At 46.3% G+C, this 141603-nt stretch overlaps 6 protein-coding genes across 15 annotated transcripts in view; 2 read left to right on the top strand and 4 right to left on the bottom strand.

Moving 5' to 3' along the window:
- KANSL2 (KAT8 regulatory NSL complex subunit 2) overlaps positions 1-3815 on the bottom strand; it is a 19460-nt gene extending 15645 nt beyond the window's left edge. For 2 of the 4 annotated variants that reach the window (XM_079938376.1, XM_079938377.1), the window contains exons 1-4: positions 3722-3815; positions 2903-3161; positions 1932-2110; positions 1307-1421 (exon numbers count right to left, since the gene is read on the bottom strand). In XM_079938376.1, the coding sequence (XP_079794502.1) occupies positions 1307-1421; positions 1932-2110; positions 2903-3153 (545 nt within the window). In that variant the 5' untranslated portion in view covers positions 3154-3161; positions 3722-3815. Of the gene's footprint in view, positions 1-1306; positions 1422-1931; positions 2111-2902; positions 3162-3721 lie in introns of those variants that run through there. The other 2 variants (XM_079938378.1, XM_079938379.1) reach the window with 2 other exon arrangements.
- Positions 3816-12296: 8481 nt separating this feature from the next.
- Positions 12297-41906, bottom strand: CCNT1 (cyclin T1). Of its 2 annotated transcripts, none has more exons than XM_079936640.1 (9): positions 41074-41906; positions 37441-37522; positions 30912-31040; positions 28750-28810; positions 27068-27130; positions 25244-25289; positions 23917-24080; positions 23684-23754; positions 12297-14202 (listed from the first exon to the last, which is right to left on the bottom strand). In XM_079936640.1, exons 1-9 carry the CDS (start codon positions 41232-41234, stop codon positions 12796-12798), a joined length of 2184 nt encoding a protein of 727 aa, XP_079792766.1. In that variant the 5' UTR covers positions 41235-41906; the 3' UTR covers positions 12297-12795. The 2 variants fall into 2 exon arrangements, with proteins under 2 accessions (XP_079792766.1, XP_079792767.1); XM_079936641.1 differs by lacking the exon at positions 41074-41906 and adding an exon at positions 40849-41047.
- A 4807-nt stretch (positions 41907-46713) lies between these two features.
- On the top strand, positions 46714-71914 carry SPMIP11 (sperm microtubule inner protein 11; the record flags this gene model as incomplete). The annotated part of the gene is made up of 4 exons (XM_079937320.1): positions 46714-46792; positions 69095-69217; positions 71292-71436; positions 71866-71914. The coding sequence occupies 4 exons, from the start codon at positions 46714-46716 to the stop codon at positions 71912-71914; spliced, it is 396 nt and encodes a 131-aa protein (XP_079793446.1).
- A 266-nt stretch (positions 71915-72180) lies between these two features.
- ADCY6 (adenylate cyclase 6) lies at positions 72181-92475 on the bottom strand. 3 transcript variants are annotated; one of them, XM_079937238.1, is made up of 22 exons: positions 92351-92475; positions 87152-88013; positions 83424-83573; positions 82924-83045; positions 82718-82829; positions 82428-82555; positions 81753-81911; positions 81535-81676; positions 81291-81419; positions 80994-81019; positions 80609-80756; positions 80308-80405; positions 80043-80130; positions 79772-79888; positions 79348-79506; positions 78874-79052; positions 77956-77991; positions 77744-77873; positions 77172-77435; positions 76150-76354; positions 75174-75298; positions 72181-74948 (listed from the first exon to the last, which is right to left on the bottom strand). In XM_079937238.1, the coding sequence occupies exons 2-22, from the start codon at positions 88007-88009 to the stop codon at positions 74823-74825; spliced, it is 3501 nt and encodes a 1166-aa protein (XP_079793364.1). In that variant the 5' UTR covers positions 88010-88013; positions 92351-92475; the 3' UTR covers positions 72181-74822. The 3 variants fall into 3 exon arrangements, with proteins under 3 accessions (XP_079793364.1, XP_079793365.1, XP_079793366.1); XM_079937239.1 differs by lacking the exon at positions 83424-83573; XM_079937240.1 differs by lacking the exons at positions 72181-74948; positions 75174-75298; positions 76150-76354 and having other exon boundaries at positions 77233-77435; positions 77744-77868.
- Positions 92476-112677: 20202 nt separating this feature from the next.
- CACNB3 (calcium voltage-gated channel auxiliary subunit beta 3) lies at positions 112678-125201 on the top strand. 3 transcript variants are annotated; one of them, XM_079937286.1, is made up of 13 exons: positions 112678-112859; positions 119898-120020; positions 120243-120365; positions 120827-120942; positions 121225-121289; positions 121490-121509; positions 121708-121788; positions 121999-122057; positions 122226-122335; positions 122639-122790; positions 123004-123099; positions 123214-123363; positions 123819-125201. In XM_079937286.1, exons 1-13 carry the CDS (start codon positions 112818-112820, stop codon positions 124131-124133), a joined length of 1452 nt encoding a protein of 483 aa, XP_079793412.1. In that variant the 5' UTR covers positions 112678-112817; the 3' UTR covers positions 124134-125201. The 3 variants fall into 3 exon arrangements, with proteins under 3 accessions (XP_079793412.1, XP_079793411.1, XP_079793413.1); XM_079937285.1 differs by lacking the exon at positions 112678-112859 and adding an exon at positions 116053-116258; XM_079937287.1 differs by lacking the exons at positions 112678-112859; positions 119898-120020 and adding an exon at positions 116053-116258.
- A 517-nt stretch (positions 125202-125718) lies between these two features.
- On the bottom strand, positions 125719-141161 carry DDX23 (DEAD-box helicase 23). 2 transcript variants are annotated; one of them, XR_013830546.1, is made up of 18 exons: positions 141041-141161; positions 136529-136737; positions 136016-136120; positions 133446-133539; positions 133270-133335; positions 132580-132718; positions 132160-132293; positions 131911-132023; positions 131523-131666; positions 131202-131427; positions 130748-130893; positions 130237-130414; positions 129257-129499; positions 128665-128816; positions 128353-128461; positions 127391-127565; positions 126658-126953; positions 125719-125827 (listed from the first exon to the last, which is right to left on the bottom strand). XR_013830546.1 is itself a non-coding variant. In XM_079937259.1 (17 exons), exons 2-17 carry the CDS (start codon positions 136735-136737, stop codon positions 126730-126732), a joined length of 2457 nt encoding a protein of 818 aa, XP_079793385.1. In that variant the 5' UTR covers positions 141041-141161; the 3' UTR covers positions 125912-126729. The 2 variants fall into 2 exon arrangements, 1 of the variants encoding a protein (XP_079793385.1); XM_079937259.1 differs by lacking the exon at positions 125719-125827 and having other exon boundaries at positions 125912-126953.
- Between the last annotated feature and the right edge of the window lie 442 nt (positions 141162-141603).

The following is a 141603-nucleotide window of genomic DNA, read 5'->3' as shown; positions in this document are numbered from 1 at the left end:
GCACATCTGGGGCTTTATTTTCCCCTTTGAATGTTTCTTTTAAAGGAAACTAACATCAAGTACCTAGTCCTCTTAACATTTATACTTCTCATAAAATTAACTGGTATTTCGGTTTATATAGCAATCTCTTGTTAAGTCAGATTAGAATGAATGTGTCCGCTAGAGACTGATCCACTCTAGATTACTACTAACAAAATCGAGTTTCTGGACCTTCAAAACTGAGCGTTTACCACACCAAAAGACAGTCACTCTGTGACCCTACAGTGTGTACACCTCCTCAAAGAAGCAAGTTTGGCATTTCTAGAAGCACAATGGAGGAGGGGGGGAAAAAAAACAACATATATGTTGCTTGGTATAAAGCTTCTAGCGTAAAAGAATCCTGAAACAAACATTCCTTCTCAAACTACTTAGATGGACTCTCCAAACAAGTACTTCCTGAATAGCTTACTACATCGAGATTAGTTAAATAGATGAAATTATTCTACTCAGAAAGTGTAATCGTAAATGACCTCTTATAAACTTCAGAATCCAAGGAACGAAGAAAATGCTATTCTAAGAATTTGTCAAACACAGTCAAGTCTAGAAATTCACTACCCCTCCCACTATTCAGAGTTCTTCCACCTGACTGTCAGTGAGAAGTGTCATGAGACAGAAATCAGAAAGAAAACAAAAACTCAACCCAAACCATGAGACATAGAAACATGAGACTTCTGAGTGGCAATATGTCTACAACTCCAAAGCGAACATGGGTTAAGTAACAAGCAGAACCTTAGTAAGATATAATTAGGTTGATTACTCACTTCTGGGTTTCTAAATCAGTTTCTCTTTCTTAGGCATGAAACCAAAGGAAGCTCCTGAACACCTTTTAATTTTTCTTAAACAAATAAATTAATCAGACAGAACTTTGCAAAAAAAAGTAGTTATTCAAATATAATCACTTTATTATTCCTGAGGTTTAAGCCAAGAACCAATTCACATCAATTTTCTCTTCTCTAACTGATCTCCACCCACCTCCCACTCCTATGTCCAAGAAATCTATTTTCTCCCCTATACTTTCTCATGTGTAGAATCTGATGTCCCCAAATTTTCCCAAATTACAAGACTTCTAAAAAAAGAATCAAATCCTACCCTGAAGCAAGATGGTGATGAACAATGACACTTTAATATGCAGAAGCTATTTATTACTGCTCACAAATAGCTATCTTCAACCCTCCTAGGTTATTAATCTACTAAACAGCATGCAGTACTACATTCCACATACTAACTACTAAAATATTTAAAAGCCCTATGTGGAGTTACAACTTACTTTAGGGGATCTTCTTGATCACTGTCTATGCTATCAGCTTCACTGTCAGGGTCACCTCTCCATGTCTGATCCACAGTAATGGGTTCCTGCTCCCCATCACTCCAGCTGTCTTCATCTGAGGCAAGGAAGGGAGAGCAGCCATTAAGACTTCCCACCTCTGTAACTCCACCACACAAAACTAGATTGCTTAACACATCAACCCAAATCTTAAAATTAAAAAAGCTTAGTACAGAGGCACTGACAAACAAAAATGGCTTAAGAAAATACATCCCAAGTATGAGTACTTGTAACGCAAATGAGTTAACCATGCCCTCAAAGGGACAGAAAGGCCAACTCAAAATTATTCTGTTTCCTGAAATTACCTTACCTAGCAAAGATGGTACGTATAAAAACAGCATTGAAGGAAAGAGTCAAACTCAGGGTAGTAAACCTAAGCACCCACTACTTAAAACCAAAAAGAATAGTGAACAACATGGCAATCCTAAATTCTCACCAAACTGCCTACGAATTAACAATAATATTGTACTATCAAGTGGCAAGTATGTTCAAGGCACTGTGCTAAACCAAATTAAGTTCTTCGTTAACTTTTTTCCTCCTTTTTCATTCTGGGAGAGAAGACCCTTACCCAGAATTCGGCTGGCTTCACTGCGGCTACTTTCTGGAGTCTGAGGACCCAGCTCTGACTTGGCATATGAGCTCAGCTGGCATAAGAGTGTTTCACCCACAGGCCCTGTATTGGTCTTCTTCATTTGAGCATGAAGTGCAAGGGCATTCCTACGGGCATGTTCAGCACAGAAGGACACCCTAAGGAGACAAAATATCAACATTTTATACTCTGGTTCTCTCTTAAAAGAGTTCAACTATTTTCACAGACACTGATCTTTAGATCATTTTCAGGAAACTAAAATGACTATTATCTTCATTTATAAATTAAAAATGCCAGTAAAGCTAAATAATTTAACTGGCCCAAGGTCAACTCATTTGGTATTACTAATGGGAAATGCAGGGAGCATAACCTAGTAGTGCTCTATCCATCAAACAAAACATTCCATCTCTAAAAATGCTGACATCATTTCACAACAAATCAAAGAGATTCACTTTCATCTTTCAAAATTGGTTCTGGAAGACAACATTTTACTTCAGTATCAATCCACTGTAGGTAATAAGATGCAGGCCACAATTTTAAAACCAAATGATATATGCAGAATTATCTAGTCATGTTTCTGCATAGATACTTTTGCTTAAATGATGAAAGCTATGAAGTTTTTCCCAGAAAAATACATATACATTAATACGATTTTGCATTATTACCTAAGGCTCAAGGACAGCCAAGAGTCGTGGAACCTAGGGTTAAGAATAATCCTTATTTTACAGATAAGGGAAAAGATCCAAAGAGATAACAAAGTGACCCAAATGGGAGTTGTCTCCTTACAGTTTTCACCATTTTTTTAAATTTTCGAAGGATATACCCATAACGTCAATTTTACAAGCACGTGACATAAAAAACTAGGCAGCTATTCCCAACCCACATCATGCCACATCCTCCTCTTACTTAAAAACTGAAAGTACAAACGACAGATATCTATACATATATACCCATCTTTCTTCTCAGGCTTTGGGGCAGCACTGGGACATCTTTTTCCATTCTTCGTAGATATATAACTACACTGCTTGAAAGGGGCATTCTTGTCTTCAAGTATATGCTTAATGCAAAACTCCTGCCCCTCCAGACGAGGTTGCGAGCATGGGCGATGAGTAAACGAACAAGATAGGGGCTCCTGAGACCTGGGCACTGGGGTGATCCTCCCCCGACTGGTCGGCAAGACGTGGATCCGAATCCTGTTCATACCAAAACCTGCAGGGTCACACAAAAGATCAAAAAGCCCTTACCCTTCCCGAAAATTCCTGCTCCACGATATCTGGGCAGACTGCGCATGGCTTCTAAAAGACAAGCGGAAGTCACGCTCCTTAACTCCCCTCCGTCCAGGTCCCCCCCAGGCGTTAGTGAATTTGCCTCACCTCAACTTCCCAGTCCAAGCCCACTCCCCACCCCGACCACCGCCAGGCTGAAAGCATCTCAAGGGCTCGCACAGCCGCAGCACGAGGGCGAAGCGCCAGCGCCGGCCCCACGCGGCGCGGCAAACCCGCAGGGCCACCCGCCACCCCCGCCTCCGCGCACGCTGCCTTTGTCCCGGCCCGCCTCAGAGCTCACGGCTGGGCCCTGCCCATCCTCGGCGGCCCGTGCAAGCGCCATTTTGTCCTAAAGCTCCGGGCACCGGAGAATCTGGGTTCTGGGAGCCTAGAGGAGACTGACTCTGACGCTGACTTGAGGCAGAGTAGCAGCTCGGAACGGACAGACGGGGCAAGCAGCAGCTTAACTGCAAAGGCGAAGAGCAAGCGCCGCCGCCATCTTACCTTTGCAGCCACGCCACGCTGCTTACGGTCTGGCAGCGCCAGTCGCTTCTAACCATTCCTTTCCGGGCTTCCAACCGCTGATTGGCTACTGCGCCTACAACTCTGTGTCACCATTGGCTACCTATCAAGCCTGGGAGGGCGGGGCGCTGAGAAAAGGCGCGGCTGGGTGGCTAGAAGAGCTGTCTGTCGGTAACTCAGCTCCAGAGAGAGTGAGGCAGAGGGAGCGCGGGCTGTGGAACGCGCTCGCTGAAAACGATGACTTTCCATCTCCCATCATCGCTGGTGTTCAGGCCGCATTTGGCCTCTCTTGTCTGTGGTCCTAGGCCGCGGCTACCTCACCACCCCTAAACAGTAGGTACAAAATCGACATATAGAGGCCAAAGGTTCACTGTACATTTGACTCTCAGTGTTTACAGGAAAAGGCTTTAGTTTTGTGAACAGTTCACTGATGGAAACATTTTTTGAATGCTTATTAAGTCTGGGAAATTACATATATAAACATTTAATTTTCAGAACAATCCTAAGAGGAAGAAGCTATAATCTCCATTTTACAGATAATAGAGAAACAGAATGAGCCCATATCTAGTAATTAGGGGAAGAAGGCGAATTTGAACCCAGCCCTCATTTTTTATCCCTTTTATTCCCTCTCATATAGTGAAGAGCATTGGATTGAGAATTAGGAAATATGAGTTCTCGTTGCGGCCTTGATTCTCTAAAATGCTCTACAATTCCGTGCTAAATAATGCAGCTATATAGAAATGGCAGACACAATCCCAATTTTATCATCCTCTAAGCATCTTTAGTTAAAAGCATCTCTCCCTTCTTCCATCTCCACCACGCCTCTGGTAGACACGAACCAACATTTTCTCCCCATAACCCTTCTGGATCTTTTTTGCATCCCATCCTTCCCAAGCTCTCACCTGCTGTCAGTTTCATTTAAGTAAGCTGTTTCTCCATTACCAATGAGCAGGTGAGCGTGGTTCAGTAGTGAGCGTAGAGAATCTACAAAGCTGGAGAACAGCAGTTTAGGCATAAGAAGTGATTAAAACCGAAATGGGTAGAGAGCTTATACCTCCCGTTTCCCAGAGATTAGGGCAGTCCTAGAAGGCCATTTCATGAGATTCATTCATTTATTGAGCACCTAAATGCCAGGCACTGGGGATACAGGGAGAACAAGAACAATAAACCTGCTCTTTTGGAGTAAACATTCTAGAGTAGTTTGGGATTGTAGATGCAATACAGCCATTAAATAGCAGCTCTGAGTTATATACATAAGCAAACACTCCAACCCTCAGAAGAGGTACAAAGACATTTGTTATAAACACTCTGTAACTCAAAACTAGGAGAGGAAGCCACATTACAGAAAATATGGGAATTTTCAACGAAATGCAGTGAAATCAAAAAGGAATATTAAACCTACTATAGGGAACAATGTAAAGAGGCATTAGGGACTAGAGATGCAACAAAGGCTTTAATTAGAGCGTCTACTGAAGGTCTTGGGGGAAAAAAAAATCTTTCTGCTAAGCCCAAAACAGACCAAAAAACGCTATTTAGAACCACTTCTGGGCTTCCCTAGTTGCGCAGTGGTTAAGAATCCGCCTGCCAATGCAGGGGACACGAGTTTGATCCCATATGCCGCAGAGCAACTAGGCCCAGGTGCCACAACTACTGGGCCTGCGCTCTAGAGCCCACGAGCCACAACTACTGAAGCCCACACGCCTAGAGCCCGTGCTCCACAACAAGAGAAGCCACTGCAATGAGAAGCCCTCGCACTACAACGAAGAGTAGCCCCCGCTCGCCGCAACTAGAGAAAGCCTGTGCGCAACAAAGGCCCAAAGCAGCCAAAAAAAACCCCACTTCCTTCTAAGTGGGGGAGAGATATTAAATGGTCAAGATATTAGCAAATTCTTTGTGCTTTTTAACAAAGTAGATGGCTGTTTTTAATCCAATTAACACTTTGCTAGCTACTGAATAGGTTAAAGTAGACCTGAGGCTGTTCGTAAATAGCGGTTAGGAAAGATGAATTCTTAAAGGAAAGAGAATTTTTAATTCGGACTTTTGGGGGCTAATCCCAGAGAAAAAGTGTGTTTGTGTGTGAGAGTGGAGATAAATAAATGCCCAAATCCTGCACTTTCTATAGTCATCCTCATCTTTTTTCCTTCCAGTTTCTTGGGCCAAACACTGGGAGTCATCCTCGACTTCTCTTCCAACCTTATAGCAGATCCTACTGGCTCCAACTTCAAGATATGTAACTTCTCATTACCTTCAGCGCTTCCAACCTGGTCCAAGCCACTTGCATCTGTTCCCTTAATTATTGTGAGTCTCCTTACCCTTGACTCTATATAGTCCATTTTTCAACACAGAAGCCAAATGAACATTTTTTTTTTGGCCATGCCTCGCTGCTTGCAATGGTGCAGTATCTTAGTTCCCCGACCTGGGATTGAACCCAGGCCCTGGCAGTGAAAGCGCCAAGTCCTAACCATTGGACTGCCAGGGAATTCCCCACCAAATGATCATTTTAAAACCCAAGCTAGATCATGTTACTTCTCTACTCAACACTTGTCAATGGTGCTCCATTTCACTGTCTTCCTAATGGCTTACAAGGCCCTACTGTATCTAGCCTTTTGCTGCTTCTCTAACCACATTATCCTACTACTTACTCTCTCCTCCTCACTCAATTCTATACTAGCTACACTGGCCTCCTTGCTCTTTCTCAAACGTGCCGGTATCTTCTCACCTCAGAACCTTTGCACTTGTTTCCTGGAATGATCTTACCCACAAATATTCCTGTGGCTTGCTCTCTCACCTCTTTCAGGTCTTTGCTGAACTATGATTTCGTAAGGCCTTCCTCCCTAGCCATCTTATTTCCAATTTCAACAATCCTGCTTACCTACATGCACACACAAAATCCCTGTCCCTCCTTCCCTGCTTTACATTCTCCAAAGTACTTATCATCTAGCATATTATGTTTTACTTTTCTCCCCTACAACTAGAATGTAAGTTCTATGAGGGCAAGATGCTTGCTTTGTTTACTGCCATATTATCATCTGTAAACAGTATATAGTACTTGGTAGATACTATTTTCTAATGAAGGGATAAATGAAAAGCAGGGAAATGCCTGAAACTACTTTTCAGGAAAGATGGATCTAGTTTTCAATTTTAACTTGTTTTCATCACTGTGATTTTTTGGTTACTTGTTGGTTTTGAGTGTTATGTGAAATTAAGAAAAGGGGTTAAGATTCCACAATGCAAAAAAGGTAGCACAAGTAAGACATGTGACAATCCACAAATCAAATCAATTCAACAGAAGTAGGCCCCCCAAATCAATTCAGCAGAAGTAGGTGCCAGAGCTAGAGATTACAATAAATACAAGTCTCTAAGGGAATCCACAGAAGTCACAGAAAGGGCTTCAAACTTTCTACAGAAAGTTGAATGACAGAGATCAAGCCAATCTTATTGGCTCTCAAAAGTGTCTGAGAGACCAGGATGATTTAGGCACTGATCATAAGATGAAACTTAGCTCTATCCCAGTTAGTTTAACAAACCTCTATAATTGGGGATCCAGCTGTTTGGAAGTTTACATTGATTTATACCTCATCTATTGCCAAGGATGACACAGTTGATATCTCTTTTAACAAAAGCAAATCACTATTTATGACTTTATAATAAATTTATAGTATCATCCATTCTCACATCGTTCATTTACTACTTCTCTATTCTTCCATTCAAACCAGACCAAAATTCCTAAAACATCGGCAGCTTCCACAGAAGTTTCAGGAGAGGCACAGCAAACAAAAATCTTAAGTTGTCTTATTTCAGAAAATGGAAGGACGGAATGAACAGAACTCAAGGCTCAAGTGATTTTTTTTTCAGAAGTGTTGAACATTCTGTTAAACTTGTATTTTGTTCCTTTTAGAGTTTTTAAACTATAGCTACTCCTAACATTTTTTATATAATTTGAGCATTATAGCATAAAAATTCTTTCCATTTAAATGGGTAATTTGCAAGATTTACCTTGTGTGTGTGGTTTTATTATGTCCCAAGAAAACGGTGAGTATTCCCTATCAGCTTTTCCAGGCACCACCAAAAAGGCTATAAATTTTTTCTTCCAAAAGCACTGCTGTCTATACCAACATTTCAGTTTTCAAAGAACCAAATATACAATTATGAATCATTGATAGTGCTTGCTAGATAAGCAGTACATGTTGCTATCATCTGTTAGAGCTATATATTTTTCTGTGTACCAGTCACCCTTCCAGGTATCCATGCGACAATACAGAATGAGGGGTTTTCCCCCTCTGCCACATCATACTTTATATACCATCAGGTTCACTGTAATGATCAAATCTTAGTTAGCTATTTCCAATGAACTCAATTCCCATAGGATCTTGTGCAGTAAGAAAGTACATACTATATTACCAAAACTAAAACAAAACTATTATCATATCAATCAAATGACAGTTAAAGACTAACTTGAAGACTCAGTACACATAAACAATAATCAGATGATTGTTTTATCATTAACATTTATTGATGGGATGGATAAATACAGATTGAGAAACATACTTGACAGCAAGATATCAAACTGATAACCAGACTATAAAATGTATACAACATCCTTTTTTAAATTTTTAAAAAAATTTTTTTAATGTTTTACAAAGAGCCCTTACTATAATGGTCACTTATATCTTACCATTCACATAACAGCAGTAGAGATCCCAGGGGTAGCATCCAGAACTGAGGTGCCCCAAGGAGGACAGAGGCAAGAACAGAATAATATGCTGAGAAAGGGCTCTTAAGAGCAATACAAAGAAAACAGACAAAAATATCATCACAAAATTGTACCTGAGTGACATAGATTGGAAAAGTGTTTTACTTTTTTTTTTTCCTTCTTTGCTCTTTGGTCTGATAAGAAAACAGTTTTAGGTGTGTGGAGTAGGGTGGGGAGGTCAGTTTCAAATCCAGAAACCTAGGTTAACACTAAGTTAGTGGGCTGCATTCTTTTCTTTGGGTGCTTAACCCAGCCAGCACTTCCATCTTATAACCAATTCCAATGTGATCAACCACTAATCAGTTAAGGCCTCAGCTTTCAACTGAAGAGTTCCTGATAACCTGATGAAGACATACTTGCTCTGGCTTCAATTAGCATGCTCTCAAGTCTTTCTCTTCTCTTCATTCACCACGAATACACACTCATAAAGGGGAAGAGTAGACACCACTTTTTAGTAAACGTTCCTTTTTTGCCCTCCCTTTTCCAATGCCAAGTTCATGCTAAAAACTTTAGAAACATTAAAATGGAATGGTCTCCCACTTAAAAAATAATTCTCACTCCAGACCACTCTATCAGGCAGGATTATAGTACCATGCTTTTTATCCCACAGAGGGATAAAAAGATAAAACTTGACAGTGTGATAAAACATGAACATTTTTTAAACCACCAGGAACAAACACTCAGTTAAAAGCTGGGTGTTAACAAGCAGCAACACAAGAAATTTGGGGAGGCATCAAAGTCATTGAAAGTTTCATGGGACTGCAGAGGGCTTATTTCTCACCATGTGAAGGGTTGCATAGACTGCTTAAATTCTCCCAAACCCAAGAGAATAATATTTGTATTCCAACTTCAAGATGTCCTAGAATCCCTTTTCCTGGCATTAGTATCAAAACAGATCATCAACAAAGGACTAATCCTTTTAAAATTTAATCAGTTCCCAAGTTCCCACAGTCCTGTGTTTCTATGGGGGAAACACAGATATGTTTAAAATCCAACCATACTGGGATAAGACTCCTCTAATTGCCTTTGTCCAGAAACAAGGCATAAGGGGTATGGATTTTCAACATGGGGAATTAAGTAGCAGAGGCTTAAGTAAATCCAGCACTGATGTTACCATGATTTTGTTTCTATATCCTAATCCATTGCTGTTTCCAACTGGAGATTTAAATTTTTCTATCAATACTGGTGAAGCCAATAATACAGAACTATGTAAAAGGATACATTAAATCAAAACACTAAAATCATTTTAAAAAAAAAAGAGGAAGCTAAGGGTCTCAGATATGGAAACACATTGATTCAAGTGAAAAGACTAGACTAATTCCTACATATTTTCTAAACCCAAAACGCATAACTGATACTTCAGAAGACCAATGTAGCTTTAGATTAATGCTTCACTAGAGTTCAGCTAACAGCAACACAGGTATCTGATTAAAAGCCCTAATGACAATTCACAGGTATTTGTTTTTGCCAACATGAGATTCAAGCAAAGTTATAGGAATGAAATTTACAGAACTTGAGGCTCCAGGCCTGCTTACCACCACTTACCCTTGATAAGGTTAAAAGGAGGGGGAAAAAAGCCCTGTTTGCTAGACTAACTTTGCATGTATAAATCCTGTTTCTCACCCTTTGAAGTGGTGAGGGTAAGAGAAGACACAGCATTTAGAAACCACACAATCTTCTGAAGCCTAAGCTTATGGAATCTGGACAACATGCATGCTAGCTGACAGGCACATCTGCTAACCCAAAGACAATGCAGTAAGCAGCTTCATGCAGAGCCCATAAGAAGTTTCATGACATATGCATAGATATAAAAGCGGACACTGTAGGTATCTTAAAACAGTATCAGGAGGCACTAATATAAAAAAGTCTCTAAATTGACCTATATCAGCAATGATCTACTAGTGCAAGGGCCAGACTATGCAGCGTAAAGCAGCTCTTAGGCTCTAGTAAGCACTTTTTTCAAGGTCACTCCTGACAAAGTTCTAAGGAACTACAGACTGCCATGGAGAACTGCTGAGGCCAAGTGGATATGTATCTCTGTGGTGAGAAAGTGAATGTGGTTAGAAAATATGTGACATTTGATGAGAAAAACTGAAAGCTGTAAAAGACATTTTCATAAATCAGTGATCATCAATTCCACAAGATACAGATGAAAACTAAATAACCTTTTGGGAAGGTCAGAAAGGAAAGCTGACTCCACCAAACAAAATCTAAACAAATAGCCTAAATTTAGTAAACACACCACGCATCTACCAATTACCAAGTACCTAGCACAACACAGAAAATATCAAGGAGAAAGAGGAAAATGTCATCCATAAAAGTAAAGTGACATTCCAAGTCAAAAGTATTACTGGTGTATCAATCAGCACAGAGCTCACTTTACACAGCAACGGCAGGCACTCCAGACAGTTCAAATATGCAGAAGTGCAGGACACCAATTCACCTTCAGTTAAGGCTTACTGAATGAATTCCCTCCTATATTAGGCCAGTGCATCATCAATTCCAACTGTCTCAGTTTTCTCCCCAACCTGTTCCTGGCAAGCAGCAGCACATGTACAACTCCTATCTCCCTATGACTACCAATGAAAAACATCAATTTATCCACAAAGAATATTTGGTGTGAAAGACGCTGCATTAAAATCAAGAAGACAAATTCAAATTGCATCACCTTGTCCATGGCAAAAAACACCATGAAGACTGAAAAAATATCACATTAAATAATCTGTGGCTAGGTGGCATTTTCAGCTGGACAACTTGGCTTAGAATTCTTTCTGGCCCCTTGAAAGATTTCTTTCCTCAACAAAAATGTTCACTCCTAAAATATGGGATAATTAAGCACCCATTAGAATAGGACTCCTGATCCATTTTTCTAAAGGACTCTTAGAAATCTACAGAAGAACTTCTGCCTAGAAGCTAAAACCACCAAAGATGTACAATCTAAACATAACAGTATCTGAAGGCTAGGCTTGCTCACCTTCATGGCACCAGCACTGTTAAATTCATAAGCTCCAATCTCTGAAGTCATATAGGCTGCAAAAATTGAGGATGCAGCTGCCTCCCTTCAGATCTACAGATAAAAATCAAGTCTTACATTCATAATATAATTTAAAATACAATGTCCTAAAAATTCCCAATCACAGTTTTCATTGTTTTCAGTATCCTTTAGCTCCATGGCTTCTCCCAGATCTATTCTCACATATGGTCTGGGCTTTCACAGGAAGGATAGTACATCCCCCTACCCTTCAGAGACCCTGAGACTGCTCTTACTTGAACACTTTCCCAAAGCCCAATATGAAAAAAAGGACACCCAATTCTGTAGGGCAGAAGCCAGCCTAGCTCTCCAGCCTTCTTCCTCAACCCCACCTTTGTTCTGTATCAAAAGGAAAAAGGGGGTAAAAAGGAAGTTTTTATAATGGAGTCCAGAGTCAGACCATTGGCTGCACCTGCCCAAACTAGAATTTAGAAGGCTACCCTCAATTACAACATAAAGAAAGAGAAATGTCAAATACAGGCCTCTTCCTTCCTTTATGTTTTAAAGGCCACACCGTGTTCTCTCTAGTAGACTGTTAGGAAGTAAAAATGGTGAAGTACAGGGAAGGAAAGATAAAACATGATTTTAAAACACACATACCCACACTTACATACACACTTAAAGGTCGAAACACTTCAAGTGGCCAGAGCCGATCTCAGAACTCACGGCCAAAATCCTATCCTCCCATCCCCACTACACACACACCCCCCACCCTCCAATCCCACCCCCCAGGACTCACTGCCGTGTATCTCATACACACAGCAAAATCCCTATCCCTTCCCCAATTATATAAAAAAACTAAACAGATAACTTACTTTCTTTAAATTATTTTTTTAAAGTCTCTTAAAAGATTTTGACATTTAAATACTTCCTCTCTTCTGATATATTAAACACCAAAAGGATCCACAACTGTTTGATAAAACAAACCCTCCATACTTCAGTCCTGGCAAGAAGAGGGAAGATATCAACTCTAATCGACCTAATTAGGAGGTGGAGAGGCCAAGAACAGAGAAAGTATTCTGAATCCTTCACAGCTTTAACACATTCTCACCTCTCAGTAAAAACTATAATAAAATAGTTAAATTTCTGAGGCAGGCGATATAATAACCAAGGCCCTCTACCACCTTCCCATGTCTCAATATAAATTTATTTCTAGTCCAACAAGGGTGACATGTTTCATAAGGGAAGTAATTTTCTTAGTCCAGAATCAGTAGTTTTAAAAAAAAAAAAAAAAGATGTGTTTTTAAAGTTTTTTTCTCCTCTTTTTCTTTTTTACTTGGGAAGGGGTGGAAGTGGTGGAGGAGGTTCTGATGGTAGAGGTGGTAGCCGGGGTTTGTCTGTATTGCCAGGTCTGGAGGACATTCCACCAGCCCGTGGATTCAGATATTCTCCATAAGAATGAACATATTCAAACGCAGGTGGCTGAGTGGGCTGAACGCCTTGGGCATGGAGAAGGGAGTGAAGCATATTCACAGTATCTTGATAGTCTATGGTCTGGGTTGCATTGTGACCATTGGCCCCAGTGGAGCCTTTATCCAATTTCATGTGAGGAACTCGAGTTTTACAGCTGGGCTGTGAAAAAGTAAGGCCACTTGTGTCTGAGCTATGCCCAGGCAACTGGGCCATTGTAGGAAGAGGAGGGAAGGAGAAATTTATGGAAGAGGATTTAGTATTCTTGGCAGTCTTAGCTGAATGATCAAACACTGCCCCTCCAGTCTCTTCAGGGAAGGGCCTTTTACGAGAAGAACTGGAAGAGGAGAAAGAGCTAGACAAGCTATAGGGTTTGTGTGCTAAGGTGCTTGTCTGGCTACTATGTTTTGGATCACCTGGACGTTTGTTCCCAGTACTAGCTGGAAGCTGTGAGTGAGAGTGTTTGTGTGAGTGGTGATTATGATGATGATGATGATTAGATGGGTGAGTCTTGTGCTTTTCTTTGTGCTCACGGCTCTTTGTGACACTGTCATCTACAGAATTGTGCTTGTCAGCGGCAGTGTGAACTTTGATGCGCATTTTTATCTCCTCTGGTTTTGAAGTGGCAGCTTTATCTCCACTTGTCATTGGGATTCTCATTTTGAGAGCTGTTTTGTCAGTCTTTTCCAGAAAAGGCCGCTCAGGGTTTTCTGAGCCCTCTGTGGGCATTTTCAGAAGGAGGGAAGAATGGCTATCATGGTGAGCCAGAAGATTCTGGGCAGCGAAGGCATACTGTGACTTCACGTTGGCCTCCATGTTCTCCAGTTGCCTCTTCTGGGCAGCCAACTCTTCTGCATGCTTTGCACGGTATTCTTTCAGTGATACTTTAGCTGATGGCACACTCTTACTAGTCTGCTTCTGGGAAACAAATGCATTTGAACCATCCTGTTGCAAGGAATGATCAACTCCTATAAGTGCTAAATTCTCACTAGTCCGATGACCTTGAGCAGGTTCTACCTTAAAAGGAGGGTGGGAGGACAGCCAACGCTCACTCGGCAACATCTCCACATTGCTTAAGTTACTGGTTGACTCTTCAGTGGCTGGAAGGGAAGGCACTGCACTTGTGGTAGAAGAAGCTGACATACTCATTAAACCTGCAATAGTTGTATCTGAAGAGCTCTGGGAAATCATATTAAGGATTGTCTGCTCCGAAGTGTTTTCATCTGCTCCTCGGTCATCCGTTTTTGTTTTCTTGGCAGCCTGGCATGCCTAGAATGAAGCAAATAGCATCTTTTCACTTCAGGTAATTTATCAAATGGAAAAAAAACACTGAAATGAGTAGACTGTGTTTGCTGTGACATTGGGAGTTTGGGATAGCCCATAACCAGGAGGTTACTCTAACATGAGACTGATAATTATTACCATCAGGAGAGATACGATTTTTTAAACCTTAAATCAAGCATCACAAGATCTCAAAGAGGTATCTGAACTCCCATGTTCGTTGCGGCACTTTTCACAATACCTAAGGTATGAAAGCAACCCAAGTGTCCATCAATAAATGAATGTATTTTAAAAAATGTGGTCTATATATACAATGAAATACCATTTAGCCTTAAAAAAGGAGGGAGATTCTGTGAAGACAGCAGAGTAAGAAGCACCAGGAATCTGTCCCACCTAGACAACAACTGCAAAGGCAGAATCTGTCTGACATAACTATTTTGGAACTTTGCAGTCTGTTGAAGGCTTGCAGCTGCCAGGGTAAAGCCCTGGACAATAAACTGAAGTTAATTTCCCTCAATTTCAGCTCTCAGCCCCAGTCAGCTGTGCAGCTGTTCCTGGAGTCGCTTGCACACAGCTTGGGGGACGCTGGTTAGGCAAAAAGAGCTCTATTTTCCAAATACTGGAGATCTGTGGTCTGATCGCTGACTGCTGCTTTCAATCACAGAGATACAAAGAGAAAGGTAGCCATTGTTGTTGCACCTCCCTCCATTGTTGTAATCCCCTCCCCCTCTGGCTGAAGTGACTTCCCTGGATATAAAGGGCCAGCTCCCTTCCTCCCCCACTTCATTTTTTGCTTTTTCTCCCTTTGGGAGCCAGATATTAGAGTAGAACATAAAAAAAAACACTGTCCCTACAGAAATGTCCAGGAAAAGGCTCAGATAAGAACTGAGAAGACATTAATTTTATACATCAAGCTGATCCTCAGCACAGAAATATCCTTCAAAATCAAGCCCCCACCCCAAATATACAAAAAAAAAAAAAAATCCCAGCAAACTCCAGGAAAGGGAGAGAATCTGATTTCCAGAGTTACCATGTTATTAGATTCAAATGTCCAGTCTTCAACAAAAAAATCACAAGGCACATAAAGAAACAAGAAAGTATAGCCCATTCAAAGGAAAAAAAAAAAAATCAACAGAAACTGTCCCTGAAAAAGACCCAATGGCAGATCTACTAGGCAAAGACATTAACTGCCTTAAAGATACTCAAGGAAATGAAAATGTCAAAAAGTCAAGAAAACAACATGTGAACAAAATTAAAGTATCAAAAAAGAGATTAAAAACTTTAAAAGAAACCAGAAAGAAATCCTGGAGCTGAAAAGTACAATAACTGAAATGAAAAATGCACTGGAGGGATTCAAAGGCAGATCTGAACAGGCAGAAGAATCAGCAAACTTGAAAATAGGACAATGGAAATTATCAAGTCTGAGGAACAGAAAGAAAAAAGACTGAAGCAAGTGAACAGAGCCTAAGGGACCTATGGGATACCATCAAATAGACCAATGTATGCATTGTGGGAATTCCAGAAAATGAAAAGAAAGAGAAAGAGGCAGAGAATATGTGAAGATACAGCAGCTCAGAACTCTCCAAATCTGATGAAAAAACATGAACATAGATATCCAAGAAGCTCAGTGAACTCCAGGATGAACTCAAAGAGACTCACATCAAGACATATCATACTTAACCCTCCCAGACTTCAGAGAGTACTACAAAGCTATCAGTAATCAGTGTGGTACTGGCACAAAATCAGACATCTGGATCAATGGAACAGAATAGAGAGCCCAGAAATAAACACACATGCCTACAGTCAATTAATCTTTGGCAAAGGAGGCAAGAATATACAGTCTCTTCAACAAGTGGTGTTGGGAAAGTTGGATAGCCACATGTAATTCAATGAAGTTAGAACACACCCTCACACCATACACAAAAATAAACTCAAAATGGCTTAAAGACTTAAACATAAGACATGACACCATAAAACTCCTAGATGAGAACATAAGCAAAACATCCTGACATAAATGTACCAAGGTTTTCTTAGGTCAGTCTCCCAAGGCAATAGAAATAAAAGCAAAAATAAACAAATGGACCTAATCAAATACAAGCTTTTGCATAGCAAACAGTAAACAAAACGAAAAGATAACCTATGGACTAGGAGAAAATATTTGCAAATCATGTGACTGATAAGGGCTTAATTTCCAAAATATAAAAACAGCTCATACAACTCAACAACAAAAAAACAAACAACCCAATCCAAAAAACATGGGAAGAAGACCTAAATACACATTTCTCCAAAGAAGATATACAGATGGCCAACAGGCACATGAAAAGATGCTCAACATCACTACTTATCAGAGAAATGCAAATAAAACTACAAAGAGGTACCACCTCATACCAGTTAGAATGGCCATCATTAAAAAGTCTACAAATAACAAATGCTAGAAAGGGTATGGAAAAAAGGGAACCCTCCTACACTGTTGGTGGGAATGTAAGATGGTGCAGCCACTATGGAAAGCAGTATGGAGGTTCCTCAAAAAGCTAAAAATAGAGTTGCCATATCATCCAGCAATCCCACTCCTGGGCATACATCTGGACAAAACTATAGTTCAAAAAGATACATGCACCCCAATGTTCATAGCAGCACTATTCACAATAGCCAAAACGTGGAAACAACCTAAATGTCCATTGACAGATGAATGGATAAGAAGATGTGGTACATATATACAATGGAATACTACTCAGCCATTAAAAAAGAACAAAATAATGTCATTTGCAGCAACATGGATGGACCTAGAGATTATCATACTAAGTGAAGTTAAAGTTAGACAAAGACAAATATCATATGATATCATTTATACATGGAATCTAAAATATGACACAAATGAACTTACCTACGAAACAGAAACAGACTCACAGACATAAAGAACAGACTTAGGGTTGCCAAGGGGGAGGGGGATGAGGGAGGGATGGAGTGGGAGTTTGGGGTTAGCAGATGCAAACTATTATATATAGAATTGATAAACAACAAGGTCCTACTATATAGCACAAGGAACTATATTCAATATCCTCTGATAAACTATAATGTAAAAGAATATGAAAAAGAATGTATATATGTGTATAAATGAACCACTTTGATATACAGCAGAAATTAACACAACATTGTAAATCAACTACACTTCTATTTTTTTTTTTCTTTTTTTTGCCACACCACACAGCTTGCAGGATCTGTTCCCCGACCAGGGATTGAACCCACGCCGTGGCAGTGAAAGCGCCAAATCCTAACCACTAGACCACCAGGTAACTCCCCAACTATACTTCAATTAAAAAAAAAAAAAAACAGATGAATGGGTAAAGAAGATGTGGTATATATACGATGGAATACAACTCAGTCATAAAAAAGAAGGAAATTTTTCCATTTGCAACAACATAGATGAACTTGGAGGGTATTAGGCTAAATACTGTATGTTACCACTTATATGTGGAATTTAAAAAATAAAATTAATGAATATAACAAAATAGATACAGACTCACAGATATAGGCAACAAACTAGTGGTTACCAGTGGGGAGAGGGAAGGGGGAAGGGGCAAGATAAGGGTAGGGGATTAAGAGGTACAAACTACTATGTATAAAGTAAATAAGCTACGAGGATATATAGTACAACACAGGGAATATAGCCAATATTTTATAATAAGTATAAATGGAATATAACCTTTAAAAATTGTGAATCATTTTGTTATACACCTGAAATTTATATAATATTGTACATCAACTACACCTCAATTCTTAAAATCATGGTATCAAAAAAAAAAAAAAGACATATCATACTCAAACTTTCAAAAGCCAAAGACAGAATTTTGAAAGCAGCAAGAAGCAAACTGTCACATACAAGGGATCCTCAATAAGATCATGAGATTTCTCAACAGAAACTTTGGAGGCCACAAGATAGTGAGCTGATACATCCCAAGTACTAAAAGAAAAAAACTGTCGGCCAAGCATCCTATATCCAGTAAGAATGTCCTTCAAAAAAGTGAAGGAGAAATTAATTATCTCCAGATAAACAATAGCTGAGGGGGGCTTCCCTGGTGGCGCAGTGGTTGAGAGTCGCCTGCCGATGCAGGGGACACGGGTTCGTGCCCCGGTCCGGGAGGATCCCACGTGCCACAGAGCAGCTGGGCCCGTGAGCCATGGCCGCTGAGCCTGCGCGTCTGGAGCCTGTGCTCCGCAACGGGAGAGGCCACAACAGTGAGAGGCCTGTGTACCGCAAAAAAAAAAAAAAAAAAAAAAAGCTGAGGGGATTCGTGACCACTAGACCAGCCATACAAGAAAGGCTCAAGGGAGTCCTCCAAGACAGTAACTTCAAGCCACATGGAGAAATAAAGACCTCAATAAAAGTAAATACATGGGCAATTATAAAAGCTGGTATCGTAACAATGGTTTGTAATTGCACATTTTGCTTTCTACATGATTTAGGAGACTAAGACATTCTCAGGGGAAAAAAAATTAGTGTAAAACCTAGTATTACTATAACTTTGTCTTATAATTCCAAATCTTATTTTTTATATAGTATAAGAGCCTAATGCATCTAAAAGAATTATTAGTTTTCGGGGGGCACACAATTATTTAATTTTGTAACATCAACAACCAAAAGGGATGAGGATGCAGCTATAAAGGAGACAAATTTTTTATGTTAATACAAAAAATGAATGAAAAAGGAATTTAAAATTTTTCACTATGAAAAATCAACTAAGCACAAAAGACAGTATAATGCAGGAAATGAGGGACAAAAAAGCCGTAAGGCATACAGTAGGCATACCTTGGAGATACTGTGGGTTCCGCTCCAGACCATCTCAGTAAAGCAAATATCACAATAAAGTGAGCCACACAAATGTTTTGGTTTCCCAGTGCATATAAAAATTGTGTTTAGGGCTTCCCTGGTGGCGCAGTGGTTGAGAGTCTGCCTGCCGATGCAGGGGATGCGGGTTTGTGCCCTGGTCCGGGAAGATCCCACATGCCGCGGAGCGGCTGGGCCCATGAGCCACGGCCGCTGAGCCTGCGCGTCTGGAGCCTGTGCTCCGCAACAGGAGAGGCCACAGCAGTGAGAGGCCCATGTACCGCAAAAAAAAAAAAAAAAAAAAAAATTGTGTTTACACTACAGTCTATTAAATGTGCAATAGCATTATGTCTAAAAAAAAATGGACATACCTTAATTTAAAATACCTTATTGCTAAAAAATGCTAACCATCATTTGAGCCTTCAGTGAGCTGTAGTAGTAATACTAAAGATTACTGATCACATATCACCATAACAGATATAATGATAATGAAAAAGTTCAGCATACTGCCATAATTACCAATGTGTAACAGAGACACGAAGTAAGCAAATACTGTTGGGAAAATGGTGTCAACAGACTTGCTTGACGCAGGGCTGCCACAAACCTTCAATATAAAAAATGCAATATCCGCAAAGTTTAATAAAACAAGGTATGCCTGTCTAAAAATCAAATAGCATTAAGTGACAGAAGTAAATCTCTCCTTATATGTAATTACTTTAAGTGTAAATGGATTAAACTCTTAAGGAAAAGACAGAGATTTGTAGAATGGATAAAAACATATGATCCAACTATATGCTATCTACAAGAGGCTGAGATCCAAAGACCCAAACGGGCTGAAAGGGAAAGGATGGAAAAAGGTATACAATGCAAACGGTAACCAAAAGAGAGCATGCATGGCTATACTAATAGCAGACAAAACAGACCTGAAATAAAAAAAGATTTCAAGAGACAAAAAAGAGCATTATATATTTTAAAAGGCTAGCTACAGAAATTAGACATAGCAATTATAAACATTTACACACCTAATGACAGGCCATCAAAATATATGAGGCCAAAACCTAACAGAATTAAAGAGAAATAGACAGCTTTACAGTAATAGTTGGAGACTTCAATACCCCACTCACAATAATAGATCAAGCAGAAGATAAAGAAGTAGGACTTAATAAACTAACTAGATCTACAGACATACACAGAACACTCTCCCCAAAAACAGCAGCACATACATTCTTCAAGTGCATATGGGACATTATCCAGGACAGACCATATGTTAGGCTGCAAACTTAGTCAATAGATTTTAAAAGATACATATCATACCATGTATTTTTTCTGACCACAACAAGATAAAGTTAGAAATCAGAATCAGAAAGAAAATCGGGGAAAAAAAAAAATCACAAAATTGTAGAAATTAAACCAATGGATCAAAGAAATCAAAAGGGAAATTAGAAAATACTTAGAGACCAAGAAAAACAAAACACAACATATCAAACTTAAGGTATGCAGCAAAAGTGGTGCTAAGGAAGAAATTTATAGCTATAAACACTACATTAAAAAAACCAGGGACTTCCCTGGCAGTCCAATGGTTAAGACTCTGCACTCCCAATGCAGGAGCTATGAGTTCAGTCCCTGGTTGAGGAACTAAGATCCAGTATGCCACACAGAGTAGCCAAAAAAATAAAAATTTAAAAAGTAAAAAGTACTTAATAAAAAAACAAGAAACTGGGAATTCCCTAGCAGCCCAGTGGTTAGGACTCCGTGCGCTCACTGCCTGGGGGGTCTGGGTTCAATCCCTGGTCAGGGAACTAAAAATCCCACAAGTTGTGCAGTGTGGCCAAAAAAAAAAAAAAACAACCAAGAAACATCTCAAAATAACAAACTAACTTTATAACTTAAGGAACTAGAAAAAGAACTGAACACAAAGCTAGCAGAAGGAAAGATATAATAAAGATTAGAGCAGAGATAAAATAAACTAGAGAAAAACAAAAACAAAAATTGGTTCCTTGAGAACATCAACAAAATTGACAAATCTTTAGCTAGACAGACTAAGAAAAAAAGAGGGAAGACTCAAACTACTAAAATCAGAAATAAATGTGGAGACATTGCTACCATTCTAACAGAACAAACTGTATATCAACAAATTGAATAACCCAGACAAAAGGGACAAATTCCTAGAAACACAAAACCTATCAAGACTAAATCATGAAGAAACAGAAAATCTGAATAGACTTACAGCTAGAAATAAAATTGAATCAGGACTTCCCTGGTGGCCCAGTGGTTAAGAATCCGCCTGCCAATGCAGGGGACACGGGTTCGAGCCCTGGTCCGGGAAGATCCCACATGCTGCGGAGCAACTAAGCCCATGTGCCACAACTACTGAGCCTGCACTCTAGAACCTGCGAGCCACAACTACTGAGCCCACAAGCGCCTAGAGCCCATGCTCCGCAACAAGAGAAGCCACTGCAATGAGAAGCCTGCCCACTGCAACAAAGAGTAGCCCCCGCTCCCCACAACTAGAGAAGGCCTGTGTGCAGCAATGAAGACCCAACACAGCCCAAAATAAATAAATAAATTTAAAAAAATAAATAAATAAAATTGAATTAGTAATCAAAAATCTCCAAAGGAAAAAAAGACTTACTGGTTAATCCTATCAATCATTTAACAAAGTAATGCCACTCCTTTTCAAACTTTCCAAAAATTTGAAGAGGAGGAAACACTTCTCAACTCATTCTATGAGGCAAGCATTACCCTGATACCAAAGCTAGAAGAAAACACTACAAGAAAGGAAAACTACAGGCCAATATCCCTTATAACCACGGATGCAAAAATCATCAACAAAATACTAGCAAGATGAATTTGGTGGCATTTAAAAAAAATTACATATCATGCATGACCAAGTGGAATTTATTCCTGGAATATAAGGAGGGTTCAACGTATGGAAATCAACTGATGTAATATGTCACACAAACAGAATGAAGGAAACAAATCACATGATCATCTCAATTTGTGCAGAGAAAGCGTTTGACAAAATTCAACACACTTTCATGATAAAAACACTCAACAAACTAGGAACATAAAGAGCAAACTACCTCAACATAATAAAAGTCACATATAAAAAACCCACAGTGAACATCATATTCAATGGTGAAAGACTGAAAGTTTTCTTTAAGATCAGGAATAAGGAAAAGATGTTCACTTTCACCACTTCCATTCAACACTGTATTGGAAGTTCTAGCCACAGCACTCAGGCAAGAAAAAGAAACAGCATCAAATTGCAAAAGAAGAAGTAAAATTATCTCTGTTTGCAGATGACATGAACTTATATGTAGATAACTCTAAAGACTCAACCAAAAAGAATTTATTTTTTCTGATTTTATTAGAATTAATAAATGAATTGGACAAAGTAACAGGATACAAAGTCAACAAATAAAATTCAGTTACATTTCTCTACATGAATAAACAATCTAAAAAGGAAATTATGAAAACAATTCCATTTACAACAGCACCAAAAAGAATAAAATACTTGGGAATTAACCAAGGAAGTAAAAGACTTGTACAATGAAAACTGCAAAACACTGCTGAAAAAAATTAAGTAAAACATAACTGGAAACTCACCTATGTTCTGGATCCAAACATTAATTCAAACATTAATACTGTTAAAATGTGGGGGGACTTCCCTGGTGGTCCAGTGGTTAAGACTCCACACTCCCAATGCAGGGGGCCCGGGTTCGATCCCTGGTCAGGGAACTAGATCCCGCATGCATGCCACAACTAAGAGTCTGCATGCTGCAACTAAGAGTCCACATGCTGCAACTAAGAAGCCTACATGCCGCAACAAAGATCCCGTGTGCTGCAACTAAGACCCTGCACAACCAAAATAAATTTAAAAAAAGAAAAAATCCTAGAATTCATATGGAATCTCAAAGGACCCTGAATAGTCAAAACAATCTTGAAAATGAAGAACAAAACAGAAAGACTCACACTTCCTGATTCCAAAACTTACTGCAAAGCCACAGTAATCAAAACAGTGGGGTACTGACATACAGACATATAGATGAATGGAACAGAATAGAAAGCCCAGAAATAAACCTTCACATAGATGGTCAAATGATTTTTGACAAGGGTGCCAAGATCTTTCAATGGGGAAAGGACAGTCTTCTCAACAAATGGTGCTAATTCCACTATTCATAAATAAGACTTTGAAAAATATCTGAAATACAACTTTAGACTGCAATCTATATAAAAACAAAATTCTAAAATCCATTTCAAAGCAGGTAATGTCAAAGACAAAATTATAATACCAGTTCTAATCTCCTAACTCTGAATCTTTCCTATACCAGAAGCCAACATTCTGTGACTCAGAAAAGCCAAATTTTTCCCCTTAACACTCTCCACACAAGAAAATAACCAATGTTGCTGACCAAATGACTAAATCACAAGAGTTGCAAAACACCAAATAAATCTCACTGTCGCCTACAGCAATGGATTTCTGGGCCAGAAGCCAAGCTATGAAGTTGAAATTATGACTATTGCATAACTACAAAAAGGGAAATTCCAAACCGAGGGTACATATCCATATCTGGTATTTTCACTGGTTTGGTCAAAAGAAGAAAATGGTTTGTTCCACAAACTGACAGCAATAATTCTTACCCTCCAATTCCGAATTCGTTTGAGCCTGTTGGGGGTTTTCTCCAGAATCTGTAGAAATTCATGTGTCAGTTCTACAAATGAAATTAGAACATTTAAGAAAAACTCAGAGGCAGAAGTAATGAAATAAGAATAACCTCAACTAACTATATTCATCTGAAATCAAGTCACCTTTGGCCAGATATGTGACAGATCAAGAGCAAGTGCTAGTCAAGGTCCCTTACTCTAAAACTTACCATCTAAAAGTTCCAAGGTCACAGTGGCGTCAACATACTCCCACCAGTGCTTCCCATCAGTTGAGACTGGGATCTCCCAGTTGGACCACTTGCAAGCCAGATGAATGCAGACACAGGCCACCACAGGAGGTGTGTACTGCAGGCTAAATGTGGTCAAATGCAGGCTGACATCAGAGGGAAGGAAACAAGAGAGTGTCATGAGCTCTCAATTCTGAACCCAAAGTCAAAACTCTCCATTACTTTAAAAAAAAAGTTAAAAAAAAAAAAGTTAAAAAAATAAAAAACCCACTGGAGAGCAAGAAGGGCAAGAAATATCCAGTGCTCTGACCCAGCACCCAACATGATTTTTTCCATTAACCCACTGGCTCAGGTAACAACTTTTCTAATTTTTCTGACTACACATCATTTAATCCACACGCTAATGAAGGACTGGAAAAAATAAAAACAAAAATAAAAGACTGAGCATTCAGTTTTTTAAAATAAGGATTAATTATCCTGAGAATAAGCTCAGAACTTAAGGAAAATTATAAGATTTTTGATATGTATAATCCCTAAGTCAAATACCTAAGGAAATATTCTAAAAATTATCTTGTCTCATGCCAATCATAGGTCTGGTCTCTTTAAAATAATGAACAGACAATCATTCTCTCAAGTGTCAATATACTTGACAGTTTACTTTTAAAATTTTTCCCACCAGGCTATAAAAATGAACTTCTTAGCCCTGACAGTCATTAGGAATATCTTTGGTTTCCATGAACAACCAGTAGACTGGAGATGAGAATAAGCAAGTCATTTGGTAATACAAGTTATGTATTAATTTTTTTCTTTAAAAAAGGAAGGAGAAAGAAAAAGTATCACAACTCTTTACACATATACATGCCCATTTATCTGGGCGTGGGTGAAGAAAAACAGAGTCTTTTAAAATATAGTAACAGCAGAATCCTCCAAATTAGATTTTAGTCACTGTCAATGAACCCCAAGTTTAAACAAACTTTCAGAATTATGCTCTTGGATATGTTAAAGCAAAGTGACAAATGCAGAATTAAGTAGGCTATCAAACGATCAGCAATAAATAAATATATCACTTTAACAAATTAAAAGAGCAGCATGGAAATTTTAAGGTACACATGAAAACTGCAGAAAAATCAACCTTTACCATAGAATTGTCTATAACACATTGTATCAGAGATCCTTGCCTAGATCTTTGGCTTCTAGTTTACTAAATGCAAGACCTGTCATCTTTCCATATACTCATCAAAAAGTGACAATTCTAATGCAAGTAAAGTACTATCCCAAAAACAGAAGAGAAAAATACTAAAATATAAACCTGTTGGTTGCCATGAAGTAAGAAGTCTGTGCTAAGTCCTTGCTTGCTAAAAAAAAGAAAGGGGGGAGGGGGAGAAGGTTATTAGTTCCATTCATTCTAAACAAGTATTTAGTAAGCATGTAATATTTGCAAGGCAGAGAATATAGTGGTAAATGAGGCAGGCATGGTCCCTGACCACCTGATGTTTACATTCTACTGTCAAAGAAAACAGTTTGAGTGATTTTTAATTATAATATTAATAATTATGCTGCTTCCCGACTTAGGGACCTAAGCTTTATTCTGCACACCAGGTATAAGGGGTACATGTTTAAAATGCAATTCCTGGGCATCCTCCCTAGAGTTTGACTCAACACATTTGGAGAAGAATGTAACAAACATTTTTACTTGTTAGTAACTCAGAGATCCTGATACAAGGGTTCACTGAGAAATTCTAAGCTAGGGGATGAACTAATTTGGAGGCAAGATCAGAATCCAGAGACCTTGCTATATCTGGAAAAAATTAGCAAATAACATAAATTATTCATATATATTACAATTTTTAAAATTCCTCCTTCGGGCTTCCCTGGTGGCGCAGTGGTTAAGAATCGCCTGCCGATGCAGGGGACACGGATTCGAGCCCTGGTCTGGGAAGTTCCCACATGCTGCGGAGCAACTAAGCCCACGCGCCACAGCTACTGAGCCTGTGGTCCAGAGCCCGCGAGCCACAATTCCTGAAGCCCGGCCACCTAGAGCCCGTGCTCTGCAACAAGAGAAGCTACCGCAATGAGAAGCCCACACACCGCAACGAAGAGTAGCCCTCGCTCACCGCAACTAGAGAAAGCCCGCACACAGCAACAAAGACCCAATGCAGCCCAAAAAATAAAATAAATTAAAAATAAATAAATAAACAAATAAAAATTCCTCCTTCAAAAAAAAATGCTCTGGGTAACAAAGCAAATTTTAACCTTCCTTAGATTAAATATTAGCATTTATCCATCTCTGTTAGTGTAAACCTTTCAAAATATAAGAACTCAGGGAAAATTGAGTTTTCAGATGAAACACATAAATAAGGCCAATTGTCAATCAGTTAAGTCTACAAAACGAAAAATGGCATTTAAACGCACAATGGTGTCTAGATAGCCTTGATACTACTATTTAAATAAATAAGAGCTAGGTTTTGTGCAATTACAGCTACTAAAGTTAAATCGGAATAAAAACCAAGTCCTGAGCTTCCCTGGTGGCGCAGTGGTTGAGAGTCCGCCTGCCGATGCAGGGGACACGGGTTCGTGCCCCGGTCTGGGAAGACCCCACATGCCGCGGACCGGCTGGGCCTGTGAGCCATGGCCGCTGAGCCTTCGTGTCCGGAGCCTGTGCTCCACAACGGAAGAGGCCACAATAGTGAGAGGCCCGCGTACCACAAAAAAAAAAAAAAAAAAAAAAAGTCCTGCCAGGGAATTAACAAAGATGAAAATAAGTTCAAATAAATTCTAGATGACCCTCTGGGTGGCCTTAAGAGTGCCTAGGACAATCAACCCTAGAATCAAATTAACCCCCAAGACATCCTTAAAATTGCTGTTAGATACTTATGATTTGATGACATTTCAAAATCTGCCCCCAGCTTTGACAAACATCCATAAGAAACTAACTCTCTTTATCTGGAGATCACCTAAAAACATTGTAAGAACCCAACAGAAAAACTCCAACCACTCATTTTGATTTAAGCCAGGTAGGTTTTTTAGTTTAAATTTTGGCCAAAGCAGCTGTGTTCTGTATTTGTCCAGAGCAAATCTTAGCCTCTAAATGGTAAAACAATTTAAGACAGCATCTCAAGTTGGGATTCCTTACCTCGAACAAGTTGAGTGCACTTTACCACATGTGTATGTGGGTGATCAATTGTTAGTTCAAAGCCTAAAAAAAAAAAAGGTAACTGGTTAAAAAGCTAAAGATACTCAAAATATCTTATATTTCTTTTATCCGAGTCATCATTGAAGGCCTCCCTCATTTTCTGGTCCCAAACCTGACGTTTAGAGGCTAAGAGAGTCAAAGTATGGAGCACACTCTTCTTTAAGATTATCTTCAAAGGTGCTTATGTTTTGAGCTAGAAGGCACCACTCAGATAATAAAGCTAATGCAGTCTCAAGATCCCTGAGCTACCAAAAACTTCTAAACACAAAACATTTTCTTAGGGACAACAGAATATAATACATGGTTGGAAGAAGCAATTACTCATGTAATAATTATCTTCGAAAGCTTAACCTTGAGAAAACATTTTGAAACCTATTCCTCTCTTACCTCAGTTTTGTCCCTTTTCATCATCTCAATTACTGTAAGTACTGATCATTTTATCTAACTCTAAATGATCTTTACCAAAATTACTTAAGGAAGATCGGTATGTCTACAAAAATTTTCAATGAAGTTTCTCTTTTTGAGTATATAAATTAAATTTTTCAATGAAATTTCTCTTTTCGAGTATGCAAATAAAATTTTCCAGTACAAGTAAGGAAATTCTAGGGAATTCCCTGGCTGTCCAGTGGTTAGGACTTGGCACTTTCTTCTACAGAGGGCCTGGGTTCAATCCCTGGTCGGGGAACCAGAATCCCACAAGTTGCGTGCCGCAGCCAAAAAATTTAAAAAATAAAAATAAAGTCTGAGACAAACTGATTAAAATAAAAAAGAAAGAAAAAAAATTCTATTGAGAAATTTACTTGATGCAAATTATTCTAAAAGTATAATTGATTCTTGCTAATTAGATCTTACTGGTTTCCACATTAAAATATTAATAAAAATTTACTCCACCAGAAAAATATCATTGTCCCCTAAAATATGGTCACCTTGAAGAAAACTAATTTAAAGTAAAAATTTGCAGAAACTAACTTCAGAGACAAACTTTGAAGAATTCACTGTATGTTTTGTACATGCAAAAATACAGCCCTACCAGTAACTTTCCAACATAACTCACGAAATACTCCCCTACCTAAAGAGAAAAATGATAGCCCAAAAGAACTAGAAAATCTTTATTTTCCATATTTGCTAAGCTTTTAAAGGCAGTCTCTTTGATGAAAATAATAGATAATAGCAGAACATCATCAGATCTTTAGCCCATCAACTGCTATAGCTTGAATTCCTCCACCTCCACTCCACTGTTCTGAACACTGATTATCAATTTTAAAAACAAATGCTGTTATCTAAATATAATGACAAGCAGACTATAAAAATCCATGGAAGAAAAAAAAGTTGTTTAGATAGTTTCTGCCATTATTTATCACAAAGTTAAAAACTGCCAAATCTTAACAAGCAAATCATGAATCCTAGAATATAAAACAAACAAACAAAAAACCCCTGCTAACTGCTATTTCAAAGGTCAGCCGTGCCTGCATTCTCTCTGTAGTATAAGCCAGGGTTAAATGACCTCTAAAATGTGCAAAAACCTTCCCAAGAAATTCTCTTCCTATTTCCTATTTTGCAAATTTTAAAATCATTACATTATGTACATATTTCTTTAATGTTTTAAAGGAAAATAAACTTACCTAAAGTCTGCAGAATTATGCTTTCTAATATCACCAGATCTTGAACTTGTTGCAGGTAAGCCTGCAGGTGAGAAGACAAATTATTCCCCAAAAAGATACAATATATAATATATAAAGTGTAGGCAAATTCTAACAACCTTCACAAAGCCTCAAAAGGCAAGGGTGGGGTTATGAGGGAGAGTAGGAACTGAAATTAACCCTTATTCCTAACAGATTCTCCTTAAAAAAAAAAAAAAAAAGTGGTATAGTGAGAGATGTCACTTTATTTATAAATGGCTACAGAAAAAGCACCAGAGATCTAGTTCATTTTCAGACTGACATTTTAGGTTCTAAAGTTCGTATGATGTAGACAGAATCCTACAGGCAATAGGCAATCTCAAACATTTGACTCCTGTTAAACCTTCCTTTTGGAGTAATGCTAGATTTTTAAAATTCATAAATGGGTTCAAAGGAAAAGGGGACAAACAAAAAATTCTTTCAGATTTGTACTGGCCATTACTGTAGCCACTATCCACACATGGCTATCGAGCACTTGAAATGTGTTATGAGTGTAGAATACACACTGAATTGTGAAGACTTAGTTAAGAAATAATAATGTAAACCACTTCATTAATAATGTTTTAAAATTGATTATATGCTGAAATGACTATATTTTGGGGTTAAAGAAAATAATATATAAAATATAACATATTAAAATTAATCTTAATTTTTTTAAGTAAAGATTTTTATATAAAGCTTAATGAAAAGTTTAAAATATTTAATTACATATGTGACTTCCCCTATATTTCTATTGGACAGCACTGGTCTAGAACTCTAGGAGAATGAGATTTGAGCCAGGAGTTAAGAGACTTACGTTGCTGTTAACTTTCCACTGAACTTTATGACCTTGAGTAAGTCCAGTAAGGACTTAAACTATGCTAGTTCCCCTTTCCATATAGTGAAGAAAGTATATTCTCCTAGTCACCTCATAAGAGAGACTCAGGTGAGAAGTCATGTAAATATACTTGAAAGAAAAAAAAATAAAGTAGGGATTTTATTTTTTGTTTTATTTTGTTAAAATAAAATTTTATTTGGTCAATTCTATAGACCAGTGGCAGTTAGTAGTCTCTAACGTAAATAAAAGTCCAGACCAACAGCTCTTCAACAAAACTACTGGTGCAGCCCAAAGAGAAAACAAAGTAAGTCAAGACACTACTATGCAAAACACTTAATTTACATAATAAGGGGCTATTATCAAAACAAACCGTCCCCACAACCACTTTGCCCAATATGATCAGAAGAACACACAATTCCACTTAATTTGATAATGGATGACTCAGGCACCCACTGTAACAGACAAATAATCTAGTAACAGAAATCCATAATTTTTCTCCAAACTCATCATTCCCCAATCACTGATTTCGAAAGCCAGGAGAGTTTCCCTTCTTTAGAAGGTCAAGGAAGGATGGAAAGGGAAAAAAAGCTATATGTATACACATAGGATAAAGGTGTGGAAGAATATATATCTGAACTGTAATCAGCAGTATCCTCCTAGGAGAAGGAGGGGAGATGAGCTTTACCTTTGACTTTAAATGATTCTTTAGTATTTGGGTTCTTTTATAATGAGCATACTTGTAATTTCTTAAAAAGTTAAGCACACATGCACCAGTGACAAGATTCACTTAAAAAAAATTCATTAACAAAAAATCTAAAAGAATTTTCTTCATAGTGATATTATAGTGGTTAAAAGCTGGAAATTATCTTAAGAGAAAATGGTTAAAATATATGTACGTATATGACAAAATACGATATCAATATTTAAAGGAAGCAGAGAATTGATGGGAAAATATTTGGTATACAGTAAGTGAAAAAAGCAGGTATAAAATATATACATGTGTAGCTACTCATAGAAAAGAAGCTGGAAATACTGGTTCATTTATATATCTGTGGTACAAATTACATCTAGGTAATATATTTTCTTCTTTTTCTGCATTTTCCAATTTTACCAGAATGAATACAATTAACTTTTGCCATAAATTTCTGTGATGTTTTTGTTAAGGAAAAAACAAACACTAAAACTTCCTTTAACAGCCCCAATTCAGACTTCAGTAAATCAAAGTTAAAAAACTAAGTTATGATCAAAATAAATTAAGAAAAACAGATGTGTGTAATTAATCCCCTACCTCACTCCTAGTATCAGGAAGTGATTCCTGTGGATGGAGACAAGCATGTGCTACCTTGATGACGTGTTCCAATTTTTTGGGCTGCTCCTCTACTTTGGCTGCTAAAAATAAGGCTGCTGGAGCCACAGACTGGATGAAGAGAAAATAAATCACATTTATTATTTGTTTATTTCTAGAGTAAGGTAGATCTAAAAAAGAACTAAGTCTTAAACCAACTTCTTTGCTTACCTCAACTTCGTCACCTCTTGTTTATGCTTTCTCCTCCTCTACTTAATTATCTTCTCCTCTCCTATCCATTAACCACGTCCACTTCTGAAAACCAATCCTTCAACAAACTCTCATTAAAAGCTACCTATTCAAGAAACCACTAGATGTAAATAGACAGCTTTCTATTTAAAATGAGATTATTAAGTTTTATCAAAGCACTCTATATACTTTTTTTAAAGGAGTAAACTGAAATGTCCAGAATCAGCAAATCCATGGAGACAGAAGTAGATTAGTGGTTGCCGGGGGCTGGGAGAAGAGAGGAATGGGAGTGACTGCTAAAGCATGAGGGGTTTCTTTCTGGGGTGATGTAAATGCTCTGAAATTAGATCATGGTGATGGTTGCCCAACTCTGAATATACTAAGAACCAGTGAATTGTACACCCAAAGGAGGAAATTTATTGTATGCGAATTACCTCAATTATACTTACATATGGAGAGGAGCACAAATCTTTAAAAAAGAATTCAAAGTATAGTATTATATTCAACAGCTTATAAGTAGAAGGTACTTAGAGGGGGAAAAAAAAAAGTCAAGCCAGGGCGGTCCAGTGGTTAGGACTTGGCACTCTCACTGCCAGGACCGGGGTTCCATCCCTGGTTGGGGAACTAAGATACTGTAAGCCTCGAAGCACAGCCAAAATAAAAAAGTCAAGCCAATACACAAGCAGACAGAAAACTCAGACACTAAACAAGAAATTAGAGCAATAGGACATAAACATAGCCTGGTGATCTGGGAAACCTCAGGAAGCACAACGTCTCTAGAACCTTAAGAATATTTCAGTGAATCAAAGATGGCAATGGCATGAACTACAATTCACCAGGAGTTAAAGAAAGCAATAAATAATTTTATAGAAGTGAAATATCTATTTACTGAGTAGAACTGACATGCATTCTAACACTTATTTGTATCCCTGCAGTTATCTGTTATACTTTGCTAGAATAGATTTTTCTCCACAAATTCAATTCAGAATAACAATTCTCTTCCTTCATATTTGTTGCAGTTATATATGGAGCTTGCTACATATATTCTACTAGACCTTAGGATAAACAAAGAAAAACCAGAGGAAAATGGGCACGAACAAATGTGTGAGAAATCGGGGCATAAAGCACATTTTGAACACTAAACTGAGTAGTTTAGTTAAAAGATATAAATAAAGTGATGTGGGACACAAAAGATTTTTAAGAAGAGAGTGACACTACAGATTTTAGATAAAAAAATGCAGAGTTTAAGAAATATTTGGAAAGGTTAATCCAGTGGTAGGTGGTACTAAAAGGAAAGGATAGATACATTAAAAGTTAATTTTATTAAAGAGAAAATTTTAATAATACAGGCAGGGACTTCCCTGGTGGCACAGTAGTTAAGACTCCGTGCTCCCAATGCAATGGGCCCAGGTTCGATCCCTTGTCGGGGAACTAGAGCCCACATGCATGCCCCAACTAAGGAGGCTGCCTGCCACAACTAAGTAAGACCCGGCACAACCAAATAAATGAATAAAATAAACAAATAAATATTAAAACAACAATAATGATAACACAGGCATTAGGAAATAAAGTTTAGAGTAGGCACTAGCAGTAGAAATAAAGTAAAAAAGAAACCCAGCTTTCACCTTGGAAAACAAATAGGTTTTCAGTAAATATATGTATTTGCATACAGAGAAAAAAATTCTAATGGAATATACACCAAAACGTTAACAGGTTATCTCTGAACACCGAGTTATAGGGAAACCATCACTTTCTCCTTTAATCTGTCCTCTTTCAATTTTTTTTTTTTTTTGGCTGCATTGGGTCTTTGTGGCTGCACATGGGCTTTTTTCTCTAGTTGTGGTGAGCAAGGGCTACTCTTCGTTGCGGTGCACAGGCTTCTCATTGCTCTGGCTTCTCTTGTTGTGGAGCATGGGCTCAGTAGCTGTGGCACACGGGCCAGTAGTTGTGGCTCGTGGGCTTTAGAACGCAGGCTCACTAGTTGTGGCGCACAGGCTTAGTTGCTCTGTGGCAATGTGGGATCTTCCAGGCCAGGGATCGAACCCACATCCCCTGCATTGGAAGGTGGATTCTAAACCACTGCACCACCAGGGAAGTCCCTATCCTCTTTTAACTTTATGATGACAATATATATTTATAGGGGAAGAAAAAATGGTACCACTATAAAAATTAACGGGACTTTATAACTGATTGGACACAGGGGAAAAGGAAAAGGACAACTCAGAGACAACACTTAAGATTTTAAGCCTACAACTTTGCTTTCAAGAGGCTAAAAATATATTTGAAAGAATCTAACTAAAATATGATATACAAACAATGGCTTACAAGGCAAGATAATATCTGTTAAGTGAAAGACCACAAGAGATAAATTTCAACCTCCTTTTTGTCCAATCAACCATATAAATACTCATAGCTCCTCATGGAATCATATACCAAGCTAGCTTATCAAACTATTTTCCCATCAAAGGCAGTTTCCCAGAGGAATTCCAGGTAGGAGTATAAGATTTTCTCCATTTTAAAAGAACAATAATAATGCTAGCTAATACTTATTTGTTTGCTATATGCAGACACTTTGTAAATTAATTCACCTATATCCTACTAACTACTCTATGAGGTAGGCACTATTATTGACCCCAAAGAGATGAGAAAACTGAGGCGTATGGTAACTTGCTCAAAGGCATATAGCTGGTAGGCAGTACAGCAAGGATCCGCATCCAGACAAGTCTGACTCCAGAGCCCATCCTCTTAACCACTAAACTTGACCTTTTAAGAGTCAGCTAATGAGAATAATATACACCCAAATTTGTCAGCTATTAAAAGACAACACCTGTATATCAAATATTATAAAATACAGAATAAATACACACACACCAAGTTGCTCACCACTACTTTTACATTCCCCCACTTGAAAACTTTTAGGACAGTACATACAGAAATTCAATTAATGAGGTTGAATTTCTTCTCAAAAAGAGAGTAAATGCAATGCCAGGATTTAAGTGAGAATAAACCAGTCATTTAATCATGTCTGCTAAGAAATAAAGTTTATGTCAATCAAAAGACAGCTTCTCTACCTTCCAAGGTATTGGAAATGAATGATGGTTATGTATATATAATGCAAAAAGTAATCATGCTGCAAACCTCAGACTTTTGTGCTTTACTTTATGTTATACCTCAACAAAAATTTTAAAATTTTTTTAAAAAGGCAAGAACTCTAGGCTTGAAAACACTATAAACGAAGAGTTACAACAAAACGAAAAAAGTATTCACAGCACATGACATATGGCTCTGATATATAAAGAGCTCATTTAAATGAGAAAATCAAAAAAAATAAAACAGGGGCAAAAAGAAACAACAGATAATTCTTCAATTTCACAAGAACAATGACCAATAGGCATCAGAAGTTCAACTTCACTAATTGAAGAAATGTAAATTAAGAAAATAACTTAGGGCTTCCACTATCTTGCTCACCACTCTAGCCCTAGTGCTTGACAAGTAGTTAGAACTTAATATTTCTTGAAATAATGAGTATTTGTTGTTAGTGAGGATGCAGAGGAAAGAACCCTCCCCCACAGTGCTAGAAACAATGTATGTTGACATAATCTTTCAGTAGAGCAAACTGACACAAAAAAACTTTTAAATGCATACCCTTGGACACAGCAATTCCACCTATAGGAATTTATAAAATAGTCATATAAATGCATGATATATGTACCAGACTAACTTATGTAACATTATTTATAATACAATAAACTATAAACAACCCCAATATCCACCAATAGAGAGCTGGTAAAATAAATTATAGTAACTACTCAAATAAATACTATGTGGCCACTTAAAATGAGAAACCAATAAGAAAATGTCCAATACATACATACTGTTAAGCAATAAAGGCAATTGTGTAAGAGTGGTACAGTAAGAAGTGATTTTTATAGAAATCCATAAATGCTGGTACTATATGCACAGAAAAATGTCTGAGACACTATTACCAAAATGTTTATCAACGGTTACTACTTCTGGAGGATGGGATTACAGAAGAGCTTTCACTTTCTGCCTTACACATTTCTGTACTGTTTTAATTTTTACCATGAGCACCTACTACCTTTGTAATAAGAAAAAATAACAAGAAAAATGTATGAGCACTTCACACTACATACTACATTTCAATGCCACAACAATGTATTAAGTCCCCTCAAATTTGAATTTGGACTCATCACAGCTAAACTCTTAGAATTAACATACTAAAGGAGTGATATTTTTCATCTGTTAATTCCAGAATGTGCCTAAAATCAATTCTCTAAAGAGGACCAATAACCTCAAACTAAAAGAATCACTGGGGCTTCCCTGGTGGCGCAGTGGTTTAGTGTCTGCCTGCTGATGCAGGGGACGCAGGTTCGTGCCCCGGTCCGAGAAGATCCCACATGCTGCGGAACGTCTGGGCCCATGAGCCATGGCCGCTGAGCCTGCGCGTCCAGAGCCTGTGCTCCGCAACGGGAGAGGCCACACAGTGAGAGGCCCGCGTACCGCAGGAAAAAAAAAAAAAAACATTGCATTTTGGAAAAGGTCATAAACTCCAGAAGAATCTCTTTATATTGGATAATTACCAGATCATTCATTCATTCAACAAGTTTACTGAAAGTGCTTTAGAGGATACACAGAAAAGTGAGTCTCTGTCCTTGCTAAGATAAATGCATAGAAAATAAAACAAGATATAATTTAAAAGGTAAAAATAGGGGAAATATACATACACACACACATACATATGCATAGAGTGGACAAATTGATTTCAGATGTAGTTCACCCTGGATTTCAAACCCTTACCATAATAAAAGAAATGTAGAAAACTTTCATAATGGGCAAGACAACTTATGGACTTCCTCTTCAAATTCCATTCTTTATCCACTACTTTCTATTCTAGAGCTATCAGACAGCCTCATTAAATGCTTCTCTCTCTCTTATTAAGAGTGTGTTCCTTGCAATCAGAGGAGGTAGGGAGGTTAAGGGTAGGAGACAGCCCAACTGATTGAATAATCAGCAAAAATTGGGAATAGTTAATCCACACTCTAAAGGGTTTCCTGTGCAATTATTCCCAATACTGAGTCCACCAATATCTTACAAGAGCAATATCTAACTTTCCAGTTTCTCTTCCTATGGCATAAAAATTCAAAACCTATCATCCTGGGACTTCCCTGGTGGCACAGTGGTTAAGAATCTGCCTGCCAATGCAGGGGTCATGGGCTTGAGCCCTGGTCCGGGAAGATCCCACATGCCGTGGAGCAACTAAGCCCGTGCACAACTACTGAGCCTGTGCTCTAGAGCCCACGAGCCACAACTACTGAAGCCCGGGCACCTAGAGCCCGTGCTCCACAACAAGAGAAGCCATCGCAATGAGAAGCCCACACACCGTAACGAAGAGTAGCCCCCGCTCGCCACAACTAGAGAAAGCCTGAGCGCAGCAATGAAGACCCAATGCAGCCAAAAATAAATAAATTTATTTAAAAAAAAAAAAACTATCATCCTAAGGAAAAGTCTGAAACACCTTTTCTCAAAACGTAACCTTTTCTTAAAAAAATAATGAAATATTTGACTCACAAATCCATATGAAGTGTTCAAGTTTAGCCCTATTACCTTGTGATTTTATTAAACAAATATAAGCTTACCTGCAACTGGGATATCACTATGCACTCGCTTCCAAGTCATTTACAATAATGTTAAATAGGACCATTTCAGGTAGCAAAACTGAAAATAGCACTATTTACAATTCTGTCCAGAAAAAAAAAAATCCCTTTATTACTATTATTTTCTTTTTTCTGTCTTAAAAGTCATCCCCCAGTTATCACATAACACACCTTCCCCTTCCAACTGGTCATTGATGGGAATTTTATCAAAGGTTTTTAGAAAATGTAAATGACTTAACATTCACTTGTTTTCCTGTGCCCATATTATTATTAAACATTTCAAAAATCACACTTAAATTAAGTGTAATGCTACCCCCCTTTAATGCTACTCTCCCAATCCAAAAACGTTAAGTTTAAATGTTCAATAATCTATTTTATTAGAGAATCCACCTACTCTAAGGATGCACTAAAGCTAAACAACTAGCTAGACACTTCACAGGAAAACTAGAAGGCTGGATTCAGAACAGCAGTGTGACACATAATGAAAGTGATCAATCATAAGCTCTAAACTTCAAATCCCAGTTCAGCAGCAAAGATCAACCATAAAAGAAATATGAAGTTGAGATTAATCACAAAAGGATTACACCATATATAAAAATTATACTTACATTTCGATGGAACTGTGTAAAGGACTGAATCATGTAGAATCGATGCATGTACACTATAGCAGTGTTGATGGTCAATTGTGAGCTAGAATGTTCAAGTTAAGGTCCCAAAACAGACGGGCAGTACAATTCCCAAAAATACAACCTCTATATCCTCCCAGAAGGACCATGCAGCCAAGCACAGTGGATGCCCCTAAATGAAAATCATACTTACCTCTCAGGGGTGTGGAGAAAGGGACACCTCCTACACTCTTAGTGGAAATGCAAATTGATGCAGCCGCTATGAAAAATAGTATGGAGGTTCCTTAAAAAACTAAAAATAGGGACTTCCCTGGTGGAGCAGTGGTTAAGAATCCGCCTCCCAATGCAGAGGACACTGGTTCGAGCCCTGGTCCAGGAAGATTCCCACATGCCGTGAAGCAATTAAGCCCGTGTGCCACAACTACTGAGCCTGCGCTCTAGAGCCCATGAGACACAGCTACTGGGCCCATGCACCACAACTACTGAAGCCCGTGCACCTAGAGCCCGTGCTCCGCAACAAGAGAAGCCAGCGCAATGAGAAGCCTGCACACCTCAACGAAGAATAGCCCCCACTCGCCGCAACAAGGGAAAGCCCGCATGCAGCAACGAAGACCCAACACAGCCAAAAATAAATAAATAAAATAAATAAATTTAAAAAAAAAAAAGAAAGAAAAGGTGCATGCACCCCAATGCTCATAGCAGCACTATTTACAATAGCCAAGGCATGGAAACAACCTAAATGTCCATCAACAGATGAATGGATAAAGACGATGTAGTGTATATATACAGAATGGAATACTACTCAGCCATAAAAAAAGAATGAAATAATGCCATTTGCAGCAACATGGATGGACCTAGAGATTATCATACTAAGTCAGTCAGAAAGAGAATGACAAATACCATATGATATCACTTAAATGTGGAATCTAAAATATGACACAAATGAACTCATTTATGAAACAGAAACAAACTCACAGACCCAAAAATCAAACTTATGGTTACCAAAGGGGGAAAAGGGATAAATTAGGAGTTTGGGATTAGCAGATACAAATTACTATATATATAATAAACAACAAGGTCCTACTGTATAGCACAGGGAACTATATTCAATATCCTGTAATAAACCATAATGGAAAAGAATATGAAAAAGAACATGTAGGGAATTCCCTGGCAGTCCAGTGGTTAGGACTCAGTGCCTTCACTGCCGTGGGCCTGGGTTCAATCACTGGTCGGGGAACTAAGTGCCCACAAGCTGTGTGGTGTGGCAAAAAAAAAAAAAAAGACTATGTATATATATGTATAACTGAATCACTTTGCTGTACACCTGAAACTAACATAACGTTGTACATCTATACTTCAACTTTAAAAAAAAAAAGAAAATCATACTTTCCTCTAAGAATTAAAAAGCAAATCTGTTCTTTCATCAATTAACTTCCAATTGACACTTAACACACTGTCTTATATGTAACAGATATTCACTATAAAGTTGCTGAATTAATAAACAAGCAAAGCTTCTCAGCATGTGGATCAAGAAGGAATATGAACAAAACTATGTAAGACCTAAACCTGTTACTTGCCTACTGAAAATCCTGCCAAGGTGATATCCTTGCACAGGATATCTCTTCAAATGATTTACAACACTCTCCCTGATCTGCCCCCTAGGTATGTCTCCACTTATCTCCTCACCTTCTAAGCTCCAGCAATTACCTTTTCAGTTCTACTTCTCTCTGGCACTCATAAGGTGATCCCTGGGACCAGAAACACTATGATTTGATATTCATTCAGTGAGTTATTTGATACTCACTAAAAAGAAAAACATTTTTTCTGCTTTTAATTTTTAAAGAGCTCCATTTCCAGTTATTACAAAATATTGGCTACAGTCCCTTGTTGTGCAATAAATCCTTATAGCCTAACTTACAGCCAGTAGTTTGCCCCTCCCTTCTGTCCCCACTGGTAACCACTAGTCTGTTCTCTATATCTGTGAATATGCCTTTTTGTTTTCACTAGTTTGTTGTATTTCTTAGGTTCCACATATAAATGTTATCACACGATATTTGTCTTTCTCTGACTACTTCACTTAGTATAATCTCTAGGTCCATCCATGTTGCTGCAAATGGCATTATTTCATTCTTTTTTATGGCTGAGTAGTATTCCATTGTGTATATATACCACATCTTCTTTATCCATTCATCCTTCAATGAACATTCAGGTTGCTTCCATACCTTGGCAATTATAAATAATGCTGCTATGAACACTGGGGTGCATGTATATTTTCAAATATGTGTTTTTGTTTTTTTCAGATATATACCCACGTGTGGAATTGCTGGGTCAAACAGCAGTTCTATTTTTAGCTTTTTGAGAAACCTCCATACTGTTTTCCACAGTGACTGCACCAAGCTACACTCCCACCAACAGTGTACAAGGGTTCCCTTGAAAAGAGAAACTTTTGAATGTCTTATTATAAAGACCTCAGAAAACAATGTGGGATATACAGAGATGAGACAGTACCACAATGGCAACAACCTTAATAACACACATGTAAAAAGGCAAGTGCTAGGATGCACTGAAACAGGATTTAAAAAAAAAAGAAAAAGGTTTAACTCAGTACTGACTGGATGCTTAGGAAACAAACTGGATACAGGCACCAAAGAGGACACCACTTTCGAAGTGAGCACAACCTTAAGACACAAACATACAGCCAGCAACACATTTAAATGGAAGCTGCACCCAAGAATAAATTTTCATTTCCTGAGTGGAAAGAACTTTATATAGCTTTCTCTGCTACAAAATGAGTAGGTTTTCTGACAAACAAAAACACTTAAAGGGAAAAAAAAATTCACTAAATCTCTGAAATATGAGGAAAACGAATATACATTAGCACTCTGAGTAACTTTAAAACACAGTATTTTATAAAAGGTTTTTTAGAACATTAGATCTGTAGGTCTACATCCCTACAAATCTACACTGACATCCTTCCTTCCTCTGAAATGCTATAAAACTCTTAACAGTAGCTACTTTAACATATGAGTGCCAAGCATTGTGTTGGGCACAGAAATCAAATTCATGAGTTATCGCCCCCATTTTACAGACAAGAAAACCAAGAATTCGACAGGTTTCTTAAACAACTAGTAAGGGGAAGGAACGGATTTTAAGCCAAAGCTGGGGCATTAATTCTAGACCACTCTCTTTATAAGACCTTCAGGTATCGAAATTTCTCAAAACTCTCTTTACACACTAAGTTCAAGAGGCAGCCATCAACAGTGAAATCTCCACCAGATCCCTAGGGCATAGTAGAAAAGCAGAATCTCGAAGTCACCGGAGTAGGAGATCAGAACACACCGAAAACAGACTACGAGGAAGAGGAGTTAAAACACAAAGCGGAAAGGATACGCGTTCCCAGCAAGGTTGATGGCACGGGTGAGCGAGCGGGAAATTAACTCGGCCTCGCTTCCCTCCAGCGAACACTTAACTTCAGTTCGCCCCATCGTAGGGTCTCCTAACTAGACATCCAGTCCCTGCCCACCCTCTTCCCTTCTGTCTGACAGACCTTGAAGCCTGGACGCCCAAACAGGGCGGGACCTACTCCAAGGCCGAAGGCCTAGGCCGCAAGGATACACGTTAAGACGTTGGCCCATGTCCTGGAGCAGATTGGCCGCCTGCTGGCGATAAGAAAGTTCTTTATCGGGGTCCAGGCCAAAACGACGGGATGGGCTATTTTCCAGCTGTTCTCGAGTAAAATACCACCGTTTATTGTTGTTCTTTCTGTCTCCCTCCATAGTGCTTCAACCAAAAGGCAGCGGCGGCGGCTGCAAGCACTTCCCAGCGTCACCTAAGGGGCGACACACATCCGCTGTACGGAGACAACTGCGACGTGACAAACTTCCGCCAGGGGAGGACGGCTGGATTGTGACACGCTTCCGCCGACGGGTTGCTAAGTTAAAGAATCCACTTCCGGAACGGACCTCGGGTCACTCTGCAGCCGAGTTAACAGGCAGCAGGAAACACCTTGCGTCGAGGACACAGGCGCCAGTCATGTGACCCTTGAGAGGCAAGGTGCGGTTAGGAGCTCTCGTTCAAAAATAAACCACGTCTCTTCCCGCGAGAACTGGGTTCTGCCTTCGCGCGCTGAGCAGAGCTGAATGCGGCGTCCGCTCACGCGCCGCTGGGCGGTTCCTCGGAGAACTTCGCTTGTGACGTAGGTGACGGTATAAAACTGGGCAGATGGCGAACTTAACAGAGAAAAGGGGTGAGACTGTCAAAAACTGAGAAAAGTAATCAAAGAGAGTAGCCCTACCGTATATTAGAACATAAAGCAACTGGAAAGCTCTCGCACTGTTGCTAGCAGTATAAATTACCCATTTGAAAAGCCGCGTTGCAATATGTAGCTAAAGCCTTGAAAACATTCCTTCGCCACGGTGGCCAACTTAAAGGAATAAAATGAAATTAATGGAAATAATTTAGTGCTTACCACAATGCTGACTCAAATATACTATCTCATTTAATTGATACAACCCCAAGAGGTAGTGATATTTTAATCCCTATTTTACGAACGGGTGAACTCCTTCCGGGTGGAAAGCTTCCACTCCCACCCTGCGCATGCACAGATTTGTAAATTCCTGCCACCTGTCAAGATGAATCCCAGCTGTTTTGAGGGCTGTTTGATCCTAGGCAAGATACTTAACTTCTCTGTGCCTCTTGTAAATGGTGTAGTACATGTGGTTTAGTTTCTGAAAAGGTTTAAATGAAGATTTAATGAGTTTAAAGCATTTATATTAGTACTGGGCACGTAGAAAACATTCAGTAGATTTTCTCATAATATTTATTATATTATATTGAAGTTGACGGCAAGTACAATACTATCTTCATTTTTGTATCCCTAGCACCTACGCAGTCAGTCCTGGCCCTAGTAGTCAATAAGTGTTTGTCAAACAACTGCTCACAACAACCTACAGTAGAGAAACAGCCTTGGGAAGATTAAGTAGTTTGTCCTACACTACACCACTTATCAGTGTAGATTTTAAAATCAAGTCTGATTCCATTGTTCTTTCCATTCTAGCAAGCTGTACTCTTGCTTTTCTGGAACAGTCAATTCACCTTGATTAAATTTGGGTAATATTAGAATCTTTTGTCTTTTATAATAAATATTTTGAGTTTTGTCACTTCTAGACATGGCTGTTCCCACTCAGTTTGATTCTAATTCATTCTCAGAAGTATTTTCTTCCACTCCAGGCCCTCCTCTGCCATATACTGCCTATAATTAGCTTTAGCTCTGTTTTACTCTGTAAGAATTCAGGAAAAAATACTTCAAGTTATAACATTAAAAATATTATGATTTCAAACCTCTTCAATGACAGACTTTTTTCTTTTAATAGAAAAGCACGTTCTCAGTTATGTCATCATGAATTTTGTCTTTTAAACAGCCAAAATTATTTCTCCCAGACTCCTCTTGCCTATTTCTCTGACCTGTGTTTGTTTCTCCACTAAATCTCTTGGATTGATGACCCCATTTTGAATTTGCGATGGTGGCTGTGTACCAGTCTTCCAAGAAAACGTTCTGGTATCTGACAGGCTTCAGGCAATGCAGCTGCTAGCCAATGGCTTCCTACCCTGCCATACAGAAAAGGGGGACCTGTGTAAATCAGAGAAAGGAAATATTCTTTGACTGAAGATGAAATTATTTGAAAGTAGGCAGCTGTGATTACATAATTGCTAAACATGAGTTTTTGATTCAGGTCTGGTTTCAAAGCCCAGCTATTCTTTTTTTTTTTTTTTAAACTATCTCAACCACTTTTAAGTGTATGGTTCAGTAGTGTCAACTATATTCACATTGTTAGGCAACAGGTATCTACAACTTTTTCTTTTTGCAAAACTGAAACTCTATACCCATTGAACTCCCCATTTCCGCCTACCCCCAGCCCTGACAACTCCCATTCTGCTTTCTGTTTCTTTGAGTTTGACTACTTTAGATATTTCGTATAAGTGGAATCATACAGTATTTGTCTTTCTGTGACTGGATTATTTCACTTAGTATAATGTCCTAAAATTTCCCAGTTACTGTATTAACTAGCTGTGTGATCATAAGGGTCATCCCGAACAGAACACCATCTGACATATGGTGGGTGTTCAATACATGCTTATTGTAAAAGATGTTAGCTTTCAGATACATTGCCCTTAAAGAACAATTGACAAAATCTTAGACCAGAGGAACTTTCCTGTCCTTTTTTAAAATTTTAAATAGGACTCCATTCCCTGTAACTCACACTTGTAAGGCTACTTATTCTGGGTACAGGATGATATTCCATGGTTTGATCTTTTTTGTTTTGTGCTTGTGAATGTCATATTTCAGTCATGTCACACATTACCATTTACTACTTTTAAAACAGTTTCTCCCCAACATTCATATAGTCTCCAAACTAAAATATGAAAGGATGGTGTGCTATTCATAACTATCCCCAACTCCATGTTCAGTGATGTGTATATTTACATAAGTTTATTGTAAAATTTACTGATAGAAAGGATGTATAGCATGCAATTTACAAAAATTAAAATATACAATATTCTTTATCGTAAATTTCTCATAGCCAACTGATTCTCACAGAATGCTTTCATTGACTTTTGCCAAACTCTTGAATTAAGAACCAACCTATGATGCCATTTGACAAATGAATACAGGCATACCTTGAAGATATTGTGGGTTCAGTTCCAGACCACCACAATAAAGCGAATATTGCAATAAAGTGAGTCACACGAATATTTTGGTTTCCCAGTCATAAGAAGTTATGTGTACTGTAGTCTATTAAGTGTGCAATAGCATTATGTCTAGAAAACAATATACATACCTTAATTAAAAAATAGTTTGTTGCTAAAAAAATGCAAACTACCATCTTAATTAAAAAATATTTGGGGGGCTTCCCTGGTGGCGCAGTGGTTGAGGGTCTGCCTGCTAGTGCAGGGGACACGGGTTCAAGCCCTGGTCTGGGAGGATCCCACATGCCGCGGAGCAACTGGGCCCGTGAGCCACAGCTACTGAGCCTGCGCGTCTGGAGCCTGTGCTCCCCAACGAGAGAGGCCGTGATAGTGAGAGGCCCGTGCACCGCGATGAAGAGTGGCGCTTGCCGCAGCTAGAGAAAGCCCTCGCACAGAAACGGAGACCCAACACAGCAAAAATAAATAAATAAACTAAAGGATTTCATTAAAATATATATATATATATATTTTGTTGCTAAAAAATGCTAACCACCATCTGAGCCTTCAGTGAGTTGTAATCTTTTTGCAATAGTAGCATCACTGACCACAGATCACTATAACAAATATAATAATAATGAAAAAGAAATATTGCGAGAATTACCAAAATGTGACACAGAAACACAAAGTGAGCAGATGCTGTTGGAAAAAAGTCTGAGCCAGTAGACTTGCTCAATGCAGTGTTGTCACAAACCTTCAATTTGTAAAAAACAGTATCTGCAAAGTGCAGTAAGGCAAAGTGCAGTAAAATGAGGGATGCCTGTATAGCTTTGATTTCTGGTTGACATTTTCATTTGCATTAATAAGATGAAAGTGAAACAATGAGACTTATGTTGGAACTTCACTTATTTGTTAGTGACTTGAGCAACATCTTTGCTGAATTGGATAACAGTTTTTGGGAAAACTGTCTTGGGAAACCCAAAGACAACAGGGAAGACAAAGACAAGGACATCAGAGGAAATTTTAGCCTCTGACACCTACAGCTATAACAAACAGGAAACACAGCCTAACTCCCAGCCAGATAAACATAGAACCTCAGTTCCTTTTACCCAATATATCATGTCTCACTTTCTATAAAAAAATCACAAGGCATGCTAAAAGGCAAAAAACACAGTCTAAAGAGACAAAGCAAGCATTAGAACCAGACTCATATATGGCAAACACTTTGGGATTATAAAACTAGGAATTAAACTATGATTAATATGCTAAGGACTCAAATGGAAAAAGTGGATAACATGCAAGAATAAATGAGTGATGTAAGCAGAGAGATGAAAACTCGATAAGAAGCAAAAGGAAATGCTAGAAACCAAAAACACTGTAACAGAAATGAAAAATGCCTCTGAGGGGCTTATCAGTACCCGGGACATGATGAAGGAAAGAATCAGTGAGGTTGAAGATATGTCAATAGAAACTTCCCAAACTGAAAAGCAAAGAGGAAAAATAATGAAAACAGCAGAACAGAATATCTAGATACAAAGATGTAAATAACCTTGTGAACATAGATAATAGTAAAATGTAATAAAATAATTAGGAAAAGATGAGTTTTTAGTATTCACTAACTTTATTTTTAATAAATATATTTTATTCAATTGTAAGTTTAGACAAATTATCTGTAATAATAATAATAATGACTTAACAACCAGCTTGCAAAATGCCTGAAAATTTAGCAAGTAGCTCTCAAAAGTCAGTATGAACTGGCTCAGCACATTGCTGCTTGAAATAACTTTGAAAGTACCATATTCGGATTTATTATATGCATTATATACATATATAAGGTTCCATTATATGCAGAACACTATGCTGAGGAAATTTGCACACATTATCTCATTTAATTCTCATAACTCTATGAACTAGATATCATAGCCCTTTTTTTTTAATTAAAAAACTGAAGCTTAATCAATTCAAAGTCAGACACCTAGAGTATGGCAAAACTAAGATTTAAGCCCAGGTCATTGCTCTTTCTACTCACTGCTTTCTGCAAATAAGACTAGGGCAGGGCTTCCCTGGTGGCGCAGTGGTTGAGAATCTGCCTGCCAATGTAGGGGACACGGGTTCGAGCCCTGGTCTGGGAGGATCCCACATGCCGCGGAGCAACTGGGCCCGAGAGCCACAACTGCTGAGCCTGTGCGTCTGAAGCCTGTGCTCCACAACAGGAGAGGCCGCAATAGTGAGAGGCCCGTGCACCGCGATGAAGAGTGGCCTCCGCTTGCCACAACTAGAGAAAGCCCTTGCACAGAAATGAAGACCCAACACAGCCATAAATAAATAAATAGATACATTTTTAAAAAATAAAAAAAATTTAAAAAGACTAGGGCAAGCAAAAGGGTGACTGGCTCTTGTTTCCTGTGCCACTCCAGCCCACTCCAGCCCCACTGTGAACTCATAAATCCTGTGCCTCCTTAGACAAAGGGAGTGTCAGTCATAGTGATTCTTCAGGACATTACCATGGTTACCAAACAGACTCCAGTGCTCCCGCCTGAACATTCCAGAAGAGGACAGGGAGGACCCAAGATGGCCTTCTTCAACTTATATCTATTAGGATATCAAAATGCCTTTCGGAACAAGAAAAGGGACACAACTGAAGAAACATGTAAGGGGAACATAGAATAGAGGGTTAGAAGGGCCACTTCTTAGCCATTTCTTTTCCTACTTTGGGTTAGAGTTTTATCCCCCAAGATTAACAATTATACTAGTTAAAATTATGGCATACGGAAGATATCCATTCCCTCTCCTGTCATTTAATATCCTTATTAAGACACCCAATTTGTTCAACCGAATAAGTGTATTCTTATTCATTTGCTCATTTAGTCAACATTTATTAAGCACCAACTATGTGTCAGGCTTTATGTTGGTGACTAGCGTTACAAAGATGGATAGGATTAGACCTCTCTCTGCCATAAAGTAGCTGACCATCAGATGAAGATAAGCATGCAAACAAAAAAATTTGCAATATGGTGTATGATTCAATTAAATATGGAATGCTATGGAACCACAAAAGAGGAAGTACCTGATGCTACTGGATTTGAAATGAGAATAGGGGGATCCTTTAGAGAAGACCTCACACAGGAAATGCTTCCAGGACTGAGTATTAAAGGATGATTGGAGTTAACCAAGTAGATGACAAGGGAATACAGCACAGACAAAGGAACAGAGAATTGAGAGAACCTTATTAAGTGAACTCCAAGTCCTTGGGTACAGATAAAGCATAGACAGGAGGTGAGAAGCAGGCCTTGAAAGCTAGGCAGGGGCCAGATAACTGAGTATACTGTTAGCCATGCTAAACCTTTTAACTTTATAGGGAACCATTGAAGGAGTTATAGTAGGCAGGGAGTATATATCAGACCTGTATTATATCCACAATACCTAGCAGTACCTCACATAATAGAGGTTTGACAAATATATTTGTAGGGTGAGTGAATGAATAAGTGATACTGAGTGACTAAACTAATTCTAAAGGGAGGGTTTACAGGAAATGTGACAAGATTAAGGTCTTAAAAGATGAATTGCTTGAAAGCACAGAAATGAAGGAGAAAGGGTATTCTAGGCAGAATGGAGAACCCATGTGAAGGAAACTAAGCGTGGGCAGGTACTAAAGCAAAAGTTGCGTTGGGGTAAAGGGAGGAGATAACTGGGAAAAAATAAAGTAACGTTAAGATTGAGAAGGACTGATCTTGTACAGGCCTCCATTGGGCACACTCTGTTCTCTTTCTAATTCCATCAGAGAAGCTCTGTTTCACGTATTCAGCTCTGTTTCACACATTCCCACTAATGGACACTAGGAATCCCTTAATAGGCCTACACCAGCCCTCCCCTGCTTGTCCCCACCCAGCTGGGTCCTGGCATTATGCCACAGGGATGCTATTGTCTCCAAATTAGGAGTTCTTCACCCTCTCTCAGAGAAACACACTTGGCCTAACCCACAAATTTCCCTTCTTCCATTTTGGGTTATTACATACTGCCCTCCTGTTACGAGAGTTGAAAATTTAGCTTTCTTATACTATACTGTGTGCTTCCCCTCTCTCATCCTAGTTTTTCCAGTATAGTTATGTCACAGTTTTAGGTTTGTGGTAAGCAAAATTCTAAGAATGACCCTCAATGAACTTTGCCCTTATATAATCCCCTCCCCTTTGAATGTGGGCAGAACCTCAGAATATGATGGATAACACTCTGGTGATTGTTACTTTACATGGAAAAAAGGAGATTATGTGAGTGGGCCTAATCTAATCACACAAGCCTTTTAAAAGCAGAGTGGCTTTTTCCAGTTAACAGCAAAAGAGGAATTCAGAGATTGGAAGCATGTGCAGTTTTGAAGATGCAGGGGGCCTCCATGCCAATGTGGGTGGCAGTTAGGAGCTGAGAGTGTCCCAGCTGACAGTCAGCAAGGCATCAGTCCTATAACCAGAAAAACCTGAATTCTGCCAATAACCTGAATGAACCTGAAAATGGATTCTTCCCTAGAGTCTCCACATAAGACCCCAGCCCAGCCAACACCTTGATTTCAGCCTTGCGAGACTAAGCAGAGACTACCAGACTTACAGAACTGTGAGATAGTAAGTGGATGTTGTTTTTTGGGTTTTTTTTTTTTTACTATTTTTGGCTGCGTTGGGTCTTCGTTGCTGCGCGCGGCCTTTCTCTAGTTGTGGCGAGCGGGGGCTACTCTTTGTTGCGGTGCGCAGGCTTCTCATTGCAGTGGCTTCTCTTGTTGCAGAGCACGGACTCTAGGCATGCGGGCTTCAGTAGTTGTGGCTCACGGGCTCAGTAGTTGTGGCTCAGTAGTTGTGGCGCACAGGCTTAGCTGCTTCATGGCATATGGGATCTTCCTGGACCAGGGCTCGAACCCACGTCCCCTGCATTGGCAGGCAGATTCTTAACCACTGCGCCACCAGGGAATCCTGTGGATGTTGTTTTAAGCCACTAAATTTGATGATTTGGGATGTAACAATAGAACATACAAGTTTAAATCTATAGTCTTGTAGTCTTACAAATATGTAAAAATTGTTCACTGCTAAGCCAAATAATGTCACTATAATAACTTTTTTGTTCATCCCTAGAGTTAAGAATTCCCACCATTTTTTCACTTGCTTAGCTCTCCAGGTAACTACTGTTACTTTTTTCCACAAATTACTTCAACAGCTCTATTAAATGCCCAATGATATTTTTTCCAATCACTCAAAACACAACAAATAATCTACCAAAACACAACAAATAATCTACCAATTCCTTTTTTCCCAAACTTTCTCTCTCCTACTCCTATACTCTGCCTTCTCCTACTCCTGGCGCATAGCTCTTGTCCTGAAACTTGCTTTTGCCTCTCTCCAAAGTTTTATTCTCTATTTCCTGGATCCCATGTTTTCTTTCTTGGTTTACTCTCTCCCTTTCCTGGAATATATCCTTGAATAGCTTTCTAAGAATGTGTAAGAGGTATATTTTTGAGTGAAGAATGATTTTATTCTACCCTCACACATTTTTTTTAATGAATTTATTTATTTATTTATTTTTGCTGCGTTAGGTCTCCGTTGCTGTGCGTGGGCTTTCCCTAGTTGCAGTGTGCGGGCTTCTTATTGCAGTGGCTTCTCTTGTTGCGGATCACGGGCTTCAGGCGCACAGGCTGCAGTAGTTGTGGCATGCGGGCTCTAGAGCGCAGGCTCAGTAGTTGTGGCCACGGGCTTAGTTGCTCCGCGGCATGTGGGATCTTCCTGGACCAGGGCTCAAACCCGTGTCCCCTGCATTGGCAGGAGGATTCTTAAGCACCGTGCCACCAGGGAAGCCCTACCCTCACACTTGATTGTCAGTTCTTCCAGATATGAAACTCTAGGTCGAAAATCATTTTCTGAGAATTTTGAAGTTATACCTTTATTGTCCTCTAACTTCCAGTTGGATTCTTTTGTGTATGATGTATTTCTCTCCAGAAGCTTTTGATTTTCTTTTTGTTCCCTAGTGTTCTGAAATTTCATAATGTTGGAATTTGCTGTAGATCTTTTTTTCTTCACTGTGATAGACATTCCCTGAGCTTTTTCAATCTGGAAATTTGTGCACTCTATTTCTGACAAATTTTCCTTTATTATTTCTTTATTAATTTATTCTCTATTTTCTCTCCTCTCTTTTTGGAACTTCCATTTGTCAGCTCTAAAACCTTCTGAACTGGTCCTGTAACTTAATTAAACTTTCTCTATGCTTCCCTTGGGTTTTAAAACATTTACTCTTTGGGGGTTCCTCACTTTTATCTTCCAACCTTCTGTGTTAATTATCTATTTCTGTGTAACAAATTACCCTAAAACATAGAGGCTTAAAACAACGAACATTTATTACCTTATAGTTTCTGTGAATCAGGCATCCAGGAGCAGTTTAGCTGGTTGGTTCTGGCTCAGGGTTTCTCTTGTGGTTGCAGACAGGATGTCAGCAGGGGCTGCAGTCATCTCGTAGCTGGAGGCCTCAGTTCCTCTCTGGCTATTGACAAGACACCTCAGTTTCTCACCACGTGGGCCTTCCAATAAGCTGCCTGACTGTTCTCACTTGGCAGCTAACTTTCCTCAGAGCAGGTGATCAGAGAGTGAGAGAGAGTGGGAGGAGGAAGGAAGCCGCAATGCCTTTTTATGACAGTCCCAGAAGTGACTGTGACTTCCACCTTATTCTGTTTGTTAGAAGAGAATTACTAAATCTAGCCCACACTCAAGGGGAGGGGTAATAAAGAAGTTGTGGACCTACAGGAAAATCACCATACCTTTGTATCATAACATCTTATTTTGGTTACTATATTTTTAATTTCCAAGGGCTGTTTTTGGTCCTCTGGTTTTCCTTTTCCATATCTTCTTTTTTCTTTAGGGATATTATACTTTATTTGAAATTCTCTTCTGTTCTCTGCATTAGCTCTGTTTCCTCTGCGCCCTTTTTCCTATGAGTTTATTTTGATCTCTATTTTCCTCATTGATAACTATTGTCAAATAACTGGTGATCCTTGGCTCTCCATTATAAGTTAAGAGTGAGGAACTAAAAAGCTGACTAGAAGCCTGGAGGGCAGGGGTAGTTATCCACTGTGGGCTTCACTGGGAGCTTTCCTCTGGATCTCTACATTTTCTCCAGGGAAGAACACTATAATTGCTTCTCTGGGGATTGGTTACATGTTTGTCTGCTAGCATACTGGGATCAAGACAGGTGAAGGGGGCACTGAGTCTCACCTTTGAGGATCTCGATTTTCACTTAATCATCGTATTTTTAGTCTTGCACCATATGCCGTCCCTCACAGTAAATCTTGTGCAGGAGTGCAGTGCCTCCAAGATTCAGTTCCTCCAGAGAAATCTTTCTCTTTTTCCCCAGTTTTATTGAGATATAATTGACGTATAACATTGTGTAAGTTTAAGGTGTACAATATGTTGATTTGATACGCTTAAAATATATTGCAAGATGATAACTACCAAAGTATTAGCTCTAATGCCTCCATCACGTCACGTAATTGCCATTTCTTTTTTGCAGTAAGAACATTCAAGATCTACTCTCTCAGTACCTTTCAAGTATATAATTATATATATATATATATATATATAATATATATACTGCTATATATAGCAGTATAATTACCTATAATCACCATGCTGTACATTAGATCCCCAGAACTTATTCATCTTATAACTGGAAGTTTATACCCTTTGGCCAACATCTCATCCCCTCACCCCCCAACCGCCATTCTACTCTGTTTCTGAGTTCCGCTTTTTTAGATTGCACGTCTAAGTGAGATCATTCAGTATTTGTCTTCTTCTGTCTGACATATCTTACTTAGCATAATGCCCTCAAGGTTCACCCATGTTGTTGCAAATGACAGGGTTTCCTTCTTTCTCATGACTGAATAATATTTCATGGCATATATATATATATATATATATATATATATATATATATATATATATATATATATATACACATCACATCTTCTTTATCCATTCATCCATTGACAGACACTTAGGTTTCCATATCTTGGCTATTGTGAATAATGCTGCAATGAACATGAGAGTGAAGATACCTCTTCAAGACCCTGTTTTCACTTCCTTTGGATATATAGCCAGAAGTGGGATTGCTGGACAGAGAAATCTTTTATCTCCTTGTTGGGGCATGGTGGTTTGCCTGGTTGTGCCACATGCCCTGTAGACAGAGTTTCAGTGACCACTTTCCTGTTCTCGGACCTAGTCTTTACCTGTACCTTCTGTGGTACCTGCTACGTTCTAAGGTTTGAGCCTCCCAAATGAATTAGCTCAATTCTACATGTATCCTTCACTGCAGAAACTTAAGTTAAAACTTTTCCTATTCTGATAAATTTGTTACTACCTCTCTCTCTACTTTCCATTTTTCAAAAGATATTTCCACTGAAATATATCATCTTGCTATTGTATCCTAGCTCTCTCTTTGACCTTGAAGGTTAATGCCATTATTGTTGTTGTTGTTATTTTGATGTGATTTTAGCAAATTTAGGAGGGAAAGGAAATAAACTTTATGGTTAATTAACCATCTTTAAAATGTATTTTCATGACATAATTTCAAAATTATAGAGTGCTTCCCTGCTGGCGCAGTGGTTGAGAATCCGCCTTTCAATGCGGGGGACAGGGGTTTGGGCCCTGGTCCAGGAAGATCTCACATGCTGCGGAGCAAGTAAGCCTGTGTGCCACAACTGCTGAGTCTGCACTCTAGAGCCCACAAGCCACAACTACTGAAGCCCATGTGCCTGAAGCCCGTGATCCGCAACAAGAGAAGCCACTGAAATGAAAAGCCTGCACACCCCAATGAAGAGTAGCCCCTGCTCAATGCAACTAGACAAAACCCGCGTGCAGCAACGAAGAGCCAACACAGCCAAAAATAAATAAATAAATAATGTATTTTCGTGATATAATTTCAAAATTATAGAGGGCTTCCCTGGTGGTGCAGTGGTTGAGAATCCGCCTGCCAATGCAGGGGACACAGGTTCGAGCCCTGGTCTGGGAAGATCCCACATGCCACGGAGCAACAAAGCCTGTGCACCACAACTACTGAGCCTGTGCTCTAGAGCTTGCCCGCCACAACTATTGAAGCCCATGCACCTATAGCCCATGGTTTGCAACAAGAGAAGCCACGGCAACTAGAGAAAGACCCAATGCAGCCAAAAATAAATAAATAATTTTTTTTTAATTATAGAAAAGTTGTAAGACTGGTACAAAAGAAATTCCCTATACCCTTAACCCAAATTAGTCAATTGTTAATATTTGGCCACATTTGCTTGCTCTCTCTCTCTCCATATATATATAATTTATATATTTACATATCTATAGATAAACATCTTTTTTTCTCAGCTAGTTGAGAATAAGCTGCTCATATTATATCCTTTACTCTCAAATATTTCAGTTTGTATTTCCTAAGAATAAGGACATTTTCTTAGATAACAACCCACAGTATAGGTATCAAACTCAGCAATTTTAACACCAATACAATACTATTTAATTATCTATAGTCTATATTCCAATTTTGCCAATTGTCCCATTAATGTCCTTTAGAACAAAATTTTTCCTTCTAGGATAAAATTAAGGATAAGACTGATCATAGAAATAGAAATAATTGGTTAATCAATTATTTGATTGGTTAATTAACCAATTAAATTGATTAATTAATTATTGATAAATCAATCAATCCAATAAGGATTGCATTTAGTTGGCAGGTCTCTTTAGTCTCCTTTAATCTGGAACAATTCCTCTGATGCTTTGTTTCATGACATTGACAATTTTAACAGTACAGGCAAGATATTTTATAGAATTTTTCTTAATTTCGGTTTGTCTGATGTTTCTCAAGATTAGATTAGGTTTAAATATTTTTGGCAGGACTAAGCAATATCATGTCTTCAATACATCACATCAGGAGGCTTGTGATGTCATTTTGTCCCATTATTGGTGATGTTAACTTTGACCATTTGATTAAGGTGGTGTTTTCCAGTTTTCTCCACTGTCAAGTTACTATCTTTGTTTTGTAATTAGTAATAATTACCAGGAAGATACTTTGAAAAAATGTAAATACCCTATTCTTCATCAAACTCTCGCTTACTAGTTTTAGTATATAGTGATGGTTCAATTATTTCTATGATAGTTGCAAAATGGTACTTTTCTAAATCACATCCATTTGAATTCAAAGTGTAATTTTTTGAAGTTTGAGTTTTTCCAAAGCATTCAATTTCATTTTTATACAAACCACTGCTCTTTTTTTTAATATCTCATAAATTTATTTCATGCTTGCTTGTTACATTTTATGTAGAAAGGTTGGGACTGTTTGCGTTGGGTGCCCCTGATAAATCTCACGGAGGCACTCACTGCTCTTTTTTGAAAAATACATATTCTATTAGTTGAAATAATATATCATTAAATTGCAATATTGCAATTACAGAATAAACCTGGCATAAATTGTATGGGGAGGAGAACCACAGCTTACTCTTGGTGTGCACACAACTCAAGTGGGAGCATAAGTGTCCAGGTATACTCTAGAGTAGCTCTTGGCTGCAACTGGAGGGTTGCAGGCATTTTTTAATATGTTTTTCAGAGGAAATGGAGAACATTAATTAATCTAGCAAGTCTATTCAATGGAGTTTCTTTTATTTAATATTTAATATTTATTTATTTATTACTTATTTAGGCTGCGCTGGATGTTATTTGTGGCATGCGGGATCTTTAGTTGCAACATGCAGGATCTTCACTGTGGCATGAGGGATCTTCATTGCGGCATGCGAGCTCTTAGTTGCAGCATGCATGTGGGATCTAGTTCCCCAACCAGGGATTGAACCTGGGCCCCCTGCATTGGGAGCCCAGAGTCTTACCCACTGGACCACCAGGGAAGTACCCTCAATGGAGCGTCTTTAGAAGAGCTTCTACTATATATATAATATTGAGCTATTCACACTTAATAGTCTAAAATACATCAAGAAACTAGGGCACCTTGGACTTCCCTGGTGGTCCAGTGGTTAAGACTCCACGTTCCCAACGCAGGGGGCACGGGTTCGATCCCTGGTGGGGGAACTAGGATCCCGCAGGCTGCACAGTACGGCCAAAAAAACAAAAAACAAAAAGAAACCAGGGTACCTTAAAGGATTACTGATAAAAACATAGATAAGTGTCCTGGACCAAGTTGGAGATTCCTGAATATTTGCCAAATTCAGTATGTGAGTTAGGATGCCGGGGGGGGAATAAATGTGAGATCCCTTTCCAGACACATTTTAGATGCTTAGAATTCCTTGTAGTGAAATATCACCCAAATGAAACTAACATAATATTTTATGTAAACTATATATCAATTTTTTTAAAAAAAGAAATACCTCCCAAAGATAATGATATCTGGTAGAAATTGACAAGATATCCTAAAATTCATATGGAAATATATGGGACCCAGAATAACCAAAGCAATCTTGAAGAATAACAATGTTGGAGGACATACTTCCCAATTTCATATCTTCTACAAAGCTGCTATAATCAAGACCGTGTTATATTGGCATAAGAATTGCCATATAGATCAGTGAAACAGAATTGAGAGTCCAGAAATAAACCCTTAATTTATGGTCAATTGATTTTCAACAAGAATGCCAAGACAATTCAATGGGAGAGAATAGTCGTTTCAACAAATTGTGCGGCAAAAACTGGATAATCACATGCAAAAGAATGAAATTGGACCCCACCTCACACCATATACAAAAATTTACTCAAAATGGACCATAGACATAAATGTAAGAGCTAAAACTTTAAAACTCTTAGGAGAAAAATCTTCATGACCTTGGGATTAGGCAGTGGTTTCTAAGAAAAGACAACAAAAGCGTAAGTGACAGAAGGAAAGACAGATAAATTGGATTCCATCAAAATTTAAAACTTTTGTGCTTCAAAGTTCACTATCAGGCTTCCCTGGTGGCGCAGTGGTTGAGAGTCCGCCTGCCGATGCAGGGGACACGGGTTCGTGCCCCGGTCCGGGAAGATCCCACATGCCGCGGAGCGGCTGGGCCCGTGAGCCATGGCCGCTGAGCCTGCGCGTCTGGAGCCTGTGCTCCGCAACGGGAGAGGCCACAACTGTGAGAAGACCGCATACCGCAAAAAAAAAAAAAAAAAAAAAAAGTTCACTATCAAGTAAGTGAAAAGAGGATTTTTTGGTAAATGTTTGGATTACAAGGCAGATTTAAAATAAATAAGTATAGGGACTTCCCTTGTGGCACAGGTGTTAAGAATCCTCCTGCCAATGCAGGGGACACGGGTTCAATTCCTGGTCCGGGAAGATCCCACATGCTGCGGAGCAACTAAGCCCATACGCCACAACTGCTGAGCCCGTGTGCCACTACTGCTGAAGCCCGTGCATCCTAGAACCCGTGCTCCGCAACAAGCGAAGCCAACACAATGAGAAGCCCACGCACCTCAACAAACAATAGCACCCACTTGCCACAACTAGAGAAAGCCCACACACAGCAATGAAGACCCAATGCAACCAAAAATAAAATTAAAAATTAAAAAAAAAAACACTTTGTAAATTAATTTGGAAAACTTTCCTCATAGGACATAGCCCCAGAAGCCTAAGAGAAAAGATTGACAATTTTTCCTAAATAAAAGTTATAATTCTGTATCGAAAGACATCATAAAGTTAAAAGGCAAGAAAGAGACTTAAGAGGGGAATTCTCTGGCAGTCCAAGGGTTAGGACTCTGTGCTATCATTGCCAAGGACCTGGGTTTGATCCCTGGTCTGGGAACTAAGATCCCACAAGCTGTGCGGCACTGCCAAAATAAATAAATAAATAAAAGAGAGACTAAGAGAAAAGATTTGCCATATACAGGTGTTTGTGTGTGTGTGTGTGTGTGTGTGTGTGTGTGTGTGTGTATACACATATATTTACGTATATACATATATACACACACCTCTATATAAACACACACATATATACATATATTCATATTTATAATTTATATATATAATTTCAGAATACATAGAAACCTCCCAAGTAAGGCACCAATCCAGACTCCCCTTCTCATCCAACATCAGATAATTATTTATTGGGAACTGATTGTGCTAGGCACTGTGTTACGCACTAGGAATACAACAGTGACTAACACAGACAATAAACAGGTAAATAAACAAACAAGATATTCACAGAATATAACAAGTACTGGGAAGGATATAGGGTGGGAAAGTTGATGCAATGGATCAGAAGTTATAAACTGCTGGCCAGAGGGCCGGACTCAGCCTGCAGAGTGATTTCTTAAAAAATTTGGACCCACATCTAAAAATCAGGAGGTTTTATGTAAAATCCACATTTCTGACTTCTCTTAAATATTAGAACTGGCCACACTGGCCCTAAATTCCCACATGACCACAACTGACCAGAGCAAAGTAGCAGCTGCCCCTTTAGATGGAACAGGTTTCTTAGTTGTTTTACTCATAAACATTACCTGCCTGACTCTTATAGGCAACTGAGTTTGCAGATCCCATGATGGAGAGTAACTTGGAGAGGCCCACTTTATTTATTTATTTATTTATTATTATTATTATTATTTTTTTTTGGCTGCGTTGGGTCTTCACTGCTGCACGCGGACTTTCTCTAGTTGAGGCGAGCGGGGGCTACTCTTCATTGCAGTGCACAGGCTTCTCACTGTGGTAGCTTCTGTTGTTGCAGAGCATGGGCTCTTAGGCACGCAGGCTTCAGTAGTTGTGGCACACAGGCTCAGTAGTTGCGGCTTGCAGGCTCTAGAGTGCAGGCTCAGCAGTTGTGGTGCATGGGCTTAGTTGCTCCGGGGCATGTGGGATCTTCCCGGACCAGGACTCAAACCCATGTCCCCTGCATTGGCAGGCAGATCCTTAACCACTGTGCCACCAGGGAAGCCTGAGAGGCCCACTTTAGACAGTAATCGAGGAGGTAATGTTTGAGCCACACCGTGAAGAATGAGAATGAGCCAGCCATGTGTAGAGCTGAGGCAAGAGCTTCATCCTCATAAGAGCAAATTTCAAAATCTAGAAGGAATTCAAGGCTAAAACCATAACAAAGCACTTCCAACTCCCACTTTGATTACAGACTGCTTTCACTGCATCCCAGCCAGAACCCTGTAACTCATCTCCCATTTCTGACAAGCCATTTTTTCTCATTTTTCCTTCTGTGGTTGATTTCTAGTTTCATACTGTTATGGTCAGAAGAGATGCTTGAAATAGTTTCTATCCTCTTAAACTTGTTGAGTCTTGTTTTGTGTCCTTTATATAGTCTATCCTAGAGAATGTTCCATGTGACTTGAAAAGAATGTGTATTCTGGGTTTGTTTTGTTTGTTTTTGTTTTGTTTTGGATGTAGTGTCTTGTAGATATAAATTAAGTCCAACTGTTTTATTGTGTCATTTAGGATCTCTGTTGCATTATTGATTTTCTGTCTAGAAGATCTGTCCATTGATGTCAGTGAGGTATTAAAGTCTCCTACTATTGTTGTATTCCTGTCAATTTCTCCCTTTATTGTCTGTTAGTATTTGTTTTATGTATTTAGGTGCTCCTATATTGGGTTCATATACGTTAACAAGTGTAATATCCTCTTCTCATAATATAATGATTCCTTTATCATTATATAGTATTCTTCTTTGTCTTTCTCTATGGACTTTGTTTTAAAGTCTATTTTGTCTGGTGTGAATATTGCTACAGCTGCTTTCTTGTCATTTCCATTTGCATGAAATATCTTTTTCCATCCCATCACTTTCAATCTATGCGTGTCCTTTGCCCTCAAGTGGCAGCATATTGTAGGTTCTTGACAAGTCATTTTAATTGTGCACATCCTGAAATATCTGTGCACAAAGACATTCAGGGAACTTGGCTACCCTTTGCCAACTTTGGCTTCAACCATGTTATTCAGACTTCCACCTGAAAATTCCACTCAATAGTAATTATGTTCTGTTCATAGTATTTCCTTGAAGCCACTTGAGCTGCCCAGGAGCTGAAGTCTGGGACCACATGGCCAAGCTCCGGGGCACATAGGCTGACTCTAGAAGCTCAGGATAAGGCTATGAAACTCCAGGGAGTTGGAGTGTGGAGCCCCAGACAAAGGAGCCCCTTTGTCTATGAAGACAAAGGTATGTGTATTTGACCCTCCTCCTAGGACATCTAGTCTTCCTAGAATGATTAGTACCATAACCACAAATCTCAAGTGAGCACTTGGGACTTCCTGAAAATCCTATTATATTTCCCTAGCCACTCTCCCACTCCTCAAGGCAACTCCCCCTCTCTCCTCAAATCTCTAAAATCCCCTCTCGATCCTCACTCTGAGCTAACTTCCTTGCTCCTTATTTAACTAAAAATAGAAGCAATCAAAAGAGACTTTCCATCATCACACTTAACCTTCCACTGCATTTATATCTTCCCTCTGGTACAATGAATGAACTGACTCCATTTGCGTACTGGATCTCATCCACACTTTCCTCAAAGATTTTGCTCCTGTAATTATCCCCCTCTCCCTCAGTTTTTTCCCTCTTCCCAGATCATTTCCATAAGTATACAAATGTGCTGCAATCATTCCATCTGGGGAAAAAAAAGAATCCTCTCTTGACCAAATGGTCCCCTCAAGCTATTGTCCCCATTTCTTTCTCCACCACCTTCTCCCCTTTCCCACTCCTGATTATACCAAAACTCCTGGGAAAAGTAGTTTATACTCATCGACAAGAGAAAAACCACCATGCTGATTGGCCTCACCTTAAATTCCTGATCACTAAACTCAAGTGGGCCTCTATGGCTGCCCAGAAGTCAGACTACATTTCCTTGTTCTATGCATTCTCTCACTCTCCTGAAGGCCACTTCATACCTCCTCTTTCCTCAAACCTCTAACACCTCATCTCCTATCCTCACTCTCACATAATGACTTTCCTTCTATTTCACAGTGAAAACAGAAGCAACTGGAAGATAATTTCTATAACCTCTCACAAAATCATGTCTATCCATCTACCTGCATCTGTGCCTGTATATGTCTTATTATAATAAGTGAATGGTCTACACACGTTAAGACCAGCCCCTCCACTTGTGCATCAGATCTCATATTGTTGACTATTCAAGGACACTACTCCAATATTCTTCACACTCTATTGCATCAGTTTTTCTATCTCTGGCCATTCCTATCTACCTACATTCATGCTATAATTTCTTCCATCTTAAAGCCCTACATCCTATTTCCCTGCCCACCCCCCATACAGAAAAATTCTTCAAAAGAGTTGTCTGGTCTTTCTGTCTCTAAATATCCTGCCAGTCTCTGTTTTTTGTTTGTTTGTTTGTTTGCGGTACGTGGGCCTCTCACTGTTGTGGCCTCTCCCATTGCGGAGCACAGGCTCCGGATGCACAGGCTCAGCGGCCATGGCTCACGGGCCCAGCTGCTCCGCGGCATGTGGGATCTTCCCACACCGGGGCACGAACCCGTGTCCCCTGCATCGGCAGGTGGACTCTCAACCACTGCGCCACCAGGGAAGCCCTGCCAGTCTCTCTTGAACCCATGCCAATCAGGCTCTTGCCCCTACCACTCCACTGAAACTTCTTTTGTGTCTAGTCACCAATGCTCACATCCATGGTGATGTTGCTAAATTAAACAGTAAGCTCTTAGCTCTCATCTTATTTAACATATCAACAGGAAAGTGCAACAGAGCTCACCTGGTTCTGAATCCTGGTGCTGCTGAGGTTGCTTGAAATATGTCAGCTGGCAGAGATCTGGGAATGTGGACCACCGTAACAGGGAACTTGGCTCATACCTTCCTATTACTTCAGAACTGGTTTGGGAAAGTATGTATGGAGAAAATACAGCATTCTGTTTGGCTCTTAGAAAACAACATCCATCCACCTTGCTTACCCAAGTCTTTCTAATCCCTATTTCTACATTCATTAATTCAAGGAACACACAGTTCCTGACTGTGCTCACCCTTAGTTCCATGTGATCTTGCAGGACTCTAATTTGTCATTCACACTTGTCTTCAGAATGATTCTCTGGCCCTGCTCTCTTTCTGGCTGATTTCACCTTGTTAATACATTCACTCAAGTGGCTTGACCTTTTTCTGTCCCCCTGTACTAGCACTTCAACCTGTTCTCCATGCTCAAATCAACTGCACTCTTAATTGGCCCTTCAGTGAGGGCTTTAACAGCAACCATTAAAATGAACTTATTAACACTTCTCATTCTTAACACATACTATAATATTTTTAAGTCATTCACAATTTTTCTTTGAAGAAAGTTTTTTTTCCCTTCTAGTAGATGTGAGGGTCCACTCAAGCTTTCCTTATTATAGTCATAATGAAAACTCATAGACATGAGTCAACACAGGTAACTATTCTGCCAGTCTCTGCCTCCTTCCTTTCTTTTCCTCCTGATAAAGAACCAAAATAGAAAAACCAAGGAGGAAAACTGAGTGTGGAGAGCATATCTTGGTCTATCCTTGACTTCAGAAACTCATTTTTATCAGGTACTCAAAGTTATTCAGATTCATGGAGCTAACTCGCTAAGCAAATTCAGAGTGCCTGTTTCCTCACTTGTAGATGGAGATAATAATGCCTTCCTTATAGATTTGTTGTGGAGATTAAATTATATAATGTATGTAATACAGCTAAGACCTAGCACATAAAACTGTACAACAGATGATCGGAAGAAAAGTTATAAACCATAATAAGTAAGTTATTATTTACATATGGAATATATACCTTTCCTCTGACTGGAATATCTTTGTCCTGCTACTCAAAACATACTTGCCAGGACAGGGTACCTGAAAAGCAATACACACACACACACACATATACACACACACATATATACGTACATTTTTTTTTTTGGTCGCACAGCTTGTGGGATCTTAGTTCCCCAGCCTGGAATTGAACCTGGGCCCTTGGCAGTGAAAGTGATGATCCTAACCACTGGATCGCCAGGGAATTCCCATGGAAAGCAATATTTTTAATCATAAGATTCCCTGAGAAGCAACAAATGCTAGCTGGCTTCAAAGGATAGCTCATCCAGGCCCTGAAAGAGCCTGGTCAATTGCAGCCACCCACAGAAGAGCATCCCTGACCAGTGACCAGAACTCTCTTGTCTACTAATCAGTAGATTCCTGCCCCTCCCAGACTCACCCTTCCTGATAATACTACTAGTTGCCTCTGCAGGTTCAGCCCAGCTTCCTGTGTTCATTCACCTTGAGTGCCTAAGCTTTCCCTTCTCTGTCCTGCCCAGGGGAGCATGGCCATATATCTGTCTTTTTCTTTGCTGAATCTATCTCACCACCTGCTTTGAACCCTGTTCTCCCACCTACTCTTAGCGTCATACCTGGACACTCCTCTTGGTCCAGGAGTGTCAGAATTTCAGAAAAATTCCCTTTTTTCTGGCCCTTTGCTGAGACAACTAACTCCCTTGCCTCGTTATATGAAAACCCGTGGTCAAGCTAGGCATCATCCTAACACAAATCTACACTCAGGGCGTTGCCCACTGACAGGTGTCTCAGAGGCAAATCGATGGGGGTGGGTGGTTACGAGTGCTTATGCTTATTCTTGGCTTGAAACAAATGACCTCTCCGTGCCAGACTCTCTAGTGACTGCCCTCCAGCCACAGACATGATGACCTCCAAGCTCCACACATCCAAAGGGCCTCACTCCATCTTCCTCCACTGCTGCCTTTATCATTCCTTCTCCCAGAGGAATTCACCAATGAGTCCTCCAAGTTGCTCTTACTTCCAAATGAATCTCTTCAAAGAAAAAGTAAATCTCACATTTTTGGTAAAAGCCGAGCATATATCACTTGTATTCTCATTTTCTGGATCGTGTCAAAGGGGTCCCATAGGTGGTTTTCCCCACCCTGATTGGAATGTCCTCTGCTCAGTCTCCTAGTTCTCCTGACCTCTCCTAGCTGCCTGTTTGGTGACCTGCTATTAGGAGACAGCTGGAGATGCCACTCAGACTCCAGCAGAGGGCACTGTAGTTCCGGCTTTTCAAACAGGAGCATGAATGGCAAAATTCAGCCAAGAGTGAACTGGCCAAAACCTCGGAGCCCCTCTGCCTTTCTAAATGGATAAACATACTGAAGTTACAGAAAGGTATTTTGGAAACACTCATATGTCTCACAGCTGCTATAGACCATCATCCCCATCCACCTGAAACCAGAAGGGAGAAGGTACTCAAGCTACTCACAGCTACAATCTGCCAAAGCCTAGGGAGTGGGCACCTCCAAGGTGGATGACTGTGTCTGTATTGCAGCAGATACACCACATTTTCCACAGGGGCTTGGCATTTCCCCACTGGTTTTCCTCACTGGGACTGATCTAATCCACTGAAGACTGGCCCACCAGGTTCCAGTCCTCTCTGCTCCCTCGATGCTGGCCATAGGAAACGATATTCCACAATTCAGTGAATCTCAGGGAGGCAGGGATCTGCCTCTAGAACAAGGTGATATCATCATGTCTCTCTCCCAACTCAAGGCTTCTCCAAGTTGAGCAGACACCCTTGACAGGGCCCCCATTGAGCTGTACACAGGGGAGCCCACTAAGAGGCTAGTTCTGTCAGTTCATGTTTTTCCTTAGTCCTTGGTCTTTCCTGGAAGGCCTGATGAGATGATTTCAAGAGCCAGTTTAATGCGGGGTTAAGAGCATGGGCTCTGGAGCCAAACTGCTTGGGTTAAACTCATGTCTCTGCCATACGCTGGTTATGTGACCTTGGGCAAATCACTGAACTTCTCTGGGCCTCTGTTTCTCCATTTACAAAATAAGATAGTAACAGTACCTACCTTTTATAGTTGTGCTGAGCACATTCACTAATTATTAGCCCTTTTTATTGTTGTTATCTCTAGAATATCCGTGTAGTCCATTTTACATCAGCAGTCTGCAACCAGCAGTAAGCCTCTCTGTTATCTCATGCCCCCTCCACCTCCCCTGTGTAACAAGTGCACCACTTTGAGGAAGCTATTTTTGGAGGCAAAGGAACTGTCCCCATGTGTAAAATGTGCCCTGGGAACTGGTCTGGCTCCCTGGGTTTATGCTCTTGTCCACTTCCTCCCAAAGCACTGACTATTTCCTTATCTCAGGAAAGACAATAAGTGCAAGATAGCCTTCAAAACATACTTTAGCCAATTTCAATCCATGTTAACGCGCCACTCAACTTTGAGGGATTAATGCCCCACAGCTGATACGACCTCTTAGACAGGAGTCATATTTTATGTACAGTACCACAACATTTTCTCTCAAACTGATCTTGTATAAATTTCTAGTCAGGGTGGTATTACTCTGCTTGCAGTGACACCAACTTCAAGACAACTGCAAGTAATGTCTGTTAGATATTATCACCACCATGTACTCAGAATCTGGAACAGACAGGCAAACACCCTAACCTGAAAGTCAGAATCCTGGGAGCCACTGAGGTAGACCCATTCTAAAAATTCTTCAGCCTGAAAACATTGCGGCCAATCAGCCCCAGTTCCAGCTAACAGAGGCAATGGGCAAAGCAGTGGAAAACTAAGATTTTGTGACCATCCCAGTGGCTCTGGGAAGCTTATACTATTGAGAAATCTGCAACATAAATTTGGAAAAGTAGAAGGTCCACCCAAGTACTTTTGCACTACCCCGTATGTCCTTCATGGTCCATTCAAAGCATTAAATCTGGTCTTCTGGAAACTCCTAATTTATGGCCTGGCTCTAGAAGAAATTGTCAGGGCCCTTCCTTCGTATCTATTTATCACAAAAAAACAGATGGAGTATAGTATTAACTGGGTGAGCGAAGAACCTGTGTTATACCATCTACCAACAAAATGATGGATTCATCTACCTTGCCATGGTGGAGTTATAAAGAGTTCATTGCATCCCTCTACCCAGAACATGCCCTTTCACAAGTAGCTGTGGCATGATTCTCACCTACCCCCACCACCCTTCACCTCAGGTGGCTTCCAAAACTTGGCAGCTTGCAGAAGCTACGGGTTACCAAAAATACCTTCCAGCTCGCCAAATACTGATCCGAGGAATATGCCAACTGGTGCTTGAGTCAAGAGGAAGGCATCCAAGTGGGTGATACTGTCCAATACACCTCCAAGCACACAGTAACCCATACAGGAAGCTGGAAGACTACTACTTGGAAACTGAGATAATAGAGAGCATCATCTGGCTGTACCCTAAAGAACAGTCTGAGGCCTCGGGACCCGATAAGGAGCTCCCACTGTCACCTGCACCCAGACCAATAATTACTTGTAGTCCAGGTCCCATTGCCTACTAGGAATATGCTCTTGCTCTTTCTCCTCAGTCTACACTTACTTGGCCATAGACACTGTGACACCCTCACTTAGCCCAAAGTCAAACGACCAAACTCAAATGACACTGCTTCTAGGAAATGGCCCGTCATTGCTATAAACTGTGATGAAGTAAATTCAGCCCCTGGTTCAGTCCAGGCTTCCACCTGCCCAAGCCCTCAACTGTCAAGGGAGGGGATTCAAACAGTGTCCCACTCTGGTAATGTCACTGTCTCAGAGAATGTTAAAGGAGATTTCCACTGGAGTGCAAAAGGGAGTGTGGAGGGACAGATGATGACGAATGCGTGGGGCCAAGCAGGATGAAGGGGGAAAGCAGGAGCTGGGGAAGGACTATAAAACAGAGGTGGGGGGGCTTCCCTGGTGGCACAGCGGTTAAGAATCTGCCTGCCAATGCAGGGGACATGGGTTCGAGCCCTGGTCCAGGAACATCCCGCATGCCGCGGGGCAACTAAGCCCATGCACCACACCTACTGAGCCTGTGCTCTAGAGCCCACGAGCGACAACTACTGAGCCCGTGATCCACAACTACTGAGCCCGCGAGCCACAACTACTGAGCCCGTGAGCCACAACTACTGAAGCCCACGCGCCTACAGCCTCTGCTCCGCAACAAGAGAAGCCACTGCAATGAGAAGCCCGCGCACTGCAACGAAGACCCAACACAGCCAAAAATTAATTAATTAATTAATTAAAACAGAGGGGGCATCCCCACCATCCACCAGAGGTGAGTCAGGTATCTTAACAATTTCGAGAGAGAATGGCAAATTTTGACCCGGTTCCTGACAAGCCCAGGATTCTGAGATGCAAGCCAAATCTAACCTATTTAAGCAGAACATGAATTTATTAAAAGAATATTGGTGGGATTACATCAAACTAAAAAGCTTCTGCACAGCAAAGGAAACAATCAGCAAAATGAGAAGGCAGCCTATAGTACGGGGGAAAATACTTGCAAACCATGTATTTGATAAAGGGTTAATATCCAAAATATATACGGAATTCCTATAACTCAACAGCAAAAAAAAAAAAAAAAGAAAATACAACAAAAAATGGGCAGAGGATCTGAAAAGACATTTCTCCAAAGAAGACACACAAATGGCCAACAGGTATATGAAAAGATGCTCAACATCTAATCATGAGGGAAATGCAAATTAAAACCGCAATGTCACCCCACACCTGTTAAAGTGGCTATAATCAAAAAAACCCACAAGAGATAACCAGCATTGGTGAGGAAAAAAGGGAACCCATGTGCACTGTGGTGGGAAAGCAAATGGGTGCAGCCAGTATAGAAAACAGTAAGGTGATTTCTCAAGAAATTAATAGAACTACCGTATAATCCAGCAATCCCACTTCTAATAGATATCCTGAAAAGAACTGATATCACGACCTCAAAGAGATATCTGCACTCTCATATTCGTTGCAGCATTATTCACAACAGCCAAGATATGGAAGCAACATAAATGTCCATCAACGCATGAATGGGTTTTTTATTTTTTTTAATTTTATTATTTTTTAAAATGTTGGTTTGTTTATTTGGCTGCGCCAGGTCTTAGTTGCAGCACGCGGGGTCTTCGTTGCTATACGCGAGATCTTCGTTGCGGCATGCGGGATCTTTTTTAGTTGTGGCATGCAGGCTCTTAGTTGCGGTGTGAGGGATCTAGTTCCCTGACCAGGTAATTGAACCCTGGCCCCCTGCATTGGGAGGGCGGAGTCTTAACCACTGGACCATCAGGGAAGTCCCTGAATTTTTAAAATATGGTATATGCATACAATGGAATATTATTCAGCCTTAAAAAAAAAAAGGAAATCCTGCCATTTGCAACAACATGGATGAATCTGGAAGACAATATGCTAAGTGAAATAAGCCAGACACAGGACAAATACTACATGATACCACTTGTATGAGGAATCTAAGATAATCAAACTCATAGAAGCAGAGAATAAAACGGTGGTTGCCAGAGGCTGGGGGGAGGAAGAAACAGGGAGGTAGTAATCAAAGGGTATAAAATTTCAGTTATGCAAGATGAATAAGTCCTAGAGATCTACTATACAGCACAGAGCCTATAGTTAATACTGTGTTATATACTTAAAACTTCGCTAAGAGGTTAGAGTTTATGTTAGATGTTCTTGTCAAAAAAATAATAACAACAATAAACAAAGAAGGTGGGAGGAGATTTTTGCAGGTGATGTATGTGTCTGTGGCATAGATTGTGGTGATGGTTTCACAGGTGTATACTTATCTCCCAACTCATTAAGCTGTATATATTAAATATATACAACTTTTTCTGTTATACAATGAAGTAGTTTATAGAAAAAGGAATATTGGGAAACCTATAAAAATTGTAGAAGGAACAGAGAACAAAGCTTGGCAGAGGGTAACCAGAAACAATGTTCAGAATCATGCTGCAGACCTGGCTGGGCACAGACACCACTGCATTTGATGCTGTGGTGGGCACTGCTGGCACCGAGGACACTGGGCCCCGGATACTGCTGCTCGAAACAAGATGCAGCTTCACTGCCCCAACTTCCATCAACAGAAAAAGACTTTACATGGTCCCAGCTTCTTTGCAACCCCAATCTCTGATTCAAAATCTGGAGAAGATGTGTTGATTGGCCTACCAAAACTCTTTGCCCATGGCCTCGCTACACAAGAGGCTGGGTATCTTGGTCCATTCCGGCTGCTATAACAAAATACCATAGACTGGGTGGCTGATAAACAACAGAAATTTATTTCTCACATTTCTGGAGGCTGGAAGTCCAGTATCAGGATGCCAGGTGAGGGCCCTCTCCCAGGTTGCACACTTCTTATTGTTTCCTCACATGGCAGAAGGGGCAAGGAAGCTCTCTCAGGTCTCTTTTACAAGGGCACTAATTCCATTCATGAGGGCTCTGCCTTCATGAATCACATCCCAAAGGCCCCACCTCCAAATACCATTACCTTGGGCATTAAGTTTTCATCAAGTGAATTTGGGGGGGATGGGAACATTCAGACCATAGCACTGAGTAAGGAAGGTCTGGTTTTTTCAGTCACTGTAAGATACAGATTTTGCCTCAGAGGAGATTCCTAAACTCCCATAAGAATGCTAAGTCTACACTACCCTACTCTACACTGCCTTTCCAGCTGCCGGCCCCGTCCCGCTCCACTTTACCCAGCATTAGTCCAGCTCTAAGTCAACAGCAAGCTGAGACCTCTCTAGCGCTTCTAACGCACTTGATCTCTTGCTGCCCGAAATGCTCTTCCTGATACTATGTCCCATGAATCCCTTCTTATCCTCCAACACTTAGCTTAAACATAATTTCCCCTGTTAGACCAACTGAAGCTCTGCAAATATGCCAATCTCAGGAAAGGAATATCCATCCAGACAAGGGGCCTTTTTCACCTACACTAACCCTAAGTATTTGTCAATATCCTGATTCTAGCAGGAGGCCACTCAAAACCAGGAGTCAGGGAGCAGCAAGAGAGTAGTGAGGAAGGTCTGATCACTGTTCTCCCTCCCTCCCCTCTGTCACAGGCATTTTGATTTGACTCCTGAGATCCTGAGAATCGGATGTGAGTGGCTTGGAGAGATCCCTGCCCTGTGCCTGGTTGGCACGGAGACCAGAGACTCAGAAAGTCAAATAACCCCATTTGCTAAGTACTCAGAGCAAGTCTGCTCTCGTTTCAGACCAGAAAGAACCAGAGCCCACTAGGCTTCCCCCTATTACCTCAGAAGATGGGAATCATTCCGTGCACCAGAATAGCCACACACGGTACCAGGAAGCTGTACGGAAGGTGTTGTTAAAGACATGTAAGTATCTGGGATTTGTCACCTGCTAGGGGCAGAAAAGATGTGTCTGAGTTCGTAAAGAATGGCTGGGATGTGGTGGGGCATTGTTATAGAGCAGGGGATGGGGGCAAAAAGAGCCAAGAAGAGACTGAGAAGAAGAAGGAGAAAGTAGACTTGAATGGTGGGGTAAGAAAGATAAAATAAAAACTGAATCAGACTTGGAAGCAGAAGATCCAGGTGTGAGTACTATTTCTGTCTCTTTTAAGCGTCTCACCTTGGGCAATCACTTATCCTTTTGTAACCTGCTTCCTCGTTTATTTAAAAAAACAAAACAAAAAACCAGAAAATGCCTACTCTACCAATCTTACAGAATTGTTGTGAGGATCAAAGCTTTGGAATTTGAACTGAGTTTAAACTCCAAACAAGCCGTGTGACCTTGGGGAAATTCCTTCAACCACTTAATCTCTCTGGATCATCTGAAAATCGGAATTATACTGCCGCATTTTTTGTGAAAGTTAGAGAAAATGTACACTTAAAAAAGCACCTAGGACAACCTACTGAAACATGCAACTACTGAGGAATCTCCAGGGAATTCTACTATGTAAAGAAAGCCAATCCCAAAAAAGATCCCATACTGTATGATGCCATTTAAAGAACATTCTTAAAATGACAAAATTATAGAACTGAAGAGCACATTATTGATTACCAAGGAGTGGAGGGAGGAGGATGTGGTTATAAAAGGGCAACTCCAGGATTCTGTGGTGGTAGAACCGTTCTGCATCAATATGTTAATACCCTGGTTGTAATAAAGTGCTATAATTTTACAAGATGTTACCTCGGTGGGGGCTGGGAGGACATGGCTAAAGGGTACACAAGATCTCTGTCTTTCACTTCTTACAACTGTATGTGAATCTATCATTATCTCAAAATTAAAGTTTAATTTAAAAAAACAAATACTTTCAGAAACTAAAAAAGATACGCATGAAGAGGAATATCTGTTATTTCTACGAGCAAAACTTTTTAAAAGCTTTTTATCGATTAATAGGAAAACAACTAAGTGAAAAATATAACATCTACTCAATAGCATATTAGGGATTTAAAAAATAATAATGATTATAAAGACCATACAGCTAGAATATTAGGCTATAATTTTTTGTTTTAAAAATATACAAATTTTATGGGCTTCCCTGGTGGTGCAGTGGTTGAGAGTCCGCCTGCCGATGCAGGGGACACAGGTTCGTGCCCCAGTCCGGGAAGATTCCACATGCCGCGGAGCGGCTGGGCCCGTGAGCCATGGCCACTGAGCCTGCGCGTCCGGAACCTGTGCTCCACAACGGGAGAGGCCACAACAGTGAGAGGCCCACGTACAGCAAAAAAGAATAAAAAATATATATATATATATAATTTTTATACACTGGTATAGATTTATTCAAATAAATAAAAAGTGAAAATCCAAAAAAAAAGAAAATCTAGGTAAGTCTGGTATTATTTCAAAATTTTAAAAACACTTAATACCTAATACAACATTTAGAACATAACAGGTGCTTGATAAATGATATCTATTAGTAATATCCAAACATGAGGTAGTATCACTGCTAAATTTCAGAGAATTACCTGAAATGAGCAAAGAGGGAAAAAAAAAGAACCAGTAGACTCACCTTGCACATTTTCCAAGTGTGTTGGGTGGTTAGAACTCTGTGCTCTCACTGCCGAGGGCCCGGGTTCAATCCCTGGTCGGGGAACTAAGATCCCACAAGCCGTGTAGCACGGTCAAAGAAAGAAAGAAAACAAACCAAGTGGGTTGACCACTTGTTTTTCCACCACCTTAGCACTTGGGGAAAGCTCTCTTGGAGATGGGCTTATAGCAGAAGCAGGAAGAACCAAGACTGATTCCACTGACCATGAAGGAAGGGTGCGAGATGCTGGAGAGATGCTGGAATACAGAAGTGGAACTCAGTGTGGTGACCACATTTCCAGGACTTCTCAGCACCTGGTCAGGCCCAGTTGCTAGGCTGGGCTTGTGATGCCCTGAGGCGCAAAAGGGAGCAGACAACTCTAAGAAATTGGATAACCTGCCCTTCCCCCAACCATTCAGTCCCCAATCAGGTCTTCAGAGTCCCCCTGACTGATGCTCAGAACTTCAGCTTCTGGCGGTCCCACAATCCAGGAGTGCGCCCAGAGGACACCATGCCATGGATCCGGAGCCCCCGCCACTGCCTCATCAGAAGCCCAATGACCAGGTTAGGCTGGAAGGGTGAGGGTGGGGAGATCAAGGGAAGTATTACTCCTTCCCCTCACTGAAAGCCTTGGGAGACTCTTGCATTTCTAGTCAGAGTTGGGAAATGGAATAGGAAGTTTTGGTCTTACCAGGGACAACTGGCCCCAGAATCTGGGCAGTGCTGGCATTCAAAGGAACTAAAGATTGGTCTGTGTCTTTGCGTTTTGCCTTACGGATATGACTTCTGAATAGACACAAGGATCTACAGCACTCCTGTGGGAGGCCCGGGGTGTTTCAGCTCCCTTCATTGCCACCTCGCACCCCTCTAACCACCATCCATTGGCAGTAGCCCCACTTCTTCATCACCACCTCTGCCCATTCTAGGTTTGAGCACCCCCGCCCCCATCCAGCCTAACCTGGCTGAATCTGAGACCCTACCTCTCTTTTCCAGGTTTATAGATCACTCTATTCTCAATGACAGAAACTTCAGTCTATATTGAGCAGGATGTGTTTGCAGAAGGACAAGATAAACTCTGGATGGAGGGCAAAGAGGGAAAGAGGGAGGTGTGCTGGTTCCAATGGCTGCCTAATGGGAGGAGGGGATTGAGAACACGGAATAAACAGATTGGACTAGAAGTCACTCGTGTGCACTGCAAGTGAGGGGGAGGGAAATTATTCCAATACCCAAATTCCTGGGAGATCAGGATTGTGAGAGATTCCTGAAGGAGCCAGAACTTGGTGTTTGGCTTGGGAGGGGCCAGGGCACTGGAAAGACCACCACAGGGGTTCCTGAGCTCATGCATGGCAGGGGTCGGAGTGACAAATCTCGGAAGACACCCTGCCCCTCGTGATGCTGACAGGTCTTGGAGTAGTCATGCTCTGTGAAGACGCTGCCGTTTCACCTTGGCAAGAAGAAAACCAGAGGAAGCCCTCTGACCACAGACGAGAGAGGTCCACAGAGCCCCCAGACTGGGGCCTGCCTCCTACGCCAGGCTCTGCCACTTCTGACCCAACCCACAGCCCAGAACAGCTGCAGAGAACAGGGAATTTTACAAAGAGTTTGACTTTTATTGATATTTAAATATATTAAATATTTCACTGAAATACATGGTATACACACCCTCCCCCCCTACAAACACACACTGGTTACATTATAAAACCAAAGTCCATGGGCCTCCCATCCACTGACTCCCCCACCCCAACTGGCGAGGAAGGGGGCAACGTCAGCCCGGGGGAAGCACACGGCTGGCACTGCGGTACAGGGAGCCAGGGTGTGGACAGGTCCCTCCCACCTGGCAAGAAGCAGAGACAAGTCACCCAAGACTGCAGTCTTCCCACTCTGGTCTCCTTACAGCCTCATCCCCACCCCAGGACCCCACGCAGAACCTTCCTGTCCAGGGATGTGGCTGAGGGAAGGGGAGTTGACTTTCTGCCTGGACCAACTAGTCTTTTCCCCTTCTCCTGCCTTGGCTAATGAAGTGACCGATGGCCCATTTGGGTGATGCATGAAGATCCCCCAAAGCAGGCAGTACGAGCCAGAAACCAGGCTTCTGCGAGGAGCTAGAGTCAGAAAGGACACGAGAAAGGGCAAGACCTGCCCCTTCCAACCCCAAACCCAGCAACTCTGGGACCCTCTCTCCTCTGCCTCTCTAACGCCTCAAAGACAAAGCGATCTTCAAGCAAAATCCTGGCTAATGCCTCTGGCTTAAATAGGTACAGACAGAGAAACCAAGGCACCAACTAATTCAGTCCAGAGGCAAGGAGGTTGCAGGGAAGTGGGTAAAAGGCAGGCAGGGACAGGAAGGGAATCTAGGGTCCAGCCCTCCTAACCCTCCTGCCAGCTTTTGCAGGCTTCGTGTGGACTGGGGAGCCCGGAGTACGCTAGGCTCAAGCTGAAGGCTGGGGAAGGCTGAGGTCCAGGTTCCCCTCCCTTAGCCCTTAGTACCAGAATCTGGGTCCTCAGAGGGATCCCATGCTACCCCAGCCCCAAAGCATACCACATCCCAGGACACCAGCTGGGGAGCCCAGGAAACTCCTGAGCCTCTGCCCACCAAAGCCCAGACAGTTCAAGTGCAAGGAGCACTGTGGGCCTCAAGCAGGCGCTTGGGTCCCTGCCCCAGGCAGGGAGACAGTCGTGCTGCACACGTGGCCCCCAAACGGCACTTAGGGATTTGGCACAAAAAGGACTCCTCTCCCCAGGGCCACCCTCTTGCTACCACACCCCATCCCACTCCTGTGCAACAGGGGCATCTCTCTCCATCCCTTGAAGTCAGAAATCCTGCCTTATTCCCAGAAGACAGAGGCCCACAGGAAAGAGGCAACCCAGGGTGGAGAGCCAAGGAGCAGGACCACAGAGACACACAGACCGGGAAAACAGACCACCACGCACGCACGGTTACACACACACGCAGGCCCTCCCCAGTGCCAGAGGCGTGGGAGGACAGGTTTGGGATCAGGGCCACCTTCCTCCATGCCCTGGCCCTTTCCTATTTGGCAACAGAAGGGGTAGAGATGCTCCGTGCCCCCTTGCAGCAGACAGCAAGAGAGCACTGGGGCAGAGTGGCCTGATCCTGACCTTCGGATCGGTCTGGCACCACCCCCGTCCCTGGCCGGCCTGCGCTCTCTGGCACCTGCAGGCGAACATCCAGCTCCTGATCTTCTGACATCCCCACGCACACGCTTGCTGTCCGGCTGGGCATTTTCACAGTACCAGTGAGACCAGATGCCCCTTTCCCTGGAGCTGTGCAGGAAACGGGGCTAATCTGAGCTGGCAGAAGTCCCTTTGTTCCCCTTTGGGGACAGATCATGGGACTAGGATTTGGCAAATGGAAACATTCCCCTGAAATTTGGACAGAGCTGGGTCCCCAGAACATCTCCCTCCCGTGCCCTGTGTCTGTGAGGGAGACCTGGCTGGGGTAGGGAGTGCCCAGGACCCATGCTGGGGATGCAGGCATAGCAAAGGAAGGCAGGGATGGAATAGGCACTCTTCAAGCCTGCCCCAGTCTTTATAAAAATGTTCCCAGGAAAAAGAGGGAAAGGAAGGGCCCAGCCCTGAGCCAAGTGCCCAGACAGACAGGGAAAGGGTGGGCGTGGCAAGCTTCCATTTCAATCTCTGAGGCAGGAGACGTCCCCCTGCCTCTGCTGCTGCCCCCTCCCCTGCTCCCAAAAGCTGGGGAAAAGGAGAGAAAACAGCCCTACCCCAGTTAAGAAAGAAAGCCACTTGCATAATCCTCTTGGTATCCCCTCATTCACCAGCCTGAGGGCAGACGAGCGCGGTCCAAGTACAGCCTGCTGGGGTGTTCCCTCTTGAGGTCAGCAGGGTCTGCAGGCTCAGCCTCCCCCAGCGAGCACAGAGTCCACTCAAATGCCCACCTTGGTCCTTTCAGCCGAATTTGTAGCTGGGCCCTGCTAACTGCTGGGGCCCCCATTGAGGAAGTAGGTGGTCATCTCCCCCTTGCCCTTCACCTTGACCACCCCTCGACACTCCAGCTGGTAGCCCTTGGCCGCTAGAACCTGGTACAGGTCCGTGGTCACCTGGGGGGGTGGGGGGGGAGGGGAACCTGCTTAGCCCAGGATCCTTCCTGCTACATTTGCAGGAGTCCAGGGGTGTTCTGCTCATGCCAGCTCCCCTCCCCCAACCCCGACTCCACCAACTAGAGAACAGCGCCACCCTTCCCCTGTCCTAGCTGACTGCAGAGAGGGCCCTGCAGAAGCCCTCTGGACCATACCCCTCCCAGCCTCTGCTCACATCCCCCTCACCTGGATTCGGTCGGGGACCCCCGTGCTGTCCATGCGGCTAGAGACGTTCACTGTGTTCCCCCAGATGTCATACTGCGGCTTCCGAGCCCCAATGACGCCTGCCACAACTGGGCCCATGTTCAGCCCTGGGGTAGGTGGGGACAGCAGTAAGAAATCGAGAGCAGTGGCTATTCCGCAGTCGGCCCAGGGAGGCACCCCCCTCCTGGCACCTTCAGAAGGACCCAGGGAAGAAACTGGAAAAGGGACAAGCCTCCTAGTCATAAAGAATGGAAGATGCGGGCATATCAGCTGAGGAGCTCCCCTGAGTCAAGGCGGCTATGCTAGCGCAGCAGCTAGTCTACCAATGCGCGCTCTGTGCCAACCACTCTGTAAGCATTTTACACTATCTCATCCTCTCAACGGCCCCAAAAGGTAGGTACCATCATTCCCACCTTACAGAAAAGATACCTGAAGTTTAGAGAAGTTAGACAACTTGCTAAATAAGCCAGTTAAGTGGAACAACCAGAATTCAAAGCAGACAGTCTGACTCCAGAACCCATGCTATTAACCATTCCCATCCACCAGTTCATCTGAGAGGAAGCGCCTCTTATCAGACTGGCCACAGAAAAGGACACGGGTACTGGAGCGTAGCTAAACCCGGTCTTGAATCCCAGTTCAGCCATTTACTAGTTGTATGACCTTGGCTGAGTTATTTACTCTCTCTGAGAGTCCATCTCTTTATCTGTAAAAGGGAATAATAACGTGAGGATTTATATGTGTTTAAAAAAAAAAAAAAAAGCCTGGGACAGTGCTTAGCACAGAGCAGGCCTTCAATAAATGATCTCTGTTCTTACTATCGGACAATATAGGAGGTGGGAGAAAAGGAAAGCCCCACAGGACTCCCGACGGGGAATATGAGACGCCATCCCCAGCCTGCTGCCTCAGCTTCACCCAGAAACGGCCCTGGGAGAACCTGCCGTCACCCGGGCCCTCTCACCGATCTTCATCTGGAAATTGTTGAAGGAGTGCTCATTGATGTGCTTCATCTGCTCCATGAGCCGCATGGCGTAGTCGGCAAGGGCAGTGATGTGGGAGCGGCCCACCTGATCATAGGTGCTGGCATTCAGCCCAGAGGCAGCCATGTAGGTGCTACCAATCGTCTTGATCTTCTCCAGCTGCCGGAACCGCTCCTCGCTGATGATCTGGACAGCACAGGGGGACCTGGCTGTCAAGGCAGACAGGCCAAACCCAGCCCTGCCTCAAGCCTCAATCCTTGCCATGCCCTGGCCCCCTTCTCCACTTCCCTGGCTCAACACTCCCCTCCTTTGGGTAAGTGAGCCCCGCTTCCAGCCGCTGCTCTCAGTGCAGGACTAAGGAGCCGGGAAAACGGCCTCCCTCACCGGGCAGCCGTCAAAACCCAAGCCAGGACTGGAGCGCACAGCTCCAGGTCAACTTCGACAGCTTGCTGCAGAACCCAGAACCACAGGAGGGCTATCAGGCATCAGTGATTCCAACCCTCACCTTTGGGGAAACTGAGTCCCAGGCTGAGAAAGTGCCTTCCCTCCAGAACAGGGAACAACCCATTCCTGACCTGGATGTTCAGGTCACTTCTTCATATTTTGCTTCCATTCTCTCTATTCAGGGGATCACCTTGCTTACTTGGCCTCATGGGGCCATAGTCTACAGATTACCGGCTTCTTCAATGACCCCCACCTGCCACCTATCCTGGCCCCTCCACAGATCCTCACGTCCCCCTCTGCTCCCCAACAGTGATGACCCTGCCCCACTGGGGCTGAGCCTGCTGCCTGTGACACCTTCGTGAGCACCTGTCCCTGACTCCACTGTACCTACCTTTACTCCTACCCCTGACATCTCTGGGTCCCATCAGATCTCCCTTCCTCCTCCCAGTACCAACCATCCCCTCCAAGCCTGGCCTTCTTATCCATAGTTCTCCCCACTCCTCTGGTCCCCAAGTCTCCCCACCCTCCACCAGCACCAACCAGCCGGCTGGACAAGTACCTCATCGAAGTCGGCGATGATCTCGTTGAGCAGCCGCAGGCACTCGACACCCTCGTTGTTGGCCTCCAGCTCCACGTAGAACTCAGAGAAGTTGGCAATGGAGGCGAACATGACGGCCACGCACTCACAGGACTGATAGTAGAGCTCATCGTTCCGGCGCTCCCGGGCAAGGAAGTGGGCGGCCACGTCCTTGGGCAGAATGTTATGTAGCAGCCGCCGGTTGTATGCCTGGAGCTCCTCCATCTCCTCCTTCTCCCCTGTTGCCTGTGGACACCACACCCATCACCCACAGCCCAACATTCACAAGGCGTGGGTGCAGCGGCCAACACCTGGAGATGGGCATCAGAGGGAACCACGTGGAAGAAGAAAGGCATGGACAGGCCTGAAGAACAGGCAAAGAAGTAGAGGGGGCAGGGACAGGATGAGGCGGGGGATAGGGGACGGGCGCAGAGAAGGCATGGAGCCAGGGTGGGCTCGGGGCAGCCTGAGCCCTGGCCGGCCTAAGAGATGCCTGGCGTGGCCCAGGCTCTGCCCCTAGGATCTTCCCCCACCCCCGAGGCCCACCCAGTCACCTGCAGTTTCCAGAGGAAGTCCAGGCGGGCAGTTGATTCCACCTGCTGGGCATGCAGATAGAGCGCCAGTGCGAACACCAGCAGAATCACAGGGGTCATATATTTGAGTGCCACCCTCCCTGCGGCTGAGCTGAGGGAAGCAGAGGCAAGCTCAGTGTCTGAAGGAGGCATCTGGCAGCCCCACCCTTTGCTGCCCTAGAGCCCTCACTCACCAGTCCAGCGCGCTGAAGGTCTCGTTGGAAGAAGCCCTGGCAGGAAGACACAAGAGACAGAGTCATCGGTTCTTCCTGGGTTGCCGGGTCGGGGCATGGAAGGGGAGACAGAAACTGCATTTACTGAGCACCATAAATCAGGCATTAGGCCAAGGCTTTTCCTTCTATTAACTCATTAAGAGCAGAGGTTCCACTCCTGGCTCCTCTACTCACCAGCTATGTGACCTGGAACAAGTTGCTTAACTCTCTAAGCCTCGGCTTCCTCATCAATTGATGAGTGATCAGATCTAAATAATGCATGCAGAAGGCTTAGCAGAGCGCTTGGCATCAGCAAGCCTTCGATAAACGTTACTTATAATAATCTTTACAACTACCTTGTGATATAGATAGCATTGCCGTTTTACAGATGAGGAAACTGAGGCTCAGAGAAGTTAATTCAACGATCCAAAGACACACAGCTAATAAGTGGCAGAGCAGGAATTCAAACAGCAGCAGACTCCAGAGGCTTTTTCTACCGCACCATATATTTCTACCACATACCCCGAGGGGTGAGGTTTTGCAGAGGAAAAGCCAGTGTGTTGTCCCAGGCAAAGCCCTCAAGCGGGAGTCAGAGTTTTGGTTCCTTTCCTAGCCAGGGCTCTACCACCAAGCAGCTGTGTGACCTACAGGTAGTTAAGAGTGGATATGAAAGCAACATGCAAATGCAAGAGGGAATTTTTTTTTAATGTCTAGCCTAAAGACCAAGGGACTTCCCAGGACTGGGGTTTCCCTGAGGTGACTGTTGGGGGTCATGTGCTGCCTCCTTTCCCCCCACATGTGATGGGTGAGTGGTAGCATTCCAAGGGCACAGGGGGCTCACGGTGACCCAGCAGGGTCAAGAGGCTCCTGGGGGACTAAAGGGGCTGCGGATAAACTCACAAGCCATGGACGCCAAGCAGTAGGTCATAGTTGTCAAAGATGGTGGCCGGGGGACCCAGCAGAAGCAGCACCAAATAGATGAGCCCCAGGACAAAGATCATGGCCAGCTTCCCGATGCTGCTGATGTGCAGGAAGACAGAGCTGGCCAAGAGACTCAGCAACACGCTCCCGACGAAGTACTGGGGAGCAACGGCAGAGGCAGTGTTGGGTGAAGGCAGAGGCCGTGGCGCTCCCGTGCAGGGAGAACACTGCACGCCCCCGCCTGACCCAAGCTCCCCTCCACAACCTCAAACCCAAACCTCCTTCACCCTCCACACACCCCTAAAGCACACCAGGGCCCCGGGCTGCTCCTGGAGTTGGAGACTCTGGTGAGATCCTGGGTCCCCAGTGCCCATCACCAGGCCTGGCACAGAAGAGCCGATAACCGGAACTGATCAGGACCCCCCCCACCCCTTCCGAGCGCCACTTGGACACCTCAGGGAAGCTGCAAGTGGGTGCGGTGCCCTCACACAGGGGAGCATCCAGGCCCAGTGAGTAGTTGAGCTGCTGCAGGTGGCAGGCGGTGATGTCAGCGGGTGTTAAATTCAGCATCCGGGCTGCGCAAGTCCGTATGGGGGTGTGGTTACAGGTGAACTGCAAAAGTCGGGGGAGGTGTATCAGGGTAACCGGGGAGCGGAGGGGTTACAAGGGCCGTGCCTTATAACCCAGGGGCCCTATACCCCAGGGGCCCAACTTCTCACTGAGGGATGACAAGAGGTAGGGGGGAGCAAGGAGAGAGGACAGGGGTTAACCTCACCCTTGCTTTGGGCAGGAAATGCATCTCATTCCTCTCTGTACCCCCAGCACCCAGAGTGCTTGGAACAGAGGAGGGGCAGAAAAATTCCCACTGGAACTTTACCATGTTGGCGATGGCAGAGACGAACACAAGCAGGACGGAAAAGATGCCAACCGCAGTGCTATGTGCCCGCGAGCGGACGATGCTGCGAGACAGACGTCGCAGGGCCTGAGGGAACAGCTGCCGGGAGGCGGGAGACAGAGAGACGGAGGCCACGTCAGCCAACGGGTAAGGTCCCCCAGGGATGGGGCCCAATGGCAGAGGTGCGGCCTTCTCCTCCCTCCCCGCCCTTGGCCTGGCCTCCCCCACCAGCCCTGGAAGGCCCCCCACGTACAGAGCCACAGGAGTACACGGCGCAGGTCAGCACGGTGACCAGCAACAGCAGGAAGATACTGGCATAGATCCCAAGCATCAGGGCTGAGCTGGGGCGGAAGAGGGCCAGGGAAAATGTTACTCCGGGAGATCTGGACATCCTCATCCCATCCCCTGGGCAGGCAGGACGTGGGCCCCAGGGACTGTGTGCTTGCGAGGACGTTTAGGAAGGTTGTGGGAAGTGGTAGCGGGAAGAGAAGCCAAGCAAGGAGGGACAGGGCTCTCACGGTGGGAAGACGAGGAGCTGGATGAAGCAGATGAAGCAGAAGACCAACAGGGCACAGGCCACGTAGGCTCCGAAGCGGGGGTCCACCTTTCGCGAGTACTGGGGGAGAGGAGACTGAGCTGGGCGCTGGCTCCGCCCTGGGGAAGGCAGGGCACTACCAGTTGGCCCAGTTGATATGAATCCCCGCTGTGCCCTGTGGTCACCTCCCCACTCCCCAGAAACCTCACCTGTGCTCAGACTTCCCTGCCAGGGCCTCCCCTCCTCCCCCAGCCCTCCTCCTTCTGCCCTTGCATCCCCCAAACCTTCTTTTCAAGATCCTCTCTCTGGAAGGTGAGCAGGAACCGGCGCACGTGGTCCTTGCGCAGCTGATCGATGCTGCGGGCATCGATGGCACGGCCCAGGAACTCGTCTACCTCATCCTCAGGGTTCAGGGCGTCCTGGGCACCCCGGCTGAGGGCAGGGGACATGGCTTCACCAGGTGCCTGAGCACTGCCATGTGACAGGCGATGAGAAGGGAGGGGCACAGGAAGCACTCAAAGAAGGAGTGTGAGCGGGGTGGGTGGCACCCGCTCCCGTAAGACACATCTAAGGTCCAGGGAAGAGGGGGATCTTGGCTCCCCGCAACCCCGCCCCAGGGTGCAAATGCCTTCACCCAGCCCTTCTTCCCTACTCAACAACCTGACTTACTTGTCTTTGCTGGAATCATCAATGCCCTGGAGAAAGGGACAGAGTGTGCGAGTGAGGTGAAGGGCAGGCGACCTTCACCTCTACAATCCCTTCCCCACCCAGCACTGCGCTGACGGCTCTCCCCATAGACTCTGGGGGGATTGGGACCTCTGGGGTGAAATCATCCCTCTATCCCCAATTCCAGAAACTACGGAGGCGGCAGCCACGACGAGGAAGGCAGAAGAGGCAAGGAGGACACAGAGTGCTGAGGGAGACAGGAAAGCGAGGCCCCAGGTCCCAGCGCCGTGGGCCCCTCACCATCTGCCGGAAAGCCTTGGAGTCCTTGGTCCGGGAGAAGGTGCGGTCGGGCACCCAGCGTGGCATCAGCCCCTCCACGGAGTTGGCCCGCGCCCGCTGCAGCTTGGCCAGCATGGCCTTCTCCTCTTTCTGTGTGGGCAGCATGGGCACAGGCTGGGAAGAGTGGCCCGGAGAAGGCCTCTGCCAGCTCCCCCCATCTGCCCCTCTCCCCGTCTGCCCACCCCCGCCCCGCCCCAGCCCTGACCCGCTTCTGGCTGGCTCCCAGGATGAGGAAGGTCTCAATGTGCTGCTCCTTGAGGTAGGCGTTGCGCTCCCCGCCACGGCCCGGCTCCACCTCGTAGTCCCCGTTCAGGTACTGCAGCGTGGCCCGAGTGATGTGGATGCGGCTGCGCGGGACAGGAGGGTGAGACCCCTGCTCTGCCGGGGGCGCTCCCGTCCCTCGCCCCCTGGACGCACGCTCACCCGGCCCGGCCCCCGGCCTCCATGTGATTGGCCAGAGTCACGTCGTTGGACCACACGTCGAACTGCCATTTCCGCAGGCCAAGGACGCCGCAGTGCACGCGCCCGCTGTGGATGCCCACGCGCATGTTCACGTTCACACCTGTCACCTCGCGCACCAGCCTGGGAGGAGGCGGCCTGGCTTAGCTCCTGGCACGGTCCTCCCCACTCCCAGCCCAGAGCCCGGCCCTGTGCTCGCCTTGGAGCCAAGTGGGCAAGGACAGACCCAGTCGCAGGGCACACGGCACCCCCTCAGCAGGACATGGGCAAGAGGCTGCATGGGGCCCAAGGACAAATGTTTGGGAGCCCTGTTCACCAGCAGGGGCCCAGCAGCATCTCATGGGACTGAGCCAGGAGAGGAGGAATCACTACCCTCCCTTTGGGCCTACTCAGCTGGCATCTTCTCCAGCCCAAATCCCCCTCATCCTGGCTCCCCCTACCCCATCCCAGCTGGCTGTAGTCTAAGGTGCACATGGGTCTTCACACAGGCTGAAGAAAGACCCTTTCCCCTCCCCAGTGATGGATCTCCAAGACAGGGAGACAGCCAAGACTGAGAAAAAGTCCCGAGGACACATCAAAGGGCAGGAGCAGGTTGGGGCACCCTCAGTTCCAGGAAGCCTGGGAGGGGACGGTGCTCACGAGATGGCCTCGATCATGTCCACCCCCATCTCCACGCAGCAGTGGGCATGGTCTGCCCGGGCCTCCGGCAGCCCTGACACACAATAGTAACAGTCCCCTAAGATCTTGATCCTCAGGCAGTGATTTTCCTAAAGGAGAAAGAGTCGGGGGAGAGCCACCTTTACTCCGGCCCAGCCTGCCTGGCCCACTAGCCTCACTGCAGATTCCATCGGCCCCCATCCCCCAAGGCCGCTGCCAATGAGGCTTGCCCTCACCCCGTCGGCCCCACCCCCAAGCCCTAGCACCCTCACCGCAGCCAGCTTGTCAAACCGGGCAAAGAGCTCGTTCAGGGTCATGACCAGCTCCTGCGCCGTGCACTGGGATGCCAGGCTGGTGAAGCCTTCAATGTCCGCAAACAGGATGCTGAGGACGACGGCAGAAGATGGAAGGGCGATGTGGCCCTCAAAGACTCCCAGATCCCGCACCTCTCCCAGCATCCTCCCCACCCCCACCCTACCTGACATTGTCATGCTTCTGGATGTAGATCCTGTGAAACATCATGTCTTCTTTCTTTGCGTTGATGTCTTCTTTCATCTCCATGGCAACATGCTGGGGCAACACGGACAGCAGCAGCCGCTCCTAGACCAGTGGTTTCAACAGAGGACCCCTATCTTCTTGGCCTCACATTTTAATCCCTCCTGGTCCCTCCACATCCCCCAAACCCTCCCAGACCTCTCTGGAGACCTGAGCTTCCCTTCTGGACCGTGGCCTGACTCTCCCCCATTAGAGTCCTCAGCCTTCTCTGACTACACCCCACTCAACCCCTCAGATGCACTCCATCTACTCCCTCCCACCCTCAGACAGGACAGGAACCCCAGTGTCAAAGGGCCTCTGTGATACACAATCAGGGGGAACCATTCACGCTATTCCATGGAGTTGCATGAGGGGGCAGATCCAATCTGCAAGCTACACGCAGGTGAGATGGGGGAAGGCCGTGATCAGGGGGGGCAGCCCCACCTGCTGCCGATTCTCATGCTGCAGGTGCAGCCGGGCCTGGATGTAACCACGGGTCTCCTGAAAGGCCTGGCGCTGAGACACCTCAGCCGGGTAGTGTGTGCAGATGCCAATGACATTGGTGCAGAGGAACAGCAGCATGTTGGCACCGAGCTGCAGAGGGGTGGCAGAGGCAAACGGTGACCACCCCCAACACACACAGGTGCAACTAGCTAGGCTCTCTGCAGATGCACTGCTTTGGGGAGGAAGCCAGGATCCTGTGCCCTGTCTTTCCCAAGCTGTCCCCACCCCTGCAATACCTCCCCATCCCCACAGGACTCCAGCTCCCTGCCTGGATCACTCCATGGCTAGAAATGTGATCTTCTCACAGCTCCTGGGAGCAGAAGCACCCACCAGGGCCAGGTGGGTCACAGGGCCTGGGCCCAGCACACTATGATTCCCTGCCCCACAAACACCCCCAAACAAAAGACAAATGATGAAAAAAAAAGACAAATGATGCTCCTTCTGCATACGTGGTTCTCCTTACAGGACAACACCCAGGAGATCTGAGCTCTACATCTTCCTGTGAGTGCCCAGGACACGTCACCTCATCTCTAGGGGCCTGTTTGCTCATCTAGAACCTGGAGAGGGAGAATAAGATCTCCAAGGTCCCTCCCTGCCCTCACATAAATTAATATAATAATAATTTTATTATTATCATTACTGGAGCTAATTTGTTGGCTGCCTACAAATGTGCCTAGATTCTATAGGTGTCCTCCGTATGTTAACGAATGTACTTCTTACAACTCTATGAAATCAGTAGCACTATCTCATTTGAAAGGTGAGGGACTCAGGCACAGAGAAGCTATGTAACTTGCCCAAGATCACACAGCTGGTAGTAGCCAGTGTGGGGCTTGAGTCCAGGAGAGTCGGACTCCCAAGCTGTGTCCTAACCCTACTGTAAACTACATTCCAGGTTCCCAGGATTCCTACTCACTCCACTCACCTAAGCTCTTGAGGCCCAGCCTCAGAACCCAGGCTCGGGAATCATCAATTCTACTGACACAGAGAACCCTTCGGAACTGGGATGGGGTGCCACCGTGCCTGGCCAGCCCCGACACTCGGCCCAGCCAGGCCCCAAGCCCTAGGACCCCGATCCTAGGATGTTCCGGCCTCAGTCGTCAGCAGCAGCACTGGCTGGAGAGCAAGTCTAAGGGAAGCCGACCTCAGTGTTTCTGGAAATTCAGGGGTTAACCTGGAACTTGTGGCTCCACCCCAGAGTTGGCTGGGGCAGGGCTCTGGTTTGGGGAGAAGGGAGGGCAAGAGCACCAACTGGAAGCCAGGAGTTCTGGGCTCTTCCCGGAACCAGAACTAGTCCTGCAAACTTGGGCATGTCACTCAATCTCTGGGACCTTGGTTTCATTTTCCTTGGGTAAGATGGAGGGGTCCGGCGAACCCCCAGCCAACTCCAGCTCCCGTCCTCTAGGATTGGCCTCCCAGCTTCCCTTCTCAGTCCAGCTCACAAGGGGCCCCCCTCCCAGCAGCAGGGGTGAAGAGGGGGGCACACTATCTCCCCCGGGGGTTTCTAAGAATAGCCCCCAGTGGGGGAGAAGGAAAGGGGGGCAAACCAGGCAACTTCCCTTCCTGGCCCCAGGAGCCCAAGAGGAAAATGTGAGTCATGGTGGAGGGAAGGGGAAGGGGGACAAGAGACTGAAATAGATCTGTACACAGACCCCTATCCGACTGTGAGAAAAAATGGATGTCAGGGCACTGTAGGAGACTCCAGGCTGGGCTGGGGCACTGGGTGAAACTGCTCAGTGTGTCTGAGTGAGCAGGTCATAGGAGGATGAAGGGGCTGGATCCGGGAAGGGGCTGACCAAGGAGCCTAGAAAGGAGGCCACAGCCCCACCCTACCCAGAAACCTGTAAGCCAGCTGGGTGCAGAGAGCCTGTACGCCAACTGGATGTAGAATCGAGGCATGTTCTCAGCTCAGAGAAGTGGTACGGGGCCACCCCGGCCCCAAGAACTGGCACAGGGCAGGGGCCGCTTTCTCCACTCGCCCACTGAGTGAGGCTGCAACAGGGTGCCCCGGAGAGGCAGGAGACTGGTATCGTCCTGGCCTCCATGGGACTGCGCGTCCCCAGTCAGGCCCTGGGCTTGGCTCTGGGCACCATGCCAGCTGAGACCGGGGAAGAGACACCCACCTACCCCAGCCAGCCAGAGAGGATAGGGGAAGGGAGGCACCACCTCCAAGCTCCTCCTTCCCCAAGAGGGCAGTCCAGCTCCAAAGCCCAGTGTGACAGCTACCCTGGAGAGAAATTGGGGGCTAGCAGTGGCAGAAGGACCCTGGCCCTTTAAGAGATCTGACAGTGCCCTGCGGGTATGTGCTCCACAAACAAACTGGCTATAAGGTTACTCTTAAAAAGGTACATTCTGTTCCACAGGCTGGGCAGGGAAGGGCATCACGCCAGAGCACCCAGCTTCGAACCCTGGGAGCCCCAGGCAACTTCCTCTTTGTAGGTGGGGCTGGGGTGGGCTATAGGCCATAAGCCCTGGGCAAGGCAGAGGCTGGCTCCCTCAAACCTGGAGCGAGACAGAGGACAGCACCATCTCAACCAGGGTGCCAATGGAGGGATCTCGAGGTGTGCTGGCCGGGCGGCTGTGCCTACAGCCGCCCCTAAAGGATCAGCTGGGCAAGAGCCCCTGTCCCTGGTCAGGGGGATGACACAAGACAGCCAACACCACCAGCTCACATCTCTCTGCAAGGGACATCCGGAAGTCCCTTCACTGGGAACCATCCCCACAGCATCCCCGCAGCTCCCTGCCTCCAGGTGTGAGCGGTACCCTGTCGGGTTTTACTCCACTCAGAGAGGGTGGGGCCCTGAGAGCAGCATCATGAGGTAGCTACTATTTTTATCCCAGTTTTACAGACTGGAAAACGAAGGCTGGGAGAGGCAAGGTTAGCTGTCTAGGATCTCACAGAGAAGAATGCAGCCCACCGGACAACCAGGGCTGCCTGCAGCCACGTCTCTGCGACAGCCTCACCTCACACACCACTCTGAAGCCAGAGGTGGAAGCCCACAGGGGCAGAGAGCCTCAAGGCAGGCTGCCAGAGCCCTGGCGCCCAGTGGGGAGAGGGCGGGATGCGGTCGGAGCCTAAAGCCCCTCTCGTCAACAGTCCAGCCCCAAACTACTCCCGGCCCAGGACAGAACTGACCCACTCATCGCCTTCCCTGTCCTCCCGGAGCTGGCCTCAGTCCAGGAGAGAGGCAACTCCTCCCTTGCTAACTGCATCCAAAACCTACTCGATCCCTCCAGATCGCCACCTAGAGCTGCCCTGCAGGGAAGGCACCAGGCCCTGAGTCTCAAGTGTCAACTTGGGGCCAGAGGTGCCGAAGTCTGGATGTAGCCTACCCAGCCCCCTCAGCCCTGCCCCAACCCCGGGGCTGAATGTCACCTGCCCACCTCCAGCCTCACGTTGGGTCTCTACAGATTATGCTATTTCAAGGGCCTCAGGCTGAAGAGCTGTAGACTGTGGCCCACGGGGACAGAGCACAGGCTTTAGGTTCTGGAGCCTTCCCTTCCCTTAGCAGTGCCTTCTGCCTCAGATCCCAAATGGAGACCCACCCCTCCTCGCAGATACAGCCAGACGTCCCTCTCCCGTGTCCACCCGTGACTCTCCCACCCTCGATTAGCAGACCCCTTCTCACGTCCGCACTGGTGCCCCCACGCCTACCTCCCCGACCACCCACCTGCTTCCAGAGGAAGGCGTCACCACGGTTGAGTTGCCAGGCCAAGATCAAGTGCAGGGTGGAGAGGCCCAGGCCACTGAAGACAGCGGCCCGCATGCGGATGGGGAGAAGCGTGTAGGTGATGTAGACGAAGAACACGGGGCACCAGAGGCCTACGGAAGGGCTGCGGGGGCTGGCTGTCAGGGCGCCGCCGACCTGCACGGCTGCCAGGATGCCCAGCACCACGTAGCTCACCAGCCACATGGAGTCCTGGCGGAAGCTGTGTCGATTGCACACCACCATGAGCGCCACGAAGAGGACGGCGGCGCAGGCCAGCAGGGCCACGTAGGCAGGCTGAGGGTGGGCAGGCGCGGCGTGGAAGGCCAGCAGCACGGCCGTGAGCAGCACGAGCACCGCCATCAGCAAGGTCAGGCTGCTCTGGTTCATCTGGAAAAAGTACCTCTGGTACAAGCGCTCCAGCTTGGCCGAGCGGAACTGCTTCGACTGGAACACCTGCACCAGCCGGCGCCAGCACGCTCGCCTGCTCCTGGCGGCTGCATTGGGGGCCCCCTCAGCGGCCCCGACCGCCACGGTCGCCTCAGCGTCCTCGAAGCCCAGGGCCACGGCCCGCAGCCCCAGCTCCAGGCCCTTGCCTGGGCCACCCCTCCGGATGAAGGCCTCATCCTGCCAGGGGCACCGAGGCGTGGCTGCGGGGGTCGGGCTGGGTGGCTGTGCACCCTGAAAGCAGCTCATATAACGGGGTGTGCAGAAGCCGCTGGAGCGAGTCCCGCGGCGTGGACGCTTCTGCCCATTGCGCTCGCCCCAGGCTGTTTTCCGTTCATCCACTTTGGGGACCAGGAGGCCACTAAACCATGACATCCTGCTGGGAGGAAAGGAATGGGGTGGTGTCAATACCACCGTTACTGCCGCCACCAGCAGCTTTCATTAACCGAGCACTTCCCGCTACCAAGCTGAGCACCTCAGACACATCCTCCTCCTGAAATGACTCTGAGAAAGACCAGGGTATCCCCAGCCACCAGGTGAGGAAACTGAGGCAGAGGGAGGTGAAGTCACTTGCCCGAGATCAAGCAGCCATACAAGTGTGAGAACCAAAATCCTAACCCAGATGTGTCTGACTCCAAAGCGATTCAGTTAAACATTCACCTCTTCCCTAACAGGCACTGATTTCCTGGTGGCTACAGACCCACTCGAGTGCCTGTCAATGAGAAAAGCCGCCCAGCTCAGGCGAGAGAGAGCACAGCCCAGGCAGGGGCAAGCACCACCCCGCACCGGCAGAGTGTTGCCACTGGTGTCCCAGTGGAACCTGATCCTCTGAGTTTTCAACAGAAGCTGAATTCTAAAAAATGGAGGCTTTAACATGACATCTCCTGACTTTTAAACGTTGGCAAGTAATTCACATTTTTCAACACTGCAAGCCAAATAAATCACATCTACGGAATGAATTCAGCCTGTGAGCTGCCAATCGGTGACCTCTGTACCACAGGGAATCTCTTTCCACATCCGTCCCCATCACACTCACACACTGTGCACACTTCACAGAGTTCAATTCAACTCCTCCCTCCGGTTACAGCTTCAACAAAACTTCCTCAGGAAGGTGTCCCAGCTCCCCCACCCAGACTAAGTTTGGTCCCCTGTTCACTCTCCATACATTTCCTCCATGGTACTGACCACCATTATCATTAAATCATCCCTTGTTTAATGTGTGACTCTGCCCCTCGGACTATAAATGTTACGAGGGAAGGGATGGTATCTATTTTGCTCAGCGCTTTATCCCCACCCCAGGTACCCCCAATACTGAGCCTGGCTCACAGTAGGAACTCAACCAATTTATGAGTTGAAAAGAGAGAAAGAAACCAAGCTCAAGAGCACTGGTATAAAGAAGCTAACGTGAAATAATAATAACGATATGACTCTTCATCTTTCTCACTGCACTCCAGTCCTCTTAACCTCTTTGCTGCTCCCCAACACACCGTGCACGGGACAGCCTGGGACCTCGGGGCTTGCTGTTCCCTCTGCCTAGAATAAGAGCTCCTCCAGGTCACAGCTCTTATGTCCCCTTATCAGTGCGCTTTCCCTGACCACTCTATTAAAATAGCAACCCCCTTTCCTGGAGCTCCGTATCTCTCTTCCGAGCTTTATGCTTTATTTTTCTCCACAGCTCTTATCAGCAGCTACCATTCTATATATTTTTCTTATTTGTTCATTGTCTGTCTCTCCTAACTGGAATGTCAACTTCATGAGGGCAAGGATTTTGGCGTGCTTTGCTCACTGCTACATCTGCAACAACTGGTAGGGTCTAAATAAATGTTCGTTGAGTAGATAGGCAGGTAGGTGGGTGGATGGATGGATAACACTCCCATGCACTTTCCGTCTGCTTGAAACTTTTCGAGGTCCTTTCACATACCTAAGTCCATCTGATCTTCACCAGAACCCTGTGAGGCTCGTCCTGTGGCCATCTGGGGCACAGGACAGATTTGACAGCAAAAAAAAAAAAAAAAAAGAAGAAGAACTGAGGTCCACGGTAATTTTATACAGCTGGCCCAAGTTCTAGAGGACACAAGTAATCAAGTCAGCCCCATAATCTCACGTCTCCAGGAGGGAAGTGTCTTGACCTGGGGGAAGGGGAGGACTCCATGACAACACCCTCAATGTGTCTCCCAGCTGAGCCCAGCTCAGGAGGAGGTGAGGGTGAGAGCACTGCCACCCATGGATGCCTGCATCCCCACCAGGGCCACCCTCCTCCATGCCCACGGGGCACCCTGAGGGGCTCCTCGTACTTAAACCTGCAGAGCTAGCAGCACTGACATTTGTACTCACTAGGGGACAAGGGGGAGAGTATCCAGAGCTTGCCCCGGGTGGCCACAGGACCAGACGCTCAAGCCACAGAAGCAGTGCTCCAAGCAGACACCCAGGGGCCCACCAAGCAGAAGGCGGACTGGGGACCTCTCTGCACATGGGAAACCCCCATCTCTGGTACACCCTCCACTAAGTTCTCTTGGCATCCCTTCTCCTATATCCCACGGAGCAGCAGGCCCTTCAACCCCTTAACATCACCAACGGCACCATCTGGAGGGCCAGATCAAAAATCCAAGACTTTTGGTCACGCTGACATTTGGCAAAAGTCACCAGAGAAAGTCTGGCTCTTCAAAACACTTCATTAGAAACAAGATCTTTGGAGTGAGACCACGTTTCAAACCTTATTGTGATTCTTTGCTAGCCTCGCAGCCTTGGACAAGTTACTTCACCTCTCTATGTCACTTTCTTCACCTGTAAAATGGGAACAATAAGAGTTGCGAGGAAAGAAGGTAACAGCCCCCATCAGGCATGTAGTACACACTCAATAAACACTAGCTCTTCTCCTCACTCTACACCACTTTGAACCCAAAACCCTGCCAGCGTCCAAGAGATGGAAAGACAGGAAAATTGTGAGCAAAAACCCACACCTCCCCAGCCAGTCAGACGCCTGGCCCTATCAGTCCCTGTGTCCTCGGCTGTCAGTCCCAAGAGCTGCGTGAGACAGAGCCCAGAGTAAGCAGGTTTCTTCACTGCCCCCCATGACATTTTGCTTCAGCCTCCTCCCCCTCGCCAGTCCCCTGACCTGTCCTCACCACGCCCCCACCCCACTGGCCAGACCTTTGTTTCCAAAGGACCTGTTTCTGGCCATGCTCCCAGCCCCCTGGAAGCACAGCCTAGCACGTGGCTCGTACCCGCAGAGGAAGGCGCGTACACTGTCCAGGGGAATGCATGACCCTCCCAAGAACACTCTGACCCCACAAGTGGATAGCTTCAGAGATCTGTAATTGTCCAACCAACTGCAACCATCCCACCCTGGGCTCCATTCCAGGCACTGCCCATCTTGGAGAACTTACTCCTGGCACCCCACGCCAGGCTGGTACGGCAGGGAACAGGGCAGGGCACTGTTCAAAGCCACAAAACTTCCCTATATGGGGCCCCAACCCTCCCTGTCCAGGAACCCATCACTATGAACCACAGACCACCTCCTTCCTCCCCAGAGATAGGCTCCTGAGCTTGTGCCTCTGACCCCCTCCTTCCCTGGGTCCTGGTTTCTTTGCTCTCTCTCACAGATCTGCTACTCCAGGCACCACCGGCTCCCAAGGATGGAGCCATGTCCATTCAGCCTGGCAGACCGAGGCCCAGTGTCTCTCAGACCCCAGGTCCCTCCTGAACCTGGATCCTCCAGCCTGAGACCCAGAGTCTGAAGCAGGCCAGGGCCCAGCCGCAAAGATGGCTCTGCGCGCTGCTTTGCCCAAACCCTCTTCCTAGTCACCTCCTGTTCCCAAAAGGTGGCAAAAGGAGGCTCCAGGGGATTTAAAAGGACTTCAGAAAGTTCATGGAAGAAGGCATTGCCCAGGCAGGGCACTTCAGTGCCAGCACCGCCCACCAGGCTGGGACGTGGGCCTCAATTCCAGGCCTGTCCAGATGTAGAGAAACCTCCCCAGGGCCTGTATCTGGAGGTCCATCAACCCTTCTCCTCCCTTCCCCAGCCCTTGGTCTCCCTAAAGACTGCACTGAGGTCTCACCTCCACCCCAACCATACAAACCCCACCAGGGCCCTCCAGTCACAGGGGTACTCCGGTAAGCAGAGGGTATAGGAAAAGAGTCCACAGCCTGATTCCACCTCTAGCTTTTCAGTCAGGCCCCAGAGCCTGTTCTGAATAAAGTCTGCCCACCCTGTGCCCACCCTGCAGCGGGCCTGGACACCAGCCCTTTCATTCCCAAGGTCTGGGGTGAGGGGAGGGGGACTCCTGCAGACAGAGGGCATCCCTCCCTCCGCCCAGGCTGCCTCCCCTTCCCCGAAACACAATCACACTGTACCTCAAACTCGGAGGCTCACCCACAGCCCCGCTGCAAAAACCTCAGGACAGCCCCTCCCCCAGTACATGCCTCTCCCCCTCTTCCCAGCAAGCCGGGAACTCGCCCCGGGTGGAGGAAGGGAAGCACAGGGCAGGGAGTGAGGGTGGGAGCCTTGAGCCCCGGACCCAGGACTCCTCGATCCCCCATATCCTCCCGGACTTCCCCCCGCCAGCCTCGACGGCCTCGGGCTCCCCCCGCGCCGGCTTCCCCGCCAGGACCACAAAACTCCCGGGAGCCGCGCGGGAGTCTGCCAGCCGCACGGAGACCCGAGCGCCGAGCGCCGGGCGCCGCCGCCTCCCCAGACTCTCCTCCGCGCTGTCTCACCTGCCGGCTGGGGTCGGCGCCTCCCCGGGGCCTCCGCCCCGCCGCAGCCGCGGGCTCCGGCCGGCCGGCCGGCCGTCCCGCAGTCCTGCTCCGTGCCCGCGCGTCCCGGCCGCCCCTCCCGCCGTCCGCAGTCCGCCCGGCCCTCGCCCCCTCCCTTGTTGTCCAGCGCAGCCGCCCTCTACCCCGGATCCAGAAGTCCCCTCCCCGCCGGCTCCCGGACTCCCCGCCTTAAAGGCACAAGCTCCTTTTGTCTGGACACCCCCTCCCCCTCCCCGGACGCCGGGCAGGGTGGCCGGCTCCCCTTCGAAGGAACGGGGTAGGGGTGGGGGAGACCGAAGAATGGAACCCCTCCCTCCGCGCGCCCCCTCCTCTCCTCCGGCCGCTCCCTCCCCCAGTCTTGGGAAAACAAGCGGCTACTGTTCTGGGATCAAGACCCCGGGAAGGAGCGGGCCGTCCAGCCCGCTCCCCCTTCTCTCCACCCCCGGGCTGCGTTCTCCAGCATTCTCTTCCCACCCTCACCCCAGGGGTCCCCAAAGGCGCCGGGCAAACCCACCCTCTAGCAGCGATTACCACCCCCCTCCCGCCCAGCACACCGAGGGTCGGCTTCCTTCCTGGCGGGGTCCCCTAAGCTGAACCGGTGCCCAGCACCCACTCCTCACCCCCATCTCCCCTCCTCCCTCCCCCAGCCCCCACCCTGCCATTCCCGCCCCGCCTGCCACGGCCCTGCTCCCCCCCCCACGAGGGAACTCAGTTTAATAATTAATTAAGATTTCATTCCACAAGGCGCCAGGTGTGTGCGGCCTGCTTCCCCACACACCGCTTTTTCCCTCCTCCCCCAACCCTCCGGGGCGCTGGCCCCAAGCAAACCTCCTACACCCTGAGCCCAGAAGGGGGCCTGAGGGAAGGGGCACTCTCCACGCTGCCCACCGGCCCCTCTCTCTCTGGGGAGCTCCTCCAGCACCTGCCCACGTGTAGAGTCCCTCCCTGTCTCCTCCCCCCCCCCTCCCCGCACCTTTTACCCAAAGGGTTGTGCTTCCCTGCGGAGTGTGGAGGGTGGAGAGAGGGGGCATTGCTAGGGTACTGAGAAATTGTTTGGGGCTTTTACTTCCCACGTTTTCAAGCACGGAGCTGCGGCCCAGTTACCTGGGTGATGGGAAAATCTCGTGGAAGCTGCTTTAACCCTTTGAGGGTTAGAAAGATGGTGTAGCCAGAAAGGAGAAGAAGGTTAATAAACTCACCCAGGATGCAAGTGATTCTGACTTTAGAGGGGATGCCGGTCCTTCAGAGCTGGGAAGAGGGCAGCTTATCTGGCTTCCCTTGGAGGCGCGCTCCCTGTTGCCTCATCCAGACCTGTAGCTCCTCCTTCCTTTGGCAGCCCCTTCCCCACCCAAGGTCCCACAGCCTAGATCGCTGAAGCTGCTCCCTCAAACCCAGCCTTGCCGGTATTCTAGTCCTTCAAGGCCCAGCTCTGGTCCACGCCAAGCCCCTGCTGGGATTCCTAAGCCCAGGCCAGAGCTGGAGGCAGGGAAGTGAGGGGAAGAATTAAGAAAATCCATTTCAATCCCTTATCAGGCATGTATGATTGCAAACTCTCCACCTTGGCTAAATCATCACTCACTCTCGTGGAGCCTCATCTATAAAATAGGGATAAAACTATCTGTCTTGTCTTTCTTACAGGATTTTCAGGATGAGCTAGAAAAATGTTGGTTAAAATGTTTGAAAATGGGAAATGAAGAGGAAAAATGGATAGTTTATTCTGCCATGTATGAGTCTCAGCTGTGCAGGCGTGGCCTGTAATTTGAACTTCGGGGCCTTTTTGCCTGACTTCTCCCTTCAGGTAGCCAGGCAAAATTTCCTTTCCAGTCTGAAACCATTATGTACCATTTATGTCTTAGAATAATATGTTTATGGGCTGTAAGGGGAAAATACAAAAGATAATTGAGGAAAAGAAATGGGTGTGTTATGAAATTTTATATTCTGGAATGGAAGTCTTTGTCCTTCATTTTATTTTGGAATAAAAAAAAATTTGGACACCAACCAAGTAAGCCGAAGAAATACGCTAGGGATCCATCTCTGGGTGCTTTAAGTCACACTGGCCTCCTCTACCCTAGTGTATGGCTGGTGTGTTAGTCTGGCCTCCTGAATTCCACTTCTGGTTCCTGGAGGGCAGGGCTGCCATCATCACCTTTCTTTGATCCCCACCATCAGCACCTTACAATGAGGGTCTGTTTCTAGCACTATTGGGGCCTTAAAAATTATTCCAGCCCTTTATTTTACAGATAGGAAACATGACCTACTGCTAGGCACATGGGGAATATTCAATTATTAAAATTTTAATCTATAGGATATTAGAGTAGGAAGAAGTCATAAAGATTATCTAATTCAGCTGCTATACTTTTAGTAATCAAAATAGCAAGCACTGGGACTTCCCTGGTGGCGCAGTGGTTAAGAATCTGCCTGCCAATGCGGGGCACATGGGTTCGAGCCCTGGTCCGGGAAGATCCCACATGCCGCGCAGTATGCCACAACAACTGAGCCTGTGCTCTAGGGCCCGCGTTCCACAACTACTGAGCCCGAGGGCCACAATTACTGAAGCCCACGCGCCTAGAGCCCGTGCTCTGCAACAAGAGAAGCCACCGCAATGAGAAGCCCGTGCACCTCAACGAAGAGTAGCCCTCACTCGCCGCAACTAGAGAAAGCCCACGCACAGCAACAAAGACAACGCAGCCAGAAATTAATTAATTAATTGATTAATTTTTAAAAAGCAAGCACTTATATATCATTTACTCGGTGCTGAGTAGTCATCTAAGCCCTTGACATAAAATAATTCATTCAATCCTCATAACTTCGTGATGCTATTATTATTGTCCTCACCTTGGAGTGAGGATGTACCTCACTTTTCCCATGAAAAATGAGACACAGAGAGGGTCAATCATTCCAACGTCAGAAAGTGGTAGGTCCAGATTCTGAACACATGCTCTCTGGCTTCAGAGTCTGTGTGTGTCACCACTGTGCTCTACTGACTATGGAAAACCAAGCCCCTGAGATGGGAATTGACTTGGCCACGATAACGCGGCAAATTGGTGATGGAAGGTGGATCAGAAACCCAATTTGTTTCTCTTTCCACTCAGCTTCACTATGGTTCTGTCTGTATGTATCACAGATGTGAGTTGTGCCTGTCCTTGCCTGATGTTCCCTCAGAAGCAGACATTCTTCTGCTGACAGGTGGCAACATTCTTCTCCCCTTTGGCTGTGGGGAATGCATTAAAGGATGGGGACAGTGGGCCCTTGATCTGTAGCTTCTGGCCCAAAAAGAGTGAGACCTGCCTCTAGTGACCAACTGTAGAGGGCCAGGGACTCCAGGTTAGACCATGGGTTAGAGTATGGGCCTTCCACCAGCACCTTCGTGAGAGAAGATTGCACGTGCGGTACATTTTTCAGTCAGATCACGTCCCTCTGAAATGCACCAAGGCTGTTTAAAAGAGCTTGTGGGTGAGCAGCTTGGTAGGAAACATGGAATCTCGGAGACAGTGGTTCTCACACTTACCCTGAGCCCCTAGAAGAAATGGTACTCTTAGCAGAACATGGTGAAATATTAATATATTAATGGTGAAATATTAATATATTAAAATACATAGTGTTGGGGGCTTCCCTGTTGGCGCAGTGGTTGAGTCTGCCTGCTGATGCAGGGGACACGGGTTCGTGCCCCGGTCCGGGAAGATCCCACATGCCATGGAGCGGCTGGGCCCGTGAGCCATGGCCGCTGAGCCTGCGCGTCGGTAGCCTGTGCTCCGCAACGGGAGAGGCCACAGCAGTGAGAGGCCCGCGTACCGCAAAAAAAAAAAAAAAAACGAAAAAAAAAACACACCATAGTGTTGTACTATGCCACATCTAACAGACTCTAGAATCACAGGTACCAACGTTTTAGAAAAAAATATTGGGAAAACTTTAAAATTGAGAAAGTTTTATTTTATTTTATTTTTCTTTGAACCACAGTAAGATGGCTATTACTCAATTTTCATGGCGGAACACCTTGATCCAGCTGGGAGAACACCAGCCCTGCTGAACCTGGTTTGAAAACCTCTACAATAAGTGAAGTATTCAGAAAGGACCTCCTATCCCGGGCGGGACAATAAACAGCAAGTCAGGGATCAGCTGGAAGGTTTTAACCCTGACAAAGAGAAGAAAAAAAGAGAGAGAGGGAGGCAGCTGGCATGAGCTGTTTCTATTGCTCCAAGTCTAGCTTGATCTCAATGACTGTGGTTTTTCTCATACAGACCACAGTCACGGTCACAGGTATTATCAACCTCTCATTTTTCAGAAAGAGGAAATTCCTAGGAGAAGAATGCATTATATGTAAGTGCAACTTCTATATACCCATAAGTGTATCTGGACAATGCTTGAAACATCCTGGAACATAACTAATGGATGGGCTTGAGTCCCCTGAGCCTTCCCTGGGTCGTTCGGGAAACAGTTAAGCAACCCTTTGCTTACTCCCTTTTACAAGGTAAAGATTCCTTTTACGGTGCAAATAATCATTCCCTGACTCTTCTGTCTTAAAGATCAGATTTCTGTGCATTTCATTTTTGGAAAGTAAGAAAATGTGTAAAGACAACCCACATTTGTATATCCCCTGTCCACTTCACCACTCCTAACATGGCTGCTGACACCACCACTACCCCAGAGACTCTTGGCTTCCTCTAGGTCCCAGGTTGGAGGAGGCCTTGGCCACCACGAGTCCCAGAACCACTACCACCCATGGGAATGAAATGATTGACTCTAAACTCCAGATGGATACAAACTTCCTCATTCCTTAGCTCCCATCTTTTTTTTTTTTAATTAACCATTTTATTTTTTTTAATTTATTTTATTTTATTTTATTTTTGGTTGCACTGGGTCTTCGTTGCTGCACACAGGCTTTCTCTAGTTTCAGCGAGCGGGGGCTACTCTTCGTTGCAGTGCGCGGGCTCTAGGCGCACAGGATTCAGTAGTTGTGGCATGTGGGCTCAGTAGTTGTGGCTCAAGGGCTCTAGAGAGCAGGCTCAGTAGTTGTGGCACAGGGGTTTATTTGCTCCGCAGCATGTGGGATCTTCCCGGACCAGGGCTCGAACCCGTGTCCCCTGCACTGGGAGGTGGATTCTTAACTACTGCGCCACCAGGGAAGCCCCTTAGCTCCCCATCATTCATTCATTCATTCTTTCTTTCCACAAATATTTAGCAAGTGCCTACTAAGGCCAGGTACTGTTCTCTTCGTAGGTGCTGGGGATACAGTCGCAGCAGACTGGATCCCTATTCTCATGGAGCTTTCCTTCTAGCGGGAGGAGACAAAAAACAAATGAATACATGAGAAGATAGTTGATGGTGATAGGTGCGATGATGGCAATTAGAAAAGGGGACAGATAGGAAGCAACTTCCTCTCTGAGGAAGTGATGTTTACATAGAGACCTGAATGACAAGAAATCAGCCATGCAAAATATATGAGTAAAGAGCATCCAGGCAGAGGGGACAACTAATGCAAAAGTCCTAAGGCAAAAAAGCAAGCTCACTGTGTTCAAGAAACAGCAAGCAAGTCAGGGAGGCTGAAGCCCAGTGTGTTGGAGGAAGAGCCTAAAGATGACATCAGGGAGGGAGCTATGCCCTAGCTGGTGCAGAAGCTCGTAAGCCAGGGTGAGGAGTTTGGATTTCATTCAAAGTGTAATGAGCACCTTTGGAAGATGTTATGCTTGGAAGCGGCATGATCTGATTTATGCTTTTAAGAGATCATGTTGGCTGCTGGATGGAGAATAAATCAAGGGATCAAGGGATGCAAGGGAAACCACTTAGGACGCTATTATAGTGGTTCAGGTGGGAAAGATCCGTGCCTTAGACAAGGATGGTCATAGTGGGCTACTGAGAAGTGGAAGGACTCAGAAAATGTTTTGGAGTTGGAGTACCCTAATGACCTGCCTCGGTTCCTTCTCCATGGTTTATCTGCAACAAATAATAATCCAAAACTGACAAATATGTATTGAGCAGCTACTACATGCCAGGCACTGTGCCTGGAAGTTACCATCCAGAGAAGACAAACCCACCTTCTCCTGTCCTACTGCCATAGCCAGCTCTGGGTTGGGGAAGCTACTGCCCATCCCTAACCCTGCCCCATTTTCAGGGCCATAGGCACATCCCTCACCCCACCCCTGCACTCTACTCCAATGCTAAGCTGGAGTTGATTGGGGGGGGGGGTGTTTACAGTTGGACAATTGATGCCATAAAAAAAGAGTCCAAAGTCCTCCCAAGATCTCAGAGCAAAGACTAGGAGAGCCCAAAGCTCCAACAGCGGGGAGAGGATGCAGCCAGGGCCATGAAGACGAGAGAAACCTGTTGGTGCCCACACCACCGCTCATCGTTCTCAGAGTTCCCAGAGCCCAACCTACCAGAGCCGCCATCAAGCCAGACTTCTCAGTCTTCTCTACCACCCGGTTCTGCTGCCCCAATACCCTCAGTCTCCCTTAGATTTCTGAGTCTCTTGTGCCCTCTGGTGTCATGTTCCTGATACTGCAGCCCGTAGTTAATCTCCCCGGCTTGTCGCTTTACAATCTACAACCCAAGCTGGGGGCGGGGCAGGGGCCAGTATGGGAAATTTTAAAATTCTGGGAAGGGCTGGGAATGTCATTGCATTAAGGCAAAGGGCCACGTCAGTTTCTGAGACTCAGAGACATGAGGCGCCCTCCATCTATTGCCAGATTCATCTTTTGTTTATGAGTTGAACACACTATTTTTGAACATCTGTGTGCTTATCCAGCCACCAAGATGTGCAGAGTTGACCGAAGCTCAGATGATCAGGCACTCCCACCAAGGGCTGTGAGTCTGGAGCTGGTGATGTGAAGAAGCGAGAGCACTCGAGAATTCATTCTTCTGTCAGTGGCAGTGCAGCCAGTGACAGTGGCAGGACCCCCCGAACCAGACTCTTCCATGGCTCCTACTGCCTAATTTCCCTTTGTTCCTGCCTGTTTTTTAAGCCTGGTCCTCTGGCCTTTCCATCAATTCTATGAGCAAGTAATTCCCTACCCTCCCAATAAATGTCTCTTCTGTTCACAGTAGTTGGAGCCTGTTTCTGCTTTTGCAACCAAGAAGATGACAGGTACACTGGACAATTGATCAAGCGTCTCTCAGACTTAGTTTCCTCCTTGGTAAAAAGGGATGATAATGAATTTCATATGCAAGGCTGTTTTACTACATAAGTTTATTAGTTATCTATTGCTGCAAAACAAACTTCTACACATTTAACATCTTAAACAGCACATGTTTACTATTTCATAGTTTCTGTAGATCAGAACTCTGGGCGTGGCTTAGCTGTGTCTCATCTGAGGCTTGAATGAAGAAGACTCTAATTCCAGGTTCAGGTGGTTATTGACAGAACTCAGTTCCTGCAGGTTGTTAGACTGAAGGTCTCAGCTCCTTACCACATGGATCTCTCCAACATGGCAGCTTACTTCATCAAAGCCTGAGGAAGAGAGTCTGCTAGCAAGATGCAAGTCACAGGCTCCAGTAGCCTAATCACAGAAGGGCCATCTCATTACTTTTACTGTGTTCTATGAACTAGAAGCAAGTCATTAGGTCAGCCCATATGCCAGAGGAGTGGATTACCCAAGAGCATGAATACCAGAAGACGGAGATCATTTGGGGTCAGCTTGGAGTTGGCCTGCCATAATGAGATAGCTGTTAGGTATAATTCCAGTCCTTTTTCAGAATCCCACTTCCTTATTTTTTTTTCGGGGGGTGGGGGGGCAGTGGGTCGCACTACACGACTTGTGGGATCTTAGTTCCCCGACCAGGTATTGAACCCAGGCCCACGGCAGTGAAAGTGCAGAGTCCTAACCACTGGACCGCCAGGGAAGTCCCAGAATCCCACTTCCTTCTTGAGGGCTTTTCAAGTCCCTCCTCAACCCAAGCTCTTCAAAATCAACCTTTCTTACAAATGAGGAAGCCTGATATACTGCGTATTACATGGAATAGTTTTAGTTGTTTTGGGAGGATAATGTTATTTTGGTGTTATAAAATAAGAAAATGTTCTTTTTGACAAATACTACTGAAATTTTTAGTGGTAGAATATCATTATGCCCACACTTTTCTTTAAAATAATCTAGAGTAGTAAGGAGAGAGTCATAGGCCATTCTCCCATTTTTTCCCAAAATCCCTGGCTAAGTAGTTACTATGGAAAAAGTTGGCTTTGCTCTTGCCAAAAACGGTCCAGGAAGTCAGCTTTATATTAGGTTGGTCAAAAATCTCATTCGGGTTTTTCCGTAACATCATATGGAAAACTCCGAATGAACTTTTTGGCCAATACAATATATGTGTATAAGAGGTAAGACGGACTAAAAGGAACAATGCTTAATAAATATCAAACTTCCTCATCTCATAAGCCTCCGGGGGCTCCCATTTTCGGGCTGTAAATATATGTACATAGATATATACAAATTCATTCAAATTCTTCTATCAACCCTGAACAGAAGGATGTGGGGTAGAGGTGGTTGTCATTGACTTATAGATATTGTCATCAATTAAAAAAAAAAAAGGTGGTGTTTATCATACGGCATTTCCCCTTCTGTATTGTGCTTGATCCTTCAGATCAGATCAAGATCAAAAGAAACGATCCCAGAGAAAGCCCAGGACGGAGAACCAGCTCCCAGGAATCAGTTATTGCTCTGCTCATTGCCAGCACCGTCATACACACGTGGGGGGCAGATACTCAAGATAGAGATTCTCTTTTAACTTGGTTTTGACCCAGGTGAATCTCAGCCCTTAGTTCCGGACTTGGGCTTAAGGGAAGGGACGGGAGAAAGTCACTTCAGTCACTGCTGGCTTGGCTCCGGCTGGCTCCAAGGCTCCGCAGCAGAGAGCAGGAAGCACAGAGTCTCTGCCCAGTCTTGGCCCCAGGAAGAATGATGACCAATCATGGCCCTTGCTTTCTGGGCCTCTTCTCTTTGGTCTCCTCACTCTTCCCTCCAGCTCTCCTCATTCCTCTCCTCCTCTCTAAGGTAACAACCTCCTTGATTAAGAAAAATGCCATGAACGCCACCTTAACCAGGTGACCACCTAAAATGGGACAAACTGACATCACTCGTTCCCCACGGGATGCACTAAGGACACTATGTCACCTGTCGTATTCCTACCAAAAATGTTTAAACTGAATCTGATCCCAAGGAGACAAATTGAGGTATATTTCTAAAACAATTGGCCTGTACTGTTCAAAAATATCAATGTTATGCCAGGGAAAAAAAAGTGCATCTGAGAAAATGTTACAGTTTTAAGGAAACTAGAGAGACATAACTAAATGTAATGCATGATGCTTGATTGGATCCCAGGGGTTTTGGGTTTTTTTGTTTGCTTGTTTGTTTTTAAAATTTTCTTTATTTTATTTTTGGTTGCGTTGGGTCTTTGTTGCTGCAAGCGGGCTTTCTCTCGTTGCATCGAGAGGGGGCCACTGTTCATTGCGGTGCACAGGCTTCCCATCGCGGTGGCTTCTCTTGTTGCGGAGTAGAGGCTCTAGGCACGCTGGCTTCAGTAGTTGTGGCACGCGGGCTCAGTAGTTGTGGCCCGCCGGCTCTAGAGCACAGGCTCAGTAGTCGTGGCGCATGGGCTTAGTTGCTCCGCAGCATGTGGGATCTTCCTGGATCAGGGATCAAACCTGTGTTCCCTGCAGTGGCAGGCGGATTCTTAACCACTGCGCCACCAGGGAAGTCTGTTTGTTTTAGTCATGAGGACATTGTTGGGACAATCAGGGAAATTTTCAACAGACTATATATTAGATAATATTGTAACAATGTTAAATTTCCTGAGTGTGACAACGTTTTGCAGTTATGTAGAAATGTCTCTGTTCTTGGTAAATACGTGATGAATTATTGAGGAATGAAGTTGCTGTCTGAAACTAACTCAAATGGTTCAGCAAAAACATACGCTACGTAACAAATGTGGGGAAACTGTAACAACCACTGAATCTAGGTGAAAGGTATATACCGTCGTATTATTCTTGCAATTTTTTTTTAACTGTTTTTGTTTTAATTTATTTATTTATTTTTGGCTGTGTTGGGTCTTGGTTTCTGTGCGTGGGCTTTCTCTTGTTGCGGTGAGCGGGGGCCACTCTTCATCGCGGTGCGCAGGCCTCTCACTGTCGCGGCCTCTCTTGTTGCGGAGCACAGGCTCCAGACGCGCAGGCTCAGCAGTTGTGGCTCACGGGCCTAGTCGCTCCATGGCATGTAGGATCTTCCCAGACCAGGGCTTGAACCCGTGTCCCCTGCATTGGCAGGCAGACCCTCAACCACTGCACCACCAGGGAAGCCCTATTCTTGCAATTTTAAACCTACAGAAAGGTTTAAAATTTTTCAAGATAAACATTTAGAGAAATGCCAATTCAGGAAAATACTCCAAATGAGGAAAGTGGCAATATACCATGATTCCCCTAAGTTTCACATTTCCCCCCGGGGGTTAACAGTGACTGTTTACTCAGCAGGCATGCTGAGTGCCAGCAAAACAGGGCGCTGAAAAATATTTATTTATTTGACATTTGACATTTTTCCCCTAAACATCAAATTTGTCATGGAAATGTTCAGTTTTGTTAAACTTCTTAAATTTTTTTGCAGTTGAATTGTTTCTGGATTGAATTGTTTTTCACTGCACAGGGATCATCATAATCTTTTTCATGCTTAGGGCATCCTACTGTGTCCTCACTCCCACCAATGCAAACAGGCTGGGCGCTGGGAGGCAGGGAAACCCGGAAGGCATAAGAGGGGATTGCAAAATCATTAAAAAAAAAAAAAACCCTCTGAAATTGGGTAGCAGTTATCTGGGGAGCAAGATCCACAAAGGGCCCAAGCCTGAGAGTCCAAAGAAAAAGCCAGCTGTAGTGAGAATGGGAACTTTCTACTTCAGTCTCTCCTGGAGTGTTTTACAGTTCATGCATTTTCAATGTTTGTTTTGTTTTGTTCTTCCCTAATATTAGGTAAAGTTTGCTTAAAACAAACGTGACACATGAAAAGCTGTTCAACATCACTAATTATTAGACAAATGCAAATCAAAACTACAATGAGGTATCACCTCACACCAGTTAGAATGGGCATCATCAGAAAATCTACAAACAACAAATGCTGGAGAGGGTGTGGAGAAAAGAGAACCCTCTTGCACTGTTGGTGGGAATGTACATTGATACAGCCACTATGGAGAACAGTATGGAGGTTCCTTAAAAAACTAAAACTGGAATTACCATATGACCCAGCAATCCCACTACTGGGCATATACCCAGAGAAAACCATAATTCAAAAAGACACATGCACCCCAATGTTCACTGCAGCACTATTTACAATAGCCAGGTCATGGAAGCAACTTAAATGCCCATCGACAGATGAATGGATAAGGAAGATGTGGTACATTTATACAATGGAATATTACTCAGCCATAAAAAGGAACAAAATTGGGTCATTTGTAGAGACGTGGATGGATCTAGAGACTGTCATACAGAGTGAAGTAAGTCAGAAAGAGAAAAACAAATATAGTATATTAATGCATATATGTGGAACCTAGAAAAATGGTACAGATGAACAGGTTTGCTGGGCAGAAATAAAGACACAGACGTAGAGAACAAACGTATGGACACCAAGGGGAGAAAGTGGTGAGGGGGGAGGGGTGGTGGTGGGATGAACTGGGTGATTGGCATTGACATGTATACACTAATATGTATAAAATAGATAACTAATAAGAACCTGCTGTATAAAAAATAAATAAAATAAAATTCAAAAAAAAGTTTTAATTCTGGATGATAGGGATATAGGTATTTATTGTTTTATCCTTTGTGTTTTTCTGTATTTTAAACAGTTCTAGAAATGTAAATAAAAGTAAAATACAAGCAAAAAACAAAAAACAAACGTGAGCCTCTGTCAACCATGTCGAGAAGAACCGGAACAAGGATTTTTGCTGGGGCAGGGCTCTCAGGGGAAAGGATAGCCTTCCAGAGCTGCCCCCTTAACTAAGTGTGTTTGAAGAAAAGCTATTTGCCCCCTACCCTCTTCCTTTCTTGCCTTCACTCCTCCTCCTGCTCTTCCCCTTCCCTGTCCCATCATCTTTTTTCCTTCCCAGTACGGTGTAATGAACAGATCCAGCTGCAAAGTCAGGGGGGCCTGGATTCCAATCAGAATGTAACATGGACAAACCTCAAAACATATTCAGCAAATATTCATTAATGCCTACTAGGTAGCAGGCACTCTAGGTACTGGGATACAATGGTGAGTAAAAAAGACACACAAGGTTCCTGCCCTCATGCAACTTGCATTCGAGTCCAGGGAGGCAGATAATAAACAAACAGGCAAATGAATAAGAAAATTATATATCATGAAAAGTATACTGCAGAATCTAGCTACATATTGTATGAATGTACCATAAGACATTCTGGGGAAAAAAACTATGGAGACAGTAAAAAGATCAGTGGTTGCCAAGGGCTGCAGGGGAGAGAAGAATGAATAGGCAGAGCACAGAGGGTTTTAAGGGCAGTGAAACTATTCTAGCAGGATGCTGTAATGGCGGGTATATGCCATTATACATTTGTCAAAACCCATAGAATTGTTGTACATAGAATGAGTTCAACTGTTATACATAGAATGTACAACACTCAGAGTGAACCCTAATGTAAGCTATGGACTTCCAGGAACTATGATGTGTCAAAATCAGACTCTATTGATTGTAACAAATGTACTACTCTGGTGGGGGATGTTACTGGGGGAGGCTGTGCGAGCGTAGAGCCAGCATGTATATGGGAAATCTACCTTCCACTCAGTTTTGCTGTGAACTTAAAACTGCTCTAAAAATAGTCTTTTTTTAAAGTGTGTTGTAGGAAATTAACATGTAATCAAAGGTAACTGGAGGGACGTACTTTAGATAGGATGAAAAAGGAAGCTCTCTCTGAGGCTGTTTTCTCATCCATAAAATGGAGGTAGAAGTATTTGCCTTTGTATATATATGTGAAAGTGCCCTTTAAATTACTATATATCTTCCCATCTATAACATATTGGTAGGCAGCTCTGAAACGGCTCCCAATGATCCCTACTTTCTGGTATTCAAGTCCTTGTGTAATCCCCACCCTCTGAGTGTGAGCTGGATCTAGTGACTTGCTTTTAAGGAATAAAATGCAGCAAGAATAATGAAAAGTCACTCCCAAAATTAGGTTACAAAAGAAAATGCGGCTTCTATTCTCTCTCTCTCTCTCTCTCTCTCAGAAGCTGCCATGTTGTGTGTAGCCCTATGTAGAGGTCCGCGTGACAAGGAACTGATGTATCCAGCCACCAGCCAGCAAGAACCTAAGGTGACGTCTTACAGGATGCAATACCAGATGCAATGTGTGATCCTTGATTGGATACTGATTAGAGCACATCAGCTGTAGAAGACATTTTGGGTCCAGCTGGGGAGATTTGAACATTGACTGGGATGAGAAAAAAAGAAAATTGATGAGGGGGCTTCCCTGGTGGAGCATGGTTAAGAATCCGCCTGCCAATGCAGGGGACACGGGTTCGTAGCTCCTGGTCCAGGAAGAGCCCACATGCCGCAGAGCAATTAAGCCCATGCGCCACAACTACTGAGCCTGTGCTCTAGAGCCCACGAGCCACAACTACTGAAGCCCGCGCGCCTAGAGCCCGTGCTCCACAACAAGAGAAGCCACCACAATGAGAAGCCCGCGCACTGCAACGAAGAGCAGCGCCCCCCCTCACCGCAACTAGAGAAAGCCCGCGTGCAGCAACGAAGACCCAATGCAGCCAAAAATTAATTAATTAATATTTTTTAAAAAGAGCATTGGGCTTCCCTGGTGGCTCAGTGGTTGAAAGTCCGCCTGCCAATGCAGGGGACGTGGGTTCGTGCCCCAGTCCTGGAGGATCCCACATGCCGCGGAGCAGCTGGGCCTGTGAGCCATGGCCGCTGAGCCTGCGCGTCCGGAGCCTGTGCTCCGCAACGGGAGAGGCCACAACAGTGAGAGGCCCGCGTACCGCTAAAAAAAAAAAAAAAAAAGGAGCATTCATTTGTGTGTATGTGTGGGTGTGCATTAAAAAAAATGATACGGACTACCCAATAACTCAGCAATTCCATCTCTTGGTATATATATCCAAGAGAAATGTGTTCATATGTCTACCAAAAGACACATGTTCAAGAATGTTCATAGTAATTTTATTCATTATAGACAAAATTGGAAACATCCTAAGTGTTCATCAACAGGAGAATGGATAAATAAATTATGGTATACTCTAACAATGGAATACCACACAACAAGTTTTTTTTAAATAAAAGAGCAAAATGCTGATAAATGCCACAAAGATGAATCTTAAAAATGTAATATTGTGGGAAAGCTGCCAGATACAAGAGAGTACACACTGTACGATCCTTTTTATATGAGGTTCAAAAACAGGCAAATGTAATCTACGGTGATAAGAGCCTCAACAGCCATCACTACAAGAGGCTGGATACTGACCGTGAAGGGGCATAAGGAAAACTTCTGAGTGAGGGTTGTCATAGACCTTAACTTGGATGTGATTACACAGATATCGACATATAGATATATGTGCCCCCAAGTTACGGAACTGTACATTTAACATATGTGCTCTTTATACAATTGAGTTATATCTCAATTTTTAAAAAAATTTTTTTAAGAAAAAAGATATCCAGAAGAATTACACCAAAAGCGGTAATGGCAGTAATGTCTGGGTGGTGAGAATACTAATATGTTTTGATTTGTTTTGTCTTGTTGCTTGTCTGTATTTTCTAATTTTCTCCAATACATGACCACTGCTTCTGTAATAATAAAAAGTTATTTTTAAACTACATTCCAAATACTCAATAATATCATTTATGCTGCTTCAGGGGAAAGTCAAGAAATATACTTGCTGTGTTATTCCTGAAGGAGACAGGGGTGTGGCCAAGCATAAGACAGAGGAATGAAGTACTAATCGCTGTGGCATCCGGGTGTGGAGGACTTTTCAGGGGAAGTCCCCTGTGCTGAGCACGGGGTGAAAGGTCAGGGTGGACCAGAGTATCCGGCCCACACGGTAGAATGGAAAGAACCCAGGAGAGAGAATCTGAAGATCTGGGTCTGAAACCAGATGCAGCCACTGATTGTGGCCTTTGAAAAGTCATTTAGCTGCAGAAGTGGAAGGACTATGGGTTAGCCACAGGGCACGGACTCCGGACAGGTTCTCTCCACTGTGTGCTGCTTCCCTGTTTATAATAACAACTAACTTTTACATAGGAATTTACGTTTTATGAAACACAAATATTCCTGTTGAATTCTCACAGAACCTCTTGAGCAAGCACTGTTCTCCCCCCCCCCGCCTTTTTTTTTTTTTTTTTGCGGTACGCGGGCCTCTCACCGCTGTGGCCTCTCCCGTTGCGGAGCACAGGCTCCGGACGCGCAGGCTCAGCGGCCATGGCTCATGGGCCCAGCCGCTCCGCGGCATGTGGGATCTTCCCGGACCGGGGCACGAACCCACGTCCCCTGCATCGGCAGGCGGACTCCAACCACTGCGCCACCAGGGAAGCCCCTTTCCCCTTTTTAAAGGTAAGAAAACTGTTTGTAAGTGACTTGCCTGAACTAGTGAGTGATAGAATTAGGACTTGCCTGACGGTTTTTGGACTCCAAATCCTGCATTCTTTCCACCAATGGCTTACCCAGGCCCCTGACACTTAACTATACCCACCCCTCACCCTTCCCATCTGCTGACACCCGCTTCCAGCAGCTCTGTGGTTCTCGTGCATTCTTGGCAGGGCCTTATTTCCCAGGGACGGACAGAGGGCTCTACACAGAGCTCCCCTGAACGACCTAGTGCTGACTCAAAGAAGGACCCAGACTCCTTTCGGCTCTGTGTTACTCCAGAGGCATGTAGGAGTTCACAACTGCAACGCTGGGCAGCTCCTCCAGTCAAGGGTCTTCCAGGCTCATTTCCCAACCTGGCTCCAGGGTGGCCGCCAGCCCCCTCTGCCCTCCTGATCCATGATGAGGGGCCACAACTCTTCACCAGTCCTCTTCCCTCTTCCCTAGGAGGCTTGTCCCCAAGGCCTGAGTCAGCGCTTCCCCATCCCTATCCAGTTCCAGCCTCTGCTTAATACCTCCAGTTCCTAAGGCCTCTCCCTTCCCAGGTGCCCAGACCTCATCCCCCGCACAGCTGGTGAAGGAGCAGTGAGAAGCAGAATAAGAGGCAATGGTGAGCCCAAGGGGCAGCCGCCCCAAGCAGCTAGCACAACGTTCCCTTCAATAATTCATTCCCGGGGAGGCTGCGGGCACCATGCCCTCATTCTGAGCTGGAGATGGCTACCACAGCTCAGATCCTTAAAATGACAGTGGTGGGAATCAGGAGGGCTGGAAGGCCAGGGCAAGCAAGTAGAAGGGTACCCAGTCTCCAGCCCCACCACAGGCACCTCTCGCCCTACTTCTTGTTAGAGAGGGGCCAGATCCAAACAGAGGTCAGGGATCCCGTGATAGATAAAGGAGCCTAGAAACTGCAGCGAGCCAGAGGGGCAGAGAGGAAGGACACAAACTCAGGGCCTCATCCCACTCACTCCAGCTATACATCAGGGTCAGCCTTATCCCCATTGCTCTGAGCCTTCTTGAAGCCACACTCAGCCTCTTGTCAGCAGCGCCACCTTCCTAAAGGAGGCACAAGTCTCCTCTGTCCCAGCTTTTGGAAGCCCTGGGATGCTTCCACTGCCCCCACTTGGGGAACTCTGCCCCCACTTAGGCCTCAGTAATCCAACTCTCAGCACCCCTCCCGGGGATTCCCCACCCCCATCCCATCTCTTTTCAACCCCAACTTCCCTGCCTCTGATGTCTACAAAGCCTGTAAATATATGGGAGTGGAGGAAGGACTTGAACTGGCCCCTTGGGCCGTGCCGTGATTGAGGGTCCTAAAGTGTTAAGAGTTTGGCAAGAGCAAAGGAGAGAAGGAGGCAAAGTCGAGGCCAGCCCCCCTTCTCAAGGCCACCCTGGGGATCCTGCCTCTCGTACCCCTTCCTCCACCTGGGGCAGCCCTAGAGTACTGCTCCTGTCCCAGCCTTGTTCCTCTGTCCAGTGTATTTTGTGGAACTGGAATCACCAATCACATGCAATGGAAACTGAGATCTAAGACTAAAATAAACATATGTCAAGCACCTACTGTGTGCCAGGCTGAACCAGACTCCGGGCAGAAAGAGAACGAGAACTAAGCATCTCAGCCCTCTCGCCTTCCCTCCTTCCCAGGTATGAAAAGGAACCCCCAAATCCACAGAGCAGTCACACCACTTGCCCCAGAGCAGGCAGGAGTTGGGCCTTGGAGCCACAGCCGAGAGCCCAGTCCCTCTAGAGAGGCCTGGTGTGGGAAGGAAGCTGCAGTCTTGCTGGGCACTGTCAGCAATAAACTCTTCAGACTTATTTATAGCAAATGCTGCATCAGGGGATGGAGCCTGAAAGTGCCTAGAAGCATCAAATATCACCATGGGCCCAGAGGCAGAGCCCAGAAAAAGACAGAGATTGCAGCAGGAGGGATTGAGGTTTGATGTTAGAGGAACTTCCCCAGAGTAATATCTGGAGTTGGCAATGGGGATTCCATGTGGAAACGACTTCCACAGAGCTTCCTCAGAAGCTCACGGTAGAGTAGGTACAAAGGGATGGACATGGTGATCTTTGTTCTCTGTCCTTTGTGGTACACAGGTTTTCAAATGCTGGGGCCACTGAGTACAGCTGTGCGAGTTGTGCCTTGCTGACAAGGCAAGTGGGGATTGAAATCCAACTCCAGATCAGTAGGGCAACCACCTATGCAGAGTTGCATCTGCACAAAGCCTAGTCAAAAGGGCTAGCAGAGGCCCCGTCAAATATCCTGAGGTCCTGACAACTTAGGAGGTTAGAGAAGAGGGGGAGCTGACCCTAGGGAGAAGGGATGAAGGCTGCCTGGGAAGCCCTGGGGGCCTGCAGCTGAAGGGGCCAAGCTAAGGTATGGCTCACAGGAGTGCCTCCAGGCTAGAGGCCCCTCTGAACAGAGTGCCAGATACTGTGAGGTCAGGGCCAGAAGTGGGGGTACTGAGGGAGGTAAAGTGGGGAGGAAGACTGTGTGGGTCCTGGACAGGGCCCAGAGAGGGATACTCCTGCCAGTCATCTCACATGGAAGGGGCTGGGAGAGGACTGTTCTGGGGACACGGGGGCTGGGCTCCCGGCTCTAGCTCTGAGGTTCCTACCTTCTCTCAGTGGCAGAAGAGAGAGGGCTGTGTGCTCCAGCAGCTGGAATGGAAATGAGAAAAAGTGAAGGGTGCAGAGCTGCCCCTATGCACTTGGATTCCCTCTGATAGGATCAGAGAGAAGTCACTGATATTTCTATTTTAAAGTAAGCGGTGGAGTGCGATGGTGTTCTAGGCTGTAAGTTCTTGCAGAGGAGGGAGGGAGGGGGAAGCCAGGGACAATTGCTTGCCTTGGCCAGCACCTCCCTCCCCCACTTCTCCTATGGAAACTTAAGCTGCCCCAAGGCCCAGAGGAGCTAGTCCATTAGCTGTGGTCAGCGGGGGTGTAGGGAGGGGCCTCTCTCCCTCGGGGTCTTATTGCCAAATGACAGGCAAAGCTTCTGCTCCCTCTATTAGAGCCAAAACAAAACAAAACAAAACAAAAACCCTCCACGCACATTTTAAAAACACACACACAACCTCTTTATCTCCTCTGAATAGATGAAGCTGAGTAACTTGGGGGTAGGTGGGCGGTAGGGGATCCATGGACTAGACCAGAGAGGGAGAGGAGGAGATGCCCTCCCAAAGAACTTTTCGGGTTAACCCTGAGGAGGAGCTGGGGGTGGAAAGCGGAGAATTGATTCTCCCCCAATGTACCTCCCTCTGGAATAGGGGCAAGGGCAGGGTCAGCTGAACAGAGAGGGAGGAAAGTCTTCCAAAGATCCCCAGAGGGTGGAAGGATGGGGGGGGAGGGTCGGAAACCCCCAGGGGAAAGGACTTAAAAGAAGAGCCAAGGAGGAGAGTGGAACGCCCTCGATCTGAAAGGGAAGAGTTCTAATTGATGCCGAGAGAGACGTTGAGGACCCCGGGTCACTCCGCTTCAGGATGAATCTGTCTCCGCAGCGGAGTCGGCCGCCGCCTCCCTCCAGCCGCCGTTTTTGGTGTGGAGGAGTGTCCAGCCTGGGGGTATTGGGGGTTTGGAGGGACCAATGAGAAGCTGATCCGCTCACAAGGGTGCAGGGAGAGAGCTGGCTGGGGCTACACCCCTGCTCCCCCTTTCCCCCGCCAGAACTTGGGCTTGTCCTATTTGATGTGCCCGCCGAACGGGGCGGGAGGGGGTACCGGTCCCGCGACTCCGTACTCCCTGCTACCCAGGCCCGGCCCGGACGCTGCCGGGCTTAGAGGGGGCGCCCCTGGAGACCAGGATGGAGGTAGGAGCGGCCAGGGCCCCAGAAGATCCAAAGATCTCAAAGGAGCCCCACGGGGGTGGGGATAGGGTGCAGCCTGGAGTCCCATACTAGGGGTCTGGAGGTGGGACCGCAGTTCCTGGAAAGAAGAACGGGTGAGGGGATCGTCCTAGGCTTCGGAGGGGGTCTGGCTCCGAGTTGCGCCGCCTCTGCTCTGCCCAGGGCAGCGCCTCCTGCTGGCAGGGCCGGACCCCTGCCGGCCTACAGACGGGACCCCGGACGGGTGCCACCACCTGGAGGGCGTGTGCGACCTCCGGGTGAATGCGCCCAGGGAGCGCTGCAGCCGGTCGGAGAGGAGCCGCTTCGCCTCGCTCTTCGCCTTTGCGGGCTGAGTCCCGCGGCCCCGGAACCCGGGAGAGAGCAGTGACAGGACAGCTTCCCCGGAACCCAGAGGGGGCGCTTGACGCTGGAGCTAGCGAGCCGTACACAAGCATTCTTCCTTTTCGATCCTTTCCTCTGCTGAGGACAGGTCGAAGCCGTCGCTGGGACCGCGGCGCCTTTCTTCCTCGGGCGCTGGAGGATGGGCGCCGGGCGCACAGAGCAGGGGCCTAAAGCCCCGGAGTCCAGGCAGCCCCCCAGCTACTGCCGCCCTTCTGCCTGTGGCGGTGGGAGCTCCGGAGTCCCTATCTTTTCTAGGGAGGGGTTTGAGGAAGAAGATGGGGGAGGGGGGGTCGGAGAAGGGAGGCGAGATATAGGGATGGAAGGACAGTAGCAGGCAACCAGATGAAGAGAACATGGACCGTAGAGAGGAGGAAGAGACGGAAATGGAGAGAGCAGGACTGAAGGGCGACAGGGGAGGGAGAGAGTGACAGAGGCGGAGAGAAAGGAAGAGAGAAGGGAGGGAGGGAAGGAGGGAGGAGGAAAGGGGGAGGGAACCCGGAGAGAGGGAAGGGAGCAGCCGTCGGAGCCTGGCGGTCGTGGGGCGAGGCCAGGCGTGCAGGCGGGAGCCAGTGTGCAGAGCAGCGGCCCGGTCCTGCTCCTGCCTCGGAGCCCCTGGCCCGGGGGAGGGGGAGAGGCCGCCAGCCCGGTCTATGTCTTTTTCTGACTCCAGTGCAACCTTCCTGCTGAATGAGGTAAACGCGAGGGTCCCCTCCCCAGTGGGTGGGAGGAGAGCCCCACTGCGAGCTAGGAAGAGGGCCCGCATTTGGGGGACACTGCAGCGATGGGGAGGGAGGGAGGCCGAGTAGGTGAGGCTAAGGGTAGAGGTGGCAGGTAGAAAAGGAGGGAGCGGCCAGTGCTGGCAGCTTCTAAGCACTGGGACTGGGATGGGGTGGGGGCGGGGGGAGGGAGGACTGTCTGGGGAGCCAGGAAAGGGGCTAGATGTGAGGACTGAGGAGGACTCTGCCAAGCACCCCCCCCCCCCGCGCGCGCCCTCCCGGGGTTCCCTGGGGGCAGCCCAGCAGCTAAATGCTAGGGGCTTTGGCTTTGTCCAGATCTTAAATACTGCGGGGGAGAAGGACTTCCTAGAGGTCCTAGCTCCTGCCTCAGCTTCCCCATTCAACATTCAGGGATTGGGATCTGTCCCGCTTCCTGGTGCACTTACAGGAGAAGCCAGAATGCATTCTGGAAGCTCCCAAGAATTCCAACTCCCAAACCTGGTTATTCAGGCTCCCCACCACCACCAAGACCCCCATGTCCTGCTTGCATGCCTTGAGTACCTGCCAGCTACCACTCTAATGACTCTCTCCTAAGAAAGAGGAAGGCAGGAGGAATCCTCTCCTTGAATCCTTTCTCCCCTCCCCGCCCCTCAGCTTTCTCTTCTTATGCTCAGCCAGGGAAAAGAAAAGGGGTTAGGGACCACATGGATACTGACAGGCACATGTCTTGTTACATGAGAACTAGAGCAGGCAGGTGTGGGTAAGGTGAGAAATGGAAGGCGGCAGTGAGTAGCAACTCAGAGAGAAGGGAACCAGGGAGAGGCTCCGAAGCTCCTGCAGGACCCAGGGGATGGGCCAGGTATGAGGAACCTGAACACATCTCCGGGGGTGGGGGTGGTTAGCATGGTAATTCATGCTCTGTTAGCAGGCTTAGACACCACTGTCCCAGATGGGGATGAAGACAACAAGGTGTGTAAGGAAGGAGTGAGGTTGATGGCAGATCCACTGTTACCTACAATCCCATGGACACCCTGGTGGTGGGGAGGGTCCCTAAAGGAGAGGCCAGGAGAGTAAATACAGGGATGGGGAGAATCAGAAGCCCCAGTAGCTGTATTCTTCATTAGAATCATCTCCCAGGAGAGAGCACCTTGAGGGTCTTATCGTTTCACATTTCATGCCTCCTTTCTGCCCCTCTGGAAGGACAGAAGGAATTGAAGAGACAGAGAATAAAACAGGATATAAGGAATACTGAGGAACTGGGAGAGGGCACAAAGTGAGAAGACAGTGTCTGGGAACTTCCAATACAGAAGAATCCAACATATAACCAAACCCCAAATGGTGCTGGCCTCAGGAGAGGGAACCGTGAAAGCAGACTGCTTCCCCCAATAGTGAGGCATAGGGGCTCCAACAAAGTTGTTCACCAAATTCAGCAGGAGGAAGATGCTGGGCAGGGCTGCAATGCACCACTCACAGGATGGTGACAGACTAAAGGCAGACTAAAGATAGTCTTAAGATGAGGCCCCTTCTCTTTTTCTTGCTAAGGGAACATGAACCAGTGACATAAGTGGGAAGCCAATTGGTTCGGGTGGTCTTCCTCTCTCTCCCACGTACAGTGCTTCCTACCATAGATCTCACCCAACCCTGTCAGAGTTTTGGTTTACTAATTCCCCTGTAGCCCAGGAAGAAAAGGGATGAGCAAATTGCGGATTCACCCTCGTGGGTGTGAGACACTGGGAGTGGAGAAGGACTGAGCTGTGAAGCTCTCCAAGTGTAACCCTCTGTCTACCTCACATCCACCCCCACCCCCCGGGGACGGGGAAGGAGGGGATGAAGGGGTAGGTAGGCCATCAAAATTCAAAGGAATAATTTTGCTCTGGAGCTCAAATGGGTGGATCTTTGAGGAAGTTTCCTCAAGATAAGGGCTGCTGTTCAGTCTCCAACGTCAAATCTGGGTGCCCCTTTTGAAGGAGACTGACTGGTAGAGCAGTACATGTGGCTCCAACCCAGATACTAGGCACCCCAGCCCAGCCTCATCCTTTTGCTAAGGAGGGGATCTGGCCTTACACTAGTGACTCTGGGGACACTTGCCCTTCCCCCTCCCAACCCCCGCGTGGCCAGGCTCTCTCACCTTCTGTCCAAGCCACGACCATCCCCCGACCTCGGCTCTCTGGTTTCTTTCCTCTCCCCTTTAGGCTCGCCTAAAACAGCCCCTCCCTACGCCAGTTCCCACGATGCCTTGGCAATGCCTGGCACAGTCCTTGGCAAGGAAGTGAGGAAGGGAACCCCCATCCTGGCCAGACTAGGATGAAATCTGCCCGCGCAACAGGTGTAGGGTGGCCGGGCCCCAATCCTCCCCCTTCGCACGGGTTGCGCAACAAGGTCCTTTGCTGCAAGAGTCCCAGCACTGAGGGGACCAAGCGCCTGGGGGCGGGGGACGGAGGGAGGGCAGGGGCTACTTTCTCGGCATTGGCCTGGGATCGCTAAATCCATTCCTCCCCAGTACCATTGCGGGGTTTGCGTTTGGAGTCTCGCGTGCCGCCAGGGCCCAGACACCCCGCCCTCTCACCTGCCGCCCCTCCCCCGTCTGCCCCCCGCCCCTGCCCCGCCTCTTCTGTCTCCCCCAGTCTCCCACTTCCCTGCCTCCCCTCTTCCTCCCTCTGCCTCTGTACCTCCTTTCTCTCTCTCTCTCTCTCTCCTGTCTCTCCTTAACCTGCGCCCTCTCCTTTCTCGGTGGGGTCTCGTCTCCCAAGCAGTCTCCGCGTCCCCTCCCCCGCTCCAGCCCTTTGTTTCCCGGCGGAGTATTTCCTGGGTTGCCGTACGTCTCTGTCTCTGCATCTCTCCTCGCCCCGCCTCCTCCAAGCCAGGATCCGCCCCGCCCGCAGTCTCTCCTCCCCTTCCTCTCCGCCGCCCCTCTGCCCCATAGGTGCTTGGGGACCCACCTTCTACCCGGCTCCCGTCGGCCACCTCTCCCGGCCGGGTCTCGGGCTCCGCGGGTGGCCGCCGCCCCCCGCCGCCCCCCGCGCCCGCCCCCGGGGAGGGGGGGCAGGTGGGCGGGCACTATTGTTGTCGGAGCCGGCGCCAGATTCCTCAGCCGCGCTCGGGGTGGGACCGGCAGGGTTGGGGGGGGGTAAGGTGGGGGGAGCGGTGATTTGAGCTCGGAGCAGCTGGTCTTCGCGACTCGCTCCCTCCTTCGCGCTCTCGCTCTCCGCCGCCGCCCGCAGGGCTGCGGGGCTCGGTGGCATCTCCCGGGTGCGGCCCGCTGTCCTCGCCCCTGCCTCGGGGCCGCCCCCGCCCCTGGCGCCGCTCGCTTCCCCCCACCCGGACTCCCCCATGTATGACGACTCCTACGTGCCCGGGTTTGAGGACTCGGAGGCGGTGAGTGCCCACGGGGAGGGTGGGGGTGGGGAAGTTGGGGTGACACCTCATCTCCCTTGGACCCTTACCCCAGTTCAGGACTTTGAAAAACGCCTCTGCGGCGGGGCAGGGCGTGTAGGAGGGCGCTCCAGGAAAGTGGGGAGATGGGTTTTCATGCCAGAGGCTCCCCAGTGCCCCCGTCCTAGAGCAAGGGGTATCGGGTGTGTGCCAAGAGGGGCCAGCGTGGGGGAAAGGCTCAGAGCAGGTGGCTCCACAGCCCAGGACAGAAGGGTGGAGGGAGGAGGGGCTGGAGGCTGAGGGCACAGAGGCTTTAGAGAGGCCTCATGCAACGTCTGGAGTTCCCAAGGGAGGATTTATGGGGTCTGAACACAACAGCTACAGGAGAAGCCGGGGCCCTTGCAGAGGGGGACAATCCAGACCTCCTGTGCCTCAAGTAAAGGACAAATTAGGGAGCCTGGAGAACAGCAGAGAATCCGATACCAGCCTCTTCAGACAGACGGATCATAAAACTTGAGGACCTCCATTATCCCCTTCTGCTGTCCATCCCTGAGCATTGCCTTATCTCCTCACCCTGCCTCCAGCCCAGCTTCTCTCCCAGGCTGAAAACTGGGCACCCAGCACATGGATGAGCCAGCTGACTGAGCCCCATCCATTCCACTCCTCCTGCTGAGGCATCCTCAGAGCAGCGGGCATCCTGAGCTCCTGCTCAGCATGGAGGGCCTGGGGATGGAGAGGAAGCTCTTCGCTCAGAGAACCAGGCAGCTGATAAATATTTAATTCTCCTCTTTGCTTTTATCTCCTGACCCACTGAGACAAATCAGCTCATTAGGCAGTGATTCCCGGAGCTCAGAGCGCAGGGACAGTGCCTGGAAAGATGGGGGCAAGGATGGGCAGCAGCAGCTCAGTCCCTTCTCTCAAATATCCTACAAGAAGACCTCCTTATGAGAACAACTAGATGGCTTAGAAGGAGTCCCTGATAGGTATGGAGGGTAGAGCACTCCAGAGTCGAAAGGGGAGTGTTGGAGTCTTCTCCCATCTCTTGCTGCAAAGTCCAAGATAGATGAGTCCTAGGGCTCAGAATAGGCAGCTGTCAGTCCTTTCCTGGGACTGGGCTCCTGCTGGGGCCCAGTTCCCCGTTGATTGGGCCTCTGGGGCTAATTACATTGCGGCTAGAGCAGATGATTTTCAAGGCTGTGGTAACACCTCTTTCTGACAGTTGAAGGGACAGCTGGCACGGCCCAGGGTGCCAAGGTGAGCTTGAGAATGAACCTCTCTGTGGGGCTGGAGGGCCGTAGAACGTTCTTCCTGTCCCTGGTTGAGAAGGCTAGGACTGTTGCAAGGTGAAGCCTGACGTGTGGATGGTGTTCGGGGCAGCCTGCTAACCCATCGCTCGCTCCCCACCCTTCTCTGGTTCCTGGATTACCCTCCCCCACTTCCCTTTCTCTTGCCTGGCTCCTTGCTCTCCCCAGGGCCCCCTCTGAAGCAGTAGGAGGGAAATCAGGCTCTAAATAAATCCAACGGCTCATCTCCCTCCTCTCCTTCCCCCGTGCCAGGCAAGAGTGGAGCTGCAGCCTGCCCACACACTCACCAGGCAAGGGGGGCACCACCAGGGCACTGTGCCAACTCCTGGCAGCTCCCAAGTACTGAGGCTCTGGCTGTTTGGGCATAACAGGGCCGGGGGAGGCAAGACCCCAGAGTATGCTTGGCAGGGCAGCCCCGTTCCCGGAGTGATGGGTGAGCTCTGAGGACTTGGGAATAACGGAGAGGGGATTTCAGTCTGAGCACGACTCACTAAACATTTAGGGAGAGATCCTGTCATTCCCGTCTTAGGGTGAGAGGCCAGGTAACCCAGGTGCCCCAGGCAGGGACACAAAGATGACTAAATTAGGCTGAGATCCTGGAGAACAGAGGGTAAAGGTCAGACTCCTGTCCCAGCACAGGTCTGGGCAACTAGGAGGCATCTGATGTACACTTATCAAAGCGAGTGGTCATCCTGCCTTGCCTCCTGCCTTCTAGCCTGTTGGCCCCTATTTACTTCAGATAGCCATTTCCCACAGAGGTGTCTCCTGTGCCCCAGGCCCCTGGAAGGAGGACCCCCACTCGACTGACAGTGCAAAGGTTCTTCCTGGGGCTCAGCTGCTCTTTATCCTGCTGCCAAGCCAGCCTTATTTGGTTCTCGAGAGATGGGGAACATTGTCTGTAATATGCAGGACTTTCCCTCCTTGTGCTATCTTCACGCCTTGGGTCTACCACAGACATTGTCTTTCGCTTACGCTCTAGGACCTGGGCTGACATCAGTCTGACCAGTCCTCTTGCCCATGGCGGGGCTGGGGCAGGTGTGTGAGTTTGTCTTCCCCACCAAGAATCTGGCCTCCGCTGCCTTTATGCACAGTAGGCTTGAAGGAATGTTCCTCAGCCTGAGAACATTCTACTAAACACACATACACATACACATTCCCACACGGACCCTTTAGGCTTCTGCCTTATCTCTGCCACCTGCCCCTCAGAATTGATGGAAGTGTCACTTTCAGACTTCTGCCCATAAAGAGGGGAAACTGAAGCAGGAAACAAAAGACTCCCTTTTCCCTAGACTGAGGGGGAAACCCAGCCAGCCTGACTTCTGTCCTCCTGCCCTAAGGTCCAGCTTCCTTTGTTCAGTTGTGCATCTCCCTCATGGCCTTGAAGGTGAGCTCGGCAACCCTCCAAATGCACCTTCATTGCCCAAAGGCCCTTCCAATGGGCAGGACTCTGACACTCTCCTGGCTCAGGTTACCAAAGACCCTTTCCCTGCATCCCCAGGGTTGCTCCTGGCTGGGTTGCCTGGCACCACCTCAGCCTTCCTCCAGGGCTGATATCCCCTTGGGCAAGGGGTGGGGAGATGTAGGCCAGGTGGTAGGTGTGGCCCCACCTCACCCAGGCTTAGGGAGATAGCTTTGTGTCACTTGGTCAGTCTGTCTTGTTTGCTGCCCACACCTGGCCAGTTGTCCCAGCAGGTATGAGAGGAAAGAAAGTGGGGGTGGGGAGAGTAGAGAGGGAGTAACTTTCTTGAGTTGGGAGCCCTGTGGCCTCCTCTTCACCCTGGAAGAGTAGGGACTGGAGGAGATGGGATCTAAGGGGGTGGGTGGCTATATCCTGACACTCAGGACCAGTGCCTTGCCAACCAGTGTCTCCTGACTGTTGCTGGCTGGCTGTACTCCTCCCAGGCATTTTAAGGAAATAATTTCCAAGCTGCTTTGCAGGCTGATGTGAACAAGAGGGCTGGGTCTTTGGATTCCGAAGATTCCAAATCATCTCCAATATATCATCTTCAGTACATCTCACTTCCCTCTGCCTAACAGGACATGGTCAAGGGGAGAAAAGGGAGGAAGGAGGGAAGGGAAAGCTCTATTCGAGGCTGCAGTATTAATAGGCTTGGGGGGAGGGGCCCAGATCATAGCACATATGGGTTGGGCCGGCTTTTCTGCAGCCCCAGAGGCACTGGGGCCCTTCTTGGGGAGACAGGGGGGACTGGCGGGCCCAGCCACCCCCGTGGAGCTGGAGAGGCCGAGGTTAGCGGAGGCACCACTGTAGGGTTCGGAGGTGCCTCTCTAGTGCCCTTCACACCTGAGCCCATGGGTCACAGCCTCTCCCCCATGCCAGGGTTCAGCTGGCTCCTATACCAGCCGCCCATCTCTGGACTCAGACGTATCCCTGGAGGAGGACCGGGAGAGTGCCCGGCGTGAAGTGGAGAGCCAGGCTCAGCAGCAGCTTGAAAGGGCCAAGGTATCATCTTGCCGGCTGAGGGCAGGACAGGCCAGACTGGGTGGAAACTTGTGCTAGGTCCTAAGTGTCGAGGGGTCAATGGGCAGGATGTGTGTGAGTGTGAAATGGTGTGTGTGTGGATGGGCAGACTGATGGGGCCTCCGCCCTCTGCTGATGGGGCACTGAAACTGGAAGGGGTGCTCTGAGGCTCCCCTCATTTGCACCACTGGTCAAATTCTCCAGCACAAACCTGTGGCGTTTGCTGTGAGGACCAATGTCAGCTACTGTGGTGTGCTGGATGAGGAATGCCCCGTCCAGGGCTCTGGAGTCAACTTTGAGGCCAAAGATTTCCTGCACATTAAAGAGGTGACCACCCCCCTCCAAATAGAAGCCACTTAATCTCTCTGCTTTTGCCCCAGTTCCCATTCCTCTTGCTTCGGTCCTCATTTATAAACAAGTTCCCCAAGCTCCTCAACTCTTATGCTTAACACACCCCCATAAAACCCTCATATCCAAGACCTAATCTTCAGGGTCTCCATCCTCCTAAGGCCTGGCTTGGGCCTCAGTCTCCATATCTGTAAAAGTAAGCCATTAGATTAGTTGCATCTTAGGTTCCCTGTGGCAGCTGTGATGCCTCACGCTGAAGTCTTGAGGGTCTCAAACCTGGCTGCCCTTCCCTCTGGTACCTTCTCCTGCCCCCCTCCCCTCGCGCTGCCTTCCTCAGACCCGCTCTCCCAATGCCTCCCTGGCTCCTTCACGTTGAAGTGCCAGGACTGAGGCCTGGGTCCCCTCCTCTCACCGCCCCTTCCGCTCCACCCCACCCCCAGAAGTACAGCAATGACTGGTGGATCGGGCGGCTAGTGAAAGAGGGTGGGGACATCGCCTTCATCCCCAGCCCCCAGCGCCTCGAGAGCATCCGGCTCAAGCAGGAGCAGAAGGCCAGGTGAGAGCAGGGCTGTGACTCAATAAACATACACCCCGGACGTGTGCACTTTACCCACAGTCCACATCACCACACATGCACACACCCCCCCCCCACAAATATGCACACTCACACCTAGCGTATGCATTCACAAATGCACACACATCAAAGCTCACACACACAAATGCTCCCGTCACATGCACTTCCCTCACTAGCTAAAATGTGAGGAGACGTATACAACTATTAAATACTGTCTAGAACAGACACACAAAGACGCTTATTGACCTCCCTTTCTGCTCTTAGGAGATCTGGGAACCCATCCAGCCTGAGTGACATTGGCAACCGACGCTCCCCTCCTCCATCTCTAGGTAGCCTCCCCTCAACCCACCTGTCTTGGGTAGGTGGGTAACTCAGACACAGGGGGAAGGGAGAGTCTCCCAGGTGAACAGTGTGGGAAGGGGTTGGAGCTGGGAGAAGCCCAGGGTCTCCCCTGGGGACGGGAATACCGTGCCCCCAGGGCCTTTCCCCGCTTCACCAACTTTAATCTTTTATTTCCTTTTCCAAAAAGCCAAGCAGAAGCAAAAGCAGGTGAGTCAAGGAAGGGACTGGGGCTTGGGGGGCTCATGGCTTCTGGCTGTGGGGACAGGTTTCTGGGCAGTCATTGTTGGAGGGGCAAGAAAACACAGAGGGGAGGGGGCCCAGAACTTCTGAATCTGCCCCACCCCAGTCAGGTGAAGGGCAGGCCACACAGCCATGACTTTGCCTGAACTCAGGTCAATTCTGCAGGCGGAACATATTCCCCCCTATGATGTGGTGCCCTCCATGCGGCCTGTGGTGCTGGTGGGACCCTCTCTGAAAGGTTATGAGGTGAGAAGAGGTCCCTGACCCCAGAGTTGCCTCTACCAAACCTGCCACAGGAAGGGCCCAGGGACAGGGGGAGGGGATGTTCCCCCCTCCCCATCCCCCAAGGTCTGGGTGTGGAGGGGCTGGGCTCCATGGCCGCACCTGAGGATGCTGCCCCCCTCCAAGACGGCCCCCAGTCAGTTGCATGCCTTTCCCCTCACCCCTCCCACCCAGGTCACAGACATGATGCAGAAGGCTCTCTTCGACTTCCTCAAACATAGGTTTGATGGCAGGTAAGCTGCCCTGGCCTGCGGAGGCATGAGAACCAGGGAGAAATCATTGTCTCCTTCCAGATGCCTGTAGCAAGGGCTTCTCTAAAGTGAAAATTGGTAGGACCTGGGTAGGGAGGGGCCTAGGCTTGAAATTTAAAGGTGGGTTGTGCTTCTCCATGCCCACCCCAGGATCTCCATCACCCGAGTCACAGCGGACCTCTCACTGGCAAAGCGATCTGTGCTCAACAATCCCGGCAAAAGGACCATCATTGAGCGTTCCTCTGCCCGCTCCAGCATTGGTGAGAAGTCCCCATTCCTGCTTCTCTGCCCACTCAAGCGTTAGTGAGAACCTTTCTCCTACCTTTCTCTTCCCCGACAACTGCATTCCTGCCCAACCTCTTCTCCACCTGCCCCAGGATTGGCAAGAACCGAACCCAGTGTCAGTTCTCTGTTCCTCTGCCTGCCCAGGCTTTGATGAACACGCTCTCCCTCCAGTCCCTTCCCATCCACAATTTGGGAGCCCCCAAAGCCCTGTTGGAGTCAGATGGGGTGGAGCCACTGGTGAGCATTGCGGCTCGCTCCCTCCCTCCCACCCTCCATAGCTGAAGTGCAGAGTGAGATCGAGCGCATATTCGAGCTGGCCAAGTCCCTGCAGCTAGTAGTGTTGGATGCTGACACCATCAACCACCCAGCACAGCTGGCCAAGACCTCACTGGCCCCCATCATCGTCTTTGTCAAAGTATCCTCACCGAAGGTAAGTCAGTGGTGGTGATGGAGAAGGCCCACAGGGCTGCCCTCCTAGAATGTGGTACAACTCTGCTTGGTCCCTGCCCAAGGGCTCCTGAATCCCCTTTTCCTGCTGCCCCTTAACACAATTCTAAGTCATCCTCGCCTGCTCCTCATGCAGTATCGCAGGTCGGGGACATGCCCAGTTCTTTGTAGGCCCAGCTCTGCCCTTTTCCCTCAGGTACTCCAGCGTCTCATCCGCTCCCGGGGGAAGTCACAGATGAAGCACCTGACTGTACAGATGATGGCATATGATAAGCTGGTTCAGTGCCCACCAGTGAGTGGTACTCCTGTGCCCGCTCTTGCTTTTCCAGGGCTGGGGGAGTGCTGGAGATGGGTGGAGGGCTCCTGCTGAGAAGAAGCCAATATTCCCCCTTTTCCTTCCCTCCAGGAGTCATTCGATGTGATTCTGGATGAGAACCAGCTGGAGGATGCCTGTGAGCACCTGGCTGAGTACCTGGAGGTCTACTGGAGGGCCACCCACCACCCAGCCCCCGGCCCTGGACTTCTCGGCCCTCCCAGTACCATACCTGGACTTCAGGTAGCCATTTCCAAGGGCACAGATGCTCAGGCTAAGCCAGCCAAAACAATGCCCCCTCCCTGCCCGGAGGATCCCCCTTGGCCTCCAGTTTGAAGGCCAAAGGGTCAGAGAGCAGAGCTAGGGCATATGGGTGAAGGCACTTCCTGATGAGAGGGAATAAAGCAATGAGATGCGTGATCAAAGGCTATTTCTTTAGGACTCCAAAGAAACACACTTTCCAAACCCTTCTCCTTAGTCTGTCTTGAAGGCAGAGCCTGAATTTTGTGGGAGTCAGAAGCTCCAGTTTTCCGTGTCTGAAGTGGGAGAATGCTCCAGTATGCTTCTCCTTCCTTGCACTATTTCGTGTCCGCAGGGCCTGAGAGTTGAGGGGGAAGAAATCCCCACCCTGCTGGAGGTGGCAGGGAGGCCAAGGCGAGGTCCGCATGGCCTCACTTAGAGCTTCTGTCTTGCCCCAGAACCAGCAGCTGCTAGGGGAGCGTGGCGAGGAGCACTCACCCCTCGAGCGGGACAGCTTGATGCCCTCCGATGAGGCCAGCGAGAGCTCCCGCCAAGCCTGGACAGGATCTTCGCAGCGCAGCTCCCGCCACCTGGAGGAGGACTATGCAGATGCCTATCAGGACCTGTACCAGCCTCACCGCCAACACACCTCGGGGCTGCCTAGTGCTAACGGGCACGACCCCCAAGACCGGCTCCTGGCGCAGGACTCGGAGCACAACCACAATGACCGGAACTGGCAGCGCAACCGGCCCTGGCCCAAGGATAGCTACTGACAGCCTCCTGCTGCCCGACCCTGGCAGGCACAGGCACAGCTATCTGGGGCACCCGCTCCAGGCAGGCTGGAGTTAGACTGGCATTAGGCTGGCACTAGGCTCAGCCCCCAAAACCCCCTGCCCAGCCCCAGCTCCAGGGCTGCCTGCAGTCCCAAGGTTCTGGGAGAAGCGCGGGGCCCCCTCACCTCCTGGGCACAGTGACCCCCCTAGGCTCCCATTCCAGGTACTAGCTGTGTGTGCTGCACCCCTGGCACCTTCCTCTCCTCCTGCACAAGAAGCTGCCCCACTGGGCAGTGCCCTCAGGCCAGGATCCCCTTAGCAGGGGCCTTCCCACCAGACTCAGGGAAGGGATGCCCCCTCAAAGTGACAAGAAGGTGGGGTGTGGGCAGCATGACATGAGGAAGAAACAAGGTCCCTGAGCAGCTACTATCCTAACCCAAGGGACTCAGGGGTTGTGCTTTGGGGTCTGAGAGACTGCCACACATTAGAAATGAGACAATCAAAGCCCAACAGGGTGGCACTCCCATCCATCAGCTGGGGTGGGGCATCCACACACGAGGCTGGAGCACAGGCAGGCTGGGCTAGGGCCAAAGGCCTCACAGTTGAAGCCCTTGAAGGGAAGGGCTCTCCTCACCTGCCAGGAAGCTTCCTAACATCTGAAGGACCAGGACATGGTCAGGCCAAATGGCAGACGGGAGCCCACCTGGATTGGGGCTTTGGGAAGGGAGGGCGTGTGTAGCGCAAAACGTATGGACAGCGTCAGGGGCCTCCTTGCCCCACTCATTCTTTTGCTCTTGCATCCTGTCATCTCTGTTCTTGGCCTTCATGCCTCCTGGGGGATACGGGCCTCAGACTTTATTCCCTGATTCATAGCAGCTGCTTGTTAAGTTAGGGTTAGAGGGGGAGAGATAGGACCCAGTGGACAGCCCCCAGAGGCCCTGTGTACCCACCTTAAGGCTCTAGTGTGTGACCTACAGAGCATGCTCCACAGGCCCCTGCCCCACCTCACCGTCATCACTAATAAACACCACGCACCATCCCTCGGGCTCCTGGTGTATGTCTGCTGGCTCAAGTAGCCAAGTTCCTCACTGCAGGGCCAAGACTGGAGGAGGTAAAGAAGTATCCTGGCAGCCTCTCTCTCACAAAGAACCCATTAAATGGGAAGGGCAAAGGACAGAGCTGGGGGAGGCACTATACTCCCAGGTACCCCTCCATGCCCAGGGCCTGGAGGGAAACTTTCAGCAGCACAGAAGGGACTTGTTTGGGGAGGTGGAGAAGAGGCTTAGTCACCTTACACGGTCCCTACCTCAGGCCAAAAAGGTCCTGAAGTAGTTGCAACTTGAACTCCAGGTACGTGCCCAGCTCTTTGATGGGTAAGGAAGAGCATGTGGTAAGAGTATTGGGGGAGGACCCAGGCCGTGCAGCCCTCTAGCCCTCTCCCCACAACCTACTCAGCCGGGCCCAGCTCACCTTTCCGTGGTGCCTCTGGTGCCTGTCTCCACAACCTCCCATGAGCAGTGGGCTCGGCAGTTAGGGAGCCACAAGCAAAGGTCCTGAAGACTTGGTGTCAAGCACACTGCACCAGGGCGGGAGAGTGGTTCTGACTGCTTCACCTGCCAAAGTTTCACAACTGCTTTCCTTCCTCACCCTTGTGCAAAGCTCCCTGGAGGGTGTCCAGGCCAGAGCTTCAAGTTCTGTGAAGCCAGAGCAGGGGAGGGAAGATGCATCGTGGTCCTGCTGTCGGTGCCTTTTCCATCTCCCCTCAGGCACCTCCTATAGACTTAAACTATCAGCTCAGACCCTAGGCTCTTCTTTGAATGTTGATTTTCTTTCATCTCCCAAGTGAATCCACTGTGCCCAGTGCTGTCCTCCTGGTCTTCTGTGGTACCAGGGAGGACCTGGGAGATGAGTTTAGCTAGAACTAAGACACAGCCTTAATATTCATGTATTTATTCTCAGAACATACAAACTCTTCTCAGAGAATAGAAAACAGAAGTTCACTCTGACTTCAAGGACTCAGCCAGCTCCCCATCCCCACACCTGCTAAAAAGTTCCCCGGGTGAGGGCCTGGAGTGCACGGTACCCCTCGGCACAGGGGCCGTGCACAGCTCTAAGCAAGGCTCTCCACTTGTTGGATAATCCGAAAGGGCAAACAGCTGTCAAAATGACAGTAAGAGTCCAAGATCCATACTCCTCAGTGCCAGATCCCCTGGGTCACCTAGGGCAACGATGGTGCTGCAGCTCACGCAGTCACGTCTGTGCCGAAGAAGTCCCAGCCCGGCAGCCAGGTCTGTTCAGTCTAGGAGGCAGTGCCAATTGGCTGCCCCCATACCTGGCAAGAGCTGATGGCCCAATGCAATCCCAAAGCCCGCCGGAGGGGCAGGGCTGGGCCAAAACCTAGGGTAATTTGTTCTCCTTGCCTCCTAGCTTCCTCTCCTCTTACAGCCCCACACTCAGGCCTTCAGAACTGAGGGTCTGGGCCAGGGAGTTTGATTGTTTCCTAAGCCCCCATAAGAGTGCGGACCTGGGAAGAGACGTGAGGGTCCTGAAGAACAGGCTCCAGGGCGCAGCCTCGAACCGCAGGGAGAGTGCTGTGTCAGGCAAAGATGGTCTCCTCCCGGCGCTTCTTGGTGAGGATGGTGCCCGGCTTGTGCTGGGCATCGGGGTGGTTGGCCAGCTCTGGGGGGCAGGAGGACACCGGGCTCTCCAGGATGGCTTGCTTCAGCTCATAGAACACAGCAGAGTCCTCTTTGGTGAGGAAGGTGATGGCCACACCACTCTTGCCTGCTCGTCCCGTGCGGCCAATGCGGTGGATGTAATCTGAGGAGGGGGAGGAATGTCACTCAGGGCGCCAGGCCAGATGCCCTCGTGAGCAGTGCGTGAAGCCTCCACTTCTGAAGGCTTCATCCTTGCCACCACACCTCTGAGGGCAGTAAACACAGCTCGCGCTGCCTGAATCTGCAGTGCCCACGGTGCTCTGCCCGCTGGCACTGCTGATGGTGGCCATCCTACCACATTAAGACGGAGTGGCCCAGCTCCGTTCTTCTCCATACCCAGAAGACAGAGTGCAATCCCAGGAGCTGGGACAACACACCCAAGAGAGATACAGGGCAGGAGCTCTTCTCACTGGGACAAGCAGCCCTAGGCTCAGAGCTGTGAGACTTGACAGCAGGAGCCTCCTCAGTGGAGCTATTCGAGGAGAAACGGGCAAGGAATCTCCCTTTACCTGGATTGAAGCTGCTTTCCCCTGCACTTACCTTCAATGTTTTTGGCCATATCATAGTTGACAACCATAGACACATCTTGGATGTCGATACCACGACCCGCCACATCTGTAGCCACCAAAATATCCTTGGCCCCAGCCTTGAGGTTGGATAGTGCAAACTCTCGCTGCTCCTGGCCTTTTCCACCATGCAGCGTACAAGCATTGTACTGTTGGAAGAATGGTGAGGTGAAGAAAGAGCAATGGGATCATGGAAAGACAGAAGTTAGGAGGGAGTGGACTGGGAGGAGGGAGGGTTGCAGAGAGCAGCAGGGGAGATGGAAAGGGGAAGGAGGCAGAAGAGAACAAGGGCAACTGAAGTAAGGAGAGAACAGATGAGCTGAAGAAAGGGATAGGAGAGATTGGGGGTGGTGGTGAGGGGAGACACAGACAGGGCAAGGTCAAAGGTAAAGCAATCAGGGGTGAGATGTGGAGCCAGACAGATGAGAAGTAGTGAAAGAGAGAATGAGGGTAAGAGATGAGGGTGGAAAGCAGGGACCAAGAAATTTAAGGAAGTTTAAGCCTGAGTGGAAAGGACACACCCTTCCCCTCCAACACCAGTATCAGGAGTAAAGGACACTCATCACTAACATCTCCCTCCTGACAACACCATCCTCTCTCCCAAACATAAATAAACACGAAACACTTTGACCCACTCTACTCCATATCCTCAGATCCTGCCAGGATGTGTCTCATAACCTCTCCCTGGCCCCAGCACACTTGGAGGAAGACCCAAGGCAGCTGTGGCTGGCACTGCTGGAATGGACAGGGAGTCACAGCAATCGACCAAGTCCTCTTTATCCCCATCAACCACCCTTTTCCCTCTGACCCTGGCTTGTTAAATGTTGGAGAGGTTCAAGAGTAGGTAAGCACTGAAAGCAGAAGCCTAGGGGGCCCGTCTAGTTTCAGAAAGCAGCACCAAAGAGACCAGGCATTGCTCTCCCCCCCCAGACACACCCCCATCTTCTCCAGGGATTTGGCCAAAACATCACAGCCCTTCTTCTGGTTGACAAAAATGATGATGGGGGGATCAAAGCCTTGCTCCAAGATTGCCAGCAGCTTTTTCCTGGAGAGAAGAGGAAGAGAAAAATGAGATGCATACTACCCTCCACTCCAAGTGAAATGCCCAACACTGATCTACAAACACCAATTCCAGGATCTCCAATGCCCAGCTCTTCAACACGGCAGAACAGTCGCCCTCCGGCCACCACTCGCACTAAAAAAAGCCTCTTCTCCTTTCTGTTTCCCCTGGCTCAGCTGCCCCCATACCTCTTTTCAGACTCTGACATGAGGAAGACCTTCTGTTCCACACGTTCGTGGGGCTTGCCGGCAGAGCCAATGTACACCACAGCAGGTCGCCGAAGATAGCTCCGGGCTAGACGCTCCACCGCTGGGGGCATGGTGGCCGTGAACATGACTGTCTATGAAAACAAGAGGTTCAGCCCTGGGCCCAGGCAGACACATCACACATCCCACCATCAGCCCAGGCAGCGCAGCCCAAGCTGCAGAACAGAAAATGAGCCATGGTGTGAGTTCTGCCAGAAGTAGTGCCTGACAGAGAGAGAACTGTCCTTTGCCTTCCCACTTCTTTTCCTCAGTGCCTGTTCAGCAGAGTACTTTACATCTTATGCTAACAGGAAGGGCTGAGACCATTTGCCAGCACCTGTGGCGGGCAGTAGCATGACTGTTTGGAATCATTTTTCCAGGGCTAAGAGGCTACACTGCTAGGACTGTGAGAGGACTGTACATGGGGAGCCATGCCTCACCATTCTGGAAACATGCACTTGCCTAGGGCAAGAAGGGCCCTGGAGCAGGTCTGGCAACTTGCCCAACTTTTCCCAGCCTAGGGAAGCAGCCTTACTTGGCGGTACTTATGTTTTCCTGACTCGAAGTTGGCCAACATCTTCTCAGGGTCCTCGGCCTCATCCGTGTCCGGCTTCTGGTTGCTGACAGGCATGTGCTCCAGGATCTTCTGGACGTCTGGCTCGAAGCCCATATCAATCATCCTGTCTGCCTCATCCAGAACCACATAGGTACAGCGGCTCAGCACCAGGTAGCGGTTCTCCAGCACATCAATCAGACGTCCTGGAGTAGCAATCACTATCTGGGGGGTACAGTGGAATCATGTGTGGCCCCAGCAGGTACCCCTTTCTTCTCTCTTCTGTGAACTATCCACCCAATAGATCCCCAATGCTAAGGAACTTTGACCCCAACCTCCAGTTATGTTTGGTAGTGAAAGTTCCTGAGAAGTGGCATGAAATCACTTGTTGCTACCTTGGATTTTTTTCAGGAATGAATGGGGTCTCTGAGTAAGGTCCAGGGATTAGACAGAAGAGGCAACATCAACAGAACTTTCTTTGATGGAAGAGAGACTAAGCGATACTATGGAGGGGGTTGGATAAAGGGATTACACTAAGAAGCCTGCAGAAGACTTGATTCCTACAGCAGACTTCTCGTAAAAAGCTCTCCTCCCCTACCCTAAGAAGAAGGCAACACAAAATCAACGACATGGTCTTTCAGAGCGATTAAGAGCACAGCCTTCACATATGAATCTCAGCTCTACCCATCACCAGCTGTGACTTTGGGCAGGTTATTAACCTGATTCTCAGCTTCACCTGTAAAATGGAAATACCGTTATCTATTCTCTTTAAGGTGGTTGTGAGAATTAATGATATACAGAGTACAATCCCTGGTGCCTAAGTCCCCCATAAATAACAGCACATATATACATACCAGCCCCTTTCTTCATTTACTGTACGTCTATGGCAGAAACTAGAAACAGAGCCCCCAGACAGAGAGCCCTCCCAAATGGCGGGCTGGCTGCCGGCCAGGTGAACAAACCTCACAACCCATGCGCAGCCTGAAGCCCTGGTCTTCTCTGGAGATGCCGCCAATGACGGCCACAGTGCGGATGCCTAGCGGCTTCCCAAACTTGATGGTCTCTTCCTCAATCTGCTGAGCCAGCTCACGAGTGGGGGCCAGGATGATGGCATAAGGGCCCTGGTCTGACTCTTCGATCCTGTGGTAAATGGGGCATTCCACAGTTTCATGAGCTTTGGTTCTCATCCAACCACAAACAGAAGCAAGACAAAGTCACTCTTAAGGGCAACTAAAGGGAATGAGGAGGGTGGTGGGAAAAGAATGTAACAATTGCTCTTAAAGATCAGACGCCGGGATAGCCAAGCTCTCCAGGGAGTGGTCCTTGCCAGCAATAAAATCATGCACTTCTTTGATATCATGATCCAATTACTCCCTAATATCTGACCCAGACTAAAGCCTTCTGACTATAGACTTAAAAAGAAAACCAAATGCTCATTTGCCATTTTCACCAACTGGTGTCAGCTGATGTCACCTGTCAATTTTGGGGAGAGTGGTAATCCAGACCAGCAACGGGATGAGGAAGGCTGCTGTCTTGCCGCTGCCAGTCTCAGCCACTCCAATGATGTCACGATTCTGTAGCCCAATGGGAATTGCCTGACGCTGGATAGGTGTCGGCTCCTGTAGTGACCCAGAGACAGTAACGTGTACAGGCAAAATTATACTACCTGGGCTGCTGCTGACAGAGTGGGCACATATGCTAGCACAACGGGAGGACACCAAGCACAGTGAACAGGAATGGGACCCGAGAAGAAACACAATCAACAAACAATACTTCCACCAGAAACTGAGAGACGTCACCTTGGTGCCCACTGGCAGAGAAGGCACCGAACAGTCTAGGAACAAAGTTCTCTGTTCTCAAATTAAATCCGAACCCCCTAGAATCTGGGAACACGTAAGGCCTTCTGGGCCAATCTGCTCCTTCATACCTTGTAGCCACACTTATCGATGACCTCCAAGATGTGTGGAGGCAGAGAAGAGTCTTTCCAGGATCGGATGGGATTGGGGATCTTGCCACCTTTGGTGGTGATGCTGTAGTCCTCACGGAAGATCCGCCAGTCCCTGTCTGTCATCTCATCCAACTTCTTCTGGGACCAATGCCTATCATCCCAGCGTTGCTTGGCTTCCTTCTTACGAAGTTTGCGGAGTCTTGCCCTGGAGCAGGACATGGGGAATGAAGGGGTTCATATCCTCCGTCTCCTTCCTGTAGACTCGGCTCTGCCCAACCACCTGCAGCCCTGCCCACTCACTCCTCCTGCTCCTTTTCTTCCAGCGTCCGCCTCTTCTCCATTAGGTCTCCATAGAAACGTGACTGCTCTCGTTTCTGCTGCTTTAGGTCAATGCCTGCAATGAAGCCTCGCCCCAACAACTGCACCTGGTGCCGTTCTTTGTACCTGGGATTGAGACAGAGGAAGAGGAAAAGAGAAGGAGCTGCTAAGCACAAGGATGGAGGTGCAGACTACCAACATTACCAGTTCCCCTTCCAGCCAGGGTCCTTCATCGCCCAGAGGGCTGGCTAACTACTATTTTACCCATCTCCCCATCCCAGCCTATCTTACTTCTATCTCTGTAGTCACTGGTTCTCTCTAGCAACTGCCTAGTTTAAAAGACCTAGCACTGAGGCCTGAAGACACTCACAGGGGGTTGTAGTCAATGGAAGTGTCCTCAGATGCATCCCACTCAAAGACAAACTTGCGGTCATTGAGATGCCTCGTCCGGCGCCGCTTCTTGATGCCACCCAGGTAACGCTCCTGCCCGGGCACAGAACACAAAGCCCATCAAACGGGAGGCCCAAACCTCATATACAGAGATCAGACTGGCCCAACAAGCAAGCCTCCTTAGTGTGTGAGGAGCGTGGGGCCACGAAGACAGAGCTGAGGCCTGTACCTTAATGGCATGCAGTTCCTTGCTCTTATCCTTCTCCTCCCGGATTTTCTGCCGCCCTTCCTCATCCTCATTTCCATTGGTCTCCCGCTCCATCCTCTCCCTGCGTTCCCGACGTTCCCGTTCCTGAGGGTCTTCTGTAGACCAAAGAAAGCAAAGCTGCAGAAGAACTCAGTGGAAGAAAAAAGAGGGCATGGAGGAGATCCAGACAACAGACACCAAATGAGTAAAAAAATGGGGCGGGAGATTTATGATACAAGGGAAATGGAGACCTAACAGAAAGATATTTTTCTCAGAAACTTGCCCCATCCTTCCTTCTTCCAAACTCAGAGCAAATAGCTTTCTAGCTCTCCTAAGTTACACCACAATCCCATTCCCACCCTTCCCTACCCTGTCTAGGGGCCACAGGGTAAGAAAACGAACCCAACATTTTCCTGCCCAAGTCTTGGAACTGTTTCCTTTTCTTCCTCTCTTCCTCAAGCATCCTCTGCCGCTCCTCCACCTCCTGCTGCCGTCGCTTTAGGGCTTCAGCCTCTCGTTCTGCTTTGGAGAGGAACTTGGGCTACAAAACAGATTACAACTGTAAACAATGATCTAGGAACAGGGTATAATCACACCACTGATGGCAAGATGGCAGGGAGCCCAAAAATATTTGCTCAGGCATTAAACATGTTAAGGAAAACATAAATAGGCCCAGGACCCTGTTACGGGCTAAACTGTGTCTCCCTCAAAATTCACATGTTGAAGCCCTACCCTCCAGTACCTCAGAATGTGACTGTATTTGGAGACAGAGCCTTTAAAGAGGTGATTAAGGTAACCTGAGGCTCCAAGGTTGGGCCCTAAACCAATCTGACTGTGTCCTTATAAAAAGAGAAAATTTGGACACACAGAGATACCAGGAGCATACACACACAGAGGGAAGAGCATGTGAATATGGAAAAGACATCCATCTACAAGCCAAGGAGAGAAGCCTCAGAAGAAACAACCCCATCTGATCTCAGACTTCTAACCTCCAGAACTGTGAGAAAATAAATTTTTGTTGTTTAAGTCACTCAGCCCGTGTGTTCTGTCATGGCAGCCCCAGCCAACTAATACAGACCTTCAAGCTCTTACCTTAGCCTCAGCTTCTTCCTCAGCCTTTTTCTTGGCCAGAAGTTCCTCCAGGGATAATGGCTGGGCCTGAAGATAAAACACAGGACTTCAGTCCATAGAGGCTCTCTCCCTATGAAGAACAAAGTTGGGCTTGAACTGAAGAGGAAGATGAGGAAAAAAATCCTTCCTCTTTTTACCTTAGGCTTCTTATCACCATGTTCATCCTCTTCATCCTTCCTAGAGTCTCTGTCTTTCCGAGATTTAAAATCTTTTCCTCGGCCAGGAGATAAACTTAAAGGCAAAGGAACAGGAAAAGTCCATATCACTCTTAGCCTAGCCCCTGGATGAGGCTCAGACTGAGCTCGCCAAAAGAGGATGGAAGTTTTCCCACGACTCAGCAAGACTGGCCCACGGTCATCCAACATGTCCTGAAGCTCCTTTTGCAGACCTGGTCACTCTGCCTGCTCTGAAACCTAACAATGACCCTATCTTGGCCCCATTCTACCTGAATCTCCTTTTCTGAGACTATTCTCTTCTGGGAAGTGGATCTTCACTACTGATATCAAAAATTATTTCCTCCAAATATTACTCAGCCATAAAAAAGAAGGAAATATTACCATTTGCAGCAACATGGATGGACCTAGAGATTATCACACTGAGTGAAGCCAGACAGAGAAAGACAAATATATGGTATCACTTATACGTGGAATCTAAAAAATAATACAAATGAATTATTTACAAAACAGAAACAAACTCACAGACACAGAAAACAAACTTATGGTTACCAAAGGGGAAGGGGGGCATGGAAGGCTAAATTAGGAGTATGGGATTAACAGATACACATGACTATATATAAAATAAACAACAAGAATTTACTGTAGGGACTTCCCTGGTGGCACAGTGGTTAAGAATCTGCCTGCCAATGCAGGGGACATGGGTTCGAGCTCTGATCCGGGAAGCTGTCACATGCCGCGGAGCAACCAAGCCCGTGCACTACAACTACTGAGCCTGTGCTCTAGAGCCCACGAGCCACAACTACTGAGCCTGTGCTCTAGAACCTGCGAACCACAACTACTGAGCCTGCGTGCCACAATTACTGAAGCCCGTGCGTCTAGAGCCCGTGCTCCACAACGAGAAGCCACGGCAATGAGAAGCCTACGTACCACAACAAAGAGTAGACCCCGCTCGCCGCAATTAGAGAAAGCCCGCGCACAGCAACGAAGACCCAACGCAGCCAAAAATAAATAAATTAAACTTTTTTAAAAATAAAAAACATACAATTAAAAAATTTCTTAAAAAAAAGAATTTACTGTATAGCACAGGGAACTATATTCAATATCTTGTAATATCCTATAATAGAAAAAAACCAGAAAATATACACGTGTGTGCGTGTGTGTGTGTGTGTGTGTGTGTGTGTGTATATATATATATATATATATATATATACACGCGAAACTGGATCACTTTGCTATACACCTGAAACTAACCCCATATTGTAAATCAACTATATTTTGATTAAAAAATTATTTCCTCCAAACAGCATATGCATGTCAGTAGAAAAAAAAAAATCCTGCATTACTTGAGAATACACAATAAATTTAGCCGACATGGCCACCCACATACACCCTTCCCAGATACTGCTATATATGTCCTTTCCTCATCTCTCCTTCCTACCAGCCCCAGCAATCTTTCCCCACACCTGCTATAAGCTTAATATGCAAGAGATCTCAACCCCACTGCGTTTGTTGCAAGAATTCTATTCTTTGCCCTGAATTCTAATCTACAGATTCAGGGCCTAATAAAAACTTTGTATAGAAAGTTTCCAGGGCTTCCCTGGTGGTGCAGTGGTTAAAAATCCGCCTGCCAGGGGCTTCCCTGGTGGCGCAGTGGTTGAGAGTCTGCCTGCCGATGCAGGGGACATGGGTTCGTGCCCCGGTCCGGGAAGATCCCACATGCCGCAGAGCGGCTGGGCCTGTGAGCCATGGCCACTGAGCCTGAGCATCCGGAGCCTGAACGTCCGGAGCCTGTGCTCCGCAACGGGAGAGGCCACAACAGTGAGAGGCCCATGTACCACCAAAAAAAAAAAAAAAAAATCTCCCTGTCAATGCAGGGGACACGGGTTCGAGCCCTGGTCCGGGAAGATCTCTCATGCCGCGGAGCAACTAAGCTCATGCGCCACAACTACTGAGCCTGCGCTCTAGAGCCTGTGAGCCACAGCTACTGAGCCCGCGTGCCACAACTACTGAAGCCCACACACCTAGAGCCCGTGCTCTGCAACAAGAGACGCCACCGCAATGAGAAGCCGGCGCACCACAACAAAGAGTAGCCCCCACTCGCCGCAACTAGAGAAAGCCCACGCACAGCAACGAAGACCCAACGCAGCCAAAATATAAATAAGAAACAAATTAAAAAAAAAAAAAGTTTCCAGAACAAAGAGATCAAGATACTGGTGCATTAAGCTATCCCAACAAATATATGTTGTACATTCTGGTTAGAAAACTGAATGGTCCGATGGAGCTGTTTTGTTGGGTGGTAACCTTTTCAAACTAAATTCTAAGAACAAGCTGACCCTCAAGAAGTGGTGACTTCACTAACTGGTTATCCTTTCTAAAGAAGGTGTGTGCCTTCTAAAAAAGACAGTTCTACTATAACTGCCAATAGGATTCGCTATGGAAAATTTACTTTCCCCCGAAGCTGAGCCAGCTGAGATGCAGAGAGGAAGCGACCAGAGTGTTGCCCTAAAGCCCACTCCCACTCCCTCAGGTACCTGGATCGCTTACGGTCCCGTCTGTGCCCATCCTTATCCCGATCTCGGTCCTTCTTATTCCGATCACGCTCCTTATCTCGCTCTCGTTCTTTGTGCCGGCGTTCTCTGAAGACAGCACATTTAGGAAATTACATGACACTTCCTGAGTCCTGAGTATCCTGCTTCACTGCAGCCCTAAGAAGGTTCCCATGCTCTTTTCTCCCCAAAGTAATATTTTACAAATTGGAAAATGTGTTTCCCAAGAAGTTATGAGGGAATTCTAAGAAGGTCTAAGAGCTCAGAGCTGTACTGCTAAGTATCAGTGGCAATGATAGGCCATGGATTATGTGAACAGATGAACTATCTTCCTTGATCATCTGGACCTTCATCTTACAAGTTCCCTATTAACCTTTAAGAACTAAGAGAAATGTATGAAAGACTAATGCCCTAATATGGAGGCATCAGAGGAACCAAGAATAAAGGAGTTTGAAATGTACACTCCCTTTTCACGTAACAAACAGAAAATTACTTTACCTTTCTGTGGACTTGGAACGGGAACGGGAACGAGAACGGCTGCCTCCTCGACGCCTTTCCCTTGAACGATGCCGTTTCCTATCTTTAGATGGGGAAGACTTCCGGTCTCGGTCTCTATCCCGTTCTCTGTCAGGAGTCCGAGATCGCTTCCTTTCCTCCTTGGAAGGTGATGCCTCACGGTCCTTCTTATCAGCCAGCTCTCCTGCCATCTGTCATGGGTAAGAGGAGTATTTATTATGTACTAGGTACTGCTCTAAACTTTTTACAAATAATTTACTTAATCTCAAAACAACCCTCTGAGGTAGATATACTGGTATGCATGCTTTATGGATGAAGAAGCTGAAGCTCAGATGTATAAAGTAACTTGCCTAAGGACACACGGGTGTTAAGTGTCACAGTTTTAGGCAGTCTGGCTCCAGAGGCCCATTCTTATTCATTAATGCTATGTTATTTCTCTGGGATTCCTTTTTGTAAATATTCATTTCCAAAAGTATACAATGAATATACCTTATTTTTATAATTAGACTGCAAGAGTATTAAAAGAAATGTTAGTTAATGAATAGTGTACTAGCTATCTCTAGAAACATCTTGTTTTGCCTATCTTAGGAGTCTATGGTGTCTGCCAGCCCACCAGGATCAGTCAACATATATACATCTAAGGGAGATAAGTTCTCTTGAGCTCACAAAGAAAGCTCAAAAGAGAAAAAAGGAGTTTAACTTAGAGATTTGGGATTATGATCAGCACCTCAAGGAAACCTAAATTCAAATAGAGAAACTCACTTTTACTCAGATTAAAAGAAATGTATTTCTAGTTATACAATGGCAAAAACTTTGTGAAGGGTACATAGGACTCCATACACTTTGGTTTTACGACTTCCTTCCTTCCTACAATTATTTTAGAACTTAAAATAAGGGAGGGAGGAATGGAGAGAGGGAAGGAGGGGAAGAGGGAGGAAGAAGTGTACCAGAGACTAGAGATCACAGACGTTCTGACTCATGTTCCCTACTCAGATTTTCACAGCCTTGATTATGATCCAGTCCCATGAAAAGTTTGAGCAGGAATTTGTTCTGTCCCCATACTGCCTAGGGGACATTGAACACCATGCCACACTGTCAACTGTCCTTCAGACTACAAAATTTACTTCAGCCAGGTGCTAAATTCAGACAGCAAGTCTGAATCTGCCTCTATTCCACCATCACCACCACCATCCCTAAGCCTCAGGATATATTTTTCAGAACTTACTTTAACCCCAAATGGTTCCAGGGAAATAACAGTTCCCTAAGCTTTAGCTTATGATCCCCCTTTCCCATGTAATTCCTGCCATATATTTTTAAGAAGGGAGAGTATGTAAAGAAGAGAAAAAAATGAACAAGTAGCACTTTCAAAAGGCGGAGACAACCCATTTTACCTCAAAATTGCCAGTACGTCATGCATATCACATGGAAATTATACTTATGTCTCGTCCACTTATAGCCCTAAGAAAACAATCCAGGGACTTCCCTGGTGGCACAGTGGTTAAGAATCCGCCTGCCAACGCAGGGGATACGGGTTCAATCCCTGGTCTGGGAAGATCCCACATGCCACAGAGCAACTAAGCCCATGGGCCACAACTACTGAGCCTGTGCTCTAGAGACCGCAAGCCACAGCTACTGAAGTCCATGAGCCTAGAGCCCGTGCTCTAGCCCATGCTTCACCTCAACGAGAAGCCCGCGCACCGCAACGAAGACCCAATGCAGCCAAAAATAAAAATAAGTAAATAAAATAAAATAGTCCTCTTCTATTAAAGAAAAAAAGAAAACAATCCAGAGGAAAGGCCATCTTCTCTATAAAGCATCCTGGACATCAGCATTCTTTCGACAAATATTCACTGAGTACCTGGTAGGTGCCAGAAACTATTCTGCGTACTAGAGGTACAGCAGTAAACAAAACAAAGTCTCTGATCTCATAATGCTTAAATTCCAGTGAAGCAGACAACAGTTAGGCAGAAAGATAAGAGAATTTCAAACAGTAATGAGTGCTAATGAAGAGAGTAAAACAGGGTGACGTGATGGGGAGCAGTATGAACAAGAGATAGAAGGCTCTGGAAAGAATTTTTTAGATGACATGTAAGCTGAGACTTGAATGATGGGAAATAGAGTCTGCAAAAATCAGAGGAAGAATTTACTGGGCAGAAGGGACAGTAAGGCACTGGGGCAAGAACTAGCTTAGCATGTTTGCCAATTAAAAATAGACTCCTGTGGGACTTCCCTGGTGGTCCAGTGGTAAAGAATCTGCCCTGCAATGCAGGGGACGAGGGTTCGATTCCTGATCAGGGAACTAAGATCCCACATGCTGCGGGGCAACTAAGCCCGTGCACCACAACTACTGAGCCCGCACGCCTCAACTAGGGAGCGCGTATGCCGCAAACTACAGAGCCCACGCGCTCTGGAGCCCGTGCACCACAACTAGAGAGAAGCCCACGTGCCGCAACGAAGATCCTGCATGCCGCAACGAAGACCCACCGCAGCCAAAAATAAAAATAAAAAATAAGTAAAAAAAATAAAATAGACTCGTGTGAGGAATTCCTTGGAGGTCCAGCGGTTAGGATTCAACGCTTTCACTGCTGGGCATGGTCTGATCCCTGGTCAGGGAACTAAGATCCCGCAGGCTGCACGGCAGGGCCCAAACAAATAGACTCATGTGGCTCAGTGGCAGTGACCAAGGGGGAAGACTGATTCGCGATGAGTTCAGGGAGGTAGGCAGGGGTTAGATCATGGAAATGTGTTTCAGGCCAGGGTAAAGGAACTTGGATTTTAATCTAACTGCAGTGGGAACCTTAGAAAGGTGATAAACAGGAAGTGATGTGGTCTTATTTTACATTTTCAAAGAATTACTTTGGTGACTTGCAAGAAAACATACGGTAGGGAGGCAACAGTGGACACAGAACCACTGAGAATGCTATTACAGTAGTCTACACAAGAGATGACAATGGCTTGTTCTAGGAAAGTGGCAATGGAGATGAAAAGAAGTAGAGGGCTTCAGGGTACATTTTGAAGGCAGAGCTGATAGGACTTACTGATGAAGGGAGGAAACAAAGAGGAGAGACAAATGTAACTCCTAAATTTACGGTCTGACCAACTGGTTAAATGGTTCACGGTGCCATTAGTGACCAGAGGAGACTGGGGAAGGAAAAGACTTAGAAGAAATCAAAAGTTTCATTTTGACCATATTGAGTGTAAGATGTCAATAAGAAAACCAAGTGGAGATTCCAGAAAGGCAGTTGAAAATGTAATTCTGCAACTCAAGAGAGAGTCTGGAGACAGTAACTTGAGTTATCAATATATAGATTGCTTTTAAAGCCATGGGACGCTAAGTGATATTACCTAAGTAGGCATTCTAGTTAAAAAAGAAATTAGAGGAGGACCCAGGATTGACCTCCGGAACACTGTAACATTTAGAAGTCAGGCACAGGAGGAGCCAGAGGGAAAAACTGGAAAGAAACAACAGCCAGTGAGAAATAAGAAAAAATAGTAAAGTACGGCATCACAGAAATCAAAAATGTGTTTCAAGGAGGGAGGGGTTACCTGTGTCAAGTGGAGAAAGACTAGAAGATAAAGGAGTGACCCTTGCATTTGGAAAAACAGAGATGGCTTGGCGACCTTTGACAAGAGCTGTTTCAGTGGCATGGAGGGAGTAGAAGGCTGAGTGGAGTGAGCTTAGAAGAGAATGAGAAGTGCAAATAAGAAGAAAGTAAACGTAGGGAACTTTTATTATAGGTTCCACTTATCACAAACCTCCACATCTTTGAGTTCCTCAGTTCTTTAGGGCAGGGGCAGAGTTTTTTTCATTCAGTGAACTATGTACTAATCAAGCATCCACTATATGCAAGGCACCATACTAGGCGCTGTGTGAGTTACAAAAGGAAATCAGGAAGATCCTGTCCACAGGAAGCTTACAAAACAAAAGACGGTTATGAGACACATAGCAAGATGCAGGCTCAAATGAATTATTGCAGGAGTTCAAAGAAGAAGTTTACTTTCACTTGTAAAAGGGAATTTGGAAAGACTGTAGAGAAAGTAGCTCTTGAGCACTGAAATACAGGTAGAATCTGAAGATGTATAACTGAAGGTGCCAGGAAGAAGTCATTCCCGGAAAAAGAAATAATACAGGAGGCGCAGAGGCGGGAAAGCATGACTGGTTCTGGGAGAAAAACCAGAGTTTCAGTTCGGCTGGAGCAAGGGCTACTCGAAACATGAAGGAATAAAGTCGGACTGAGGGTATCACAGGTGCTGTGCGCGTGGGAAAAGGTCTGACCTGGAACATCGTCCAGGGACCTGCCCTGTGCCCCCAGGAGCCAACACTCCCGCTGGGGCCCGCGCCCTTTCGCTCCTGCCCGCCAGGGCTTTCCAAGCTCGTGCCCCTTCCCTGAGGCGTTCTTCCCGTCTTATCCCGGAGACAGGAGCCACCGCTGTGCCCTCACTCTCGCCTTCTCTGCAAGCTCCTGGAAAACGCTTCCATCGCCCGAGACTCACCACTCTTGAGTCCGAACCGCCCAACGCGGCCTCAACGTCGCCGAGCAGTCGCCATCTTCCCCATTTCCTGGTCGCCGGGCTGCTCCCCAGGCCGCGCGGCAAGCTGGGAAGGCGAGTTCCTGGTGCTGAGCAGCGCAGGCCGAGAGCGAGGGCCTGAAAACTACCAATCCCAGAATACACGGTGAGAGCGTCGGCCCCTGGCCGCGGGGGCCGCTGGGCAATGTGGTTCGCCAAACATTTGAGTCTGCGGGAGGAAGAGTTTTTCGTGGGCCGGCTGTTCTCAAAAGGTTTTTCTCTCCGCGGGCGCAGTCCTCCTGGAATATGCTGGTTTTCCTAGAAACTGTAGTTAATGACATCATGGCCTGTGGCTTACAACGGAGAAATTTAAGGCCTTCCTTAGATAGCACGTAATTATAACCGGCAACTACGGTGACAACTATAAATACCGTTTATGGAAAAGCGTTTTTACAGAAAATCTTTGAGATAGATTATTAGCCCTATTTTACGGGTGGACAAACTAAAAGTTAAGTTACAGGAGCAGCCTAGTATTTCCCAATGAGGGT

This window comes from Stenella coeruleoalba (assembly GCF_951394435.1).
Source record: "Stenella coeruleoalba genome assembly, chromosome: 11".
Classification (NCBI taxonomy): domain Eukaryota; kingdom Metazoa; phylum Chordata; class Mammalia; order Artiodactyla; family Delphinidae; genus Stenella; species Stenella coeruleoalba.
Note: the sequence above shows the minus strand (reverse complement) of the source record. Positions and strands in the feature narration are given on the sequence as shown.

Coding starts and splice junctions, on each gene's coding strand:
- CACNB3 (XM_079937285.1), top strand. CDS start 116,214: ATGTATGACGACTCCTACGTGCCCGGGTTTGAGGACTCGGAGGCG. Junction 121,510..121,707: donor CCAAGCAGAAGCAAAAGCAG/GTGAGTCAAGGA, acceptor TCAATTCTGCAG/GCGGAACATATTCCCCCCTA. Junction 122,336..122,638: donor CTCTGCCCGCTCCAGCATTG/GTGAGAAGTCCC, acceptor CACCCTCCATAG/CTGAAGTGCAGAGTGAGATC.
- ADCY6 (XM_079937238.1), bottom strand. CDS start 88,009: ATGTCATGGTTTAGTGGCCTCCTGGTCCCCAAAGTGGATGAACGGAAA. Junction 80,757..80,993: donor GATGATTCCAGCAAAGACAA/GTAAGTCAGGTT, acceptor CCCTGCCCTCAG/CCGGGGTGCCCAGGACGCCC. Junction 80,131..80,307: donor CAGCTCCTCGTCTTCCCACC/GTGAGAGCCCTG, acceptor CTTCCGCCCCAG/CTCAGCCCTGATGCTTGGGA.
- DDX23 (XM_079937259.1), bottom strand. CDS start 136,737: ATGGCAGGAGAGCTGGCTGATAAGAAGGACCGTGAGGCATCACCTTCC. Junction 129,500..130,236: donor GGCTGCGCATGGGTTGTGAG/GTTTGTTCACCT, acceptor TGTACCCCCCAG/ATAGTGATTGCTACTCCAGG. Junction 128,817..129,256: donor GAAAACATAAGTACCGCCAA/GTAAGGCTGCTT, acceptor TTGTTTTCATAG/ACAGTCATGTTCACGGCCAC.
- CCNT1 (XM_079936640.1), bottom strand. CDS start 41,234: ATGGAGGGAGACAGAAAGAACAACAATAAACGGTGGTATTTTACTCGA. Junction 25,290..27,067: donor GTGCACTCAACTTGTTCGAG/GTAAGGAATCCC, acceptor TCTTTTTTTTAG/CAAGCAAGGACTTAGCACAG. Junction 23,755..23,916: donor GACCTTGGAACTTTTAGATG/GTAAGTTTTAGA, acceptor TTTCATTTGTAG/AACTGACACATGAATTTCTA.